At 43.5% G+C, this 101,835-nt stretch overlaps 4 protein-coding genes across 8 annotated transcripts in view; 1 reads left to right on the top strand and 3 right to left on the bottom strand.

The window, feature by feature from the left end:
- zbtb32 (zinc finger and BTB domain containing 32) overlaps positions 1-7,729 on the bottom strand; it is a gene marked incomplete at its 3' end in the record, with an annotated part of 9,143 nt that extends 1,414 nt beyond the window's left edge. The window contains exons 1-4 of the mRNA XM_079276193.1: positions 7,670-7,729; positions 4,192-5,220; positions 3,197-3,306; positions 407-574 (exon numbers count right to left, since the gene is read on the bottom strand). Coding sequence (XP_079132319.1) covers positions 407-574; positions 3,197-3,306; positions 4,192-5,189 — 1,276 coding nt within the window. The 5' untranslated portion in view covers positions 5,190-5,220; positions 7,670-7,729. The remainder of the gene's footprint in view (positions 1-406; positions 575-3,196; positions 3,307-4,191; positions 5,221-7,669) is intronic.
- Positions 7,730-12,308: 4,579 nt separating this feature from the next.
- Positions 12,309-43,054, bottom strand: aplp1 (amyloid beta (A4) precursor-like protein 1). Of its 3 annotated transcripts, XM_079275230.1 has the most exons (18): positions 42,849-43,054; positions 24,506-24,685; positions 23,392-23,521; positions 21,852-21,964; positions 21,192-21,385; positions 20,799-21,097; positions 19,609-19,736; positions 18,292-18,366; positions 18,032-18,190; positions 17,805-17,933; positions 17,241-17,340; positions 16,939-17,106; positions 16,803-16,823; positions 16,619-16,686; positions 16,426-16,491; positions 16,137-16,280; positions 15,205-15,307; positions 12,309-14,906 (listed from the first exon to the last, which is right to left on the bottom strand). In XM_079275230.1, the coding sequence occupies exons 1-17, from the start codon at positions 42,912-42,914 to the stop codon at positions 15,206-15,208; spliced, it is 2,142 nt and encodes a 713-aa protein (XP_079131356.1). In that variant the 5' UTR covers positions 42,915-43,054; the 3' UTR covers positions 12,309-14,906; position 15,205. The 3 variants fall into 3 exon arrangements, with proteins under 3 accessions (XP_079131356.1, XP_079131357.1, XP_079131358.1); XM_079275231.1 differs by having other exon boundaries at positions 12,309-15,304; XM_079275232.1 differs by having other exon boundaries at positions 12,309-15,307; positions 16,242-16,280.
- A 1,712-nt stretch (positions 43,055-44,766) lies between these two features.
- Positions 44,767-65,723, top strand: st14 (ST14 transmembrane serine protease matriptase). The gene is made up of 19 exons (XM_079275229.1): positions 44,767-44,918; positions 51,853-52,000; positions 52,493-52,653; positions 53,818-53,888; positions 54,248-54,420; positions 55,137-55,172; positions 55,679-55,907; positions 57,157-57,296; positions 57,437-57,540; positions 57,921-58,030; positions 58,399-58,529; positions 59,060-59,164; positions 60,016-60,123; positions 60,447-60,560; positions 61,110-61,229; positions 61,683-61,863; positions 62,686-62,954; positions 63,522-63,658; positions 63,799-65,723. Exons 1-19 carry the CDS (start codon positions 44,898-44,900, stop codon positions 63,958-63,960), a joined length of 2,520 nt encoding a protein of 839 aa, XP_079131355.1. The 5' UTR covers positions 44,767-44,897; the 3' UTR covers positions 63,961-65,723.
- A 425-nt stretch (positions 65,724-66,148) lies between these two features.
- kirrel3l (kirre like nephrin family adhesion molecule 3, like) lies at positions 66,149-101,589 on the bottom strand. Of its 3 annotated transcripts, none has more exons than XM_079275263.1 (15): positions 101,187-101,589; positions 77,955-78,110; positions 77,205-77,354; positions 74,966-75,123; positions 73,424-73,574; positions 73,156-73,261; positions 72,670-72,818; positions 72,411-72,538; positions 71,173-71,299; positions 70,911-71,011; positions 69,991-70,189; positions 69,079-69,198; positions 68,777-68,886; positions 68,520-68,609; positions 66,149-68,394 (listed from the first exon to the last, which is right to left on the bottom strand). In XM_079275263.1, the coding sequence occupies exons 1-15, from the start codon at positions 101,224-101,226 to the stop codon at positions 67,900-67,902; spliced, it is 2,280 nt and encodes a 759-aa protein (XP_079131389.1). In that variant the 5' UTR covers positions 101,227-101,589; the 3' UTR covers positions 66,149-67,899. The 3 variants fall into 3 exon arrangements, with proteins under 3 accessions (XP_079131389.1, XP_079131390.1, XP_079131391.1); XM_079275264.1 differs by having other exon boundaries at positions 69,091-69,198; XM_079275265.1 differs by lacking the exon at positions 101,187-101,589 and adding an exon at positions 94,005-94,054.
- Between the last annotated feature and the right edge of the window lie 246 nt (positions 101,590-101,835).

Below are 101,835 nucleotides of genomic sequence, written 5' to 3'. Positions count from 1 at the left end.
CTTTCTGGCTCCCTCAGACCAATCTGTTGTTACTGTTGTTGTTTCAGTCATTTAATGCCATTGGCTTTTTAATGTCAAAGTACTTAATTACTGTAATTGAACATTAGTGTTTTATAACCCGATAGTCCAGTTTATCTGACGTAACGGGACAAACGTAAATATGTTCGAATTCTTGTTTTGCTCTAATGTCCCACAATATAAAACAAAGATTATCAGCCATGTTGTGGGTCGGCAGTCTTAGTAGTCTTAGATCCGTGTTGTATTTAACCAGTGAGTGCTCAGCAGCACCATAAGTCACTGAGCTGAGTTTTTTTCTGAAACATAGCTATACATGCTACTTAGTTATATCTGCTTCATCGGACAAAGCACCTTTCGTCTTGTTCTGCCAGTTAAACAGTGTGCTTACCAGTGTGAATTCGGTGGTGTGTGTCCAGTTGATGTTTCAGACTAAACTTCTTGGGACAGTATTGGCACTGGTAGGGTTTTTCTCCTCTGGGTTCTTGTTGATGGGATTGGGGTTCATGCTGCAGCACATCTGCTCTTCCACAGAACCGATACTCTGCACAGGCCTCACCTGTGCAAACAACGAGATGAGGGAAAACAGACAAAAGTGTGAACATTGTGGTGGTAATGAGTGGCCTGGCTGTCCACAAATACACTCTGACAATTGAAAGGTGTGGTTTCATACAAGTCAACAGTCTTGTAAAGGTGTTGTAGAGACAACGTTCTAGTATTAAACACAGCAATGATTGGGTTAATTAATACTGCACTTAATATTGGCTGAGCTTTTCTTTTGCTCTTGTTAAATTGAAATTGTTTATGTTTATTGTAATACTTAAGTCCTTATAGACAAACACATTGAAGCGCAATGAGATATACAAGCAACCAAAATTACCATTTACATGCAATAAAGGGAACTTCATTCATTCAATGAATCTGCAAATTATCGATTGATCGTTAGTTTCAGCCTCTCAAGTGGTGCCTTTCTGCTTTGATATCATTACAAATTGAACATGTTTAGGTTTGGAACTATGTTGGTTTGATTGGAGAAGATATTTAGGTAGGACTTTACATTACAGCTTGGGAATAACCGGATACAAGTGGGGGGGAAATAGTTTGTTAATAAAACGGTAATAATTAAGGAATACAAGGTAATACCATTCATCAGATGATAGTTAGGTATTAAAAATGGGTATTTTTGGGTAATATTAAACAGAAATTCATGTAACGGTAAAATGGGCCAAAAATAAAATGTTACGAGGCAACGAGGTAAAACTATATAGTAATAGTATTATTGGTGTCAATATGGAAACCGCCTAATAATAAAATGGTTGTATAAGAAATTGGTGATATTGTGACCGTAATGGGATAACAACCTGATTCTGAGGTAATATGGTTACGCTATGTTTTCAAAATATTACGTTACTTTTTAGCAAAATACATTTCAAACTACACGAAAATGATCTGTACTTTCCATGTTATAATGCTATCATTAATCCTCCCTTATATTTTAATCATGGCCCTTTGTTTCAAGGTCATACTACAAAACATATGTTTAATGCTGTAACTTGAACCTTGAAAACCTTTTCTGTGTGTAATAACTATGATTAAGGGCTGCTAAATGCTAAGCTACGTGACTCAGTTTAATTAATGGCAATATTAGATTAAACCAAACATCAAGAGGCCTATTGATTACCTGGACAAAGCACTGATTAACATACATTTCAGTCTAATATTACCTATTGCACATGGGATAAAATCCCCTTGGGCTCTGTACTTTTCTCTATTTTCTAACATTTTATGGATCAAACCATTAATGGATTGACTGATTAAATAGGCAGCAGATTCATTTTCTTTTCAATCCTGCTTAAATCAACAATAGCAGTCAGGACTATAATTCTCCCTGACCTTCTTAACATGATTACAATTAATCATAACTAAAAAGGTACAGCTTATGCACAAGCTTTAGAATAATATATTAGTCCCATACTTTTTTCAGTCACTTTCAGAGGCACAACTCTATTTTGGTCAGCATCCTGTTGCAAGACAATAAATTCAGTTTGTACAAGCTTACTTTCCTGTCACTCTGCACACGTGTCTCGTCTGCAGCCTCATATGCTAGAGAGTCTTTTACAATGAGGTGTGATTTTGAGGTTAATGTTGCAACTCTGAAGCCTTTCAGTAACGTATATGTTTTTTGGGTTTTTCATATGTGAAAACCTGGGCCTCATAGTATAGACAGGATGCTGAAAGTAGAAGGGGGTGTACTGTAGTAGGGGAATTTAGAGAATAAACCACAACAATTGACAACTCACCACTCCAAACACAACCTACTGAGACCTGTTGTCATTAGCATGCTTCCTGTCCAATATTTCTCTTCAGTTGTCACTTTAAAAGACCTAACATCATTTATAGGTACTGCTTTAATGTCGATTGGCCTTATTAACATACAGTACTATCATTTCAGGGGAAAGCAAAATCAAATCAATCAAACAGCTCAAAGCAACAATGAAGGCAGGTGCTTAAATGTTTTATTTGTATCTTTTGTTGTGCTGTTTTGTATTAGATATTAGAGGGATAAATTAAATTAGTGCTTGAGTAATATTTTTATAGGACGTTTCCTAAATTATGACACTGCTAACTGCATTGTGACTTGTAAAGCACAGTTTTACCATAGCTTAATCTCTTCAAGTAACATACTTGAAAAGATCAGATAAAACATACTTGCATGTGTACACACACACACACACACGCACACACACACACACACACACACACACACACACACACACACACACACACACACACACACACACACACACACACACACACACACACACTGTTGTTTTTACATATTATAGTTATTTATTATAATACATCAATATGTATGATTTCTAGGACAAACCACTGTTGCAATGCAGTGCATACTGTACTGCGTACATCTAGCCCTATCTAGTAACCACACTCCTGCTCCTTCTGCACCGTGCTCTCAAAACCACAACTCTCTATCACTTTCCATTGCGTAGCTACGTAGCTGGAGTCTGCCGAGGTTAGGGGTCATGACAAGAAGAAGTCTTACTATCGTGTCAAATTGATTGGTTTTACACGGGATAAGCACTGGTACAGCCTTGATCGTACTGGATAGTAACACTAGTATGTTCAATGTGTTGTATGTTTTCTGTTATTATCATATTACCTGATGGTGTGGAGGCTGACTCCCGCAGCACTGGGGCACCAAGGAGGCTTTTACTGCAGTGTTGGCAATCTTTAACCCGCTCTTTGCTGGCTTTGGGTACCTCATGGTTGCTGTGGAAAATATATTTTTTAATGCAACAGTTGCAAAAGATTTCACTAATTGTACCTTTAACAATAGTAAATGAAGTGCTTTTATTTGTGCTCTGAGGAGATACTTCACTAGAAATATGAACATCGAGTAAATGTCAGTTTGCATATATTTTATCACAGATTTCATCCTTTAACGCCTTTTCCTTCCTCCCCATCACCACAAGATATTTATAGCACTCATTCGCGGTAAAAGCTTATCTGCATTTCATATCATGTGAGAAGGAGCAAGAAAATAAAGAGACACGAAAGAATATCTCTATTTTGTTTTGAACAATTTCTTGTGGTACAAGCGTGGCCAGGTTAACACTGTTTCAGTGGGTTGAAAATCTTAATTTCTGCAAAGGAGGGGAAAAATATAGGGGACTCCCCTTTACTCAGTTACACTGTGTAACCTGCTGTACAAAACGCAGGTAACTCTCCCACAAACAAAGTCATGTTGGTTTCACACTATCTAGCATCACAACAGAGCAGCGGGAAATTCATTCAGAATTAGAACAAATTGTTTGTTTTAATCCCACAAAAAAAGTATATATTTATATTTATTGGAAGGTTAACTTGTGTGTCTTTTGCTCTTTTGTGCTGGGATTGGTCAGAAACATGGGATTATGATTTGTCAAAAGAATACTTTGTCTGACTAGGACTGTCAGGGAAGGGTTAACTAGTGAAACTGCTCTAGTTGGAAAGTGCAGGAGGCTTGAAACAGCAGTGAGTCAGGTACCGTAGCTGTCGTAAAGGAACAATTGAGCAAATTAGGGGATTATTCGATGACTTTGTGAGAGAATAGGGAGACAATGACTAAAAATAAAAGCCAGAAGTTTCCAAAATCTTGTCCAAGTGCTGACTTACCTCAGCTCACTGGCTTGAACGGTCCCAGTAAATGCTCTCTGGCTGGGTTTTTTCCGTTTCAACAGGCCTTGCTTGATTATGCTCCCCATACCTGCAGACCCAGCATAACAGTTTTGTGTATAATGTGGATAAAAGCCTGAACCTATTATAGAGCTTTGAACAGGGGTTTGGAAATGAGAGCCGAGTAAGGGGAACATGTGGGGGGTGGAGAGGGAGAATGGGTACGCTACAGTGGGCTGGTTTGGGGACTGAAGGGGGTGAGCTGCAATTAAGCTTGGATAGTTCTCTGCTATCCGCCGCAGGGTGGTCATGGAGCTCCACATGCTTGAAGGGAAAGTCCAAGGGGAAGAGAAATAGGAGCTGCTGCTGGTGATCACACTGTCTCTGTTATAGGACGTTGCTGACACCGGGGAGAGTTTGGGCATCTTTCTTGGGGATGGCGGGCTGTTGGGGTTCTTGGCAGTGGGTGAGAGGTTTTCCAGGACAATGCAGTCGCTTGCCTCCTCCACTGGGGAAGAAGTCACTTGGATTGGACTCCCTTCTTGCTTTTGATCATTCTCCTCTGCACTTCCGTTCTCTTCTTTTTTGACACATGTGATTTCTCTTATTTTTCCACCCTCTCTGGCCCTGTAGTCGAGATTTTCCAGCTGTTTTCGACACTGGTCTTCCAGCTGCTGCATCTCTAACAGCTGAGCAGCTTTCAGCAGCAAGTGCAGGTCATCCACAGACACATCGAGAGTCTGTGTGTAGGTGAAGTCCAGAACTTGCTGGAAGGTGCGTGGTGAGAAATACTCCAGAGTGCAGTGGACGGGGCTGTCTATGTCTGCCTGGGCTAGCTGCTGCGCTAGTCTTCTGCTAGCACAAGCCAGTACTAGCCGATGAGCCCTGAAAGTCTGACTCTTTACTGAGATGATGGCATCGCAGAGTGACCCTGAGCGTCGTAAGGCATCTGCCTGCTGCAGGAAGTGGAAGTATTGGGTGTTGTTGATTCGGATCATTTCTGAAGTTTGTAGAAATATTTTCAAAAATCTGTGAAGAAAAAGTTGAAGGAACAAAAAAAAAGGAATTCAGAGAGGGATGCCATCAGATTATGCCCACACTGCTTCAATTAGTTATATTTTCCAGGTGTTTACCAGGTATGTGACATTTCTAGAAATGCTAAATTCTAAGTATAGGAAAATCATTTTGCAAATCAACAGCAGGGATTGTTGATAACAAATCTATCTGTGGTTTGTACAGTTTTTCTTTTCCATCCTTGTAGTGAGAATTGAGGGGGCAGAATGTACCCATGGTGATAATATTATTTGTTTATATTGCGACAGGTTGGTGTGAAAGTGAATTTGATTTTCAACCAATTTACACAATAGTTAATAAAATGGTTATGGATTTTTACATAAATGACCCCCCCCCCCTCTTTCTTTTATGAGAAAATATTCCTCAATCACAACCGTGTCTAAAATTATGTCCGAATGTCTGGTTGATGTGTGGAAATATACTGTGTTTTGTGAAAGCTTTGATATGCGGCGCTCACGTACACACTCTAAAGCCACAAAGCCCTAACAGTATATGAAACCATGACTAATGACTGTACACACGAGCAAACATGAGGGAAGTTTGAGTGTCAACAACAATAACTGTATTTGGTTGACTGTATTTTGATACTATAAACTTCAACAGGGGTTGAATAGGTAAATATGTGACAGAAATATTTGGAATTTAGCCCTAAAATTGATAATACAAGGAGGAAAACATTGTGGCTATGTGTTGAAACTCCCGGATGCCTGAGAAGTTGCCGTCGCAGTCTGAAGTCTATCATGAACTTTTATGATTATACAGTGTGTGGTCGGTTTCTGCAGGGGAGGTCACAAGGTTTTGCACAATTGCAACCCCATTAGGTCCTCCGATGGTGACTGTAAATGGAAAGTATGTGAAACGAAATTACATTTAGTTATCTCGTTACTGGAATAAAAAAAAATGTGTATGCATCTTTTTGCGCGCTCTCCAAAACTCACTCTCTCTGCTCTTAATCAAATTAATCAATTTAATTTATTGGAAAACATAGCAACAAAAAGCAGTAATTTAAAATAATGTCTGAATTATTTAATTATAATTAAAAAAATAGTGCTGAGAGTGAAACTAAACATTTCAGCAGCTCCAGTATCAGAAGTAGAAAGTCACTTAGATGTACTGTATGTGATAAGGCTCAGCCAGCATGCTTATTAAGGTTTCGTGTTCATTTATGAAAAATGTAAAAAGCAACGATAGTTACATCATTTGCTTTCGAGTGCACAGTGTTGAGAGTGCGTAGGAAAATGATCATGCAAATCAAGCCTTCATAATTTGAGTAAAGCCGACAGTATCGTCTGCGTACATGAATGTAAATTAGAACATTCTATCACGGCAACGTTTACGACTGTCAAAGGTCATACGCTGTCTGCTCAGAGTTGTAATATATTGTCTATATATTACATAATATAACTCAAATAAATCGCAAATGTAGTACATTTTTTAAATCTATGCCAAATTCAAATTTCCTCCGTACAATATGCATTTTGTACAGTAGTAATTTTAATAAATATGAAATTCCTGACATACAATAATAATAATAATAATTATATAGTGGTGGAATTGAATCAATGGCGTGGTAATTTGCCAGGTGGATTATTATGGTGTTCGACATGTATTTTATGATAAGTAACTTTAAAGCTGCTTGAGTTAACAGCATGGGATTTTATGCGCAAGGAGATTTTGCAAAAACTTTAAAAGTTGTGTGTTGTCGTGTAATGCACAAATCTTTCCAGCTCAGATATGTAGCTGTCTTTCAGTAGCGCGTGGAGCACCGATCCTCATACTTAGTTTCAACTGTTTGTTTTGTTAAATTGTACTTTCAAATATTGCGCACACATCACGTTGGTGTGTTGCACCTGACATTATAATTTTCAATTATGCGTTGAAGTATTGCAGCTCTCCTGAGGCTGCTGACCATTAAATACATTGTTTTATTGTATTGTATCCTGATTCATAATGCTTCATGTCTCTTTTATGTATATATTTGATTTTGCAATAAACTGCCTTTCGGAATAAACAAATTCCCACAGATGATGTTCAAATTTACAATGCACTTTGTAGTGCAGTGAGTTGTGGCAGCAGGTCTTTAAGGAGCCTTGCAGTCACTGTACTGTCTTAATGCTTACATGGGGGGAACACCTTGCATGAATATGTCAGATTTGCACATCCTTTGACAGGACATTAACTGGCAGCCAGCCTACCCAAAGCTCGCATGTCAAGGATTGGAATCACAAGAGAGAAGCCTTTACTTATATCCTCTACAGGCAACAGAAGATCAGTCACAGCACACTAGGTTGTGTTAACAGTAGACCACAGAAAAGACCAAACAGGAGCAGTGTTTAAGCATCTTCTTGTGGTTTCAAGTCTTGCAAACTTACGAAGCACCAAGCTGTGTGAATGAGACACTTACCCGGTGTTTAGTGAATATTCTCCCTGGAAAATGATGAGCTACCTCGCATCATGACTGTGAAGTGACTAGTAAAGTGACATGTCTGTCTGGGGTGGTTTCCTCCTTTGTCTTCACAGTCCCTCCTCTTGAACTTGTCTCTTTCCCTCATTGGTTCATTGATTATAGTGCTAAATGGCTCGTTTTTTGGTGATTAAAGATGGTGGATTTATAAGTAATCCAGTTATTTACATTATTTTGTTTTCTTTATTTAGTTTAAAGCATGGACACAGTTTTACTATTTAATAATGTTCAATTGTTGCACAGGGTAGACAACATGCAAATCATACATTAAACCGAAGTAACAAAAGAAACACACTTTCTGGTTTCATTTGATTATTTAGCTCTATATGTGTGTGTGTGTGTGTGTGTGTGTGTGTGTGTGTGTGTGTGTGTGTGTGTGTGTTTGTGTGTGTGTGCGTGTGCATGTGCATTTTTGTGTGTGCGGGAGAGAAACAAGGACAGTGGTTAGAGTGGCATTTGCATGCCCTATTATCTTACGGTGTATACCTGCTATACATGCTGTACATGATTTCCTCCACTCCTGCATCGCTTGCTGGTCACTACATTAATAGGCTGTTCTGTGCTGAGACAAAAACCACTTCAAAGACACTGATCTGTGACAGGAAACATATATACAAAAACCCAGTGGTACCGGTATGCAGGGCTAGAGGCCTCTCTGAAACCTTAGCCACTGAAATAGAAATATGTGCTTTGCCCTTTCGATTTGTCAGATGCACAAACCTGTAAAAATAGGCCAACTGTAGAGAGCTGGTCAGTTTAGCAGACCTCAATGGTTGAGTACATTGTGACTTCTTTGTTTGCCTTTAAAGATGTATTTGGCCATTAAATACTTAATAATCGAGCAGTATTGTTAAGCTAGTTTTGAATTGCAGCCTGTTCAATGTTCTCTGCAGTATTCATAAAACTGTGTATTATGTCCATGCAAATGTTTGAAGCACTAACATTTGAAATGCAAGAATTATTGTTATATAATAGAATTTGATCTATAATGTGGATATTTATACAATATGTATTTGTAAAATCCAGCTGTCCCTGTTTATATTTATTGAAACTGTAAAAGTGATGACATTTAATTGTGTTGTTTGATATTTGGCGCGATCTCAGTAATCACTCAATTATCGAACCTTTTATTAATATAAGGCATTATGTGTTTCTTATCTGATTCAGGGACATGACATTATTTTTTATGTCTGTTTTGTTCTTCCAAGAACGCAATCATTTAGGTTAAGAATATGTAGAGTAGAGTGTCATCAGCATAGCTGTTAGAATGAATAGCATTTGCAGATACAAGCTCAGAAATATAATGTAGATTTAAATCAGCAATGGGTGCAAAACAAAGCCCAAGTCAGAATCACAGGATAACATATCACACAAAACTCCATCATGTCAGGCTTCAAGTAATGCTTTGGTGTCCGGCAAACCAGTGCCTGGACCAGCAGACCAGCACCATCAGCATCTTGTGAGGAGCAACTGGCATCTATGGACGTGGCTTAGGTGTGTAGAAGAAAACACAGAGAGGCGACTGCTTGTTGCATATGGGAGACGTTTCAGGGCTTTCTGCCAGAAATCTCTAGGTTGAGTCAACAAACCTACTTGGTTAGGTTTATGAAAAAATCATGTTTTGGGTTCAATAAACCCTTTCTGGCAGAAAGCTGAAGGCAAACTTCTCCGGTCTGCCTGTTGGTTCTAAACAACAATGGCAGCTCCTGAAGAGGTTAGCATAGATGCTGCAATAGCATCGGTTAAAAGAAAACTGGAATACTTCTTCATTGCTCTTAAACATTATCCATCCATTGTCCGTAACAGCGTATCCTTTTCAGGGCCAAGGAGGTGCTGGAGCCCATCCCAGCTGACATTGGGCAAAGGCCTGGTACATCCCGGACAGGTCGCCAGACTATCGCAGGGCTGACACATACAGAGAAACAACCATTCCCGCTCACATTCACACCAACGGGACATTTTTGAGTCATCAATTAACCTGAGCTGCATGTCTTTGGACTGTGTGAGGAAGCTGGAGAACCCTGAGGGAACCCACGCTGATCCGTGGAGAACAAAGTCCACACAGAGGGGACTGAACCCAACCCCATTGTCTGTGATGTGACAGTGCTCGCCACTACACCACCGCGCAGCCTCTCAAACATTATGATCTTAAAATTTGAGGCTAATGTTACAGTAACCCTTTCAGTTTTGGTCTTACCGTATGTATGAAACATATGTAAAAAAAGTACATTTCTAAATTAGATTTCGTATGTTGCCCTCCATTTTTCCTGTGTTGTGATTTGTCTGCGTCACGAGTATGCTGAATACAAGTTTTGGAATTTCCTTGCACAATAAACCTCACACAATTGAACAAATAGGAAAATATATTTCATCCTGAGCAGATGCGAAGACCACCCTTAGTTGAGTCTTCCATTAACAGATAACTAAATTACTAATATGTAGCATTTAAGCACATATAGCATCCTTTATACGTGTCACCTAGGTGGCCAAAGGACGTGTGTGCAGTGTTAAACATAAGGTAGTTTCCTTGTAGTTGCTGTGATCACAGCTTGACATGTTCATTTTATGTGACACTCAACAGTGACATTTCTTTTCTTTTTTTTAGATATCCTCCTAAGGTCTTATAAAATTGTCAGTGGATGTGCTTCTTTCAACAGCTATAAATGACTGACCATCCATGATAATAATCTGTGTGTGTACGTGCCACACTGTAAATTCATGCTGACGTTTGTTGTGGGGGCGGGGGCGGGGGGTGCTATTATGCATACCTTTGTGAGAACAGTTAATGTCAAGTATTACTCAAACCACTGGACAGTCTGATCTCATCTATTCCTCTCAGAGAAATTAGCATTATACCAACTGTTAAATGTCATCTTGCGCTATATGGTAACCTCGAGCTGATGCAAAGGGCTTCACCTTCCAGTAATATCAAGACTGTCAACCCCCCCACACCATATTCCTCAGCACCTGTTGTCCCCTCACTGTCAGTTTAACAATCACCATCAGACCCAGCCTCAATGCTGACTCACTGAGGTGTCTCACTGTGTGGGGTATTTGAGGTAAATGCTCATCTATGCACATTCTGCGTGAGCGTGTCCCTCAGCACCCACACATGTCATATGATGTTGATGATAGTTCTTTTTTAATTCATCAAGTAGCTTACTTGATGAAAACTCACCTTTGATCTACCTACCAAGCTTTTGCATGTCTTCATATGAAGGGGTTTCGTATTGTTGTTTTATTGAATGAATCAAAGCGTTACTGAACTAAACAAAACGCACACGCACACTGCAATGTGATAAAAGTCAGGGTTAATATGAGTCGTCATACATTACCACAGTGGCGTTATGTGAGCAGTCGACTTCAGAGGAACCTCTACCGAGATGACTGATGTGCATTGGAGGCATCAATGACAAACTGTCACTGTACAGCCACAGAGCCTTTTCACAGTAATCTGGGTAAGCAGGACTACCCGGCAATGTTGTGGTTTGGAAGAAGTGAACTTGTGCAGGGCTGGGGCTTGATGCTTCTTTGTAATTTGTGGGTGAAGGAAGTGTGAGGCCTACCCTACCCACGCTTGAGACAGTGTAAGGTGAATTGGTGCTTGGGAACTGTCTGAAGGCATCTAATCGTTGCTTTTGCAGAGGGTCTGACGTTTATTGATGCTTATTACAGCATAAAGTAAAGGGTTATGATTTGATTAAAGCAATTATTTGCTTTGAAGTGAAATGAATTGAACCCGCACAGATACAGTGCATCTTTACTCATCGCACGACATTAAGTTCAAAGAAAAATACTCATTAGTTACTAACAATGTCACCATGATTTGGATATTATCAGGCAAGTACTGCACGTCTCTGGTGTTGGTCGGTTTTCTTTGTACAGTACCATTGTTTTCAGAACTCTGTTTCAGCCTTGGTGCTCTTATATGCACATCTGAATATGGGCATTCAAACTGAATTCATCAAGATATATTTAGTTTCTTCATTTGTTTTGAGGGTAATGAGGTGATATGCATCACAAGTACCTTTTCCTGACAGGAAGTGAACTGCAATTTTGGCCTCACAGAAAATGACACTGAAAGGAGTCACTGAAACTAACTAAGTAATCCAAATCTTGGTTAAGATTGTATCTTGTAGAAAATGTTACGATCAAATATATTGTATCATGCCAATGTCTGACACATGAACAAGCAGGAGTTGAATTTCAGACTTTTTAACATCAATATTGCTGTCGAATCACACTTTGTGCATTGTGGTAAACTTATTTTACTGTAATATAACAAAAACCAACTGTCTTCTAAATGTACTTAGGTTTCCTTTTCCAAAGAATACAACTGAGGAGATTCAAGAGAAGAAAAACATAATTTCCCAGTATGAGTTAGTCAGACAGTTTCCCCCCTCATGACTGTGGCTTTTACATCATAGGCTTCATCATGATACATTTTCAATCTCCTGCATGTTGCCTCTGTGAGATGGATGACTGAATTAAGTTTCCTTATTGAATGGTGTCAGACGTCTTAGAGAGAGAAACATTCATGTAAACTTCAATAAACACAGACACAGTATTTTATGGGTCATTCATTTTTTATTACACTGTTGATTAGCTTGACCAGTTTTAATTCCTCAGATTGCTTGCAAATACAGTTACACAACAGAGAACATTTTGCCAAATTGGAACATCTGTCTGCTTATTTGTGGAGCATGTCTTTGGTTAAAGGTCTGAATGAAAATGAAGAACAGCTCTCTCATTGATATTGCTATCAACATCCCTAGAACCAATGCGGTATAATTGAAATCAGACAGACAGAATCAATGTCTGACATTTAGCAACCTGTACACAAATTGAGTAATTTGCTTCTACTTGTGCTTAGTGGCACTCCTTGTCAATTCGGCAGAGGCCATATATCTGTCTATAGTTTACATCTGAACGTTATGAACTTGTCAATGTTTTCTCATACAAGCTTCTTAATTTACATTGCAGGTGAAAAGCATGACCCTTGATCCAACTGATTATTACATAGAAATAAAAAATACAGAATAATTACATCCAAAACACAGCATTGTAAAAGGCAATAATGCAGCAATTAAAATCTCAATAACGTTTATGTTTTGTTGGGAAGTAAGGGGACAGACCAACAAAGAAGTCTAGAATTTGACAGAGGACGTACGTACAAATGTGATTTGAGTTACTACAGTATACACCATTCTAAGTCTGCTAAATGCTGGTAAGAAACCTTAAGTGGTTTGGGAAACACAGGCAAGCTTATTCTCATCTATGGTTTCAGTAGTATCATTACAAGATCAACTGACTTAAACTGTGAACATACAACGTTTTCATTCACTAACGTAGCTGTACAAATTATACAAGGGCTATGACTTCTCTTCACCTGTCATAACACAACCGCAACCTGCAATTAACCTGCCTAACGAGAGGAACTGAAGATTAATGCTAAATCATACCTCTGATAGTCAAACTCTTTATGCTTATTTCAAAGCTAACTATACACAAAAAAACACAACACATAAGTAAACAACGCTTCCTCTGAATGGACAAATGCAGGTTCATAAAAAAGAAAAAAAAAAAACTTCCACCAGTAACAAATAAATACATTAAGAATGGATTTTGGTGTGTATTATCTCTACTATAACATATAGTTAAAGACTGATGAACAAAAAGCAACATCCCACAACGTGACCTTCCTTTACCAAGATGGTCTGATGGAATAAAGTGGCTTCAGGAAATTCAACCTGACACACTAAGCAGTTAACAATCAGCCAGAAAAAAGGGTCAGTCCCTGGTTACCTATACAGGGTACTGTGTTGATCATAAATATGATAAACTACAATGAGTCAGTGAAAAGCTATTTCAGAAGAGAGTAACTTAAATATAGCAACTATAGAGTGCTAACATTCGTTGTTGTTGAGTCCAAATTGGTCAAACGGGGAGATTCAGAGACATTCAGCATATTTAACTACTATCATGCCTGAGTGTGGTCTGTTTTTAGGACTCACGATACACACTGGCACACTACTTTAGCTGTGGCCTCTTTAAACTCTGCTGCTCTGAACTGTAAAAGAACATTGAAGCACACCTGCCAAATGTAAAAAAGGAACAGGCTACTACAGGAAGTGATAAGAAGGGCATCAGGCATGTCGTCTGTTGGATGTGTTGAACTTCACTACTCCTATGAAGGTCGACTAGGGGAATGATGCATTACTGAAAAGAAGATGGAATCTCAACGTCTACCTTAAATACATTCAGAAAGAAGTTACTTTATCGTTGTCTTGTGCTGGTTTTTACAACAGTCCGTTTTCAATCAGCCATGTTAGGAAAATGTTTCTCCTTCTCGCGACAGCACAATTTACTATTTTTTAAGTATTATTCCATTACATCGATGCAAATTAATCATAGAAATGTCTACACCTAGTAGTATGTATTTCATACGTTATTTACAGTGTCAATTTTGAACGCTGACATTTCCGACTTTTCAAAAGCAATGACAGGAACAACACAAATAAATAAAGCAGTATCATACACCAAGTTGTCATGCTTTCATTAAAATAACGGACTTTTGATTATTCAGTTTACATTTCTTTAGGTAGCAGTACAAATAAAATAAACTCATTCACTGACTGAATATTTGGTATATTTGGCCAAATAATGAATACAAATATCGAGGGCAGACCCTCAGAATTTAGAAACACAATGTTTATTTGTACAACCAGCACATAGCTCTGTATCATGGTCTTTTTGGCCTTCTATGTTGTAAAAGTAAAGCCTAAATGTCTCACACATTCAAGGTAAACACCTCCACATCCTCACCTAATGTTCATGTCTAAATATTAGAGGTATTTTCCAATGTTACAGTAGCTAATGGCGGCAAGGATAGTTTTGACAATTAGCTTAGTAATTGCCCTTGTGTCACTGAGTGGGTTTCAAATTGAGAATCAGACCAAAATTGAACTCGGCTTTCACTCGCACTCATCTACACAGATACATTATATCTAACTGTGGTACAATTTGAACGAAAGAGACTACTACTGAAAAATACTATAAAGCATTACGCACCGTTCAACTTCAGTTTCTAGTGAGGAGCAATAGGTCAAGTCATGCCACGGGGATGGTTTTCCTGTCTGTGAGGTGAATGTTTTCAGGATCATGAACTGCTGTGGCGCTGCTAATGGAAAGAACAATCCTCAGACTCTAACCCAGAGGAGTACTAGATTACAATAGGTGATGTGAGAGTTTGTATCATATCTCATTATTCACATTCTGGTGATGATGACATGTTGTTGTTCATTTACAATGGGTTTGGGACGTACCTCTTACTTATTCATTTACTTTATGTTGCAACACATCATAAATCCGTCAAAAGGGAGTGTAGCTTTTAGCTTTTACCACTGTAAGGAAGGAGTGTGGGGGGGGGGGGACAAACCAAGTGGTCAGGCATGACTTGTTGGCAGCCCCAGTACCTCAGTTCATCTGTTCAAAGAATTTGTAGGTAGGGTTTTCATAGCCATGGTTTTGCATTTTGTTGAGCTGTCGTTCTTCTGGTGTCAGCATGGGGTCGACCTGCTGCGAGACACACAAAAGCTCCAATTATTACACACTAAAGACCTGAGCAAGGACCACATCGTCAACTGTGAATAAATTGTCGATCAAATATGGAATGTAATGTAATGTGCTGTATTAAATGGGAATAGTGGAGCAGGATGACTGCTTCAAAAGGATCTACCTTGGCTTCCAGGCTTGGGGCACTTCTTCTGTACAGTATTTAATCACCAACTGCCTCTCAATGGAAAGGTTCGGCATTTTGCGAAATATTCTTTTTTGTCTTCTAGCCAAGAGTTATACCACTCTGTTTAGTAAGTATGTAGCTGGAGCAAACAGCTGGTTAGTTTAACATAAAAACTGGAAACATGCCTGCTCTCTCCACATGTAAAAACATCTGGCACCTCTAAATCTCACGAATAAACACTTTGCCATTTGGACAGAACCAGGCAAGCTGTCTCCCGCTTTTTCCAGTCTTCATGCTAAACTACTCATATTTACCGTGTAGATGTGAGAGTGGTATTAATGCTAATATCCACCACTTGCAAAGAAAGCGAAGAAACATATTTCCAAAAATGTAAAGCTAATCCTTTAACCTAAAAGATCATCCCACTGCTTTTTACATGATTTAGCACAAATAGGTCTTGTAGACTGATCCCCATCTCTCCAAGCAGCCACTGGTTTACATATTTACCACAATATGAAATGAATGGAAGCCAATGGATACTCTGAAATCGAAAAACCTTTGGTATACTTTAGACAGCGTTGTTGGCAAAAACGTAATGTACACACAGCTTTTAGATGGGGTCCTGACTGCTTTTGGCTTAATTTAAAGGCCTATCTGGGATCGTACCTCTACGATGCCATGACTGATTGTGCCGTATGGCTTCCTGCGCACCAGCAGCAGGCTGATTACCATCACCATAGCAATCGCCACAGCAACCACAAGCAACCCCACCATGGCGCCACGGTTAAACGTCTCCAAGGCATCGGGTTGCTGTGGAAAGAAAGAAATGTGCACTTAGACATTAAACAAGGGAGACAAATAGGAACATAGGTCATTTTAATTGTAATTCCTGCTAATTTCTTCAGTAATCTTTCAACAAAAACATTATGAGGGTTATGTATTATTATGCCCTTACCAGTTCATCTCTCTCGATCTCAGGAGGCTTGTTGACGACCTGCTTGAGTTCCACAGAGGTGTTGATCTAAGACGACAGCGAATGTGTCAGAAAAAGGGAAATATTGGGACACAGAAACATTGAAAAGTTGAATACATACACATGTATCTATTTGAAGTATCACCAGATTGGCCAAAAATGATCATCATCTTACCTTTTCCTCATATTCATAAGTAGGGCCTCTTTCAGATGTGGTATAATCATATTCATCAACTGCAGGCACTAAGAATGACAGGAATACAAATGGAATAAAACATTTAGCTTGGAGCAACAATAATAAGTACACTGCAATCATTGGAAACAGTAAAAAAAAAAGCATGCGCTGGATACCAGCTTACCTTTCTTATTAGACTGCAGTTCTTTAGAGAAAAAAGAGGAGGAAAAGCATCTTTAAAGACAGCAGCCTGTGAGAAGTTTGTACATGCCACATACACCACTATGTGTGTATGAGGAGTATGTGATGTATGTACATACCGATGCGGGGAGGATAAGGCCTGTTCTGGAAGGCTCGCTCCTCTTCCTCCTCATCATCCTTTTCCTCCTCGCTCTCAGCAGGCACAAGCTCCTCAGTAGTGTGGGTCTCGGAGAAGGAGGTGGTCATGAGCTCACTGATGTCGCCTCTTTCTGCCTTGACCAGCTCCTCTACAGGTGATACAGACAGAAAAAAGTAATCAAGACAGACATGTTGCAACATGAATTACGACAAAAAGCACCACTGAGTTCACATAGAGCGGTCTTCTGGATTTGAAAACAGATCAAAATGTAGTTTAGCTTACGGATATCATTGTGCAGCTCCTCAGCCAAGGTAGGATCCTTGTAGAGCAGTGCAAGACTCTGGTTCATCCTCTCCTCAATTACATGGAGATGTGTGTACACCTGAAAAATACCAAAATCAAAAAAAACATCAGCTTTTTACATAAGCAAGGGCCAACAGAGCGCGAACGAGCCAGTGTTCTCAACTGGTCTTAGCTGTGAAAAGGAAAGCAGTGAACTGCTTCCTGAAATGAAAAAGCCCAGATAGACTTTCTATGGAGTCATGTGTCTAAAGTTTGAAGTCAGCAAAGACTGTCTTTGATCTAAGTTTAATGAAAAGAACATTGGTGGCTGGTTCACCTTTGTGAGTTCAGCATTTATTAACTAATCTGTGACACATACTAACTCTTCAGCACACAATGTTCTGTTCGTTACATGGTCAGCAAAAAGGAGTCTTGCATCTCAAAAGCACAGGTGTCTGCGAAAAGCCTCTTGGAAGAGAGTACCACACACACACACACACACACACACACACACACACACACAGACACACAGACACACAGACACACAGACACACAGACACACACCTGGAATTTCATCTGCTCAGCCTTCTGGGGGTCGACAGCCACAATATGCTGGTAATGCCTGAGAGTGTGCCTGCGGTCCTTCTGCTCTGCAGCCATGTATCGCTTCAGAGCTTGCAGCACGCGCTCTGGCTGGAAGACAGAGTTGAGGAGAGGACAGAGTCCGGAAATGCCAGACAGTGAGATAAGGGCACCACAGAGAGTGAATCTCAAGCAGATCTTAGACCGACCTGAGGGGGATCAGACTGCACGGCAGTGAGGTAGTTCTCCAGGGCCAGGCGGCGGTTGTTGTTAAGTATGGCCTCCACTCTGGCAAGATGTGTCTCGACCAGCCTCTGCCTCTCTCCAGCGACCTGTTCCTCCAGCGTTTGCAGCACAGACTGGAAGTGCTGGTAGCAGAAAGATGAGCGAGTAGATGCAAGCATGAGTAAAGCTAGAGCTACATGGCCACAGGATACGTTAAACTATGGAATAAAGCAAGTGAACACACCTCATTCAGGGCCTGTCGCTCTGACTTTGGCAGATTCTTCGACTGGTTGTCAGCCTCTGCCCATTCCTTCATGATCTGGGGAATTGAAGAGACGCAATCTCGGTTTATTTCTAGAAAAGTATCACATACACTATAGTTATGAAATAGGGTACAACCTGCATAAACAGCACACTGACAGAGGCCCGCAACATGATATGAATTTGTCTGTAGCTTTTGTTTCGCAATAGAATGTGTTGAAGTCACATTACATAAATGACCTGTTGACTGGTGCACATGTGAACGCGATGTCACTGATCTTCATTCGCAGTTTTACAAGGTTTGGTTTTAAAAACGTGGATGTCTGGCTTAAAAAGAATAGTTAGACACTTTGAGAAATACAGTTATTCACTGTCTTGCTGAGAGTTAGATTGATACCACTCTCTCTCATACAACTCATAAGATATAGCATGTTACATATCTATAACATCTGTTGAATTCACACAAAATGTGAAGTCTCTTTGCTGGGCAAAATGACTTCCCCGTAGCGACAAGACAAGACAACAATGTTTTCAAACGACATATTTTATCGCCTAAAAAGAATGAAAGCAGTTACAAGGAATTTAGGAGTAAAAATAAAACCATGACGCAGACATCAATGTCTGACTAACTACGTTATCCTATTTGACATAGAAGGGTAGCCATGAAAGAACAGTTAGCACACCGGAACTGTGCATCTGTAAAGACAAGTGCTTATCTGAACTGTTGAGCTAGATGTGCTCAGCTGCACTGATGAAAGACGGAATTTGTGGTAAAACCACAAATCAAATCGACAATCTTGATGTTGTACAGCTGCTGTCCTAAAATTGTGAGCATCTGTGCGTGTGTAAGATACACACATGTAAACACACACAGTACGATGAGCAGTGAGATAAACTCTTAACTTCCATCATGTGCAGTATGAAACTCTACCTCCACCACAACCACTGCAAAGAATATTTATAGTTTATTGATAATAACTGTTAACTAATGTCAATAAATGGTTACTATTTCTTGTCCTTTGCTACATTTAAATCATATTATATTAATATGATATGGAGGTTTAGTACCCATGGGAATATACGTACACTGTCCATACTATATATTTTAGGTCATAACGCCCAGCTCTTTTTAAAGGATGTGAAATGTCTGTTATCCTTCTCTGTATCTGCTTCCCTGAATGCATTTAATACATGTCATTCTGAGAATTAGATTCGAAAATGAGAGCGACGGAACAGTGAGTCTCAGTGCGACCTGCCAGCCAACAAACTATTAGCCTGGTCTCAGCCCTGTGACAGTCACCTCATTGATGCGCTTCATTCTGCGCTCCTCCAGGTCGGTTTTGGCACGCAGGAAGTTGGCGTGCTCAGTGTCATCCACTGGCTTCTCAAAATAAACATCAACGCCATCTGTGGGCCGCGGTATAGTCACTAGATGGGAGGGACAGAAAACAGAGGTTATTACTGTCACGCAGACTGCAAGAGCCAGAAAGCAATTATCCGGTAATCAAAAGCCCTGGTCCCAATGTGACAGTGTGTTCACTGAGATTATAGCAAGAGGGAGCGAAGGCAATTTCACACTACAATTTGAGACAAGCAACAACAGGAAACTACATCTGCTTTTTCTGAATTTTGACTGACGATAATAATATTTTGTATTACCCCAGCAGAGGACCAGGGAAATAAACATCCCTTTGTGCAACACACACAATTACACGTTACAATGGCTTTTCTGGCTTTCAACCAATCCTAAATATTGGAGAATTTTTTTTTTAAAGATTCTTGAAAAAGTGATTAAATCATTAAAAATAATTCATAATATTTTTGTGATGAAGGAAATTGGCATTTGCTTTGAGAATTTTAAATTTGAAAGTTGCTGGGAGGCCTGGAAACAAATTCCACTTGTTTTAATTGAAATAAATGTCATGTTGTAATAAAAGTTAAAGGTAAAGAAAAACTGGATGAGTAAACATCAAAATGTTAATGCAGAAGTGTTAAACGTATTAAGTTAGTATATATACTTTCTGATTTTAACAGAAAGTAGCATTAGGGTTAATAAACCTCTGACAACCCCATAACATGCCCGACTGGCTGTGGCTTTTCTTTCTCTCTCTTCATGTGCATAGTGGTCAACTTCTCCATTTACTGTGGCATTCACACTAGCATGAGCCCTGCTGAGCCCTGGAGGTTGCTGTGGGTGTATAAGTGTGTTTTATTTATCAGATCTACATGACACACATGATGACATGTCGTGAGGTCAGTGCTCAGTATATAGACTGATGAGAGGCTAAACTGAAAATGAATAAAGAAGTGAATACAGCCCCCATGTATTGTTAGATAGAGACACTTTGGCATGCATTCATCACATGCATGCATGCATGAGTATGGCCATATGTTTTGGACGAAACAACTGGGCACTACTAAACTATCACTGCAGGCCAAGACTTTTTACAAACAATGAAAGGACAAAGCAAACAAATTAGGGACACTCACAGCTGTCGCCCTTCATCAGAGGTGCAGAGGTGGTGGGTTTGTGGCTTTTCTCGTAGAAGAATGTGTCCAGATAGTCTGATGTCTGGTAGGGACCTGAGTCAATGGGGTATTCATACTCCTCGGGATCTTTCACAGCTATTACCTCCTCTTCCTCCTCTTCGTCAACTTCCTCTTCCTCCTCCTCCTCCTCCTCCTCCACCTCCTCCTCCTCCACCACTTCATCATCCTCCTCTTCCATATCGGCCTCGTCCACATCTGTGTCAGGAGACGGGCTCGGCGTGGGGACTGTCACTTTGGTGCTGTGGAGAAGTGGATAGTCATTACTCTGATGACCATTACCACACAATCTCTCATCCTTTCACAACTCTGAGTTGCCAAGCTGAATCATCTTACACAGAGTTGAGTTTTCCACTGGTGTGAGATGAGAGTGTCTGAGGAGCAGCAGGGACGTCTCTTTCCTCCGTCTCTCCTTTACCGCTGGAAGTCCCTCGGCCTGGGCAGCACACATACTCGACCCCCCGGAAATGGTCTCCACATGGCAACAGCATCCCGTAGCTATGGAGCTCCAAATTGTCTGCAGTGCATTCCTTAAATACGCAAAGTTTGAAAACACAATGTATGAGGTTGGAATATAATGATGATAAAAGTTAACGATACAGAATTCTGAGTTTCATTTTTGAAAATATAACAAGTTGAGAGGAGGTGATATGAGGGAGTATTACAGCTTGAACTTTGCCACCATTCTGCTCTTTAAAAACACACCTCAAGTAGGTGTACTGATAAAGTGTGACGTGATACACAACACACAACTGTGCCAACTTGTCTAGTCTAGTCTAGTCTAGTCTAGTCTAGTGTTAGGGTTGGCTGCAGAGGAGGTTTGTTATCGGCACTGGAAAGTTCATTGTGTACTTGAAATTGCCCCAGTGGAAAATCTCCTTCATGCTTTAACAGGGCTTGAAAACGTATATTTTCCAAATTCATCTAGGTCTTCATTCCACAATTTTAAACATCTAAAAATGTCACATCTGCCAACTGTTTATCTACCCTCCTCACCTCCTTAGCGATGTTGTGCCAGTACACGTAACTCTCGCATGCATCCATCTCCTCCTGGTGGAGGAAACGGCATCGGTCGGGCACCAGCAGGGCCTCGCTCACATACTCGCCCTCTACAGTAGGATTGAAGACAGGTTTAGGTCAGTGTAAGACGATTTCAAGCAGTGGGAGTATTTTACAGTGTGCTTTAAAAAGGACAGAAAGAGAGAATATGAATGAACACAAGAGAAGACAGACTGGAGCTACAGTAGCAAGTCCATGAAGTAAATATAAAACATGGTATTATAAAGAATATGAATGTAGATGACTACTTTGTTTAATACAATAAACCATATAGAAATGAAAAATAGGTTTTATAGTCTATGCATTCTATTCAAAACGTGTTCTTCACATGGCACGAGTATGACATGCTGGTCTTTCGGGCTCACACATGAAGGGAAATGTTCACTGACACAACAGGCAGCACAGTAGAAATCAAACAAACTAGAGCCAGTTCTACCGTGCTGTTCATAAGAATCTAAGGTGACTCACTGTTCATCACTCACTCATTCACTCACTCATCCATTGTTAGCCTATCTGCCCCTCTAGTGGCTGACAGCAGACATGGCCTCTCTGCAATAATGTTGAACTGCACATCCTGCTTTGTATCACTAGTGTTGTAATAGTAGGACAATCATTCAGCTCTGGCACTGGGGGAGATGCAAACGGATTTTGATTTCAATCAACGTTAAGTCATATGTGACACTAAAAGTATGCTTATCTTGTTGGCTTTGACAGGATCAAATTCATGTGTTTTTTTCTGATTTGACTATGAATCATGGTTTGTGTCGCTCTTTATTGTATTCCACATACTGCATGTTGTTGTATTGTGGGTCCCATTGAGACGTAATGCGTCAGATCGTGTAGTGTATTGAGACTGTGTTGTGTTTTTGAGCAATCCCCTACATCTGAAAAGGATGTGTTGTTAACCCCAAATATTTCAAAAGTAAATGTGTGGCCTGGCCTATCCTATCTTGTGCAATAAAACAAGGGAAGGAACAGCTCAAGACCTTGGGAAATACGCTCATTGGCTTTCTTATCCTGAGTCAGATAAGAAGCTCAATATCACTAAATAATAGAAATGTGACGGGTTACTATTTGTTTAATTTTTTACAAATACCGTTGTTTAAAGATGGCGATTTGTCATATTTACATTTGGATTATGTTATCTTTGGACGGAGCCAGGCTAGCTTGTTACAGTCTTTATGCTAAGCTAACCAGCTGTATTCATATTAAAAAGACAGATCTGACTCTCCGCAAGAAAGCAAATCTGCCTTTTTCCCCAAATGTTCAACATGGGTGTCCTGTTGGTCTTAACAGCACATAATGTTCCTGGTTTGAATTTGGTTGTAGGCCTTTGTTAAATTGTTTTTATAAAATATTATGATACAGATGGCATGACCTCAAGCACACAGTCAGTCGTGAACTATAAAGGAGGACATTTAATCCTATATATTCTTCGGAGTGTAATTATCTAATGGCAGTGCGGCGTCGTTCTTACCTAGACAGCGGTAGGGCAGGACTATGAAGGGGTGTGTCTGGCAGTGGCCCCAACCTTTCTTACACCAGGCGGGGATGGTGACAGGTCTTTTTGACTCCTCTATATGGGAGATTGGAAGTGCTGGGTACATCTGGACGTACAGGTACATGCAGACAACATGAGACAGAAACAGATAGATGGATGGACAGAACAGACGGTTTGAAGACAAGAGGAGCAGTGGAGGGAAAATCGGTTAGAGAACAGGTTTGGGAATTGGTTGGGAGGGGTAGAATAAAAGTAGCAGGATCCGGGGAGAAGAAGAGGGAGAACACAGTCAGTGGGAAGAAGACTATCAAGGGAGGGAGTCATGCAACATATTCTCAAACTACTTATACAAAGCTGTGTACGGACTTTGTCTGAAGCCATATATTCACTGAACATTTCAGTAAATATCTTGTCTTTCATTATGTCCAATTTAGCGTGTGACTACTTCCACTTACAATTGGGCACAATATATCAAACTCATAATGAGCTCGAATAGTCTGAATGCGCACACGAATGCTTTCATAACAAATGTCATGGAAAACAGGGAGGCGTTTGTGTAAAAGCCACCACAGATGCATAATGTGTCTGCTAATCGCATTACAGTCCATTCAGGTTCGTGGCTGCGGCTCTCTGTTGCAGCAGCGCCTTTTCTGACCTCCAGATGGCGCTTGGTTGCCTTTACTGTGGCACTTCAAATACATATTTCTGAAGGAGGAGTTTGCAGAGAGTGTATTTACCATTGATTACCCCGACAGCAGATGTTAAAGAGTACACATATCAGGTAACAAGATGAGGAAAAGTAGATGGTGCTACAAATGAAATATTGCAATATTCCAACAGGCCACCATCACTTCACTATATATGGTTAAATATATAGATTTATAGCACAGGTGTTAGACAAACCGAATTAGAGAATAAGAATACATCGTTTTACTTGAAGTCTTCTACAGTGTTGATTTCATGCTGCATTCTTTCAGAACCAGCTCTTTGCCACTAAGGGAGATCTGCTGTTGGACGTATTAATCCGGGCTGGTGTTCTTTACAGTTGTACAAGTTTATGTTGTTTCCCTTGCAAGGTTCAGGACCCTACCTCCTGACAGTAGGAAAGGATTTCTCCGGGCTCTTTGAAGCAGCCTTGGTGGCCCTGAGGATCCGGCTCCCACTGGCCAGTCTGTAGGTTCAAGTGCAGGAGCTGACGGCCGCAGTACATGGCAATCTGCGGCTCTGCCACCTGGATGCTCGGCCCGTTCACCTCGGTCATGACCAGAGCCTAGAGAGCATAGGGGGGAGGGCGGGAGGGGGTGTTTGGGAGAGGCAGAGAGAGAGAAAAGAGAGATGAGAAGGAGTCGATACAAACACGGTGGGAGATTATATTGTGTTTGAAGCTGATCCATGGCGGGTAGACCACAGATAATTCCTAAATGCACTCCAGCACTATCCAACATTAGACCAAGAGTGTAAGCCAGGGTGCAAGACTGAGTGATTGAGTGAGTGTAAGATCGAAACAGAGAGGCGAGAATGTAGAGAAAGGAAGGAGTAGCTAATGCATGGGGAGAATTGAGTGCACCCTGCAAGCTTAAAGTCAATATTGGAAAACCTAAATATTCAGGTAAGATCCATAGAAGACTCACTGTTGAAAAAACTGCAAAGTGAATGACAAGACGAGGCCATAAAAGACCCGAGTGATCGACTGGTGGCCTGTGCTCCCTGTTAGCTGACAGCTGTGACAGCTGAGTAAAGAAGGAATGGACGGTGGATGAAAAGGAAGGTGTATAGTAACATTATACAAGACAATGTAAAAGATTGCCCCCCTCCTTCCCCTCCTCCAGCAGCATTCTAGGATGCTGTTATTGATCGAGGGATATGTTGACTCGGCCTGGGGGAGGGCCCAGGGGACCCTGCATAAAGGAAGAAACGCAGCAGCTCGGGCTGGGAGTCAGGTGTTAATACAAGCTCATTGACCGATGGGCCACTTCACTACATTAACACACAGCACAGAGACAGAGAGAGTCCAGGGAGGAATAAAGGAGGGGAAGGGTGAGGAGAAAGACAAACAGCACAAACAAGAACTTCATCTGCCTTAACAGACAAAACATGTTTTTCAGAAAATGTGACAGCAGCAAGCCCTCAGGAATCATGAAATAGCCATGAATCATGGCTCCCTGGATGTCTGAGTCATCTTTTGAGCATAAATGCGTTGTTTACCAAACACATGCACAGAGTCTTCTGCAGGTGACTTAGCTCAAGTGAAAGATGTGGTTCCTCAGTGCATCTTGTGACTGTAACTACATGTGATAATGTTTACTGTCCAACCCCTAAAACTCCTCAAAAGGCATCCTGTGCCGCAGAGTCTATGTATAGCTCATATCCTTTCATCAGCGCTGACAGACAGAGAGATAGACCTACTGACGACAGACAAGATGAGCAACCCTGAGCCAATTAGAAGGAAGTTGCCCAAAGGGAAGAAACAGAGGAGATAAAATATGAGAGAGTGACGCCTGATCAAAGGGAAGCCCTGCTTTGGCCGACCGGAGCTCAAGTGTTTGAAGTCCGAATTAAAATTCACACAGAATTAAATAAATATATAAAACCCTTTGAGTAAATGTACAATAAATATGAAAGGCCCTCAGCAGTCTATGCATTATAATTATCCTAAGAGGAGTTTGTGTTTCTGCATGTCCTAGCAGATTTCTTACAAATTACGGATCTACTTTTCATTACTGCTGACCATTTCCCAAGAGTGTAGAGTGTTTCAGATTTATGAATGCATTTTTATACCTTATAGGCCACATATCCCCCCCCCCCCCCCAATTAATTTGAATGTTGTTTGAATATAAATGAATAGACAAAGTAGCTTGAGACAGTCAACATGCTACAGGACAGATTAACTCTTTGACTATTTTTTTTAAAAGCTATCAAATTGACCATCTCCTTTTCTTTTTGAGAATATTTTCCTGTTGTTTGCCTTACGGGTTTTTTCACAATATTGTCGCAAGTGCTGACAACTTCACTGTGATAGAGTACCCATCTCAGACAAGTTTCAAGTCCCTGCAAGTTAATGATCCCCCAGAGTTAAATGAATGACAACAATGGCTGCTTTTAGGCATGAAAAACATAGTTATCTAAAATAACTATAGTGTGCTTTGGCAACATTGCTGATCTATTATTTGTAGTAAGTTCACAGACAATTCATGTTTAAATGTAAGTCTTATTTCAAGTTTCACACTATCAAATGTTCTATTCTAGAGAACTGAATGACAAGTGTGAGCTATTGATAGTGCTGAATTGAAGCTTTTTATTGGTTCAGAGTATCGTTGGAGGGGCACAAGACAACACTGCTGAAGCTGCTGAAACAGTCCATCTAGTGTAGCTGCTGAGCTAACGTCAAAATAAACACGTCTCTCTTTGACTCGGGGAAGGTCAGTGCCACAAAGAAAAAAAATACTTCCGGATATTTGAGAAGATAACCTGGCAGCTCCCCCTGGTCCAGCTCCCTCATTCTGCCTGCTCTCCACTACTGCACTCGCAGAAAATCAATGCTGAGCAACTGCAACTGTATCGCCACGTTCCCCCAAATCAATAGCAGTCCATCAGGAGCCTGAGGCTCTGACCTCCAGCACGGCAGGGCCGCACACCCAGCCTCCGGCCCGATGGGACCAGATTAGCTCTCCCTCTTGTGATAACCCCTGATAAGAAATACTGTTTTAAGATGTACACGTCACTCCTTCTCCACATGCTGGTCTTCACCACACACACAGCGTCAGGATCACATAAACACCACTCAGGGGCTGACGTCACATATACCCACTCTGTTCTGCTGCGTGAATGCCCTACACGGTGCCTTTGTAGGCGTTTCATGGTATTCTCACAGCAATAACAGGAGCATGCGTCAGTCCTTTTTATTCTGACCCCCAAAATGGTTTGAATACTTTCAAGGAAGCATCAGTTACGTGGACAGAATCTTTTTTGCTTTATTCATCTTTAGTGGCTAAGAAAAAGACTTGGGAAATCAGTAAAGTAAACACAAAGACGTCTGGGAAACATCTGGCAAGACTGTGCTTGAAGCCCTGCATGACGACAGCAGCTTGATTTCATTCCAGTGAATGTTGTTGACTGTGATTGTTCATACTGTTTTCATTGATTGTGTTTAGTCATACTGAACCTTGGTTACTGTATTACACAAAAATATAAAACGTTTACAATTTAGCCACACAATTAATGCTAAAATACCATTAAATGTACTTTTTGCAAGTTGAACTGCATTATGTCTTTCGTTGTTAAGCACCCCTAGATCACATAGCATTGGTATTTCTGTAAAATCAACTCAATAGTCAACCTGAAGCAAAGTCAGGGCAGTATTGCACAAATATGTATCTACTCTCTGAGTGCTGTTTGTGCAACAGGACAGTGAAGAGGATCTAACAAGTTTCTACAATTGTTTAAATGGCAAATTGTTCAGTCAACCAAAAGCAAAGTCTACCTGATAACAACGGCCAATTGGAAAAGAATATCCAGAGAGGTTGTGGAAGACAGAGGAGTTAATGTGTAGCTTTTATGGTGTTGTTTACAATAAAAATATATCAACATATCTGCACACTTATTTGTGTTGCACACACCTACTTTATTTCCTAAACTCTGGTTCCTACTGACCAAACACATAGAAAACAAATAGTCTCTCAGCAACTTACTGATCAGTGCACCTAAGGAGAAAGGGTCACACTAAATAACACATTCAGCCATGCAAGCAGAATGGCTCTATCGGTGGCAACGTCGGTTAGTCGGTCCACTACTTTGGTCCACTCTGACCTCAGCTGCACTTTGTGTTTCAGTCTAATTTAACTGTTGCATACTAACATGCTACTTGCGCATGTTAGCATAGCATGGTATATTATACCTCTTAACATGCTAGCATTAGGACAGAGCCGCTAGCACGGTTGTAGGATGTGTAGATGATTCACAGCATATCTTCAATATTACAAAGCATGATTTGAAAAGATGCTATTTCAATATTGTTTGTAATTTAGCCAAAGCAGGAAGGTAATGTTTACAAAAACAAAGAGTAAAAAATGCTTTCCTCACAATGCTGTGGGCTCTTTAGTAGACACATTGGTGTGTTCACAAAATAGAGATTAAATAGACGCAGACAATAGTCCTCTGTGGTGAAGGATTAGGCTTTCACTCACAGCTAAAAATAGCTTTTGTAATAGTCACTGAATCACATTCTTGTTCCTTGATTAAGCTGTTTTGTCAATGTTACAATTCATAGCTGTAATTCCCTTTGGACGGACAAACATGCAAACAAAGATTGGTATGCAGTTTCCATTTTCATGCCAATTCGAGCACAGAGTGTTAAGACTGCTGTGGGGTGAGCACGGCAGTCTCTCTGAACATTCCCAGTCTCCATCAGGAGCTGAGGCACACTGATCCAGTTGGCTTCACACAAATGCTTCGCAATCTGTCAACAATTATGCTTCTTCTCCAGTAAAGGACAGGTTCATAGTCATAGGTTGGTAAGGCAGCACTGTGCCACATATCATGTCCTAGTGCTGATGAAGCTGAACAGACAGACAGCACCAGAAGCCTGAAAGCTCCCCACTGCAGAGAATGCTGCATCATTGATAATGACCTGGTGATATAAAGCATCGATTGGCAATCTGTCTTTTCACCAGGTTCTTTGCCTTCGTTACCTCCCTTGAAATGATATATTTTTTCCATATCGGTTGAATGCTTCACTTTGTAATCACTCGTGTACCTTCACAATTGCCGTAGCAGAAAGCATCACAAGGAAACTAATTGATCCCTCAGAGACGCACTGTGCCCTGTACCAGACGTTGTTGAAATACATAATAATGGTTAATTACGTTTTCACAGATATCCCTTCGGTACATTATGCTGCAGTGTGCAGCACCAGAAATAAGAGCCGAGATTTGATCTTGCAACATACTGTAAATGCTTCTGTCAGTCAGGGCTGGGTTTGGGCCAGGGCAGTACATTTACATGTTCTTCCAGCCTCTTCCACCCTGTTCTAATTAAATTGTCAGCACCTGTTCCACCCTTATGTTGCAGGATGACTTCATCCTCTGTAATGATGCAATCTCCCGGCCCTGGCAGGCAAGCCAGAGCAGTAGAGGCGGAGCGGAGGAGCCCACCCATCATTTGCCATCGAGTTGCTGCCAGACTTTACATTGGAGAGCCATACCATAAATGCATCAGATGCTTCTAGTAGATATCGTTTAGTGCTTGCAGCATGGAGCAGCACAACCACGGTCAGATCGGGGCCTTTGATATCACTTAAAGTGTTTTTTTCTCCCTTGCATACAATTGAGTTTCATTGTGTTTTTGATCCTGGTTTATACTTTCATGTTTCACTGGGTTTAATTGATCTATAATTAATTTGTTCTAAACAAATTGTTATCTCACTTGCTCTAAATTATGCATTCCCTGTGTGCATGTATTTCTGTTACAATGTACATGTGTGCATCTGTGCATATGTTGTGTGAAACACTATGGTACATACTTCAACTTGAAAATATACAGACTCTCCAGTCAGAGATATATTGTAGGGAGCTAGCTTGACACCTGATAATTAACTAGAGACATTAGACCCCTGCGGAGCGAATCCCTACTCAGCAACAAGGATCTGGGATATCCCATCTAACCGAAAAATGGCATGTAGGAACAATGTAATCAAACAACAATCATCACTGAGAGAAAACAACTTGTAAAATTCCAGGATCTGAAGGTCCAGGCAGCAACACTTTAACATTGTGCTGCTGCTCTCAATACTATCAATGCTGCTATATCCTTGAAGTCATTATATTGCCAAAGAAATACCATTATGTTATACTAGTGATGCATCCAATTAAAAACAACAAATGAGTTACTATTAAATCATTTTACAAGGCAAACTATGAGCTTTGTCATGCCTGGTGTGAATAGACTGGCTAGCTAGGATTGCTCGTGATTACTATAACGTTGTGGACGGACCACTTTCCATCACTCGTGTAGAGAACACACCCACGTACAAATAAGATCCACCGATGCATAAGTCATGCATGTACGAGGCACACAAACCTTCCTGAGCACGTCTTTGTGCTTCTCTGCAGCACAGATGGCTGAATAGTGGGTGTCTTCCTGCTCTCCGGGCCCCTCCTTTACTCTTCTCTATATTGCCCTCTCTCTGCCGCCTCTCAAGGCTGAGCTCAATCCGCCCCAGCCGCCCTATCCTTGTTACCTCTCTTGTCCCCCCTCCCTCCCAAACAGCTTTCACACAATGCCTGACACTCTGCTGTTTGGCCTCCCTCCCTAGGCTAGTGCTAAATGGCCAGAGAGATTTGGGAGCATTCATCATGTTGGTTAATTATTCATAGGCTCCATCAGGCCTCTTCCTGGTGTGGCATGTAGTTATTAGAGAGTAGCAACATTAGTCTGCCAGACTCTCATGATGCAGCAGAGGGGACAAAGGAGGATAGAACAGGTTAGCTCAGCGCATTGACACTCATTATTATACATCTCTGGCTAATGGCTAATTGAAGCCATTCATTTTCGATTCAAAGCGATGGATGTTTTCCGGCAGGGTGGAAAATATTGTTCGACAGCTTCCTACTGTAAACCACATATAGCAGTAAAGTTACTGATTGAACATTAAACCTCATTCTAATACTTAATAGACGGCCATTACGAGAGAGGCCTTTCGTTTGCAAAGATGTGCAAACCTCAGGGCCTTCTCTAAGTCAAGCTTCATCAGACCAGATTACAGCGGTCCAGCCTCCAGCTGGGCACACTGGGAGCAGATGGCCCCATAATCACCAGGGTTCATCTAGGTCTGAAACAGCAGCCGAAACCAGCTCACAATATTTGATTTAATTTCGAGTATAGCTTAAAATACAGGACATGTCAGATGGCATCACTGCAAGAGACTCCATAGATCTGGAGGCTGGCAATGCCAGCCATTTCATGATCTTGGTTATTTAGGAGGATGTTTACTGCTTGCTGTGCCCACTGGGGTCTGTATATATCCTATCTCAGGGTGTTAGCCTCTATCTTTCCAGCTATAGCACTCTACAGGCTGCTGCAGCTGGGGAATAAGACAGAGACTGATTTCCCTCTTCTGTAAATGTCGCTAACAGCCCCCGGAAATCACATGAACTGAGTTGGATACAGATTTCCCTGATGTGCGATAGCACCATGGGACTCAACAGAGGCTCCATACCCACATGAACAGCGACTTCACCTTTCCCAGCTGGGACTCACATGACTCATAATAAATATCATGTTCACACACATCCTGCTTCTCTCTTTTTCCCTTTCCTCTCTTTAGAATACACTCCATAACACACAGACCTGAATTTAACTCCCATTGTGCATGCATTATTGTTACAGATATCTTTCCTGCTTTTTTTCAGACTTCCTGCCTTTCAGCAGCATCTGTGCGAAAGCTTGTCAGAAATATCCAATGCAATCAGAAGATAAAAATAGGAAATTCCAACAGATGCGATTGGGAAACGAGTGATTGTGACACTTGTGTTGCACGTAGAGAACTTGTACGCATGTCTTCCTCTCTGTTCCACCCACATTTCAACAACAACTGCTTCTTCTGAGTCATGCACCATATGACACCACACTGTGCACGTCTTCTCTCCAGAAAGGACAAAAACACAGAGCCTGGTTTGTCATTTTCCGGATCCTATCTATGCTACCGCCTCCTGCAGATATGTGGGAGACAAACAACTGCGTAGTAATAATGTTTCATAAATCCAGCCAGTAAAACACAGAGTTCTGAGTCAAGACAGCCAAACTAGTAGCACTCTTGATCAATTTCTGCCGTTACATAACACTGGTGAACCTCCTTCGCAGTTAAGCAACACAACATGGGAATGCCAACATGTGAATGCCAAACACAGTGAGCCTGCAGATATGATTTCAAGCTGAAGAGCTACCTGAGGGGATGGAAGGAATCAAAGGCTTAGCGGAGATTTGAGCGCTGCAGGTCTGTCTGAAACATCCGAATGTCAACACAATTGCCACTGAATCAGGGATTTTCTGCAGGCAGATTGAGATCGACACAATGCAAACAAGCTCTCCAAATCTCTATTTGTACTGTAAATATATTCAAAAGGCTTGAGTCATATCTGGGACTCAAAGATTCAAATTTCTATTAACCATGCTGTGCAAAAGGTATTAAACATCAAGACAATTATTCTGTGGGCTATTGTTGACTTTCTTTTTTCTCACGTAGTTCAGTTCTGATAAGAAGAACCGCATATATTAATGATAAAAAATTCATAAATCGATCAAATCATTATTATCCTGAGACCACGAGATGTTTTTAGTATCGTGAATAAGCGTCCCTGATTTAAATGACTGACAGAATGGCTTTGAGCTGGATCTCTGGAATTGGTAAACCACTCTGGAACAAAATCCTGAATTTAGCAGGTTAATGGAGATGAGGGAGAAACACGATTTTCAATTTCAGACCGAGGACATATATGCAGATAATAAAAGTATAGCAAGGTATCGGACAAGTGTGTATTTTGTGCTGGCGGAGAAACAAAATCTCAAAACAACAACACGATGCCCTTGAGCATGTTTTAAGTAGATTAGGGGGATCTCAAAGCGTAAATGAGAGCATGTTTCGGTTAAAACTGAATGTTTAGACTGTAATAATTGATCCACTTAAAGACAGAATGTCTTTCTACAATCTCCCCGACACACAGCAGGCAGCCAGCATCAAGAAGATCTGGTGCTTCTTCTTATATCACAGTCTGGGCCTTTGCTGCCTCTCGAGCCCCTCACTCTGCCTTTGACTCTCTTTTCTACCGAGGTCTTTCTTGGTATTCTCCTCTGGATCCGCATGTCATCTCTCTTCCAGTTTGACTTTTACTTTCCTGTCACTTCATGCACTTTTTGAATATTGCACATAGTTGGTAAGTGTACCCTCTACAGATCTGTCTACGCTGCATCTTGTGCTTGTTAAAACATGTAATGGAATCTGCCAATAGAGGAGTGCATCATCTCGGAGTGCATCTTACAGGAAGGCAAATTAAACACACATGAAATTGCTTTGTAACTTAAATCTGTTGAGTAAAAATTGGAATTATCTGTCAAGCACATATTCGTTGAGTCCTTTGGAACATGAATACATTTCATCCGTATGACTTATGACCTCTGATGCTCTTTGCACTTAAACAGCACAAATATGTAAATGAGGAACTGTTAATCTGTCTTGTTTCTGCTGTATGAGGACTCTCCATATTGTTTTTTATGATTGAAACTGAGTCTTTTAGATTGAAGCATGCAAAATAAATCAAAATGTGCTGAACTGAATGCACATAAAAACAAACTTTCTGCATACGATGGAGTAATATACTGTATTGGGAGAGAGGTGGCGACAGAGATGGGGGAGAATGGAGAAGGGGTCAACACATTCATATACATCTCTTTCCTTCTATCTCTGATTGATGCACAATTTACAATTCTGATCACATCGTGCCAGCTCCCCTGGGAGCCTGTCTAGCAGATGCACCTTATGGAAATGAGGATCTGAGGTTATATATGTACATATATACATACCGTATATATATATATATATGTACATACATATATGTATATACACATATACGTGAGGTGGAGGCAGAGTGGTTCGTGGTTGTGTGTGTTTTATATGTATTTGTTGGGTTGGGGGTTTGACCAGAAAGCTAAAAGCAATAATTTATCTTTTTAATTGTGGCGAAGCCCCCGGTTCCGTACCACATACAATACATTATACCCCACATTAAGTATGTATGTATGTAACATTTAACTCCACAACATGTTGGTTCACGTCTTTAATTCAAAGGCATGTGGTATCGCCACAGTGAACAAACTGGTCTTTAACTCCCAGTGAGAGGTCAGAATGCACAGCGTCTCTGATGAAAGAGCCCAGCATGGCTCGCTTTAGCCCAAGAAACTGCAGAGACACACTCAGGGCATGACCTCCTCCCAGGTCTCTCAGGGGGCGTGTTGCCCTTGCAAAGCATCTTTGGCCGACTGTTCATTGTAATGAGGTGCTCTGCAGGATGAACTGCTAATGCTGGGTCCCACAGGGACCGGCTTGCCACTTGTTCAAAGCAAAGAAAAACAAAATCAGCTTCAGACAATCTTGATGAAACAGTGCGCTGGCGTCGCTCTCCCACATTTAACATCAGCATTCCCTCGCTTGCCATCCTCTTCGTCTGTCTCACTTGTTCCCATTGAACCCGTAAACACTTTTTTTTTTTTTTTGCCCTTTTTCTCTACGTTCTCCCTCTCAGCATCACTTGGCCACTGAGGGTGGTTACCATGGTAACACCACCCACAGGAGGCTACCTTCTCTGTTACCGTAGCAACCGGTTCCCTACAGAATCTCAAGCATGTCACTCTCTCTCTCTCTGTCTTATCAGTCTCTCTCTCGCGCTCTCTCTCTCTCTCATGAAAGAGTCCCCATATGTTCCACTTTCTATCTGCGTCAGTCCACTGATTGCTGGCTTCATGGTTGGTTAGCTTTCCTTATCACTGTCTGTTGATTGTTTACGCGCCACTTAAATTTCTAAAGCAATACTGTGCCTTTCTCCGTTGGGCTTTAGAGCGAGCACGACCGTAAATCTATATTGTAGAAATGGTGTTGCTATCAAATGTTGTTTCTGTGTCCAAAATGTCTAATTATAAAGCAGTGCAAATGACAATAAATTTAATGAGTAAGAGCTGTATCTAAAAGTACAAATGTGACTCCAAAGGTATTAATATAATTCACAACATTATTGTAAAATACAAGTCATATAGAAATAAGTAATTTAACATGAAAGATGGTAGACATAATGCTGGCTTTGGCTTCTCACATGTGAAGATCTACCACTGTTTCTACGTTTCGTATGACTCTTTGGGGTGGCCTGATGTATTTTTAATCGCTACATTGATGTCCAGGACATTGTGATGGCCATTTTCCTCTGATAAGATTCTTTCATTCAACAATTCTACAGAAAAAAATTTACAGAATTATGAAATGAGAAAATGTTATAAATATAGTATAATATAATATAGGATATAGGATACATCGATGGTATTAACAACATATATAAAGTTAATATAATATACCATATTTCACAATATAGCTTAGAGTACTAATGCACCACTGTCAGTGACAGCATTGAATTGTATTCTTGCACTCTTTGTAAATCTCAATGTGGTGACTCAGTAGCTGACTAAATGATTGGTCACATGCTCCTCTGAGGGTTCCTGCGCTTCAGGGCTGCACAGCCTGCGTGTTACAACACAACTGATCATCTCTAATCAACTTCACCAACTGTCTGTCCTTCAAAGACTTCCTTTAAGTGCACTCATACCCACTGTTACAAAATATGGGGTATGTACAGATTTGAATCATCTGATTATCATCGGCCAAGTTGTACATGATGAATCCTCTCTCAAGTGTCTGTATGCACGGTATTCAAAATAAGCACTTTTACATTTCAATAGAAGTAGAAAGCAGTTTAACAAATCAACTGACAACAAATAATAACGATGACAGACATGTCCTATCTTGCTTTGGCCCTCTCACTGAGATTGTGCACTTAATTGTAGACCGGGCCACTCTGGTGAGATAATGCGTGCGGGCTGCGCAGTCTGCCTCTGCTGCAGAATCACTCAGTAGATTAAATATTGGTGTTATCTCATTTCCTAAGGCCATGAAGTCTCCACAGAGTGAACGATTGAAGGGAAAGTGGTTTAATCATTAAGACAATCGTACAAAAGACCCCTCACCGGGGCCTGGAACCTCCATTTGTGCTTTGTGTCATTATTACATTCTTTTTCCAAACAACTGCGATAGACTTTTGCAAAGTATCCAATATGTCAGACGAGCCTGTGCGAGTATTGGCTGTTAGCTGGCACAGCTTGGCCTTGGCAGGCACAATGACCCTCAGCTGAGTAAAGAATGGAATTATATTTGTCTTATTGTTGAAGATTGACAGCAGCCACTGCAACACCTGAGTCTCTTTATCATCTATAGCTGCTTTTACTGCCACCTGGCTTTTTAATGCGCAAGTCATATACTGTATAAAATAGAGGCAGAGTCGATTGCAGCCAGTCTTTGGAGAATATAAGATGGATTTGCTGAATACTGAGCATCGAGTCAAACGCTGTGGGAACATTTTGTCTCAGGGGAGGGGAGGGCATATTTGAGAGTCCTTTGCTGGAAATGTACACTCCCCTACAATATATTCCACCCAAAAACACTTTAACACTGGTAAATAAACAACTGAGGGCTATGCTTTCAGTTGCATCAAATTTCACTTTCAAATATAAAACAAAAAGTGTCCCATTGAAGAACTCATTGAAAGTCCAATATTCAATATTAAGCTAACTTTACTGGTTACACATACACCTCTTAGCTGAGAGCAACATGTTCACGTCAGTTGTCTGGGATTGTTAAGAAGCATTCTGGGAAAAGTAGGAAGTCACTAAAAGATCATTTGGATTTATGTATTCAGGGAAAATGGGTATAACCAACAGGACAATTACAAAACGCACAAATAACATGCTGAACTAAATTGACATTGTATCTTATGGTACATATTGTTGGGAACCTATTGTTCATATTGTAAGAATATCTGATGGTAACACTTTTGTTTAAGTGCATTAGTAAGGTGGAGCAACAACAGAGAAGCAGCATGTGCAGATAGAGACAGTTAGAGTCAGATGTCTGAAAATATCAAGAATGAAGGAACAAAAAAATTGCAAGAAGAGCAAAGTGCGCGATGAAGGGTGAGTTCGGAGCATGAATTATTCAAGAACAATCAAAGAACACACAAGGAAAGTGGAAAGATGTCACTGGCCACTGAAAGCTGCTGAGGCAGATGGAGGAGCAGTGTCTGGGAGAGTGGGTAGGGGAGGGGCAGGGAGTGCCTTTGGGATGTGGCAGGGGAGGCTGGGGCGTACACAGAGAGGAGGCAAGGAGGAGGCAGGCGTGGGGATTTTCTTTTGTGTTCTGTAGAGCAAGGGTGGGGAGTGGACCTGGAGTGTGTAGCATGGGGGGTAACAAAAAACCAAGTAGCATGAAGAGAGAGGGCTCGCATCGGAGCGTTGAGAGGGTGCGTGACAAGTGCCAAAGCCCAGTAGACAAGCTAGAGCCCAGACCTTTCCACGGCCTTCAATAATTGATGCAGCTTCTGCAGCTTGCCATCTTTATAAAGCAGCAAGTGTGTGGTGAATGTGTGTGTGTCTGTCTGTATATTTCGGAGTTATCTGTGTGAGTGTGTGACCTAATTGTGTGTACGGGAGCGATTTCTATCCATCAGCAACACTACCTTTGTTTCATTTGGATTAATGTCTTAGAAATGAGCTTTTAGTCCTTCTGATATTAGCTGTCTGTTTTGTAGCCAATGCAGTGCAAATGATGGCAGAGCGAAAACGACCTGGCAAAAAGTGTATCCATTCCCCTCCGTAACAGCTCCCAATGTTCTCCTGTAGAATTTGAATACTGGCCCAATCAGTCTAAGTGGACTCAACGACCTCAGACTCTCTCAAACCCTGCATCCACGGCCGTTAAGGAACATTTTCCAGTCCCTCTTTCATACAGCTCAGTGCTCCACTCTGGCCACAGGGTTTTTCTTGCCTCTGCCCCTCGTCTCATTTCAAGGCCACCTGTGAATACATGTACATGACAGAGATTGATCTCCCTGCTCTCCCAGCTGCTCGGGCTGAGCAGCAATAGGGCTGGTTCCCTCCATTAGCATGCACTCCTCCAGCCTGCAACCCACATAACATTCTACATGCTCTACATCACTTTCACTCCCTATCCTCCCTCACCCTCTCCTTTTCTCAAATCATTCGCCATGCAAGGGCAACCCCCCCCCCCCCCCACCCCCACTTCTCTCCAGCAGCCCTCAATCCCTTTCCAGCTGAGACACATGATTTGAAATATTTCAGAAAGGCCAGAAGACAAGATTGAATCATCTAAACCAGGAGGTTTGGGCGAGTTTCCCTGAATCTATCAGGAGGATGCTGTGCAAATGTGCAATTAATGTATTTTCAGCACAAAAGCTGCATTTCCATGCCTGGAGACACAAACACAAATGCATACTTCATCCGCACTCTAAACGACCAGCAGCGATAATATAAATTAAAACCGCCGAATAACCCTCTGAATGGCACAGCACGAGGCACTGTTCAATGTTGTCGATTGCAAGAATAGCGAACAGAATACGTTAATATCACTCATTAGTCTGGCACCTCTGGTAACAGCTCAATTTCTCGGGCTCCTTTCCGCAGGTACAGTGTAGCTCTCATTTCACAGTGACTCTGCAGGATTTAATCTTGGTACTGTGAGTGTGCTGCGCTTCAAATCCTTGGAAAAGAAAGTCAGATACAGAGAACAGGGGGAATAACGTGATAAAACAAAATGGTATGCTTTATACCCACTGGCACACAGATATAGTAGAGAATAGCAAGCACACAGGGGTCCATTAGTGGAACCCGATTATCTCTTGGCTCTAAAATTAATTAATTAAGGGAGTGTAAGGCAGGGTGTGTGCTTGTGTGTGTGTGTTTGAGAGAGAGAGAGAGAGAGAGAGAGAGAGAGAGAGAGAGAGAGAGAGATCTGGTTTTCTTTTTGTCTTGTTTTTTTCTAACAAATCCTCTTGTGTTACTGCATTGAGAGGCAGATGGGGGTGGGAGGTGATTGGATCTGTATGGCTGTATTCCAGCACAAGGCCTGAAATTGCTGTTGGTGGGGATCTGGTGTTGGAAGAGGGGGGGGGGGGGGGTTACACAGCGACTTTATGACTCACCATTTTTATTTAATTCTTCAGTCATAAAACCTGCGTCCTATCCTTCAGCTCGTGCTTCCATTTTCTCTCCCTGCCAATCCTCCTTTAAGCTTTATGCTGTCCCAGACCTTCTGTATAAAAACCTGCAGATGTTTTTGGGTCTGCCACTACTCTTCTTTCAAAGCCTCTCTGTACTGGAAAGATCAGGTTCACACTGCAGTCATTTGTCTTGATAAATACAGAGCTGGTCGACTAAAGCTGAGCACACCTGTAGCCCTTAGCCTCCCTTTTTTTTTGTCAAAATGGCAACACACAAACACAATCTTTGTCTGATTGCTTTCATAAATCAGATCTTCCTGTTTGGGGTTTTGTTGTAGCATATACTAAGCTCGCTAGCTTTAGCCTGGCTTTATGTTTTGTTGGTAAATGAGTATTCGTAATACCATTGTGATTCCCTAATGTTTGTGATCTTAAAGAGCAGGCCCGGCTGGTATAGGATTATACATTGCAGGATGATATGAAGTTGTCAGCTGTTAAAATATTGAGCCAAACCATTTCTGCAATCGCTGTCTTTTTTAAATTGTGCTGTATTAGATCATCGTAGGCAATTTTCCAATCAGTTACCAGGACTTCTTAATGACTACAGCATATCTTTTTTATTTGTTTTGCACCAATGCGATGAGGTACTTTGATTTGGTAGATTATTTAATTTCCGGGATTAGCCAACAACAACAACAAGACATCTCTGTTTTATCAGTTTAACAGTTTCTCCATTGATTTCCCAGAAAAAGGAACAACATCATGATAGGGCTGCTTGATGTTGATAAAATCTTCTAAAATGGTACAAATAATGTCATACCACAATAAGAACTGACACAATAAGTCGATTAATCAATTATCAATGAAAATATAAATAATTATTAACCATTCTGACAAACAAATAGTAATTTAAGTAACATTTTCTGTGTTTTTTACTCTTTTCTGATAGTGAACTGAATACTTATAATTTTACTTATATTTAGGATTTGGAGTGTTGGTTGGTTGTTAGTTGCAGCGCAGATCACAATATCTACTATAAACACATTGTGACATAACATTCATTTAGAACTACACAAATAAAATACCTGGAAAACAACTTTGATTTTATGATCTATAGATTCCATAGAGTAGCGACTGTGGCTGAGTGGAGAGCAGGGCCGTCCTTCAATCAGAGGGTCGGCGGCTGCTCAGATCAGAGGGTCGCATGTCGATGTGTCCTTGAGCAAGACACTTAACCCCAAAATTGCTCCCGTAGCTGTGCTACTACGGTGGAGAAATGTGATAGAATCTGAATCGTAAGTCGCTTTGGATCAAAGCGTCTGCTAAATGACTGTAATGTAAGGTAATGTATACACATACAGCAACATACAGATGAACAGAAATCTTCATGCATGCACACATTCGTCCCAGCTCACAACAGTGTCGGCGAGGCAGGTTGTTCAGGACTGCTGTTGCAGCGGTAACAAAACTCCTGCTGAGGCGAGCTGTTTTCCATCTAACTGTTCTGTGTCTCCGACTAAATGGCAGTCATGTGAAGTTTGAATACACCCAAAGCTGTTCAAGGGAAAAATGATATTTTATCTCACAGTATTGTTACATCACTCACCCCTATATTATTATATGTATCAAATCATAATGTTATTTACTGTGATGTGATTTCCACATTGCTCACTCCTGTTGAAGATTCAATAATTTAAAGACTGTCACACAAAACCCACCAAATTTGATTTCATCTAAATGTCCTGTGCTCCATGAATGTCAGACCACGTGATTAAGAAGTGTAAAGGCTGCACGTGAAGGTGGTTGTTTCTGTCATCTTTTTAAGAATGACCTTTTGTATCAGAACTGTTCCGCGTGTCAGTTAGCTTGATGCTCTGGTTGCAGCGACAGTAAATGCTGTTGCAGCTGAGATACCTGGGAGGCCATTACTGGACTTGACTCAGGTGACAACCTGGCGTCAATGTGTCTGTCCAATCAGAAGACAGGATGATGCTCAATTTGTATTTCAGATACAAATGATCATGGCTTCACGAATCCAGAACACTGTGTGGACATTTAATTTGATTATATTCTGATTATGCATTAAATATCGCACGATAAAAGAGAGAATTAATCCAATTCGCACATTTTAGCTGAGTGAATGTTGAGTAAATGAAGGGATGCAGACAGTTGTATTGGGTCTAATACCACAGTGTAATCCAGTCAGCCAACCCTCTCATGGGGTAATCTTCAGTGTAAACCTTCATGGGCAGGTCTCCTTGTATGAAGCTAAAGCCTGTTCCTCAGCATAGCAGTAATCCCAGTAAGGCTCTTAGAGAAGTGAAATTATTTCAGAATGAAAGGAGAGGCATTATGACTGTTACTGTGGAAGATGGCTAATAAATAAACATCTCTCAAAGCCTCTTAGGAACTCAGGGAGATCTTGAACGAACAGTCAGGATGCTCAATATTCTATCTCCGACACTGCGGCTTCATTCACTCTTCAATTCCAGGTGGAACAGTATACGTTTGACCTGAACCATAGCTCCAGCTTGGACGTCATGACTCATCCCCCACCTCCCCCTTGCCACACTCAAGCTCACATCCAGCACCACCTTGCTCCTGCACACAAATGCCCGTGCTCCAACATGAATTCATGCCTCAGGTCTATTACGGGGGGTGAGTCCATCAAACTGTGCGTCTGCTGCAAGACGTGATGAGACAGGCGGGAGGTGGAAGCAGCTGACGGGCCATTGATCTGTCGCTCTCTACCAGAGACTTTCACTATCTCCTCGCTACCTATTGATGGAGACAGATGCCAATAGGATGACCTGTACCTCTCATTGGTAGTGGACTCTGTATCGCACTCTATGGCCAATGATATATCAAAGTCACCCCCCTCTTGGCCGATCAGTTTATTCACATGCATTTTCACGGCAACAGCATTTAGAAATAGAGGTATTTGAAAGAAGACCATCCACTGGAAATCGGACGTTGCCTGATTCACGGTGAGATTAAATTGGGACTTTCTCTAATCTATTTAGTGTGCTGTCATGAAGACCAAATGTAACACAGAACAGCAATTGAATATGCATGACTCCATCCTGCTCCGGAGCTGCACCACTCCTCTAAAGGACGGATGCATGCTGATTTCTTCCTCTGACAAGGCCAGATGGGACGCAATGAGTAGGGGATATGATCTCCATCCTTCAACAGAGCAAAGGGCCTTTGTGACATTTTCCATTTCAAATACAGGCCCAGACTTGATGCAGTGAGCAGAGTACACTTTAAACCACATCTCTATGAAGCCTCTCATATTTACGTTCTGGAATATCAGCTTCCACACATGTGTTATTGCTGCATTTGCATTTAAAACCCCCCTCACTATCCCTGCATTTTCGTTGCCGCTGTGTGCCATTACTCTTGTTGACACAAGCCAGAGCGCGAGGATGCATTTACAAATTAAACCTGCCCTAGATAAGGCTGCGTGTCAGCAATACGGAGATAGGGGCAGCTGTGTGCGTGGCATGTGTGATGTCGACGTGAACTATAACACAACCACATCGACATTTATCTGTACAGACAGCAATATTGCAATGCGCCATCGAAACAAATGGTTCAGATTGCTCTTACCTCGACGTTTCCCCACACGCAGTAGGACAACACAGCCATCAATATAGGTATTGCGGTATGTCCCATTTTATCTCCTTCTTTTGTCTCTTTTTTATATTTTGTTAAATAACTTCCTCCAACATACGCTGTCTGTTACATCAGCAGAAGTGATGGACACTGCGTTCGTCTGCGCCTTCCTGCGATATCTCCTGCGTCTGCGTCCTGCTCGCTCTTGCCGACGGGCTCTCCAATGGCAGACTGGGATTTTATGTGGATGAGGCGTGACAGAACCAAGCCCTGTTTCTGCGGGTATTTATCACAGAGTTTACTCATGGCGTCCTCGCGATGGATTAGGGAAGAGAGACATCTGGTGGTGTTGGATAGAGAATGCACGACAGGAGTCGCCTGCTGATTTTCTGCGTCTGTTTAATTAAAGGGAGAATCTACCATGAAAATGAAATGAACATGTTGTTTCAAACTGGGCAAACAGACTGACTGTATGACATCCCATGGGGAATAGTCGTTGATACCATAATAATAAAACTGCTAAAGATCCCTCCAACACAACATTTACAAAATAGACTAATAAATAGCTCAATTACCGAATTAAATATTCTTAATAAAGCTGCACCTGCACACGCTGAAGCCCCCCTAAAATGTTCTTCAGCCCCCCCCCAAATAATTTGTCATTATTGGATTAAAAAAAATATATATCTTTTTTTTTTTGGTGATGTCCTTAAATTAAACTGTTGTTTCTCACATGGACAAGTTATTTATAACTCTAACATGCTACATATGTGCGTGCGTTCTGGTTTGTATGTTTTCTCCCCCTTCAAATTACAATCCAATAGCCTATCATCATACTTCACGATATAAAGTTGACACTGTCAGGTCCATTCTCCAGCCATTGTGGGCATCCTTTTAAGAATCAGGATTTGGGAGTGACGTGGATATGAAAGCGAGTTTATCAGTCTTTCCTTTACAAGCAGGACAATTATTTCTCTCTTTTTGAGAAAAGTTCATATTTGTGTTGTCAAATTTCACTATGACCCTGAAATTCTGTCTCTTGTGTTATCATATACTGAATGCAAGCAAAACCACAGAGCAAAATCACACTCTTTCTGATTGAACCAATCTATGAACTGTCTATATCCACGGCCCCAAATGGGCCCCCAAAAAGAATTGCCACTCTCCTTGGGGCTAAGCCCCCCCTTTCTTTGAATCCTAGAAACGCCCCTGCACTGAAGAGCTTATTATATTGGATCACCCGCATCACCCTCTCCACCATCTACTGCAGGGACACTTTCTCCAACGGACTCATCCAGCGCCACTGTCACAGATACAGGAGAACATTCCTGCCCCTGCTATAAGACTCTATATAAATCACCTCTGGTCAGAGCATCCTTCAATTGACTACAACACCGCTACACTGTTGTTCATTTAATTTAATACCATTCAATTTTATTTGTAGACTGTACATTTTTTTATTTTCTTTAAATCTGAAATTTACCCAAAAAACTGTAAAGCATCACTAGAATGTTACTTATTCCAAGATTTGTTTTACACTTATTACTGTCAAACTCTAATATGTGATTTGTTTTCTGGGTTTTTGGCAGCAACATCCGCAATTGGTCAGCAGGGGGAACACACGTTACGATAGTAAAGGACAAAACAACCTCCTCATACATGTCTGGAAGTCTTCAAACGGAGCAGCAGGTGTTTGATTAAAACGTCCCCCTGCACCATTTGTATCAGTCAGTGAAGACTTCCGGGTCATTATTTGGTGGTCTTACAGGACAGTGGTCTTACAGGTCATTTAAGAACAGTAGTGTGGTTTCGCCCACTGACGTCTACAGTGCAGTTAGCAGCAGCAGGTATTCTGGGCGTGGTTTATATCAGAGGTGTGTAAGGAAGAGGTCGGTTTCAGGTGTGACAGCACAGCTCGCAACGATACAGGAAGAGACCCACTGACAGCTGCATTTAAATTGAACGACGCGCACATACTTTGAAAACACTTCAGAATTCAGGATTCATAACTTTGCAACGCTCTGTTTATAGCGCGTTTGGAAGATGAATTCCACCAGATATGACGTAAGTTTGTGCGTTGTTTTCTTCCTCAAAGACACATACTCCAGGCCCGAAGAGTGTTTGCTTTGGGCCTGGATCTGTTTTTCTGTCTGTGTCGGATTAATTAGCCTTTCATGAAACAGACATTTCAAACCCAGATACTTTGGCCTTTGAACACGTTTCTGTATTCGATCATCAGTGTGTTTTCTGGGCCCCTCTCATTCCAGGATCAACACTGCTACTAGAATGGAGTTTTCACTATATTATGGATGTTTGAATGAATGATAAAATCAGGAACACTTGTTAATAATGGCGTTTCTCTCTGTGTTGTTGCCAAAATGCATGTCTGCTGCCAAACAAAGACGGACTGGAAAGTTTTGAATTTGATGGTAGCATGATGTGGGAAGTGAACATTTTTCAGAACAAACGTCTTTTTTGTTTATTTACAAAATAAAGGACATTACCATAAGAAAGGACATACTACTAATCAACTAATAATATCATATACTAAATAGAATATTACATGATAGTTAGAAATGAGGGTAATTATATGATATATTCTGCAGAATCTTTTTTTTTTTTCCATACTTTATTTCCAAGTTATTCTTCTTTTACATTTCATACCATTTAAAAAAACATAGTAATTACTTTCAGTCACAAAGACAGATATGATGTGAAGGCAGATGAAGTAGGGAAAAGGCATCATCAGACTTGGATGCTACTTGCTGATTTCACATTGATGTTTAGTGTTTTACATGATAATTGCTGTGTGACTTATTTTGTAACCTACCACTTATCATATCATCGCCTGTGGTCTGAATCTGGTAAATTATTATACAAAGAAGGGTTGATCTCTGTTCCGTCATGCAGAAAGACGGAGAGGCCTAAACCTCAGTTCACTAACAAGGACCACGACAATAAAAATACGAGTTTCAAGAGGTTTATTGCGTGATGGAATGATTGTTAGATTTAGGAAGGGGTCGAGGGAGAGGGATGTAGGGGTAGAGGGATGAAGGGGTAGGGGGATGTAGGGGTAGAGTGATTAAGTGTGTAGGGAAGAAGAAACAAGGAGGGTAGAGAAGGTCGTAGAACAAAGGTTGGGCGAGCGATGGGGGACCGTTGGTGCCCGATGGCTGGCGGGAACTTGGGGAAAATGGAGACTGTAGAGTGGGAGCCGGCTCTTTGGAAGCTCTGGTGGTGCAGAGTCCCCCGTTGTTCCTGTAAACCTGCAAGAGCGTGAGAGAGGCAGAAAGTAGACACAAATGGGGTTGTGTATGTGAAAGCAGAGTTGAAGAGGTAGTGAACATGTTCGTCTGATTTTTGTTTATGTTTTTGTCAACTTTATGGGTAGACATTGTTTTTCCTTTTTAAGTTTGGTTGAATGTTATATACTTTTCCAAAATATCAACAGCCAAACCGAAGAACTGTGTAGCCTCAGTGTTGTGTACATCGACAACAACTACAGGTATATTTGGTGGTGAATTGCAGTGCTTTATTATTGAAAAACAAGCTTCTGAGTGTAGTGTATTTGTTTATGGGCAATAAAGGCCATAAACAAGTTCCCACAGTTATTTTAGATCAACCAAACTGTTAACTTATATTATAGGTCAAATTCTCCCGGAAAATGCATACATTATGTACATATCCATACAGTTCTTGTTACTACATAATCTACTCTTGTGGGCTGAAAATAGTGTCTGACAGGTGGTGAACTTCACTCTGCAGGGACCTATTAATGGTTACAAGGCTTTGGTCAGTGTTGCTGAAACTCACCGGCTCTCTACCACCTTTATTTGACAGCTTCATCAAAACAGTCCTAAGCCCTGGGGAAAGACATACTGCAGTGTATCAGTATTGGTTCTGCTAAAAACATGGGCAAACACCAACAGGATTCAGGCAAAATAAACTCTTTTCTTTCTTAAGTTAGTGTGACATCAACAAGAACTTCAAAAAACAGTAGTTATTAAAAGTTATCAAAGATGGGGGCTAGTGTTACAGACAGTTTGGTCTCAGACTGATAGATACAACAATGACAAACAAACTGCCAGGCGGCCTTGGCGGTGGAACATTCTCATACAACACAGTTAGTTATCTTTGCGCGCAGGCAAGGGTGAATTATTCTTTTGCACAACAGAGACCCGGTGAAGTTCAACAGAGTTCAGAGCAGAAGTACTGATGCATGAATACAATATGCTGAGTAGAAATATATATATATATATACACTAAGTAAGTAGAAATATATACTAAGTAAGTAGAAATATATACTATGTAGAAATTTGCTATTACAGATTCTCAAGAAAATATTTAGCTGCATTTTTGTATGCATTAAAAATAACCAGTAAAACTATTGTCTTATGTATAAAAACAGTAAATGTATTTAATAGAAATACTACTAGTTTAAGTACCAAGGTTATCATGCCACACCTTTTGTCTTTGTGAATCTGAAAGTAGGGAGAGATGCTTGTTTTCTTCCTTTGTTATTATTTGATTCGTCGCAGACAGTGAGTTCAGTCTTAGATACGGGATCTAATGGGAATACTGTGAGTCAGTCTGCTCTCCGTTTGTGTGGAGACTTAGTGGTCAATAGTTGGTCAGTTGTTAATAAATAATTCTTCCTCTTGCATTTCAGGCCACACCTAAAGGGCAGCTATGTTGAATCTGAGCAACAAAAGTCAAGAATGCGAAGTTCACGTCACATCTCTAATTATTGACTCTACTGAGTGATAACAGTTGACAAAAATTTCATCAATAATTGATTATTTCCAGTTATATTAAGTTTCACTCAGGTTTTTGTTTGCACTTTGTCCGGGCTTTACAGTTTTGGCCAGTGCACTGTCTGCAACTTTGTGTAAAATAAGATCTGTGTGCACAAACTGAAGCATGCTGCTTCCATAGAAGGACAGCAGCATTGTCCTTCATTTAGTCTTCCTCAGTCATGTAATGAGGAAGACACAATACTGTGGATGTTGTTGATTTGCTCCCATTCTTCCGCTTAGCGCCACTTTGAGCAGCAAGGTGGTAGTATGCCACAAGGCTGCAGCTCGTCTGCACTCGCAGCCGCCTGATTGATTCTGCACTACAAGCGGCTAACTGCTAAATGTGTGCTTAGGGCTGGTGTCAAGTGAGAGGCATGTGAAGGTGTTTGTTTACTAAAAGTAAATATGAGGCCACTGAAGCCTAAATTGCATTGATTGGCGGGTGTAGCTATTTGATGGTCCCTTGTGGTTGCAGTCTTCAGGCTGGTTTGTCGGGGTAAGACTGATCAGTGCTGGAAGGTGCGTGGAAGGCATATGAGAGCTTTTTAAAGGGGGACTCCACTGATTTAACACATCAAAGTCTGTTTACAGGTCTTGGGGGGGGGGGGGGGGGGGGGGGGGGATTATTTCTGAAAAAAGTTGTATGAAATCTGATAAATGTCCTTAAGTGATGTCACTTCAGGCTTAAGACTACTTGGGTTGAAAGTGAAGAAGTCTGGGGGTGTGGGGTTAGAAATAAGTGAGATGTCAGACATCCGTAGCCCGCTCTTCATCTCTGCTTGAGGCTACAGCAACTCAAGGCTACATTAGCTGGTGGTTGAGTTGCATCATGGGTAATGTAGGTGCCAGGTTTTGACAAGGACGAATAATGATTAAGGGTACATCCCAAGTCTCTGAACTGCATCCCTGTTTCCCTCACTACTCGGTGTATTAGCTACAGTAAATGTTGGTCGGCACGCCCCCAGTTTGGTAAATGAGACTGGGAGCAAAGCAAGTTACGGACAGTGGCAGCAAAACCTATTGCCTAAAAAAAACAACAATATCCATTTAAGTATGGCGAGCCTTTCTTTTAGGTGTCTAAAATGTTCCTGACCACCAAAATATAAAAAAATCTGCCAACACTTTCTTTTCTTCCTGTTTTAAGGCTGAATGTAAGAAAGATTATCCCGGCAAAAGCTTTTTCCCCACTGTCACAACGTAAGTTGCCGAGCTTTTGCCGGGATAACGTAAGTTGTGACAGTGAGCCAACATGCACAAGACCAGGACTGAAGCAGCTGAAGGGAATTCATCCATCATTCATTTTATGATTTACACTTGTGCTTCTCCTACTGTGGCATGTCCTCATGACCCGTTCGATCACTGTAACCATAATTACCATGTGTACAATGTCCCCTACTCACTTTGACGAAACTGTTAAATGCTTCAACAGAGAGGAAAGGCATACGGTAGATTTCGTTCAAAGAAATTAGAAAGGAGACGGTTAAAATGTAAAATTAGAGGCTGCCAGGCACATCTCCGTGTGCATCGGAGGAGGCTCTTGGGAGTCTATAGCCACCCGACGTGAACACAGGCGGACAGTTTAGGAGATAATTGGGCAAAGGTAAGAAAACAAAAGTTCTGTTAACCCACACACAGAGATACCGAACTGACTTACACAGCACTTTCACACTGTTTCTTTCACTGCAGTATTATGCTTGTAAAAATATGTATTCTAAGACCGTTATTTATTTTACGAAGGACACTCACTTCATAATGTCAAATATTGCACAACTTAAATACATATTATATAAAATAGCTGTCTATGTGTTGGCCAAAGCACGAGGTTTTAATCACTTGGAGTCTTTTCCGGTCGACTCTCGGTTCCTCTTTATTACTCCCAGTTTCTCTCTCTATTTTATGTGAAACAAAATAATCCACATGACTAATGTTGTTTGGGCTCCAGGCTTTGAGGTTTTTGCAGCCATGTGCTCTGTAGAATTACATATTGATGTTTGATTTATTGAGCATTGAAACTTAAGGTCACCATCATGACAGAGTTGATCCGATCAGTGGCAGAAAGTGTCTCGATCATTTCCCCTTTTCATCGTCAAATCAAGGTTTTAGAATATTTATTACCAGCAGAGTCATACTTTGACATCATTTTATGTTATGTTGTAAATGCAGTCATCAAACTAATATAATTACTCAAAGAATCTAAATGTGTACAGTCTAGTAAACAGACATAATAAGTAGCTAAGAGGTTTACAGGAGCTTAGTATCAAACATTACAATGTATTCCATCTCTGATTTATATGCTGACAAGAAATCAGGGTTGGTATGAAAAATCATGTCAATAACAACCAGTGTTTAGATGACATTTGTTACTGTGCTTGAGGTTTTTTCTTTTTTCTTTAACCACACCTCAAAGCAATGTTAACTTCCCGCTTGTCAAGCTGGTTAGAAATGCTCTGCAGCAACTGACTGCAGAAGGTTTACCAGCAGTTTAGATCATTTTCTTGTCAAACATTAACATTTAGTTTTCGTTTGCATCAGCATGTTGTGGCCTTTCCTCATAAACCAGTGTCGAGAGACGGGCAGCACTACTTCCCGTTTAGCCCACTGAGCTGGTATTTAATTACCAATGCTACACATATAGTTAAAAAGGGATAGTAGTATAGGAGTGAAGACTGGGATATGATGAAGAGCATGTCATGGTTTTATTAGACTGTGATCAGGGTGACTGATAGAGAGAGACCCTGGAGCACTTGCTGACCCCATCTCCAATGATTCCCCTCTCTCTGGACCATGATTGCTGTTAGAGATTCCAATTAGAAAGCATGTGTGGAAGCCCGAGCTGGGTAAGAATAGGCCTTAATTGCCATGAGTTATCATCTAGACTCATGTAATTGAGCCCCCATCTTAAGGGGCAGCACATCTGACAAATTGATTTAATACCAAAGTGATTCTCCATCCCTAATGGCACTCGGGCTTCTTCACTCATGTGCTACAGGCACTGAATTTATTGTGTGTTGATTACTAACCGGCCTGAAACCATTCTCTCAGTCCACCCACTTGAAATGGCACAACAACAGACACACGCACAGTATCGACAGACGCGCATACTCATAAAGCCTGAAGCAGCAAGCTCATAATCTCCACAAGCAATTTGAAGGTATGAGTGTGGGAGCTTTGTCACATTTGCTGAACAGGTTTTGCCAGTTTTCTTTTTTTTGTGTCAACATATGCCTAACTTGCTTGTTTGAACTTGTCACTTTTGGAAAGTAGTTTCACATCCTGTTTTTTTTTTTTTCCTGTTTAAGTTCAGTGGTTTGAATATTGAAAAGTAAGGCTATTTTTGTTTGTTTTACACCATTTTGCAAATAATCTGTCCCTCGAGGACAAACTCTGCCAACCTCGATTACACTGATTGATTTCTCTGTTCGCCTGATAACAGAAGATATTTTACGACAAAAATTCTGTCCTAGAGGAGAGAAAAAAGGATCAGTGTGTTTATGTGGTTGTTTCTCAAATTTTAGCTGCATATAAATCCCATCTGACGATGGCTGACATCATTATCCTACCATTTCAAACTAATTGATTTACAATAATTGTATAAACGATAAGTTTAATTAAATTTAACGCCAACTATTTTGATAGTCAATCAGTTTGAGTAATTATTTCAGAAAAAATGAAAGGCAAAATTCTATAATTCCAGCTTTTTAATTGTGATTATTTTCTGTTTTCTTTACTCCTCTAGACATTTGAGGATGTCATCTTGGGCTTTGGGAAAAACTGATATTTTTCACCATTTTCTAGACCAAAACAACGAATCAATCAACCAAAAAAATATTCAACAGATTAGTCAACAATGATAATAATTGTTACTTGCAGCCTAATTGTGATCCATAGATGCAAATAAGCAAATGCATTTTTTTTGGAGGTTCCAGCTACGTACCTGCCCTGCATTGCTTATTTTATCAATGAGGAGAAAATGTGATTTGTTTAGTCAGAAACTATTGTTGATGACCCAATCCTTGTAGAATAATTGGGTGGGTATTTTAAGGTTTGAGTAAAAGCAGAGATGGTGTTACTGTAACACTGTTAGACTGCAGGAAAACACTCCCTGTTGTTCACCATGTAATCAAAGTAAATGCTATCTGCTTTCAGAACATGGCACACTTGCTGTATGTGTGCTGACTCTGTTCTCTCTTTTTCTGCATCAGGGTCACAATGGCCATCACGAGCGGGTTGACTTCTTAACCAACAAAGAGAAGGTGTCATCAAAGCGGAAGTTCGTTATTCTGATCGCGGCCATTGTGGCGTTCCTCATCCTCGCGGCCGTTGCAGCGTTGCTCGTTTGGTTGTTTGTCTGTGAGTATAGTTGACGGCTTTCCTTTTCTATCTCATCCAAGTAAAGAACTAGAACTAGGCTTTTATGTGTTGGGATGTTAGACATGTTTGTACATAAATCAAGGTTATTCTTAATGGAATTAAATAAGACATTTTGAATATTTACATTTCTAACATCAGTTACTGCCAAGCACAACATCAGAAACTCCAAAGTGGATAATTCCCTCTTGCTGTGAAGGCACAGCTCTTTGAAATATGAGTGACTTGTTTGCACTTTGTAATTTCCCATTCGTGTTAGCCTATTTGACTGCTCCAACTTCTGTCTGTGGCACAGCTTTCCTTTCATTTATACAGGGTCTGATAAAACGGCCTCTGAAGTCGTGATAAACAGCCTGTCTGCTCGATATGAGATCACACTGTACTACCTTAAGTGGTGTCTCCTCTTTCATCAGAGGCAGCTATCTCATAGCGCTTTGTTGACCAAACACTCTCATCTGCTTCTCTCCTCCTAAGTTAAAGATGCTGATTCAGAAGCCACTCTTAGTAAGCGGCTTGGCCCATCAGCGCAGGTCTTCAGTGGGCATATGAAGCTGGTTGGTGTACCGTATAACGTGAAGCTAGAGAATACCAACAGCAAGGAATTTGAGAATTTGGCGGTCAACCTGGAGACAATTGTAAGTTTGACTCTCAAAAAAGATGACATTCCTAATTTTGTTCCCTTTGTATCATCTAGATTGTTTTAGTGTTAACTATTTTGCAAAGTATTACACTCAGTTCCCTTCCCTCACTTAGGATTAGTTGTTTGGCATCGTGGAAATGCTTTTGAAAATGCCCCTCTCAATGCACAGAAACGGCTGAAGGCACAGTTGTGTAGGAGGACTAAAACGCAGTACATACTCTTCGTCAAAAGCGTCTCCCATTATTGGAGGCAGAGATGTTTGTAGCAGCACTTCGAAGCATGTTGATAGTTTAAAAAAAAGCACTCAAATCCCATCAAGCGCAGACTTTCTCAGTGTAATGCTACAGAAGTGAGGGCTGGGTGAGGATTAGAGTGGAGCTGGAATATTAGATGACTAGATGTTTGGGTGAACTAGTTTTTGCACTTGTGCACAACAAAAAGGACAGCTTTTGAGGAGTAGTTTCAGATCTAGGTTACTGTTGACATTACAAGTACAACCTGGAGATTATGGCTTCAAGCAAACAATGCTCGGCTGAAGCACCTTGAAGATAGACATCACGTTTAACCAGTTGTACTTTACTCTACTCTGCCTCTCTAGCACCACCTGTCCGTAGAGTCCTCGAAAAGCTGTATTTTACCTCCCTGTGTCTCTTAAATGGTTTTAGTAAAATGGCAATGTGTCAATATTTGATGTTGCTGACTTAAGCTTTGGAAATGTCCATTTTGAAACTTGACATTTCATTTTATGATACGGGCGTCTTTATCCTGTGAACAACCTATTTCCTCTCCCTCCATGACATTTTCTGCTTTTATCACGAACTACAAATTAAACCTGCTCGCCCTTTGCACCTGGTCCCTTTTCCCTTCTTTTAGTTTTACCTTTTCACAACAAGCACTTGAAGCTAGATATGGGCGAACATGCATGATGTATGGTAGACCCGCATTTAAGACCACAAAGTACGACTGCAGCCTTGTCTGATACAGTTCGCCGCTCACTGCAGCTGAAGGCAACACAGTTAATTGAGAATCTCAGTGTTGTGTGCTTTTCATGGAAAGCGTTTTTTTATGTTAACATGCTAATTTGTACTTTTGTCTTTAGGCAGACAAGCGGAAATCTTGAACATGTTCTTTTCAGTTAAAATACATCTTCTCTACACAGCTCAAGGAAAACTACAAGAAAGATCCACTGCTCAAAAAATACCACACTAAGTCTGTGATCTCTGCTTTCAGGTAATGTGAGATCTTGATTTCTAGTTTTTCTATCGTGCTGAACAGATTGTGAAAACTTAATGTATAAAAAGAAACCTCTGAGTCAAAGTTTCAAGTCTTGCATTTATTAAAATAGCCAAAAGCAGGGTTAGATGAGGTCTGCTGATCATGTGTGTGTGTAGCGGTGTACTGTAGTGGGTTGAGAAGTTCTTCTGTAGGAAATCACAAGGAGTTGGCTTTTTATTTTACAGTAATCCAAATCACCCATGTTCCACTCATCATTGCTTCTTCTTGAATGTTGAAGCTTGTTACTGGAGGGTGTCTTTATGCTCTTCCTTCACACAATCCATCCATTTCTCTCGTATCCCTGCTTGCACCAGTGAGGGTGTGAAAGCCTACTATTGGTCCCAGTTTGATATTCCAGTCGAAGACCTGGAGGTCGTGCCGGAGTTCTCAGAAGAGCGGGTGTTGGAATCATTGGAGAATGGCCTAAAGGAGCAGCGCAGCATGAGCAGCGGCAGTGATATCAAGATCAGTGAGGTCACTGCCTCATGTAAGTACCACCAGGGCCAAGGGGGAGGGGCTTCACACCAAGGGGCCAAAAGATGGGGACAACAAGGAGTTTGCTGTGCTGGCTTCAGAATATGACATTTAACAATCAGCAAAGATGCAGCTCTGTGAATACAGATCTAAATAAGGCAATTGTCATCTCCTAGCAGCATTGGTATTCTGTATACTTTCTATTTGTACTAAAGGAGCTTCCTCTGAGTTGTGCTGATAGGATGATAACAGATAAACCAGACCTCTCTGCTTGTGCTGCATCTGAGATTGCACATTTGATGCTGTTTGGATCCTCTAATGATATTAGCTGGGCTCTGGCCTGGCTTGAGACGGCCATTTTTCTTCCTTCTGTCCACTCAGCATTCACATTGCATTTGTCCACATCCTGGCCACCTGCCAAGCGCTGGCCCTGTGACTCAGTGGTTTTGGTCCCTTTTTAAAATGATTTCTGTGGTTATAATTTGATGTTGCTGTCCCAGATAGTTAGACAGAGATGTATGGGATGCTGCTGTAGAGCAAGGTGAGATGGAGCAGAAAGAGCTTCACACCATCACCAGTTCCCTTAGCCGCAGGGAAATTGAACAGAAAATGTGCAACCCACATATTTTAGGCTCATGCATCAAATCCTATAAGCTTCCTAACATTAGCAATCCATTCTTACCTTTCTGCCACTCTTTCCCCCCCCCCCCCCCCTCTCACTGTCTCCAGTCACAGATTCTCGCATGGCCAGGAACCCCAGAGCCAGTGAGTACAGTGTGTCCCATTTCAATCACTAGTAGTTGTCATTTTCCAGCTGGCTAGATGCTCACCCTCCTGCCAGTCTGTAACGACTGGCAGAAATTGAGAACCCGGTATCAGGCCGGAGGAAGTCAATCACCATGCCGACACATTTCTTTGACAGCGTCTGCTGATTTATTACCTTGGGATGATTAGAGTACATTACATTACCATCGTAGCTCTACTATCCTTACATGAATCTGTGATCTATAACATGAAGGATGGAAGAACTTGTGATTTGAATATTATTCAAATGTGTCATTTGTAATGCAGTCATTCCTATGCATCATTCAAAAAATTATTGCAAGGAAAATCATAAAAGATGCAACCTTTACAGTCAATATTTTAAAGAAAATGGTTAAAATAAGCAGAAAAAGATATAGAACATGATGATCAGATTTACATTTCTGCTTTTGCCAAGTTACTCATATCTATGTTCACTGTATGATACAACCAATGTTGTTTTCCCCCAGACGAGTGTTTCTTCCGTCTGGAGGCTGGAGAAACGGCAAAGAGATTTGTGTCACCAGGGTACCCTAAAGGCTACGCCCCCAAGTCTCGATGTCAGTGGCAGATCCGTGCTGCAGAGGACAAAGCCATATTTGTCTCTTTCCCTTTTTTCCACATCGAGGATGACTGCTCTGATGATTTTGTCTCCATCTTTGACTCTTTGAGTCCAGATGATTCTCAGGCCATCACAGAGTAAGTCAGGGCTGTGAATGTCCACCCAGTTTGGGAGACATGTTAGTCATGGCACAAGACACACTGATGCTTTTATGACATACAATCTTTATGGATGGATCATGGTTTTACTATCATACTACTTACTTGCGTGCGGTATGTCGTGCAGTATTACTTGCACTTATGCATCTCCTTTGAGACCAGTAAATTCATTAATGTTTGCTTCCACAGTCACAAAAATCATATTCTCATTTTGGCTTGAACCTTGGTAGCAGGGTTTGTTTGATAGGGCTCAACCAACATTTGTCTCATTTATTTAGCTTGATGATCAGAGACAGGGGAAATGTAGTAGTTCTGCATGATTCCCAGAGGACAACCACTAGGAATCACTTGACTGCAATGTTGCAGAGGGATTTAGGAGTGAAAGTTCTTTTGATGTGGGTGAAAAACATGTTCCACTTCATACCATTTCCCTGTATTTGTGATTACAGATTTCTTTTTTTGGCACTGAAGCCTTTACGCTGTATGCATCATATTTTATTGTTAACTTTTGAGACCTCAGTGAGATTGAGTTGGCTCAAAAAGACCTCTGCTTTCAAAATTTGTGAAGGGTGCCAACCTGAATCCTGCTGCACCATTGTGTGTAATTGCACTTTGTCGATGGGGGAGGGTTATGATTCTGAAACTACAGCCTCCTGAATGAAGCGCCAGTTGTAGCTGAAGGCAATTGCAAACTCGGAAACCATTGCCAAACAAATATGCGTTACTAAGAGATGCATACATTTTTTATAAAGCTATTGAGCGATCAGCTTTATCCAAGGTGACATGAGGTTTATGAGAGCCATAATACAATACTCTATAATGACATTATTCTACACGAGGTGGATGTATTACTGCTCTTGCAGCGTCATTTACACCTGCCGCCAGCAGTGTTGAAACTTTTTGCTAATGTAACTCATGTTTGACTTTGAAACTCTGCCTAAACAATTTCTATAGTGCTGGCACATCTCTCCTTATTTATCTCTTTCTCTAACCCTCTCTGCTTATATATTGATTTCTTTTCAAATTAGTTTGCTGAATTGATGTTTTACTGCTTCTGACGAAAAAGAAGTTCAGCTGTATTTGAGTTCCCTCAGGAAGAGCAAAACTCTGTTCAGTAAATGCATCAGACGTTCAGCTCATGCTTTGTGGTTTGTATTTACTTCAGTTTGTTGCAAACACCGCTTTCTTTGTGTACCATCTTGCTTGACTACTCATCCTTTTCTCACAGAAAGTGTGGTCAGAGACCCCCCTCCAACCCTCTGGAGGTCGTATCATCCGGCAACATCATGCTGATTAATTTCATTACTGATTCTAATGTCCAGAGGCCTGGCTTTGAGGCAGAGTACACTGCCATCCCCAGGTCTAGAGGTAATTAAGGCATTCATGGCACTAACCATCATTTTCTGCGTTAGTTTACCTTGATTTGTTTAGTTCTGTTTATACTTGAACCCATTAATGATTTATAATATGTCGTGCTTGAATGTAAATATATGGTGTGTTCTTTTCAGTTAAAACCTGTGGTGGTGTCCTCTCTGAAAACCAAGGAGTCTTCACCTCCCCACTTCACCCCAGCTTCTATCCTCCTGCAGTGGACTGCAAGTGGACCATCAAGGTTTGCAACATTGCTCCTCTCCCAGGGCCCCCTCCTCCACCTGAAACCCCTCCACCCACCTCCTCCTTCTCCATCCTTAGCCTGGCACGAGAGGAATGCTGAGGCGGCACTATAGAAGCCAAGCTGTTCAGTAACTCTTCATCTGTCAGACCGCTGTTGCTGCCGCAGCTCTAGCTGAGCCGCAGTGCTTTGTGTGTTGGTTTTGTTTGCTGGTGTGTGTGAGTGCGTGTCGTTGTGCACCCACAGCCTGTTTGGGTGTGTTGCAAACTTGTCGTCTTGCTTTTACATGGGATACAGATGCATGTCTTGGTCTGTGGAGGAGTGACATGCATGGTAAGTAAGGTTGTTATGAACCAATCAGCTCTTCCTCTGTGCTGTAGGTCCCTGCTGGCAAAAAGGTGCGTGTGAAGTTCACCATGTTCCGCATGAAAGAGCCGGGGGTGGACCTCCGTATGTGTCACAAAGACTATGTGGAGCTTATGGGCACAAAGTAAGACTTAAACTCATTCAACTGAAAAATGCTTCCCTAAACCGTCTGTTGTTAACATCCATCGCAGTTGACAGACTGACTTCTTGGTCCAACTTTGACCCACTATACTTGTAGTATTTGTGCGTGCACACCGTTTTCCTGTGTGATTTAAGTTACTCTCACTTGCAGTTTTACTTCCAAATAAAACTGAACTATTGCTTTGTTTGTTGTCTGACTGCTCGCGTTTCTTGCCCTGTTGAACATATTTGTAGTGATATTGCCCTTTACTCTAATGTTGGCATTGCTTCAGTCAGCATATTGTCATAACCACTACAACTGCAAAAATGAAAACCATAAACCTGAATTTTCATTTGAACATTGTTCTGCAGGTATTGTGGAGAAATGTCCTCTTTGGATCTGACCAGCAGCAACAACGTCCTAGATGTGAGCTTCCACTCTGACGAGTCCTACACTGACAAAGGCTTCAGTGCCACCTACAGCGCTTACGATCCCAAAAACCGTGAGTTAAAAGTCTGTTTCACACCCATGCTTATTACCCATGCGACACTTGGTGAGTTGGGTGGAATGTTGCGTCGTGACTGTGACACTCGTAGCCTGCCGTTAACAGAGCAAGACAGAGGGAGTAACTGTGTTGTCAGAGAGACTATGAGACGGCAGCTGACTGACAGTCAAATGAGCTGTTTAGTGATTGAGGCTCAGAAACTGCAGCAGTGAAACTCAAGAGCTAGACTAATCATTAGAGAGCTTGTTTATTTGGTCCATTTTATTTGCCACTGTCAGTCAGGAGCACACCACTTTCAACACCCTACGCTCTTTATGTTGTCTCCCAGTTTGACCAAAATGGATTTATAATTGCTCTGATGAACAGGGACACGCATTGGCAACATGATGGATGTTGCAAACATACACTGTCACTCCCTCTCGGTCAATTTATCATCATCATCATCATCATCTTCTTCTTCTTTCTCTCTTTTTTTTTTTTTTTTTCTTTCTCGGCTCCCGTTCTCTTTTCTCTGTTTTTGTGACCAGCTTGCCCCAACAAGTTTGCCTGCGCCTCTGGCATGTGCATCGGGAGTGCTCTGCATTGTGATGGCTGGAACGACTGCGGTGATATGAGTGATGAGATGGAGTGCAGTAAGTTCCCCCTCGACCCAACTGCACTTCTTCTGTCTCCCCCCCCCCCCCTCCACCTCATTTCTTATCCACTCCCCTATATCCTCCTCTCAGCCCCTTAAAGGAATAGTTGCACATTTTGGCAAATACTCCTATTTACGAGAGGTGAATTATGTGAAGATCAATACCACTCTCATAACTGCCTGTTAAATTTACAGTAAGGCTCCGGACAGCAGCCAGTTAGCTTAGTATGAAGACTAGAAACAGGAGGAAATGACTAGTCTGGCTCTGTCCAAAGGTAACAAAATCTAAAGAGTAAAAACGATGAGGTGTTGTTTTATGGCGGGTACATCTGTATACAAGTCTATTGTTTGGCTGGGCTCAGTGATTTCCTGGAGTCTTGTCATTATTGTGAGGTTGCCAGGCTCCAGGAAGTTACTCACTGCAAACGGCCAAGATATAGTCTCGTACACAATCCCCCGTAAAACCACAACCTCGTTTTCACACTTTAGGTCTAGTACGAATTCAGTAAACTAGATATAATGTGTTAATTATTGAGATTGTGTCAAGCAAGGCTAGCTGTTTTCAGTCTGTGTGCTAAGCTCAGCTAACTAGCTGCTGGTGGTAGCTTCATATTTATTGTCTTACAAACCTTAGAGTGGTATTGATCTTGGCATGAAAGCAAAAATGCATATTTTCCCAAATATCTGACCATTTCTCCAACGCCAACTATTCCCTTTCTCTAGTTATCTTTTGATCGACTGGTTAAATGATATCCAGTGTTTGGCGTTGGTGAATATGCCTTTTTCAAATCACTCATGTACATCTTCCTCAGTTACACTGTTTAATACAAGGCATTTCTATTACCCCAGAGTGTGACGAAGATCAGTATTCATGTGACAATGGCATGTGTAAACCAAATCTCTGGGTGTGCGATCGCGTCAACGACTGCGGCGATGGGAGCGATGAGAAAAGCTGCAGTAAGTATTGCTAAGGCACTCAAACCCTATCTAATGCTATGCTAATTGTGCTAACATTAAAGGTACATCACTACTAATGCTCTGGTCACTGACTTCTGGGCAGTGTGAAGTCATTATTTTATCGGTAAAGAAATTAGTTTGAAGCTTTTGCCCAATTTGCTCAGCATCCCTCCAGACGTAATCATGTGTTATGCACGCAAGACAAATGGAGACAGATGCTAATGTCCACTGTAGCTGCACTGCTAATACCCTTCTGAAACATATTGGCTTGTCCTCTCCTCATTCAAGTTTTCACCATTATTGTATTGTGATTTCCTCCTCAGGTTGTGGGGATAATGAGTGGCGCTGTGGTGACGGGCTTTGTATGCCTCAGGATGTTGTGTGTGACAAGAAGATGGACTGTGAAGATGGAAGCGATGAGGCCTCTTGTAAAACCTGTAAGTGGCTGCATTCACAGCCAGTCAGGCATTAATGCAAAGAAAAAAATGAACTCATGATTCATAAGTATGTTACACAAACCATTAAGCAATTAACCTTCGTCAGTTCAGTTTGAGAATTTTACAAAGATGATGCACTGAAGATTCAAAGTATTTTTGACGTTATTTCAGCACTCTCTCATTTTCCCCCACTCTTCACTTCACTCTTTAAAATTTCCCTTTCACTCACTCACTGACTCGGTCAAACACACACACTGACTCGGTCAAACACACACACACGGTCAAACACACACACACACACACACACACACACACACACACACACACACAGAAGATTCCCTTGCATTTCCTTTTGATTTTCACTTCTGTGAATAAAGGGGGATATTAGACCTCAACCCCAATCAATACCCCCAATCAATGCAATCTGCTCCTCAATCACAATGCATTGTGCATTGAAGCGTCACTTTGAAGCTTCGCTGATTGCTCTGAAGCGTTGATTGAAATACGCTATGTGTTTTGATTTTGGGACCTGTTTCCACCCCTTTGTAGCGCCGGGCATCTGCTCTGACTACAGCTTCAAGTGTAAGAACACAGATTGTGTCAACAAGGTGAATGCCGAATGCGACCGTGTTAACGACTGCTCTGATAAATCCGATGAAGCCAAATGTGGTAAGAAAGTATTTTGGAAAAATGTAGCATTTTTACAATTTTAAAACAGCTGCAAGTGGATTTAATCTCTTCAATGTCATTCAAAATAGATTATAGAAGAGCTCAGTTGAGCTGCATGTTGAGCTGTCTGTTAGAAAAGAGCCTCCGGCCTTGACTGATTTATTTATTTTATTCGTCTTTGAAAGCAGCTCCTGTCATTTCTGATGTTTTTGTTTTTTCCTCCATTTAAGCCTCAGGGTTTTTTTTTTGTGTTTTTTTGATCAGCTAATATGCCAGTGTGCCTTATTAGGATTCCAAAGAGTCCTACTAGCATTCACAGCCAAGTCCGGCCTAATGATAGCTTCCAGTCAATTTAATATTCCGCTCTGATCAAGCATGCCAGTCTCACCTAGTATTTTGCACTCACCATCCAACGCCCTTCCTTACTCATAATATTCACTGTTTAAATGTCAGATTGTGGCACCAGGCCCTATAAGCTGAACCGCATCGTGGGAGGGCAGAACGCTGAGACGGGGGAGTGGCCCTGGCAGGTCAGCCTTCACTTCCGGACCTATGGACATGTTTGTGGTGCCTCAGTCATATCTGCGAAGTGGCTTCTTTCGGCCTCCCACTGCTTTGTCACCAACAGCCCAGAGTGAGTCACATTTTACGTCCACAGCACGCATACACATGTAGGACTGCACTATCTAGCTGTTGGTCTGTATGTATAGATACGTCTGTAACAGATTCCCTTTCATATATTTTAGTGTAAAACTGTTGTTGAGCATTTTAGATTATATTATTCATCACATAATTCAACATTTTTATTACCTTCGTTTTGCAATATTTTCAGACTTATTCCGCTGGAAAAAAAGAACTGTGCACAACAGAGGACTATTTATATACAAATTGCAAAGTCTGAAAATTAGCCCCATATGATACAGTTAATTTAGAAAAAACCTTTGGGGGGGGGGGGGGGGGGGGGTACATGAAAGCATGGAGCTGCATTCATCAGTGCCCTGTAGGTGGAGCACTAACCATGCTATTCGACCTGAGCCACATCTATCGTTGTTGAGAGGGGAATGTGTTCATTTTCACCCATTCACAGTTTGTGTTGATTATAAAACGAAATATATAGAATTATATTTAATTTGCAAGCATTTTCTTTCCGGTCATATATCATCATAAGTATGTAATTTTGAATATTTTTGTACAGGAGGGGCAACACTATTATGAAGATGTAATCCAATACAATCTCATCAAATACTACCTTTGTCATGCTTTTGTTGAGACTCTTGGAGAGGATGTTTGATTGCTTCATGTTGAAAGCGGTTCTTATCATTTTGTCCCAACAAAAACTGAAACCTTACACTAGCATCGGTTGAAGGGCTGTTGACTTGTATTAGGTTGTACACATGTTCATGATGTTGAATGCTCCCGCGTGTACAGTAACCTTTGCCCCATGATGCAACCACAGAAACCATGTACCATCCAACTGGCAAAGCTACAGTGGCATGCAGGACCAGTACAAGCAGGATGGCGTACAGCGCAGAGCGGTGAAGAGGATCATCTCCCACCCGGATTACAACCAGATGACCTTTGACTATGACATTGCACTGCTGGAGCTCAGCGAACCGCTGGAGTTCACCAACACCATCCAACCCATCTGCCTACCCTCTTCCTCCCACATCTTCCCTTCGGGCATGGCCTGTTGGGTCACAGGCTGGGGCGCGCAAAGAGAAGGAGGTATTATGCATGAACTGGTGATTTTGGATTGAACCGTTGTTATTTTTTGTTTTTTTTATTGTTGGTTTCACTGTAACTCATTATTATGCTAATTCTGAATATTTCTGCTGTTATTCCTCGATTATGGGTGACCCACTCTACAGATGTAATTTTCCTTTTGGCATATCTAACTCTCATCAAAATGAAGACATCCCACTCCTCCCCCATCCTTCTCACAATGAGCTATTCATCTCTGTCCTTCATCTTCCTCCCTTGCCCGCTTCCTTCTTCCGTTCATCTCGTTCTCATTTTATCCTTTATTCTTCCTCTCTTTAATGTCCCACCCATTTCTTTCTTTCCCATCATGACATACTTCTTCAGCTCAACCCTCCCTCCCTTTTCTCTCATATTTTTCAAATCTGCTCTATTGCATTACGCCTTCTTCCATATCCATATATCAAGACAGACGTCGGCTCTCGTGGGAAGCCTCTTAAACCTTCATTAGCTAACTCTATTCCAGCCCATTAACACCTTTGATGTTAATGATGAACACCGAGGTCACATGGCCCCTTTGTCCTGTTCTTGCAGCTGCAAAGGCACAGCTGCTGCAGAAGGCAATGGTGAAAATCATCAACGACACAGTATGTAACATAGTCACGGAGGGCCAACTCACCTCCAGGATGCTCTGCAGTGGATTCTTGGCTGGAGGAGTTGATGCATGCCAGGTGAGACCGAGCAACACGTTCTCCAGAATAGAATAAAAGGACAAAGGGCTGATACAGATGGGTTTTCGCACTTGTATAATTATCATGCTCTCACATCCAAACCCAATTTATAACCGCTCTCCCCATACTATCCTCACCAGGGAGACTCTGGAGGCCCCCTGGTGTGTTTCGAGGAGAGTGGGAAGTGGTTCCAGGCCGGCATTGTGAGCTGGGGTGAGGGCTGCGCTCGTCGGAACAAGCCTGGTGTCTACTCACGCGTCACCAAGCTGATAGACTGGATAAAGACGGAGACAGGGATTTGATGATGTCAGTAGGAACGGGGAGGGATGCAGAGCGGGGATCAACAGCATAGTGCTAAAAATATTGGAGACTGAACATTTGAGTCTAATTCAGGACAAGTCTCTCCAAGATGTATTCATTGAGCAGCAGACTGAGGATACTGTTGCACGGATTCAACCACTTGCATGAATGACTTAAAGCACTTTATTTGGTTACCAACTCCCAGTTTCGCACTCCTCCCACACACGCTGAACATTTTACACAGTTTTTCAAAAAGGTAAATTGTAAACTGGTGAGATGCCTTCATCCTCTTGGGCAGAGTGAATGTTGCACTTTGCCAGTGTGCTCATGCTGTAGATGGCTGTAAATTTGGGGTTTTATTAGTAGTATAAGTATTTTAAAGAACCATAATTCTCGTTTTAGCCATGGACTGTTTATAAAAAGAGGGATGTAGTCAACGGGATGTCACCTATTGGTTTGTGGACTGCCGTTTTGAAGTCTGGAGTTTGGCATTTTGGTCGTCACCATCTTGGTTTTTGGCGGTCGCCATCTTTGCGTTTTGCAACGTGACATGAGAGTATGAAGCTAAGTACCACCGAATGCTGAATATGTCATTTTTGGCAACCAAAAATCCATCAAATTAACTTTCATGAACTGAAATCACACTATGAAAGGGTTAAAGTTTTAAGACAAAAACACTGACTCAGACTGGACAGCACCGAGGTAGAGACCTGTCAATCAAAAGGTAGCCACCCCTAAAACATAACCTGTTTTAACCTGTTCGCCACAAAACACTCCTACATTACCACTGACCATTTTCAGCATGGAAGCACAGCATAGGTTTTCAGATTGATTCAAGCATTTTATCTGCCGGACAGCCATTAGTCTCAGATTTTATGGTGTGGTGTGGTGTATAAACATGAACTTTTAGAGACATCAGCATTACTGTAATATAAGATAAGATAAAAAAGAAAAATAGGAGAGCAAGAAACAAAAACCCTCAAATCCATGCAGGGACATTTGTATACCATACTAAAATCAATGAAAGACAGAAGTAAAATCAATTATCAATCTAGAAGCTCACAACAGTAATTTTAAGTATACCAGATTTGTAGTTTGTGGGCTGAAACAGGCACTGACATGGAAATACGGAAGTGACCCTGAAGTTGTTTTAAGTTGTTGTTGATCTGAACTAGATCAGTGTTTCTATGACTTACTGACAGAGGCTCACTGGCCTTGCCTGGTCTGTGTGAGTTGCCAAAATGGGATATGCAATGAGTTCTTATCCCTATGAGAGTTTCCTCTCTTTGGTAATGACCAACTCTGTCAACTTTAAAATCTTAAGATTTGACTGGATGATTTATTTTACTCTGTGCCTTCATCTCTGACTTATACTGGAAATATTGTGTGCTGGATAAGCAAACCAAAGATTTGCGAAAGTGTTATTTATTGAAGGGGAGACATTTGTTGAGGATAATGCTCAGTGGACCTCTTTTATTAATTCCATGGAGCTTTACAGTCAAACTATACAAGCGTAAATGTGTATTTTTCTTAAATTAGGGCGAAGCCACAACTTTTAGATATTTTCATGAGCATTGTACAGTGTGATTTGGGATATGGACATATTTTATAATCTTTTTTTATGCGTTTTTAATATGAAAGAGTCTTAGTAATAAAGATCTTTTATCTAACTCTGCAGTACCTAATTGCATTGCCTGTATTATTTGTCTTTGGCGAGGTCTCATTTTGTATTATGTTGCGCATAATAAATGCATGTCTTGTGAGACCTTGTGCCCTCTCACAGTAGAATTGTAATGAGCATGTTACTCTCCTCCCCGTCGTGAGCAGCATGCCTACCTGGGGAACGGAGGTGACAAGACAAGCTCATATTGTCAAATAATACCTGCCTTTGTCACAGCTCTATCCTACTACCCTACCAGATGGGCACGTTGACTTTGCGAGGTGCACACACATACAGTGGGGGTTCCACTATCTCGTCTGTCTTCATTAAAAGCAACGCACCACTGGGGGAATAGGAAAATCAACATACAGTGCTGCTATGTATTCATCGTTGTTGCTACATGGGAAGCTTTGTTTGTTGATGTTCCTCATGCCCAATGAAGCTCCGAACCAGGTTGATTAACTCTCGGAATTCACACAAGCCAGTTCTTTATCGGAAATGGTTTTATTTAAATATAAATATGTGTACAAAGGTACAAGCAACGATAGCTCATTTTTAGCAAATAAAATTCTTAATACATTATTAAAAGAATGAACAAACAAATGGCAATTAGTTGTGTTCCCAAAAAAAACAAAAACAAAAAAGCATAGTAACTGCATTCAGTGATTGATGAACAACGTAGAGAAGAAAATATGTTGACCCAAATAAATCCAAGATAGATACATATGTATATAAAGATACAATAGAGCAGCTTACACGCTGTACATTAAGGCTTATATAAAATATAAAAATAAAGACAAGCGATGATGTTTGCCTCCTCACTTTAAGTGACATTTGCTCTCATCAGGCTGCCTGGTAACAGCGTTTTAGACAAATGGCAGTACAGGCATACTGAAACATCCAGGAAGTGGAATGCAACTGGGCCAGGTGCAGAAACCAATGTCTCAAACATGAAATGGACATGAATAACAACGCTGAAGATTTTCACTAGACACATCATTTGCATGCAACAGAGAGAAAGTATGGGCTCTGCCATTTGTACAGATACTTAGTGTTTCAGGGTAGTACTGTTTCTTGTAAACATATTGAGACAATTTGATTGAGTTGTAAAACTTGAGCGTACGGTCCATATTAGGATCGCCTTACATGTCTTTCCCCACCTGAGCCTGCTGAAGATGACGCTGCGTTCAAGTTTTTTTTTCAAGTTCAGGATTGCCACCATTTTCCAAACCACCACTTTTGATTGTTCTGGTAATAGCCGCCTCTTCATTTTACAATCAGAAAACAGTACCAGGGGTGGGACCGCAGTATTCAGCCCCTGGTTTCCCCTATACAATTATCACCATCTTTGGGTTTTCATGGCTTTACCTTGTCCATCTTGGTACAATACACAGTTAACAAGTAGCCATCCATCACAATGACAGCTAAAAATTCACATTCTCTTCATATCTCCTTCTCTTGTCCACTGACAAGCAACACTGCTAAGTCTAACACGTTAGGGTTATTATCAGAAGAAGCTCCAGGAATACAGCTCAGGCCAGGAGAATTCGACCACTGATTAAACTCTTCGTACAGTACAGTGCCTGTAGCACTTGTTGGTCAGTAGAGCTAGTCTGTTGTGCAGAATAGTTAGTCTGTCTCTGTGGATAGCTCGGTCTTTTGTGGATGATAGAGACACAAATGTGCTTAGAATTCCTTTCGCATGCCAACAAAACACCAAATGACAGACGAACAGTAGGTTGTTCATGTTTTTTTTGTTTTTTTCCTGAAATATGTCTTAGCTTGTAATGTCTTTTCAAAGTATTTTCGAGGTCTTGTTTAACATTTAGTGTTGACACAAAGTAAACTCTAAAAGGCAGGTAAACAGCTACCCCAGTCATTTTGGCCACCCAAATTCAGGAGATGCATTTGATTTATTTTCTAGTTGGCGCCGGCAAAGAGACAGAATATCTCCACAGGTTTGGGTGGTCATGTAGAGATAACCTGGTGAGGTATCGCACTGTAATCATAGGTTTGACTTGAATGTCACAATCTGCTGAATTCTCCAGCTCAGGAGCTCCACAGATCCCGCCATCCATCACAACAAATAAAGGTTGGTTATCTTATAACCCCCATAAATCACATGGCTCCCTCCAAATACTGTCCAAACATGTCCGTGAAGGACCGTCTGAGTACGGTAAGTCTCTGTTCATGTTAGTCCAGCCACACGTGTATGTGGAGGTGACTGGTTATCTGCTCCTGTACTCTCCTTCTTTTTTTTTTTCTCAATTCTTTTGTCCAGTCAGACATGCGTCTGCATACGTTGTGAAGGCCGGCCATAGTCAGACTGCTGGGAGGATACTTGTGAGGAGGCATAAGAGAAGCGAGAAGAGCTGGACACCTTGCTGGCCTGATCCGATTGGTCATACGCATCCACCTTCTCGTAGGAAGCGGGCTTAACGTAGCTGGTGAAGGCGCGACCATAGGTGGCAGGTAGGTATGCAGAGCCACTGTAGAGGGGATCAGTGGGATAAATGCTGGCTGGCTGGGCGGGCTGCTGTTGCTGGGCAGCTTGTTGCTGTTCATATGCAGTTCTGCCTGCTGTGGTGGTTGCGTATCGGTGGGAGAAGTCATAGACACGAGGCTGGGTGCCTTGCTGACCATACATGGGGCTGGGGGAGGGCAACTGCGATGGAGTGTAGACTGGCCGAGTGTTGGGCACGTATTCAGAGAAGCCACTGCTGCGGATATTGCGGTCTTCATGGCCACGGACATTGTAGTAGCCATTGGTGGGGTCCTGTGAGAAGAACAAAGAAAAGAAAAATGAACATAGTTCAGCATTGTGTATAATTCTAGCTAAACTGAGTGCTTCTTCAAGTATGTTTTTCTTAAAGTATGTTTTTTTTTTTTTTTTAGTTTTACCTTGATGTCCGATCTCTCATCCTCCTCTTCTTCCAGGAGGTCGCTGTGTTCTGTGCGCGATGTCCCAGGAGACTCGCTGCTGTTCGGTGCCTGAGGGAAGACCAAGCACATTTGAAGAATTACTCGGATGAGCAAGACCTCACGCATAAGAAGAAAACAAAGTCTGAGCATTACATTACAGTGTTAATGTGAATTTTCCCAAACCACCAACAAAGATATCTACATGGCATACAAAGACGGTGCTCAAAGAAATTCACCATGGGCTCTTTGACATCCTCCTCATCATCATTGCCACGTGTAGCGTTGTGATCACTGTGAACAATCTGAACTCTGATGTCACTTTTGGAAAGACGAGTGCACCTTTTACCTGTGGGGATTAAAAGGAAGAAAAGCTTTACTTGACATTACCAGGCAGACTTGAACATCAAATTCTATTTAATCACAGGGGAAACGGCTCAGAAACTGAACAGGAACTGTTCAATTTCCGGCTCACAAATGAAAATGACTTTAATCTGTTTGATTTGAAGAATTGGCTGTTGACCCTCTCGCCCATACTAACCGTTGAGCTCACCTTTGCCCGTGTGCCTGCAGCAGAGGGAGACCAGAGTGATGACACAGATGAGCAGGACACAGCCTCCACCTACCGCTCCACCGACAATTATCAGCATAGGCAGGGCTTCTGCAACAAGATCAGTAATGGAAGGAAAGTGTGGCGTAGCGGGTGGGGGGTAGATGGTTGTCAAGAGAAGATGAGAGATAGCAGAACACTAGTGTCACTGTCAAGAACGTGCAGATCAGAGCAAAAGAAAGAAAGGGATCCATTAATTTGTCTTGCTAATCCCAGAAACGTCAGCGCCTATATAAATTCATCTGCTGTAAGCCCCGGCCTGCTCACAGCTAGCGTATGCTCATGCGGGCAATCCGGCATCCCACATCCCGCCTATTGTCTCTAATCTCTCTAAAAGAAGGGTAACAAGGCCTGACATGCAATGAAGCAACAGACAGTAATCTAATTAGAGATTCCAGGAGATACCGCTGCCCATTTCTCTGGAGACCCCACTCTGCTACGTTGATTTAAATTACCGGTACTGGCGAGGACCTTATTTTTGGTGTCTGCTGCAACAAAGCAGTGTAGTTGTTCGACTGCCTTATTTTAAGATCACTTAAAGCGACTGCAGCCTAAGATGCTGAATTTGGCATTGAGACAGAGATGGAGGATATGAGTCCAAACGCATGTACGGTAGCTTCCTCTAATCGACTTTTGTCCCCGATCAATATCTCTGTTATGGGGCAAACATATTCATTAAAGGAACCATCTGCTGATTAAATCATATTGATTCGAGTAGTATACTGTAATTAAGATAAGCACAAGACAGGAGCGCTGCTTTTCCCTAATATTGCCTCCTTCACAGCAAGGATTGAGAGTATCATTTTAACTCTGGTGGGGATTAATAATCCTGTTCGTGTGTACCTTGCTCCTTCAGTGTGACCAGGGCGGTGCCGGTGCCAAAGCGGTTCCAAGCGGTGCAGTTGTAGCGCAGCTGGAAATCCTGTGCCAGAGTCTCGGACAGCACCAGGGAAGACAGGACACCATGGTCGCTGGTTACTGTCTGTACTGAGTAACGACCGGAGGAACCAGAGGACAGGCTCATGTCTCCAAAGGTCCACACCTGTTGAGAGGAGCAGGGAAAAAGACAACAGGGAGTCACATTTCTATAAAGAATTGCTCATCGGCGAGCTAAGCAGAGGCCTGCCCGGATGTTTATCCTTAGATCCCGGCCTGCCGCCGACTGAACACCAGTTTCTCTCTGCCGACCTCGAAGGTGCTCCGTGGCTGACACAGCTCACAGGCTCATGCTTAAGCCGCCCCCCACGTCTGCCCTGCAGGTGAGGCCTAAGAAGGGTTAGGTAGCTGCACTATGAAATAAGGCTCCTCTCTGCTGTCTCTAGTGCAAGGCCAGCAGGGCACCCGTCTCTCACTTCTCCTCACACCCTAATTATCCTCCCTCAGCCCAGCGTACGTTCAGCGGTTCAACGGGGTCAGTCAGCCGAGTGATGCCTCTTGGGCCGCTAATTGAATAGGATTTGACTGAAACCTACAGGAAGCCAGTCTCCCACCGCTCCCTGAACTCGACTGACTCTCCAGTCAATGTTGCAGCAATTACAGTTGTGAATATGTGTGTGTGTGTGTGTGTGTGTGTGTGTGTGTGTGTACGTGTTTGTCAGCGTGTGAGGTGGAGATGTGTTGGTGCAAAAGTGTGAAGGTGAGGTCAGGGGTAAGGTTGCACTGACTGATCGCTCTGATGTGGGTGTGGCTAGGGGGAACATGGAGGTTGAAAGCTCCCAAGCACAAGTGAATGGCACACAGCACAAATAACGGGGCTTACTTACAATCTTATCAGGCGGTGGGCTGCTTCCCACCCGGCACTCCAGCTTGCCCTTGGAGTGCTTGACAGCATGCTGCGTGGCGTCCACTGTGATGATCGGTGGGCCTGGTGTGAGGAAGAAAGAAAGAGACGGAGTGAGCAGAGGAATGAAAAACAAAAATAATATTTTGAAATATTAACCAATGCCAAATTTTGATGCTACTTATTCAACACATCAGTCCCAACATTACAAGCAGCCGTGTATATTCTGAAAAGAAGCCACTCACCATTTACGGTTAGAGTGACATCTCTTTCTGCGACTCCAATCCGAGGTACGATGGCCTTGCAGGTGTATGTTCCAGCATCCTCCTGGGTAACAGCCTTCAGCTGCAAGGTGTTGCTGTTACTGAGCACCTAGTGAGGAATCCAGAGAGACAAGTGAGAAGTGTGTTAGAGGGAGAGAGAAGGAGCGAGAGAGAGAGAGGCAGACAAAGGAAACCGGGACCTCTATCAGTGGCCTACTCATTGTGGAGGCAGCACAGAGGTGGGCTGACCATTGTAACAAATGCTGGTGGTTTGAGTTTAATTTCATTGTGAAGAGCTTTAATCACAGTATTAAGCACTCCAGCCACCGCTGAATGACCGTGCTGCTGGGGAGATCGTTGTAATTAAACAGTGGGGACAGAACGGAGCGCACCATGGTGTGAGTGGGCCTTAGCCTTTGGAGCTGCTACACTCACTCACTCCTTAGCTCATTGATCGTGTCATTCCATCAAGCTGTGATTAATCCATTTACCCCCACTCCGTCCTCCTCCCTCCCTTCCTCTCTACCTCTCTACACCCCCTCTCACTCTCTCCAATTTTTTTTATTTCAACACACTTATGGAGTAACCCAATTAATCCATTACTCCAAGCAGTTTGAGGGACAGTGGCAGCGGGTGGATTAGAAAAATGCCTGCGTTTTTCCCTCAGAGCGGCTGAAAGCGCTCACTCTTCGAGATGACCGCATCGCTTACGCCATCCTGCAGCATTCCTCACTGGGGGTGTTTTCTCCAGCACCGCCTCAGAAATTGCATTCGTCGCCAGGAGAGATGGTCCTATGAGATGTCTCCACTGATGGGGTGTGCGTGCGCTGAAAGACTTTTTCCAAGATGATGTAAGTGAAGGTGGAAATTTGTTCCGCCTATGAAATTGACTGAGGAAATGGATACTCAAGTTTCTTAATGGCAGAAATGCTGCTCTGAAAGTTGCGACACTTGTCGTAATTCTGTTAGTTCGAACCACAACTTGACTCACTGGTTGATTGATTAGAGTTATGACAGCATTTTTTTTCTGCCAGAGGCTTTAGCCCTCAGGGAGCACAGAGAGAGAGGAGGTGTTGAAGATTCAACCATAAAAAGAATGTTTGGGGGAAGTGTGTGAGGAATTCATGCCTCAAGGCCATGTGTGAATGTTTCTCTCTGGAGGGATGGTGTTGAAGCTTTACCACAAAGTTAAGGTGGTGACTAGAGTTTGGTTTCCTTACCACGCTGGAGCCCTGCTTGGTCCAGGCCAGGGTCAGAGGAGGGTTTCCAGTCCATGCACAAGTAAAGGCTGCATCCATCCCTATATCCACCGTCATTGGCTTAGGCTCCGACAGCAGTCTGGGGCCAACTAGGGGGAAGCGACAAAGAGACAGCCAGTTACAATCAACAAGAGGCTGCTTTTACAACATACCTCGAGAAAAGTGCAAAATACACTGCTTAGCCAGACTGTATAGAATGTTTGTCTGAAGTTCAGCTCACATTGGACATCGACCAGGGTGCTGACATTGGTGCTGCCCACAGAGTTGGACACCTCACAGGAGACGGGGTCTGTGAAGTAAGAGTAGTCCACTGTCACCTCAAGGCTGTCCCCATTTGCCTCAGAGATGGGAACTCCTCCTTTTGACCACCTGGGACAGATGAATAATCACATTATACAGTCGCATTAGTTCAGGGAAGGTACTTAGCCATGCGCGTCAAAGTGGTTATTAGCCGATTCATGGCTTGTGCCAATCACAATCAAACGCTGCCAATCAAGCAGCCCATTTAGCCCTATGAATCTACTCAGGACTTGCATGCTTGTACTCCTCCTTTCTGAATTACATCTTTACTCCAGTTGGCATGTTGGCAGCATATAATGTGTGGAAGTAGATGCAAGATTTTGCTGTATCATCATCTCAGACTGCTGGCTCTGCATGGATGGTGGCAGGATCAGAGTGAAAAATGAAGATTAAAATGGATGGCTACCTGTATCCAGTGATTTCAGGATTGGCCGAAGCAGAGCAGATGAAGAGGACCTTAGCTCCCTCGGTCACCGTCTGAGGCTGGACTGACAGAGTCACTGAAGGAGGGTCTGTGAAGAGGGAGACCTTTATGTTGCTGACACGCATTGGCACCATTCACATTTTAACAGAATCAAATGTGCTTTACAGATTACTGTGCGTAGCATGCACTCGGCCACAACGCTGCAATATTTTGGTGGTCTCTATAGGAAAGCTGAAGCCGGGACACTCACGCTGGACATTGATAGTGATCGACGTCTGTCGTCCAGCTGGGGCAGCTGGGTTAAGAACCCTGCAGGTGTAGGTGCGTCCAGAGTCGCTGTCCTCAGGAACGATTGGAAGCATACTGACAGCCGCCTCCTTCTTTCCATCCTCAAGCAGAGTCTGTAGAGTTGCAAAACAACTATTAGATTGCTCCTGTACGTCCGATCAACAGTTAAACAAACTATACTTTTAAAGAGAGACTTCATTACAATCGACCAGAACAGAGCATCAGCTCAATGGCACACAAGTCACTTGCCGTTTGTGACCGCACCACTTAGGAATATCTCTATGACACTGCAGGTCCTGTTTTTTCTTGTGCATGGCGTTAAAATTGTCATCCCGTTCTTGGCATGGCAGTTAAATCATATATTTTATGATGCAGCAGGGGGATATTGTGCTGTTCCCACATTTCTGAGAGTGTTCCCCGTCAGCGCTCCTTGTTTGTCATCATCTTTTAAATCTATTTGCTGCTCACAGAAATCAATACGCCTAAGTGAGGAAAGGTGTAGATTCTGAGGATATCGCTCACTGCTCTCTCACTTTTCTCCCTCTCTTCCTCATACACACACACACACACAAGGAAAAAAAACTGTGATGCCTACGGTGCCTGTGTGTCTGTTTTTTTGGGTGGTGACAGTGAGGAAGAAGTGTCACACATCTTAGGAAGACAGAAAGGCCAAGCTGAGATTTTCCCCTGGACAGCCAAATCAATGGATGCAGGCTTTCACTTCCTCAGCCAGACACAGAAAAAGCACTTTATGCTAGATCAAATCACATCACTGCCTGACACCACCCCTCACTAAGACAAAGCTGTATCTGCCCCCAGTCTCATCTCTTAATGGTGGAAATAATCTCTGTTTTTCTCAAAGCTATCTCATTAGTTAACTCTATATTGTTTTTTTCATGTATTCTTCTTTTCCCCTCCTGTCTTCTCCTCCCTCCCCCCCCTCCAATCCTCTTCCCTCCCTTCTCACTGCAGGCTCTTGCCTCCTTAAATGTGGCGTTTAGCGTCGTTTAGCGTGGTCAGAGAGCATGAAAAATGTGACACTTTCCCAGCCGTGGCTGGCTTACGCTCCGGCGCATCCCCATTGTGTTTCTGCATTGTTGTGGGTTATTTCTTCTCTGCAGAAACTCTACTGTATGAAACACTCATGCCTGTCTGAGCTTTGGCATGCTCCAGTTATGCTGTAGTGTCGCTGCATTAGGGCGCAAAGGGGGGTGGAGGGGGTTAGCGAAGGCGGGGAGGCAGAGGGAGGGAGGGAGGGAGGGGGACTGCAGAGAGAGAGAGAGAGAGAGAGAGGGAGCAAAGAAATTGTGCGAGAGATGGGTGGTGATAGAAAAAAAAAAAACTGTGAGACCATGGAAGGAAGATGAGAAAAATAACAGTATCATACCCTAAGAGAAAATATGTTTGATTTGAATAGCTTTGCATTTATTTCTCTGCGCTGTTACGTGTTGTAATATTGTGTGGTTGTTAGTGTTTGAATGATAATGCTGTGTTCTCACTGTACCTTGGAATAAATTGCCGTCTCCATGACCTCTCCATCTCTGTACCAGGTGATCTCAGCAGCAGGTTTGGCTCCTGAGGCTCTGCAGGTGAGATTGTGTGGTGTGTGGGCCTTCAGACGTACAACGGGGCCACCCTCCACCACAGGGTCTGAAGGAGGAACTGTAAAGCAGAACAAACATACCACTCAAAACAACAACAACAAAACAACTCATTACAGCTCCGGGCCAGCACAGAGCCACAAAAAGGCCATCTTGTTATTGAGCTTGCTGTTGCTCTTAGCTCAGCATCAATATATCGCAGATGCAAAAGAGGGAAACAATATCTCCTTATGGCCATGTGTCTGTTTAACAAGGTGTAGTTTCATACAAGAGAAAAGACCAAGAACGTTTTTTATTTGGAAGAGAAACAGGCTCAACCACATTTATTTGCTTTCTTGGGACTAGCATTATTACTCTATTTGCTCTTACTGTTGCAGAGTGATGTTTCAACTGAATTGCTTATTTGTTCATTTATTTGCATGGTTTCGCTCGCACCACTGGCAAGCCAAGCGTGCCACCCCTGATGAAGGCGTCTATCTCCCCAACCAATATCAGAAGGCGTAAACATGGGATTTGTGCTGGCCTTTCTCGCTCCCTCCACCGAACCAATTTCACTGTGTGTATCTGAATTGTCAGAGGTCCTTCCGCTACCGCTACACGGACACTAATGGAATCCGAGTGCTAGGTGATTTTAATTTCCATGCCGATTCCCCTGACTGCACTCCTGCCGTTGACTCCTTTGACTGTGCAGGATTGCTTTGGTCTCATCTGGCCACATTGATTTACACACACACACACACACACACACACACACACACACACACACACACACACACACACACACACACACACACACACACACACACACACACACACACACACACACACACACACACACACACACACACACACACACACACACACACACACACACACCCCCAAACAAAAACACACACACACACACACACAGGTTTGTGCACCCCATTGCTTTTTAACACTTATGTCCAAACGTAAACATAAACCGCAGGTTACGAAACAATTCACCTGATTTTCTTTATATATTTATGAAATGCATATAATGTTCATGAACCAGCAGATTTGGTCTTTCAGAGTGCATTAAATGTAAAAGTGGCAGTTTCATCAACTTTGCGTGCTGCCTCTACATGGGTATCTGTATGGCTGTGTGGGCATGTGGTGAGGGCAGTGCTTTGTGCTGCTCGGTACAGCTTTGACAGTGACACGAGACACGAGAAGGTGGGCAGATGAACGGCTTTCTGAACCGATTTCATTTAGTTGAAATGTTCCTACGTGCCGCTTGTGATCGCTATCTGCTTGCCTTTCCATGACAACCCTATCTGTACCGCTTGTCAGTCTCACGAACACAGACTGCACACCTTAATAGCAACAGATGGATTCAAGGACAACAGGCTCTGTGGTGAAAGCTTTGCATTGTGTTGTGGCAAAAGCTGATTAACTAATTACCGGTAATAGCTCCTTCTGTAACTTTTCCCTTATCTCTCTATCATACTTTCACACAGTTGAGTATGGATAATTGACAGGACAAATTAATAGAATGATGTTCCTTTGCATGCCACCAGATGCCAGCAGTGCTTTGCCAATTCCCAATGCCTCAGGACCTGGCCCTCACCCCCGCCTCCCACCCTCCACCTCTGAACGTCTCTGTGAAGAAGTAGATCATTCACATCATATTAATGTAAAAAAAACGCCTTGCCGTTGACAAATGTTGTGGCTCACTGTAAAATGTGCTAACTGTGCAGACCCTGACTTTCAAGCGACTACTCAAGTCATTTGTGACTGCAGCAATCACATTATCCGAGACATCCACAGTCTTGATTATCGCTACTGAGAGCAGAGGGTTTCTTTTTTTTCTCGATAAATCTCTTGGCTGAGCCTTGCCTGGTTTGAATTATACTTTCAGGACATGATTTAAACCAGGAAATTAGATTTACAATGAGGTTATCTTTTGAGTGGTGATAAGAGAATGTTTATGAATCGCTAATTTAACAGCATTTAGGTGTATTTTTTATTTGTCTCTGTTAAGATGTTCTTTAAATGTGATTATCTTGTGCATTGCACGTGTTGTTTGTAGATTTGCCTCCATGTTTCTGTGTTTTGTGATGAAGACACTCCCCTGATTGTTCCCAAGCGCTGTGAGGATCATGCATGAGCTGTGTATCTTACCTAGTACAGTGAGCTTGGCACGATGGGAGCGCAATCCCGCCTGTGTAGCCTGACACTCGTACACCGCGTCATCCTCCAACTCTGCCGAATCGATCAGCAAGCTGTGCTCGCCTGATAGCGGGTCGCCCATTAAAGAATACCGCGTCCAGCCTGCGTGAAGCCAGCCCAGAGAATAGAGTCAGAGACAAACAAACCACCCAACAACCAACACATAATGAAAGGACCAGACTTGTGTGTTGAACAAAGGAGTGAGAAACGTGGCAAGGCTCTTTAAGACGCAAATGGAAGCATGGAGCACCTCACCGAGCCAGGCATTGAGCCGTTGTGTTAGCGGAGCAGTGCGAGACTGGAAATGCAACACGTGAGAAGGCTGCTGCATGAGGAGTCTGTCCTTTAAAGGCAGACACAATGAAGATTGGGTGGCTAAGGTCAAGAGGAAGCCTCTCTACCTTCTCTCTAGTCTGCCACACATTTAAATGTCAGCGCATGACAAAAGCCAATTGATTATCTACCTTCCTACAAGACCCTTAAAATGCTAAACAACAAATTAAAGTTCTGTGTGTGCAGCAGTAGCCAACCTGTCTGCAGTACATTGTTCTCTAAACATTCATTTGCGTAAAACTCCAGTGGTTGACATAGAGAGAGACTTGGTTTGTAATGAGACCTGGCATTGATCGTGGTAGACGGAGAGAGCTATAAACACACCGAAAGCAGTAGAGAGACAGAGAAATAAGAAGTAAGTGATAATACCTGGTAGGTCTCTCTCTCCACCCAGTGCCAGGCCATCTTTGGTCCATTGTACCATTCCCCGATAACCCACAATGACACAGGGTAGAGTCACCGCCTGACTGGATACAACCACCTGGTCCTGGGGTTGCTGGGAGAAGTAGGCTGCTTTGGTGGCTGCTGTGAGAACAGAGAGAGGGAGCACGATGTGAATAAAACATTTCTTAGAATTCATATTTTCATGATGGTCAATTCACACAAGAATTCACAAAATAGTACAACAATATATAGGTACACAGAACACTGGTAATGGTATTTCAGAGAATGTAGTGGCTGTAGGTTTCTGCAGTGCCAGCAGAGCTGTTGCATGAGAAGAGTGAAACTTGCACTGTAACGGGTGTGAAAAAATAAGTAAGTATGAAAGAGGGCAGACTGTTTCCATGGCACTTTCTGAGAGAATATGAACAAGGCCGACGTATGAAAATATATATTTTTTCCCCCCCATGAATGTTGCTTCTAAAAGGAAGAGTCAGCGGCACCTCATAACTTATTTAAGTCTTTCTCAAGACCATATGGTTCTATGCTCGCTGACGTGAAGCAAACACACTTCTGGGGAGGAAAATCCGCCACTCTTTCAGTGTGCTTTTTGTAAAAATGGATGTTAAACAATCAAAACTCCATTAAAGTTCCCAGGGGACCCATCCGTTTGAACCTGCTGAAAGTCAGCAGAGACACCGGCAGCCATTGGCTGGCCTGCCTTCACACGCATGCAGAAACGCGGCGTGAATACGGTTCCACGCTTCCAACTGTTTGTGCCACTATGCTAAAGATTAAGTGTTAGAAACACTACTGGAAGGGGAGGATGGCAAGACTCCAGAGGTAACTAATCTGCAGGAAGAAGGTGGGAGGAGAGGGAGAGAGGCAGTTGGTTGGTTATCTAAGTGGGGTGTCTGTTTGCGTCGGCAAAGAGGACTTAAAAAAACCTTCAGTCATTCTCCTTCTCTCTTTCTTTGTTGCTTGGTGGAGAATGGAAGGGAAGGGGGACAGAGGAAGATAAAGATGGTTCTATTCAGGCAGTGCTAAGCCCCCCCTGAACTGCTTCTCTTGGTGGGAGCGCTTAAACAGACAGGGTTGTGCCCCCCCCCCCCCCCCCCCCAAGCAAAGAAAGCTGCTGAAAGGAGGGCAACATACGGCGGCCAGAGACGCGCTATTGTCCCCTTGTCCCTCTCTTTTAATAGGCCTCTTCATTTCCACTCAATCCTGCTAAATGCAAGTTTAATAGCTTTTCAATAGCAGCTTTTCCCCCCAGAGGGTAGCTGGGATTTTCTCTCTCTCTCACCCCTTTTCTCTTCCCCCGTCTCTTCCCCCTCTTTCTCGCTTCATTCTCTCTAGTTTTCCTTTCTTTTTGAAAGGGGGGCTTCCGAGGTTGTTGGCAGTGTTTATTCCGCACTCAATTATCCACTTCATCTCGGGGTGCACCATGGGCTGAACCCTGCCCCCCCCTCGCCTCCCCTCTCTCCCTTTGCACCCTCCCGTCTCTGTCACCCGACAGCACAATTGAAGCCGCCAAACAGTGAGTTCATCAGGAACGTGAGTTCTCCATGGCTCATACTACTGTGGTTCTCAACAACTGCCTCAAAAACCCATTTTCACATGCACCCATTCTTTCTTCCTCTCCATCTGGGCCAAAAGAGATGTTAAGAGCAAAACAGAAAGAAAGACCACAAAGCAATTCGTGAGTAAAGTTAGTTCACCAATAACGTCTCCCATTTCATCATTTTACCAAGCGTCTAAAAGGACTATTGAGCCGTGGGTGCAAACAGGTATGTGTGTCACGCACTGGGGATCAAAGGAGCGTCAATGAGAAGTGAAACATCTTCTCGCTTAGGCTATGAGGCATTTAGCGAAGGCTGGCATTTTCCCATCATACCTTCAAAAATGCTGTTTTTCACAGTCTGCCTGCCTGTCCTTAACATTCTGCCTTTTATGAGCTGTTGAACATTTTTATATGCCTCCCCTTGCGGAGCGACTTAGGGATTTTCCTCTTTGTACTTGCAACAGGACAAACATTGATTGCAATTAAGTATCTTGCCCAGAGCATCTAAATGTTTACAATAAGCAATAATTCTCTGCATTGGTTGATTGTTTGGATGAATTGCATGCACTGAATTGTTTCTCTAAACCTCACCCACATACAATTTCTCACGCTCGCATATGGCAATTAACGTCACACGCACACACACATACAAATGCAGGCGCACATATATAGACTACAGAGTATGTGCTGTAGCGAATGTCTTCACACCATGAGAGTGATTCAGTGCTATCCAGATCCCTTATTGAAAATGCTCAACAGAACATCTCGAATGGCTAATGACTCATGCCAGATTCCTTTAATTCCTCCTTGCTGAATTTGGCAATTCTTTGACGGTGTATTAGCAGCTTAATTACATGAATACATTTCTGACGCGGTGAGAGGGAGGAACAGAAGCAGACAAAGAAACAGTGGAAGAGAGGCAGTCAGAAGAAGTAGGGAGCTGTGGGTGTGAGGAGACTTGCTCTTGGTGTGCTGCAGTGCCACATACACATACAGTATATATGTGCACAAACACCGCAACACTTTCGCTTTCAGTGTTTTCACCAGACTCAAAATGAGGAGCCTGTCTGTTGGCTGCAATTGAATCAGTCGAAAAGAAGGATTTGAATCCCCCTTGAAATGCTAACATTTCTGCAGTAGATGTGAGTTTATTTACCATGTCGTCTTGAACATTACGCAGGTCAATATGTGCAGCGTAGATTAGTTGTACCACATGCAGTGTGCTTAATGTTACTTTAAATGCAGTTCAAATTTAGTCCTCATCACAAAAAAAATGCAACATTCACTCTGTTTCTTACCTTTGCTGTGTGTGTGTGTGTGTGTGTGTGTGTGTGTGTGTGTGTGTGTGTGTGTGTGTGTGTGTGTGTGTGTGTGTGTGTGTGTGTGTGTGTGTGTGTGTGTGTGTGTGTGTGTGTGTTATTTTCCATTCCCCAGTAACAAGGTCAAAACACATTTGGCCTGATATATTTTAATCCGGATTTCTCAAAATGGAATATCATTTCACGCTGCTGGATGCACATGGGGCTAAGTTTATGTGTGCGCGCATCTCTGCCCGACTGTGTGGGCTCGGTGTGTGTGTGTGTGTGTGCGCGTGCGTTTGTTTCTAAAAATGTGCTGTGATTGTCTGTGTGTGTGTGTGTGTGTGTGCGCCAATTTGAATGTGTGAATGAGGGTGGGGCAGTGTTAATAGGGAAAGCGACATGTCAGGCACTGGAGGGCACATTTAGCAGTTACTTTGACACAGTGACTTTGCTGTCTCTGTCACATGGTTGGAGTTAAGTGCAAAACAGCCTCTCTCGCTTGGACACAACCTATCAAAGAGCTTTGTGTCGACCTCACTGCCTGCACTCTCTCTCTCTCCTTTATCTGTGCTGATAGTGATACATTCACATCAGGAAGAGATGGACAGATGTCCGCAATGATCCGTCCACCACTGGACATCTGCCTTGATAGAATTAGTTTGAACCAGTCACTGTGTATGTGTGTGTGTGTGTGTGTACACTGAGAATGTGTGTGTGTGTGTGTGTGTGTGTACACTGAGAATGTGTGTGTGTGTGTGTAAGTGCCATCCAAGTGCTAAAGACTTGCCATTAGCACTGAGACAGTGATAATGGCAGTGCAGATGACCTTTAGATAAAATGGGGATCTAACACCCACTACAGTGCATTTACTACCAAGTCACCACAGTCATAATCTCTTATGCCAATTTGGTAACCTCACACCCAAAAAAAAGTCCACGCCTTGAATCAATTTAACACAGCATTCAAAAAGTCAGGTCCTTCCAATAAAACATAAAATAATGTCAGACTCTCTTCTGCTCGTAACAGCTCAGGCAATGCACTATGTTCATCTCCGCGTGTTGTTACAATGACACTCAACTACATGGCCATTCACTCTAAGAGGCTCCGAGCTGCGTTCGCAGATAGTCCCTATTTTAGTCCTGATTTTATTCCATGTCCTCATTCCAATCCAGTGCAAAGAGTGCAACATCCAGTCCTGTGGGGTCTATAAATAAAAGTGCTCTCAACTTGACTGGACAATTTGCTCTTTGCAGCAATAATTCAAAATGTTAGAAAATAGCGCCTGATATCTACTTGCGCTTCCCCCCCCCCCCCCCCCCCGGTGGTGAAGGTAGAATCCTGCAGCCAGTTCATGCGAGCTTTCCACAATAAGAGTCAGAGAGAAGAAAATTGGGGGGGGGTGACAGTCCCAGCACAAAACAAGGCAATTGGCAAAAAAGTGTCAAGCTTGGAACAAACAACCCCTTTCCCCAAATGCCATCCATTGTGCCTTGTCTAGATAAGGCTCCTAAATCGGGCTGGAAAATGCAAGCTCCATTTCTCTCTGTATGGAATTATTATCCCTTTGTTTGAGTCAGGCTCTTTTGTCTTCCCCTTCCTGTGTGTGTCTGTGTGTCTCTCTCTGTGTGTGTGTATATACAAACGGATAGTAGTGCTGATGTAGCTGAACCAAAGATGTCCCAAAGGGGACCCTGCACCCATCTCATGTTTGATCTGGCTACTAAGCTCATTACAATGACTCCTACAGAACTTCTGAGGGCTTGAAGGGGACTAATAACAGATACCACCCACCAACTCGTGGTAGTGTGGCGCCCAACACGAGCACTGCATGTGTGAGGAACCTCTGTGTTTTTCTTAGACTTGGACCGTCGCGAACTCCTTCAGCCTGTGGCTCTGCAGATGGCCTCCTCTCTCGTAACTTAGTGTGTCCCGGCCTCTCTTCAATCCTTTCTCTCTCACGTGGCATTCCATCTGCACTCTCACCCACCCACTCGCACTATCTTTTTTTCCCATTCTGCATTTTGTGTGCCCAAATTGCAGTCTAACAGCTTTTTAAGAGCGGTTTTGCTGGAGTTTAATCCTCCTAGCCTCCCCTTTCAGCCTTTATTCCATTGTGAAAATCTTGGCTCAAACCTAGACCCGCTTAACTACCCAGCCCCCCCTGCTGCTGATACCCCCACCCAGGGCATTTTCTCCCATTCCTCTACAATACAGCCCCATCCTCTCATTCCTCTGTTTATCACTCATTCGTCTACAGTCAGTGAGCCATGATCCCAGAAATCAATGTCTAGCAGGCCCCCTTTGAGTTATGTAAGGTGTTGCTAATTGTTGATTTGCTTTCTCCATGGCGCTTTCTGCCACCACTCTCCTTTTCCGTGTCAGCTGTCATCCCTTGCCAGCATCTCCCTTGCACTTTCTCGCCCCATCGCTTCCTCTCTTCTATCCTGTATCCCCTGTCCCTTTCTCCCGCTCTCTGCATCCCTGGTGTGAAAATCACAGGGGTTTGTGTCAGCTTGTCAACAAAACACTCAAGAAAGCGGAGAAGGCGAGGGAACAACAACAAAAAAGAGCCACTACATGTTTCGAAAGACCGCAAAAAGTGAGGTGAGGTAAAAATGGAAAAAGTGGGCTCCTGTCAACTTCCAATTGCAAGGGAGTGGGCCATGAAAAGGGATTGATGGAACGTTGTAATCAGTCTGTCTCCGAGGCTGTCACCACGAGGTTTTTCTCTGCTGGAATAGGGCACTGCACACATCAGGGCAGCAGTGAGGCTGATCGCATGGGCGAGCAGCGGCAGAGTCTCTCCCCGGGTACCTGCTACAGCAGATGCAGTGGATAGAGTAATAGAGTGGTATGCATACAAGGAGGGGGAAAAGGGAGGGAAAAAAGGAGGAGGCTGTGGGGTGGGTGGGGGGCAGACCAAGAGTGCTGATGTGACATAGTCAGTGTGTGTGAGTGGGGATGGATCGCGCAGTCTCTGTGCTGCAGTGCCCGACAGTGTGCCATAAATACACTAATTATTATACTGTCTTTGCGCACACACAGACACACATTCACTGTCGCACTCCCATGTCTTTAGGGTTACCAGTGGGCAGAAGCATCTCTCTGAGCTTTTAAACAGCCCCACCCCCCTCCCCCCCACATACTCTGAAGCCAACAGCCAAAGAGCTGAGAGCTGACTCCATGTAGACAGATAGCAAGTGACTGGCTGGCTGGCAGGAGGACAGGAAATAAAAAGCCATATAAAAAAAAGCGAGAAAAGGGGAGGGAGCTAGTGGTGGCAGTATGAAATTGTCTGTACACATCAGCCAGCAGTGTTGACAAGATGTTGATTGAGCTAGTCTTGTCATTTTGTGTCATTCCTGCTTACCCCCTGGTGTTTTCACTGCAAGACAGCTGCTGGCTGGATCCGTGTCACAGTTCCAGCCCTTTTCTGTCCCCATTGCTTCTCTCTCTCTTTCCTTGCTGTCTCTGTTCCCAATTTCTCTCTCTGGCTCCCTCCTTTCCCCAGTGTTTGGATGGAAGGGCTTTCAGATAATTTACTGTGCTTTTAAATCATTAACTTCTAGTGCTGTTTGCAAAAGCCCTGGTTTAGTGTGGGCACAACAGCTGACATGGTGGATAAAACGGCAACGGTGCACAGCATGTGACGGAGAGGCTTGTCAAAGACTGGGCAGGGATACAGTTCAAAAAAGTAAATCTTTTCATTTCCGGCTTCAGTCATGACAAGTAAACAAAACAAATATGAATAAATAATAGATAAATCAACAAAACAATGAAGAGATCATGTTAGAATTGCCACCATCTCTTGCTTTTTCTAAAAGGCGGTGGAAATGAAAACAAAGGAATTCTCTACATAGATTCTGTACTGGGACTCTGGGCCTAATGCCCTGGGGTGTCAATTAATTTAGTCTAGGGATTTGCGGCCTACTCTTCCTAATTGAGCCCAGTGGAGACCCCCTTGGCTCTTCACGATAGGAAGTAGTGCGTTTCATAATTAATACTTTCCCCCCCCCCCCTTTATTATTTTTATTTTTAATGAGGGTGGTAATGTTGTAAATGTATGCATCTCATTAGAGTAAAAGGGCCATCTACGCCATTGTTCACTTCTGCAGTGTTTGCTGCTGGTGAGATGAATAAGCGAGACAACCTCATTCAGAAGCAGCAATGGCACATTGAAGTCAAAGCTGCGCTTTTGTGTACGTCTGAATATAAAACGCAGCGAGCTCAATGAGAGTCTCATTAGTGTTGCTTAATATGTGTGCTTTTTAAAGCTTAGAGGTTAATGCCCGACTTGCCTCCATTTCACTGGAGCTCTCTTTAATTTGATGCATAATTCTTTTTTTGTCAGCAGCTGACAAGAGCCTCTTCAGAGAAAGCAGCTGAGCAGTATTGTGAACTCCGCATCCAACAGCAACACAAAGGCCCAAAAACACTTCTAATTAAACCTGTTTAAATGTTTCTCTTCTCCTGCTCCACATTACAGTACCGTAGATATTTCTGAACTATCCTATCTTCCCATCTCTCTGTCCAGAGAACATAACTCCTGGCGTTTAAACAAATTACCTCCTCTCCCAGGAGAGCCATGGATCCACAGAAAACAATAAGTGTGTGATTCACAATGCTGCCGCCTCTCTCTTCTTACAAACGGCTTTCAAATTGCCATTTATTAATCAATGTCTGTGGTTAGTCTGTGACCAGAATTTCTCTTCCCTTTTCATCCAGGGCTGGAGAAAAGGCCAGTTTTAATTCAACATCAAATTTCTATTCTGTTCATCAGATTGCCTGTAACTTGAATCATTCTTTTAAAATTACTGATGACTAAGAGCTTCCAGAACACAAGAAAGGGAGGGGAACAATTTTACCTGCTGACCTCAATACATCCTGCTTTGTGTTGAGAAATAGAAGGGAAGGGGGAAACTAATTTCCTGAAACTCCATTTCTTAAGCGTTGATTAGTAAAGGAGCATAATTAGAGTGAAATGTGAAGTCAGGGTTTTTTTCAGATTGCGCCGCTTCCTCTAGAAAAATCAGGCCATGATTAATGAATAAATGATTAATGAGAGAACTAATTAATCAATTAATTATTAAGCAAGCATTCTGAACAAGAAACGGGTAGGATGACGGTGAACAGTGGATATAAGTGATGGTTAGGTTGTGTGTTAGAGAAAAAAGGATTTAGGGTAATCTGCCTGTTTGTTCTGTCAGTTTGTTTTGTATTCTGTCACAGGGGAGGATGAGGAAGAGGGCGGATGGGGGGGGGGGGGGGGTGGAGATCGGAAGGCTTTTAGCCCTCCGTCGTCAGCTTCCTGTGTCAGCCAGCGTCGTCTCGTCTGAGAGCATTGACATCGAAAGCCTGCATTTGCAAGTCTCCCCGCACATCTAGGGTCAGATCTTTAGGTCACGCAGTAGTGGAGACTGGCATCACATTTGCCAAGTACAGTGATGATGTTTTGCATCGGGCTGTAAAAGGCCACGCGACCCACAGTCAACACGGTTGAAAAGGCAAAGGGTAACGCAAAGTTCCCTTCTCTCACCAGTCGTCTCTCTTCCTCCCCCTGTCTTTAACTAGGACAACCCATCAATCTTTGATAATGTGCAGTGTGGGTCTCTCCTGTGTGACCAGGCTGATGAGACATCACAGCAGGGATTGGTGTATGAAATGCAAGCTCCGAATGTAACTGTGATATACTGGACCGTTTCAAGTCAAGTTTGACCTTTTTTTCCCGGATATTAATCGCTGCAGTGAAAGAATATATGTGTGATACATCCCTCCCCCAGGACACTTTATTCTTTGGCTTCTTCTATACCTTCAGTTGGTGGAGGTGGGGGCTTTTTTTATGTTATTTCTGCCAAAAGACCCCAGAGCTGCAACACAACAGGATATGGGACACAGAATATTATTTTATAAGCGGATGGGTTTGTTGTTGTTGTTATTGTAGCATTGCTCTATAAAGTTGCACTCCCCCCCCCCCCCTACAGCCTGAAACACATCCTCAAAGCGAGAACATGAGAGAAGGATCTTTCATCCCTGCATATCTTTCCTGGCGTTTACTGCTGGCCTTATTAACAGAGTTGTGAGTGACGGAGGCAGAGTGTGCTGGGAGAATCTCAAGGGGCTTTGATGGAGGCAAGCTATGGAGCTGCAGCAAGCTGAGGGCAAGATCATGCCTGCGTTTATCCGCTCAAAGTGCTTCATAGAGTTCTTTGTCCACGTACCATTTTCCCGAACACTCCTCCTTACTCCTCCATACGTTCTAGTCTATTGTTTTTCTCAAACGGCACTAGTTGGACTAGTGCTGCATTCTGTCCTAATCATACCATGGCATTGCACATTACCTCAGAGTCAACTCTGTGTGAATGGGTCTTTGTCATGCTGGGTGGGTTGGCTCATTGACTGTGAATCCCTGGACATATGGTGGCTGTGTGTTGCGATGTGTCATGGCAGAGAATGCCGTGGGTTGGGCTCTTGACCCTCGCCTGGCCTTTAACACCTTACCGGCTGCACCAAAGTCTGTGGCTTGATGAACTTAAACACTTCATTGTGCACTTTGTGATTCGGGGTGTGTTTTCTTTGGCGCTTTTACTCTGGATGAAGAATGTTCGCTTTGCAGTCGGGGCAGATGTGTGTGCTATGTGACTGTTTTGCCAAACATGTAGCACGCGCTCTTTTCTCATGTTTCAGTGACGCACACAGACGGACATACATTTTTGTCTCGAACACATTGTTTGCATGGTAGAAGTAAAGCTATACACTGGACCTGTATCTTTGATGGCCAGACTTCTACAGAGAAATCTCCTTTGTCCTGGTGCGATAAGACTTAATTAAATTTACCACCCAAACAGAACACATTACAGAGGGAAATGACTTCAGCATATATCCACGTATCTGGTCACACTACAAAGATAACACAAGCAAACTTTAAACTTCTGTAACACGTCCTCTGCCAAAACACGAGCTCTTTTTCATCTTATTGTGTCTGCAAAACAAGACTTTCTTTGCAGGTCACATCTACCGGAGAGGCCTCAGGTTTGGGGCTCTGATAAACAAGTGGAGCGTTACAGGCTCCTAAGCCCATCTGGTGAGATGATCGATCATTAGACAGAGTGTGGAGATAACTCCCTCAACCTCCCTACTGGCGACTACTGATTCCATATCACCCTCGCAGGATATGGTATGAATCACAGGAAGTTGAGATCAATCTATGTAGATTGTGCTTCTTGATTACAAATGTAAAAAAAAGCAAATCCCATTTGGCTTAGCCACGCGGATGTCTCCGAATCTGGCTGCGACTGTGTGTGTGTGTGGGGGGGGGGCATCTACCTTTTTTTTTAAATAATAGCTTTTTAACTTTCTCCATTTACTGATTGCCGATAATTGTTAAACCCTCTCTACAATCTGTCCTACCTTCTTTCATTTGCTTTGCTCAGTCCATCCTGCTCTCAAATCTCCCTTCTTGAGGGAGTCGTCTTTTAAATCTTAATTAAAACCGACTCCAAAACCCCCCCACCCTCCCAGGGGCTGGCTGAAAGCAGCTTAGAACAATCAAGAGGACGGATTAGAAGTGAGAAGAAAAGAAGAGGAGAGGAGACTCAAGACGGAGGGAAGGGGGGGGGGACAACAACGAGAATGGAACGTTACAGGAAAATATTGAGGAGAGAGAGAGAGGGAGGAATGACCCTTTTCCTTCATCCTCCTGATCCTCTCTCCTTCCCCCTTTGCGCTGTCTCTCCCTCTCTCTCAGGACTCAGGAGTCTTGGCCTGACCTATTGACATTCAGCTTCTCGGCAGATTAAGCAGCGAATGGAGCCTCTGGAAAGGGTAAACACACTGGAGGAACAATGACCAACAGGCGGCAACCTTATTGGATTCTAATTAACTGCCAGGAGAGATGGCTAGGGGCATGTTAAGTGCTGTGGGACACAAGTTAGAGCCCAAGACCTTAAGTACCACAACTCACATCACCTACACCCTCCTCCTTTCTTGTTGATGGTTTCTTATTTTCTTCATCTTCCTATATCTCTCTATCCTCCCTATTCTTCTCTCTTTCAATCTATTTGGCCGCTGTTTCACATATGGCCCATGAGAACGGCAAACAGAGACTTTTAAAAGCACTCCTCTGAGAGCTATTTGCCATCCCTCTTTCCTAGGCTCTCCCTTTCTCTCCACTGCTCTTTTTTTTTTTTTTTTAACAAGGTGGAACGAGGCTCATCCCCCCAGAGGTATAGCTGTTTGAGTTGTAACGTTAAAATAGGCTGAAAAATATGGAGAGATTATTTGATATTGAACAGATTGAATTATCTCGAGTGAGGGAGAAGGATGAAGGAGAGCAAAATCATTTTTCTGCATCGCCCCCCGGGAGGGAGTGCTACCGGAGGGAGTGAGGGAGCTAAATGGAAAGGAGCTGAAGCTCAGTTAATCCCAATTAACCAAGACACTCATTTGAGTGAGAGTCCAAGCAGGTCTCCCTATATGCGTGAACTCACTGGTGCAGTGGGTCCTCCGTCTTTGAGTGGCCCCCTGATTATGCCAACTCACAATGGTGCTGTGGTTTCTGGGGTCCCATACATGCAACCACAGGCCCTAATTAGACTGTTCTCATTAATGTCTTAGTGTGAGGGAGTGCCTTGGCCATCATGAGTGGAGACTGACACAGGAGAGAAAAAAGCAATGCCCTGCTAGAGACGGGCCATCGTCACCTCAGCAGGCATATAAAGCAATTCATTAATTGGTGTGAAAACACATATGAAGCCACACATGTGCACACACGCACTGTGACACCTCAGCGCGAATGCACATACTGATGTTATGGGTATTCCATGAACCCGTTGCTTGTTACCACATTACCTGGGATCAAAGAGGCAAAGGCTGGAAGGAGAGAGGACTAGAGGAGTCATTATTTGACGAGGAAAGTTGCAGCCCAGTGTTATGTTTGTCCCTCGGCAAACCTGGCAGAATGGAGGTTTCATCTGCTTCACAAAACGGAAGGATCTCTTCTCTTGTGACGATCATGTGAGAGTCTTTGAAATCCTCAGAGTACTTTTTTTTTTTTTTTTTTTAATCAAAGCTGGGAGCAAATGAATCGGAGCTTCAGTTCACATCCGAGCCTGGAGGTATAAAGGGGATCCACATGACCACTGTCCATTTCCACACCATTACAGCAACAGTCATGGCTGTAATAGGTTGAATTGGGCCATTGATTTCTCTCATGCACCCTCTCTTTCACCCAAAAAACTAGTCTGTGCAAGTTGTTCAGTTCCTTTTAACAAAACATCACATGCTCAAAGACAGCTCACATAAAACACACACACACATACACACAGCCAACACAATATGTCCCAGCTTGAGTTCCTGGGGAGTTAAATAAAGGACTGAGTTTAAATTGGCTTTTAAAGAACTCTCAAGCACAATCAAGGAGTTGACTCGAGCTATACTGTAGTGTGTCAGAGGACTGTTTCGAGAAAGAAGAGCAGTTAGGCTAGAGGTCTACAGTGCAGTGAATGGCTAATCTAAAGTGTGACGGCTCAAGAGCTTCTCTCAACCGCTTTCAATGGACCTCCAATCAGGCCTGACTGCCCCTCACTCTTTGGTCAGCTGTTTTAACTGGCTGGTGATTGAGTGGCTTCATTAAGGGCCTATTTATCTTCTCCTGTATGGCAGCCATGAAAGACTGGTGACATGCTCACCACACCTACGCACCGCCAACATTAGAACACACAGAACGTTGAACAACACAGCAATCTACTCCCTCAGAAGGTGGTCCTTTTCAGTTAGTTGAAAAGATGTACAATCTCTGTACTGGTTTTAACAAACTTTAAACTTCTCTCCCTCTCTTAATGGACAACCTAGCTATCGTCTTGTCAGCTTTCTTGCATCTCGCCGCCCCGGTGGTTCACCAGTTCTCTCTAGAAAATGATCCCGGGCTATGCAGCCTGTGATACCTTCTAGGAAGGTATATGGCATGTGGCTGTGTTGATGTGTAATACCGCCTGAACAAAATAGCAGGCCAGGTCAAACCATGACCTCACACAGACAGAGACCCTCCCAAACAAGCCACAACAAACAGCTTTCTGTAGACACTCTCTGCCTTTGATCTGAAGAAGCAGAGATGAGATCTGTCTCGTCTTTCCTCTCTTCTCTTTTGCCCTTTTCTATTTTTCTTCACAACATCTCCTTATATCCCTCTATCCCCTCCCGCTGAGCAGGTGTATTAAATGAGGTGACTATTCCAGCAGCATTGGGCCGCACCTCAAAGTGCAGTCTGTGAAGAGGGCTTTTCTCTCCTTTCCTCTTATCTTTTATCACTTCCATCGGCCCATCTTCTTTACTCTCCCCTTCCCTTTATCCTTCTCCATCCCTTTTACTTCTTTCAACGCGTTCCCTCGCACTCCTGAATGTGAAATAGAGAGGGTAATGCCTGTCATCTATTTGAATTCATCTACACCTCCCTGTCTATCTCCCTCTGTGCATCTCTCTCAGCCTATTGTCTATTTAGCTATACGTCTAATTATGCTGTCTCACTTATGTAATTAGCACAAAAATAAATGGCTGCCGTGGCTTAGTCGCTCCCCTTCACCCCTCCCGTTGCAGGCTCTGAGAAAACAAATTATGGAGAACAATAGGTACAAATGGCTTCTGCACCAAACCACATGATGGATGCAGCCTGGGTTCCCTCCATCTCATCCCTTCCTTTTTTTCCCCTGCCTCGCTTACTCTCTTTGCTCTCCCTCCCCTCTCCATATTTCCAGCTATATGTCTCTGTTTGGAAACAGAGGAGGACTTGAGCACTCTCTCGCCCAACTACGCTATGATTATTTGGCTGTATCATATGTCTTCCCTTCTTGGCACTGGCACTATATTCACACTGACATCATATTAGGCAAGGTCCTTTTACTACCTCTTTCTTTCTCTTTCTCTTTCTCTCTGCTCTCTCCTTCCCTTCCCCTGCTGTTGTCTCCACTGGTACTCTCCTCTCCTCTATCCTCCAGAGCCTTCTATACACCTCGACTGCAAAGCAAACGCCTTGGACTTTCTGAAGCAAACAGCCAGCATCCTGTGCCGTAGCCCCATCTGTGGATAGTCTGAGCAGGGAACAATCAGTCCCTCTCCTCCACTGCCTCGTTCTCTTTCCAGCCCCCTGGGACCTGCACAGCAGTAGGATGCCTCAGTCAGATGGGTGCAATGTGCTGGAACAATGGTTGGGCTGCTTCCTCCAGGAGGGGTGTTAGGTTCACCTCAGCCAGCTTGGGAGGCACTTAGCCATGTGTTGTTGCCCTCCTTGATGCAGCTTCACAGGAATGTGGCAGAAGCAGAAAAGTCTCCCACTATACAGCTTCCTTACCTCACTCTCATACACCCCCCTTTGCACAACTGTACACTCACACAATGACACATGCACGCACACAAACACTTTCTACATGTCCAAGTGTACAACGGAGATCTAATGTTTAGCCCGAGGTACTGAAATATCAACTTTCTATTAATCCCCCTCAGACTTGCAGTCAGGAACACCTTTGTTTTGTTTTCTTCACCTCCACCAGGCTGGAAGAAAAACAGCAGGTATGGTTTACACCGATACAAGCATATCCATTACCTGAAATGTTAGGCTCCTGGCAGTAAATCCCTTTGACCCCTCTGCCTTTGTTTTCTTTCTTTCTCTTTCCCTCCCCCCATTCTCACGCTGAGCCCATTGCCGTCTCTGCATCGCCTTTCTTTGGCCAAACAGACGGATAGGAGAGAGACACACCTTATCCTCCTCCCAGTCCAACTCGCCACCCACCTCAACCACCCACGCACCTCACTGTTCCTCACGTCTCCACACAGCTCAATAACATTAACATGTTTTGCCATTGAGGGAGCCACAGTTAAAAGCTTGATCGATAAGCTTTGACTGACACCCCTCAGTTGATAGCAAATTGGCTGCCTTCTCTAACATCCCTCCCAGGGCGAGTTTCTCAGCATCGTCCAGAATGGAAAAATGGTAATGAAAGACGTTTCTCCAACCCTTCACCCAGCCTCCTACAACAGCACTTCAGTATTTCATTGTGCAGAGGAAGAAGAGCCTGAGCCACAGAAAACCCACTATTTTGGTTAATGGTTGAGTCACTAACACAATATTAGCCCTGGGTTGAACTGTCAGGAAGGAGAGATGAAACGAAGAATAAAAGGGGGAAGAGGGGGGGGGGACTTTAAGTAACGAGTAGTTGCAGCACTTACTCCCACAAGTATACGCATTGCTTCCATCACCAATAAAGTGAGCAGCAGGCAGGCAAGCTCTTGTTTCTTGAATGTGTTTCTACCCCCTCGTTGGTTAAGGAGATGACATGTCCTGATTGCTGGAGCATCATTAATTAGACAGTTGGACTTTGACTAATCGCTCCAGAAAGGGCACACAGCCCTGAAGACGCAAAACACTCATCTCAGCTTATCATCCTCTGCCCCAGAGTGTGCCCTTGACCTCTGTGTGTGTGTGTGTGTGTGTGTTAAGGCTGTTGCTTCCGTGAGTTCTTCGTCGTGAGTCATTTCTGAGTGATGTGCACAAGCCCTGCTACACCCAGCTAAATATCTCAGGTCTCCTATTTAGTAAGTGCCACTGAAAATCTAATTGCATATAAGGAGAATAAAAAGAGGAGTTAAATAAATCACAATGCAGTGTTAAGTGAATGTTGTCTGATGGTATTCCTAACTAAACTAGTCTTTTTCCCGAGCCCCTTCTCCAACAGAGCTATCTATAATACAAGGTTAAGGAACACGGCTGGTGAAGATAACACAGGAACAGATATTGCTGCTACGCAGAAGATATGTTTCAATTTGCTGTTGGTTTCTGTGTCTCAGCAAGAGATATGAAATTCTTGTCTTGCAGGGCAGGAATTGATTGGAAAACAAGAAGGAATATGTAGTCTCGTATGTCTGCAATTTTTCCGTTGTATGTTGGTTTCTGGGCTTAGGGTCTCTTGAAATGGTGATAGATCTCCATAGAAGGAAGTGACACTTGCATTTTAGGGGGAGATCAATGCAATCCAAGTTTTTCCTAAAATAGCTGTTACTGTATAAACGTGACTGTTTGTCTTGGGGGGCTGTTTTAATCACATGCACATAATATGTTTCTCCCTCTCCCTCTATTCTTTCCATTAAAGTGTTTGTACAGAACAACAAAGAAGTTTGTGCTGTCCCCACCAGTCTGTATGCTGATGATACCGCCTGGAGTGCTGAAGAAGACTCCAGGCAACAGCAGGAAGCTGACACGGCCGCTCCATTGTCCCATTCCCTGTCCAGATCCTCCGACTGCCCCAGAGGAAGACAAGGTGAGGATGTGCAGACACAGACACAAGGAGAAAGCAAGGGACAAAAAGAGGATGGGCGGGTTACGCGGGTAGAGGTAAAAATAATACTGCAAGAGGCCAAGGGCCATCCACAGTTTGCTACCTGGCTTCTTTGGCTTCCTGTGTTGAGCCATACCAGCATACACATCCCGTTAAGTTGCTAACAGCTGATAACAAAGCCTCGGGAAATGCTGCCAAGTTCTTTATCTGTGTTTACCCGCATGGCAAAGCTGATTAGAGACAGGCAACATTATGAAGCCCCCATTGTTTCCTTTCTCCTTCCAGTTTCTCCTTCCGTACACGTAGCGAGTGCGTGTGCAGGAAGGGAGGAATGGGAGGATATCTATCACTTTACGAAGAAGAGCAGAAAGACAATGGCATGTGTGCAAGACACGTCTCCAGGATGAGAAGAAACAGCAGGCCATTGTTTAGGATCTTGATCATTCATTACGGTCGGTCTGTTTGTGCGTGCCTCTGTGTGTGCCGATGAAAATCAACAGGCTTTCTACAAGAAAGATTTAAACCGTTTTTAGTTTGGTTAACATGCTCTGGAGAAGAAATAGATCTTGGCTATAGATTAAGATACAGCTTCAACGAATGTATACAGATCTTTACATTTGATTTGTGGCCACAAGTGAATCTAGAAAATTCAGATACAATGTTCAATACAACACCGCAGCAAAACCATTACACAGAGCTCACAGGAAATCAAAGTAGTCCAAAATGCATCCATATCTTTGCCATAACTATGTCTCCTAAATAATGCAAGACACTTCTGTTCAACACTCAGCTGTGTTCGGATTCTGCTGCGTCTGCACTATTGTGCACCTCGTATCTAACACTCCTCATCGGCTGGCTGGGGCTCTCGCCTTCAAACTTTCTACGCCTATCCTCAATCTCTTTGTATCACAGAGGACTGAAATTGATAGAGGGAGAGAAATGGAAAACTGAAAGGAAAGATTCGAGGGCGGGAGTATGTTTGTGTGTGTGTGTGTGTGTGTTTGTGTGACACGGAGAGAAAGAACTGTAACGAGATGGAGAAAAGGTTAACGATGCTGAGCAGTCTTCCTCAGTGTTTCCCTGCTGCTTGTCAGCTTAATCATCGCAACACTGGTGACACATACAAGTCTTATCCCTGCATCAAGACTCCTCTCCCTTCCCCCTCCTGATCTCAAACTCTGCTTCAGAAGAATTCAAAGAGTGGCAGTTCATAGAATATGCACATTTCCCTAAAATCAACCCCTTGGGCCATCCTGCCTCTGCATCCAGTGGCACAGTGTGAGGACAAAACAAATCTTTGTTAATGGGAAAGGGCGGGATGATGGGGGGAGGAAGAGAGGGCTTGGTCAGGGCTTACACTTCCCTGGCGAGATATCAGTTCTCTGTTTGTGTCAGTCTGTGCTTGCATTAAATATGTGTGAACAGGCTTTCAACCATCGGTGAACGTCTGCCAGCCGCCTGCAGCCCATTAAGCAGATACGCTCTCATGTCCTTCTGTCCCACAGTCACACATTCTCCAGCCAGGAAAAAGAGTTGTGAGAAGAAGCAAGGTGGAAAATTTCCACGGCGTTGCACTATAGTGAGACATGAGTGGCGACACGACTTAAGAGGAAGGGAAAGAAACTTGTAATCTCGGCTCACAGCCTTTGAACTTGGCCCGATGAGACGCAGGCGACCCAAAGCAAAAGGTTCCAAAGGAGAGCTCACTGAAGATTACTCAGAATACTGATGCAGTGTGGAAGCCAATTCCTCTGCGAGCCCATGGGGACTTTCTGAGGAAGTAAATTATCTGTGCTGTCCAAGGCTACATACAAATGTATGCTGCCATACACACATTTCAAAGTGAAGTTATGTGCTGTGGCCACATTTTGACTGTGTAAGAGTGGCTCAATAAATGAGGTCTAGGGTCTCTTAGGTTCTAATTAGGGCAGCTGTTACCATTTTCATTATTTGTGTGTGTGTGTGTGTGTGTGTGTGTGTGTGTGTGTGTGTGTGTGTGTGTGTGTGTGTGTGTGTGTGTTGGAGTTTGGGGGAAATATGCCGCTGTCTGGCTTCCGCCCCTTCTCATCCAGCTGTTGCTAGTCTGTCAGGCAGTAGAGGTCTACTGGTGTCATGTCCCTCCCCCGAGCATTGAATAATGACAAAACCATGCGGAACTGGGGCTGAAAGTAAAGATATACCGGTACTCACAACAAATGGCTCTTAAGCACACTTTGCCATGTGTGATCTTGAAAGCTGGTGAAAATTCGCATGTGACTCAGTCTGGAAGCTACAAATGCCGCCTCTGGCAGAGGCAGAGACATAAAAAAAAAAAACTAAATAGATTTCATTGTTCCATCCTTTGCCCCTCCCACAGAAGATCTGTGTATTCCTTCACATTTAAATCAATCTTTTTCTCTCTCAATGTGTTTATACATTAACTACTTTATCAACAGCTCTAAAAAAAAAAAAAAAGCTGATAAGTCAACAGTTTCTCAGTGTTAATTGCATTTTGACGTTTACAGCACTAAATTAATACATTTTACCAGCTGCTCGGAGAGCCTGCTTGTTCATAATGATTATACTGGAAAAGCATACACATTCTGTTCTCTGTCTCATGTTAACTCTATTATAGTATACTTCAATAAGTTGGAAAAACTACCATTTTAAGCAAGACATCAAATTAAACACCAATGTTTTTTCAGAAAACACTCATAGATTTACAAGTGATGCTGGGTAGTTTGAGTATATGATTTTATTGTTGTAAGGATTCATAAACAAACTGAATCCTTACTGTATGCTACTGGATTCAGCAAACAAAACGCAGCAGGGGGTGGTGGTGTTGGGGGGCAGACAGGTGCGTTATGTCTCTGCCTGCCTCTCGAAAAACAAATGATCCCCCTCTTCCGTGTCTTTCTCACACTCACTCTCTCTCTATCCCTTTCTTACTCTCTCTATCTGCCTTGCTCCATCGCAAACGCATATACCCGCGAGACCGCGCTCCCCACACGATAGACCATGCGCCCTTTTATCTGTTAAACGCACTCGGGGAGAAAAAACTCAGGGAGAAAAAACGTCAGACCCAACCATGACGAGCCCAGTCATTTCCACATCGTTTCATCGGGCTAAACTTTTTTTGTTTTTTTTGTTTCATGTAAATCAATCTGGGGACCACTGACTTTTTATTTCTGAGTAAAAGGGGATACGGCGCTGTCTCATCCGGCAGCGCTTTAGTTATCATCATCCTCACCCGCTTACATACCCCAGCATTTCATCCTTATTTTAAAACACGAGATAATGTACAGTGTGAATGCACACACGCTGTCAGGATCCAGGATTCCCCTGTCTGTTGTGGTGTGCCATGTGCTCTGTTTGTCCTCTGCCTTCAGACACCTCCCAGGGCCGCACCCTTAATCGTGCACGGCTGAGGACACTCAAGCTGATCACCTCCTGCAGCCTGACACACCAGACTCAGGGCCCCTTACTGAGTAGCCTGCCACTATATAAACTCTGGTCCTGCAGTCTGGGAGTGTCAGGTCGTACCGTCTTCTCCCGCTGAAACCCCGTGGTTCCTCTGCCCGCCTTGTGTCTGTGGATTACACGCCGCTCCTCTGCCCTCCTTGTGTCTGTGGATTACACTCTGTCGACTCCGGTATCGAGCCACGGGACTTCACGCCGTCAACTCACCAGCCCTCCAGTGTCGAGCCACGGGACTCACACCGTCGATCTGTCAACTCTCCAGTGTCGAGCCACGGGACATCACACTGTCGATCTGCCACTCGGGTGTCGGACCACGGGCTCCACACCTGCACCCACCTGTCTATAAATAAAGCCTGTTTAACATTCACTTCTGTCTTCTGTGGTCTTGCGTTTGGGTCCTATCTGTGAACTCCCGTGACAGAACGACCTGACCATAATGGACCCAGCAACCACAGGAGCAGCTACGCTGGCCGGACATAGCACGCAGCTGGAGGCACCCCAGCAGATGCTCATGGAGATGCGTCAAGCCCTGCAATCCATGGCAGGTGAGGTCTCTGGGGTTGGCCGCATCTTGCAGGAACTAGCCCGGACAGTCAAGTCTCCACCAGTTCCAGCACCCGCACTATTCCCGCCTGTCCTCGCTCCGCCGGTCTGGGAATCCCCCGTGCCGGTTCCGAGTCCCTATGATGGAACACTGGGGAAGTGTCAAGGCTTCCTGTTGCTATGCCAACGGGTGTTTGACCGACAGCCCCTGACTTTCGCCTCAGACAGGTCCAAGGTGTCTTACGTGGTCTGCTTACTGCGGGGAAGGGCTTTGGACTGGGCCATGTACACAGTGAGCAGCGACCAGCCTAATACTGTGGGGTATGTGGACTTTGTGACTGCTCTGATGAGAGTTTTTGACCCTCTGGGGAACTCTGAGTATATGGTCAAGCACCTTCTCAGCCGGAGACGGAGCCATGCAAGGGTAGCGGAACACTCGGTGGCCCGGCCGACTCCGGCTCCCCGTAGTCAGACTGCATTGCAGCCAGCTCCTGTTCCTGTCACCTCTTCACCACAGCCAGCTCCGGTTCCTACCGCCTCTGCGGCACAGCTTGCGCCAGTCCCGGCCGCCGCCGTCTCCGTACCGCAGCGACCTCCAGTCCCGGCCGCCGCCGTCGCAGTGCAGCAGCGACCCCCAGTTCCCGCCGCTGCCGTCCCAGATCAGCAGCGACCTCCAGCTCCCGCCGCTGCCGTCCCAGAGCAGCGACCGCCAGTTCCCGCCGCTGCCGTCCCGGAGCAGCAGCGACCTCCAGTTCCCGCCGCTGTCATCCCGGAGCAGCAGCGACCTCCAGTTCCCGCCGCTGCCGTCCCGGAGCAGCAGCGACCTCCAGGTCCTGCCGCTGCCGTCCCGGAGCAGCAGCGACCTCCAGTCCCAGCTGTGGTCTCGGAGCCGCAGCTATCCCCGGACCTCGCGGCCGCGGAGCCAGAGCCGCTCGCTGGTCCTGCCACCGCAGCTCCAGTTCCTGCCGCCGCAGCTCCAGTTCCTGCCGCCGCAGCTCCAGTTCCTGCCGCCGCAGGGCCAGCGCCAGTTCCTGCCGCCGCAGCTCCAGTTCCTGCCGCCGCAGCTCCAGCTCCAGTTCCTGCCGCCGCAGCTCCAGTTCCTGCCGCCGCAGCTCCAGTTCCTGCCGCCGCAGGGCCAGCTCCAGTTCCTGCCGCCGCAGCGCCAGTTCCTGCCGCCGCAGCTCCAGTTCCTGCCGCCGCAGTCCCAGTTCCCGCCGCAGCGCCAGCTCCAGTTCCTGCCGCGGCCGCCTCTACGCCAGTTCCTGCCGCCGCAGCGCCAGCTCTAGTTCCTGCCGCTGCCACCTCTACGCCGCAGCCCGCTTCAGTTCCTGCCGCCTCAGCGCCGCAGCCCGCTCCAGTTCCTGTCGCCTCAGCGCCGCAGTCCGCTCCAGTTCCTGTCGCCGCCTCCGTGCCGCAGCCTCTCCCACACCCGGCCGCCGTCCCAGAGGCGCAACGACCTCCAGTTGCCGTCTCTGAGCGGCAGCGACCTCCAGTGCCCGCTGCCGTCTCTGAGCAGCAGCGACCTCCAGTGCCCGCTGCCGTCTCTGAGCAGCAGCGGCCTCCAGTGCCCGCTGCCGTCGCGGAGCAGCAGAGACCTCCAGTACCTGCCACTGCGGCACCAGCATCCTATTCTCCAGAGCCCTTCCGCCCGCCCGGCCGCCCGCCGGAGCACCCGGGGCCGGAGCCCTTCCGCCCGCCCGGCCGTCCGCCGGAGCACCCGTGGCCGGAGCCCTTCTGCCCTCTCGGCCGTCCGCCGGAGCACCCGTGTCCGGAGCCCTTCTGCCCTCCCGGCCGTCCGCCGGAGCACCGGGGGCCGACGCTCTTCGGCGGCCCCGTGGCGGGTCAGATCCTGTCACCCCTCCTCCGGACCCCCGCCGCCCACCCTAGTCGGCCTTCTAGCTGTGGGGACATCCCTCCTCCGGACCCCCTCCACCCGCCCTGTGTTGGGTCTTGTGTTACGTCTGGAATCCGTGCCTTAAGGGGGGGGTACTGTCAGGATCCAGGATTCCCCTGTCTGTTGTGGTGTGCCATGTGCTCTGTTTGTCCTCTGCCTTCAGACACCTCCCAGGGCCGCACCCTTAATCGTGCACGGCTGAGGACACTCAAGCTGATCACCTCCTGCAGCCTGACACACCAGACTCAGGGCCCCTTAATGAGTAGCCTGCCACTATATAAACTCTGGTCCTGCAGTCTGGGAGTGTCAGGTCGTACCGTCTTCTCCCGCTGAAACCCCGTGGTTCCTCTGCCCGCCTTGTGTCTGTGGATTACACGCCGCTCCTCTGCCCTCCTTGTGTCTGTGGATTACACTCTGTCGACTCCGGTATCGAGCCACGGGACTTCACGCCGTCAACTCACCAGCCCTCCAGTGTCGAGCCACGGGACTCACACCGTCGATCTGTCAACTCTCCAGTGTCGAGCCACGGGACATCACACTGTCGATCTGCCACTCGGGTGTCGGACCACGGGCTCCACACCTGCACCCACCTGTCTATAAATAAAGCCTGTTTAACATTCACTTCTGTCTTCTGTGGTCTTGCGTTTGGGTCCTATCTGTGAACTCCCGTGACACACGCAGGCATATGATCACACGCGTGCAACCACGTTGCAGTCAGGAGCAAGGAATCCCCATGGTGAACATTATTTTTTAAATTCAACTTTCCGTTCGTGCGCCCTGCATCCGCAACCACATGCCAGTCCAAGACATAAAGTCTCACTCTCACATCCGAAATCTGAACCAGAGCAGAAACAATCCCAGCTACCCCGATTTACGCAGTGCCACTATCCACCGGTGCTCTGGGTCTGCTTGCAGACAGTGAAACCGACTGTTTGAACCACTCTTTCAAAACTAATTAAACATGTTCCGGTAATCACCGGCAATTAACAGCAGTGAATTGTAGTACTGCAGTATATCAGTAGCCCCTCTGTAACGGCGCACTGGATGGCTTGACGCAGCGCGCCAGTGTGGAGCACGGTCTCTCCTCTCCATTAGTACAGACCCGCATGAAAATGATAACAAACAAAAAGCATGTCTTACCTGTGACCATGAAGGAAAAAAGAAGGTATAACACCTTCATTTTTAGTTGCTCTGGCCGCTGATTGTGTTGCGTGGAAGGATTCTCTCGCTCCGTGGCGACTATGAGCTGGTTACGATCCACTCCGCGGCACCGGGATATAACCGGACGGACAAGTGCACTGGGAATCGTCTATAATAGCATCCAGTTAGAATAAATGATTTCGAATGCTCCGAACAGTTTGTAAACTCTCGGTTAACGAAGCATCCCCGCAGTTGGTAACTTTCCCCACCGCGTAAGCTTTCTTCTCCAGTGTCGTTCCCTGTCACAGCTGTTTCCGCTCACTGCGCTCTCCAATTGGTGAATTGCGGGGTATCAGGCTTCGTCCGCTGTTCACTTTGTAACCTGCGCGAGCATGCTGCGTTCGGAAGCGATCTCTCCTCCTCGACGGTGCGCAGTGATGAACCCCGGTGAAGTCTCTCACTCTGGTCCCACTGTAACGCACTCTCTGTGTCTCTCTCTTACACACGGTCTCCCCTCTTTACTGCTCACTCCCTCTTGCCAATAGGAAATGCGCACTGACAGTCATCTGGTAGGGGGGGTAAGGCGGTTCTGGCGGTTGAGCCCGTCTGCCTCAGATGCTTGCCAGGGGGGTCCTGCGGCCCCCTTCTC

Source organism: Melanostigma gelatinosum, assembly GCF_949748355.1.
Source record: "Melanostigma gelatinosum genome assembly, chromosome: 9".
NCBI classification, from domain to species: domain Eukaryota; kingdom Metazoa; phylum Chordata; class Actinopteri; order Perciformes; family Zoarcidae; genus Melanostigma; species Melanostigma gelatinosum.
This window is presented reverse-complemented; position numbering and strand designations above follow the sequence as displayed.

What these genes read in the sequence shown, in the direction of transcription:
- aplp1 (XM_079275230.1), bottom strand. Translation starts at nt 42,914, where the DNA reads ATGGGACATACCGCAATACCTATATTGATGGCTGTGTTGTCCTACTGC. An exon ending in AGTGGAAAACTCAACTCTGT is followed by an intron (nt 21,098 to 21,191) that starts GTAAGATGATTC and finishes ACTTCTCCACAG; the next exon opens with CACCAAAGTGACAGTCCCCA. An exon ending in GCCTTATCCTCCCCGCATCG is followed by an intron (nt 16,824 to 16,938) that starts GTATGTACATAC and finishes TTTTCTCTAAAG; the next exon opens with AACTGCAGTCTAATAAGAAA.
- st14 (XM_079275229.1), top strand. Translation starts at nt 44,898, where the DNA reads ATGAATTCCACCAGATATGAC. An exon ending in GAGTGATGAGATGGAGTGCA is followed by an intron (nt 59,165 to 60,015) that starts GTAAGTTCCCCC and finishes CTATTACCCCAG; the next exon opens with AGTGTGACGAAGATCAGTAT. An exon ending in GAGGAGTTGATGCATGCCAG is followed by an intron (nt 63,659 to 63,798) that starts GTGAGACCGAGC and finishes TATCCTCACCAG; the next exon opens with GGAGACTCTGGAGGCCCCCT.
- kirrel3l (XM_079275263.1), bottom strand. Translation starts at nt 101,226, where the DNA reads ATGAAGGTGTTATACCTTCTTTTTTCCTTCATGGTCACAG. An exon ending in TGGAGAGAGAGACCTACCAG is followed by an intron (nt 77,355 to 77,954) that starts GTATTATCACTT and finishes GGCTTCACGCAG; the next exon opens with GCTGGACGCGGTATTCTTTA. An exon ending in AGACGGCAATTTATTCCAAG is followed by an intron (nt 73,575 to 74,965) that starts GTACAGTGAGAA and finishes GCAACTCTACAG; the next exon opens with ACTCTGCTTGAGGATGGAAA.